The 124,273-nt window shown below is 37.6% G+C and overlaps 3 protein-coding genes across 7 annotated transcripts; all 3 read left to right on the forward strand.

The window, feature by feature from the left end:
• The first annotated feature begins 27,476 nt into the window (after nucleotides 1–27,476).
• tncb (tenascin Cb) lies at nucleotides 27,477–68,084 on the forward strand. Its single transcript, XM_051109946.1, has 23 exons — nucleotides 27,477–27,848; nucleotides 37,767–38,311; nucleotides 40,169–42,229; nucleotides 42,809–43,072; nucleotides 43,163–43,278; nucleotides 43,944–44,097; nucleotides 46,164–46,433; nucleotides 46,627–46,812; nucleotides 48,028–48,117; nucleotides 49,209–49,472; nucleotides 52,447–52,722; nucleotides 58,246–58,518; nucleotides 59,322–59,444; nucleotides 61,343–61,486; nucleotides 61,792–61,911; nucleotides 62,011–62,154; nucleotides 64,124–64,254; nucleotides 64,420–64,552; nucleotides 64,646–64,797; nucleotides 65,100–65,196; nucleotides 65,321–65,482; nucleotides 66,520–66,683; nucleotides 66,774–68,084. Exons 2-23 carry the CDS (start codon nucleotides 37,837–37,839, stop codon nucleotides 66,882–66,884), a joined length of 5,910 nt encoding a protein of 1,969 aa, XP_050965903.1. The 5' UTR covers nucleotides 27,477–27,848; nucleotides 37,767–37,836; the 3' UTR covers nucleotides 66,885–68,084.
• A 404-nt stretch (nucleotides 68,085–68,488) lies between these two features.
• b3galt8 (beta-1,3-galactosyltransferase 8) lies at nucleotides 68,489–69,963 on the forward strand. Its single transcript, XM_051109961.1, has one exon. It carries the CDS (start codon nucleotides 68,910–68,912, stop codon nucleotides 69,888–69,890), a length of 981 nt encoding a protein of 326 aa, XP_050965918.1. The 5' UTR covers nucleotides 68,489–68,909; the 3' UTR covers nucleotides 69,891–69,963.
• A 147-nt stretch (nucleotides 69,964–70,110) lies between these two features.
• Nucleotides 70,111–95,117, forward strand: zgc:162952 (PKc_LIMK_like_unk domain-containing protein). Of its 5 annotated transcripts, none has more exons than XM_051109956.1 (11): nucleotides 70,111–71,881; nucleotides 71,973–72,208; nucleotides 72,651–72,755; nucleotides 80,807–81,000; nucleotides 81,701–81,822; nucleotides 84,556–84,604; nucleotides 86,949–87,098; nucleotides 92,197–92,364; nucleotides 92,467–92,550; nucleotides 92,646–92,732; nucleotides 93,556–95,117. In XM_051109956.1, the coding sequence occupies exons 3-11, from the start codon at nucleotides 72,725–72,727 to the stop codon at nucleotides 93,655–93,657; spliced, it is 987 nt and encodes a 328-aa protein (XP_050965913.1). In that variant the 5' UTR covers nucleotides 70,111–71,881; nucleotides 71,973–72,208; nucleotides 72,651–72,724; the 3' UTR covers nucleotides 93,658–95,117. The 5 variants fall into 5 exon arrangements, with proteins under 5 accessions (XP_050965913.1, XP_050965914.1, XP_050965915.1 ...); XM_051109957.1 differs by having other exon boundaries at nucleotides 71,973–72,204; XM_051109958.1 differs by lacking the exon at nucleotides 72,651–72,755.
• The last annotated feature ends 29,156 nt before the right edge of the window (nucleotides 95,118–124,273 follow it).

The raw sequence follows: 124,273 nt of genomic DNA on the forward strand, positions 1-124,273 counted from the left end.
TGTCTCAAACAGGGCTGTGGAGAAAGGGGGATAGTGGGTAGACACACTCTTTCACTGTAGGTGATAGAGGGAAAGGGTAAGAGAAGGAGTGAAGGGGTCCTGGGTCATGGTGCTGGGTAATATTTCAGGATTTGGTGATTTATTGCAGATCTTTTACTAGTATAAATACTTTCACAATGCAGGCGATTGTTTTTGGAGGGAGACTGAACCCAGGCGTGAGCTTATTGGACACAAGAAGACATTGAGCGATCTCTATCTGATCCGTATTACATGTCATGCTGGGACTGGATGAGTCCATATAGACATCCCAGAGTCTCTCAATCAGACTCTGCTCTAATACTCTCAGGGCATGATTAGAGCATCGGGCCGGGGCTGTAACATGCTGTTTGAGGCACTACATGAGACTGACTGTGAAAGGCAGCACTATGAATATCCATGGCTTACCTTTTCTGGTTGGATACAGATGACTCATTAATGCTTTGTTGCAGTGCTAACCGATGGGAGGTCATGCAGACCTGTATAGATGTTCAGTTTAATCCTGCATGATGGGATTTATTTGCTGTTTTTGACAACAAACTCCAGGCTTTGAGTCAGATGATCTTTTAAAATGTACTGCAGTTGTTACAGTACTACAATGAGCATTTTATTTATTTGAGGATGCACCAGAGGATGCATTAATTCATTCATTCATTCATTCATTCATTCATTCATTCATGTGTATGTGTATTATATTAAATGGCCTATATTATAAATATATTTTATCATTTTTTGCCCCCCTATTTTGAATGGCTGAATGGCTGAATAAATAAGCTTTCCATTGATGTATGGATGTTAGGATAGGGCAATATTTGGCCGAGATACAACTATTTGAAAATCTGGAATTTGAGGGTGCAAAAATCAAAATACTGAGAAAATTGTCTTTAAAGTTATCCAAATGAAGTTCTTAGCAATGCATATTACTAATAAAAAATTAAGTTGTTATATATTTACAGTAGGAAATTCACAAAATATCTTCATGGAACATGATCTTTACTTAATATCCTAATGATTTTTAGCATAAAAGAAAAATTTATATATTAAATTAATTTTGACCCATATAATGTATTTTTGGCTAAAGGAAGAGTTCATTTGCAACAATTTTCAGAAGTCATGTTTTTTCAGTCAAACTGCAGTTGGGTTATTTTGATATAAAAAAAAAAAAAAAAAAAAAAAAAAAAACATATATAGGTGAATAAAAACATGAAAATGTAATAAAAACACATGATTTTTGAAAATGAAAAAAACTGAATTATCTGTTTTTGGAAACAAACTACTGTGCTACTTAAGACTGGTTTTGTGGTCCAGGATCACATATTATTATTATAGCCTATGGTATATTATTTTACATATTTTTTTTTATTAATTAATTATTGTAATTTTTGTTTTTTGCTCAGAAATTTCCCCTCAGTTGATCAGTAAGTGATCTGCCATTGCAACATTTAATCAACAAGTGATCAATAAGTCATGGCAACATTTCTTTGACTCATTAAAATAATTTAACCAATTTCAACCTCAATTTTTAAGTTATTCGAAAAAATTCAATTGGTCAAGATTTTTTAAAAATGAGTTGAAATGACGTGAGCCAATTTGATTGTACTTAAAAGTTTTTAAGCTGAAGTAGATGAAAAATGTTTTGCAGTGTATATATCAAAACATAAGTTTGAATAGCCATTATGCTTGTGCATATTGTATGTTACACTCTGCACTTACCTATATGGTTACAGACTGCCATGTGCACTGAAATGTAAAGAGCAAGTTTTCCGGAACTAAGCTGGAGGTAATAAGAGTCTTTCAGCAGTGGCAGAAGAATGTGTACGTGCTGCTGTGTGTCTTCTCCTTCCTCTCTTTTGCACCTTGAGACTGAAACAGTGTGTTCTTTGTCTTAAACACTGCCTAGTGGCACACACAGTTGAAGTTACGGAAACAAAAACAAGAGGGCCACCATGTCCATTCATCCTTCCGAGATACTCTCCCAGCATTTCAATGCACACCCCTTTCTCTAATGGACTTTGCAGGCGTCTGCATCCAGGGCCACAATGGAATCGGGGGTCTGCTGTGCACGTCAGTCACACATGAATGAACCCTGTAAGCCTAGCCCCTTCAGTCTTCCTTTATGCCACGGAGTGAATATTGAGATAAATGGATGCACCAGTCATTAGATGGGCTGGGTGGGGGTTAAAATCAGCGGTGAATACAGAGTTCTATTATACGACTCAGCTTGCTGGGTTTTTTAACGGGGGGAAAAAAGTCCAGACGTGCCACTGGGCTTTCAGGAAGACAGTTGAACTTTTAAGTTATTCACCTCTGTTAATCTCCACTGAGGATGTTCTGATTGAACTTTTCCTCAACGTCTTCCCAGAGCTATCCTTGCTTTAAAGCGGCAGTCGGAAACGCTTGCTGACTGACAGGCGGAAAGAGAAATGAGGGAACCGGAGGAGAGAGGGAGAGTAATTTAGGATCCGAATGGTGTTGAGGTCTTAGACCCGTCTGAGGGGACGGCTGATGACAGCCGAGGTGAGAGCCGAGCTGCCTCGGTGCGCTCTAATGTCAGTCAAGCTCTCTCGCTCATACATCTTTTCACTTTATCACGAAATCTTTTCCTCTCTGATCTCCTTTTTCCTCAATGTCTAGGGCTTCTTTAACATTCTTCACTCCCGTTTTAATGCCCTTCAGAGATGTTCACTTTTTTCCTCGAACTTGCTGTCTCATTGAGAACGAATAATCCACAGATGTTAGGTGGTTTCACTGGCTGCAGGAGAAGTGGATTTTGGCTCTCATTTTTGCACTGCTCGTAAGGCATGACTAAGCCAAGTGCAAATGCTGAGGTTTTATGAGTTTCCATGTTCATTTCACAACTTAAGAGAAATATATCTGAATTTGCATCTCATACATTTTTTTCCATGTTGCAAAACTGGTATTAAAGCGATGAGATGATCAGTTCACGTCAACTGAGGTGCTACAGTACAACGGCATTATAGTGTCACGTTTAAAAACGAAATGAAATGAAATGGGGGAAAAAAAAAAAAAGTAAAATGACCAGATTAAAGTTGAAATATTTTGTGAATAAATTTGAAATTACAAAAATAAAGATGACATATTACAATAATAAAGTTGAAATATTTTGAGAATAAATTTGAAATTATGAAAATAAAGTTGAAATGTTTTGAGAATAAATTCAAAATTCTGAGAATAAAGTAGAAGTGTTTTGAGAATAAAATCAAAATATTTTGAGAATAAAGTTGAAATATTTTGTCAATAAAGTCAAAATTATGAGAATAAAGTCGATAAATTTTGAGAATAAAATCAAAATTACAAGAATAATGTCAAAATGTTTTGAGAATAAAGTCAAAATGTTTCAAGAATAAAGCTGAAATGTTTAAAGAATAAAGTTGAAATGTTTCAAGAATGTTTCGGCTGGCACTCTACAAATAATAAATGGAAGACGTTAAATATTATTTTCAATCATTTACTGTATTATACCATATATAAATAAATAAAACAGCTTGTGAATAGTCACTTTTATACCTCATAAAAGGAAACAATATAACTTATATTAACGAGCTGGAGTCCACTTCAACCTTTAGAACATTTTATTGTTGTTTTTAATTTAATACATGTGAGGAATGACACCACAGACATTTTTGCGGAGTATGTGGTGGAATTTAAGAGCAGTATAACAATATAATTTAATGAAATTTAATGAAACTAATGTCTCATTGTGATCGAAAAGGCCTTCAAATCACATAAATGCAGCGATCTGTCCCACCACATTGCTATTATTGGGTGGCTGCAAATAGGCCTAATAAATGCAATCAAAGACGTGAAATAGTATTATATACTGTCTCTGTGAGTATAACACATGGTATGATTTCTGCTAATAATCCCACATATATTCAAATAAATTCCGGTGGCGTGGAAACTTCTCTCTGTGCTTCCAATCTTTGCCATTTCAATGTGCAGGCTATATAATATAAATATTATAGCTTTAACTGCTGCGATTTAATTCTTGAAATTTCGACTTTATTCTTGAAACATTTCATTGTTATTCTCAAAACATTTTTACTTTATTCTCAAAATTTTGACTTTATTCTTGAAACATTTTGAATTTATTCTCGTAATTTCGACTTTATTCTCATAATTTCGACTTTATTCTTAAAACATTTTGAATTTATTCTCGTAATTTTGAGTTTATTCTCATAATTTTGACTTTATTCTCAAAACATTTTGACTTTATTCTCAAAACATTTCAACTTTATTCTTGTAATTTCGACTTTATTCTCAAAACATTTCGACTTTATTCTCAAAACATTTTGACTTTATTCTCAAAACATTTCAGCTTTATTCTTGAAACATTTCAACTTTATTCTCGAAACATTTTGACTTTATTCTCAAAACATTTCAACTTTATTCTCAAAACATTTTGACTTTATTCTCAAAACATTTCAACTTTATTCTTGTAATTTTGACTTTATTCTCAAAACATTTTGACTTTATTCTCAAAACATTTTGACTTTATTCTCAAAACATTTTGACTTTATTCTCAAAACATTTCGACTTTATTCTCAAAACATTTTGACTTTATTCTCAAAACATTTCGACTTTATTCTCAAAACATTTCGACTTTATTCTCAAAACATTTTGACTTTATTCTTGAAACATTTCAACTTTATTCTTGAAACATTTCAACTTTATTCTCGAAACATTTTGACTTTATTCACAAAACATTTTAACTTTATTCTTGAAACATTTCGACTTTATTCTCGTAAGTTCAACTTCTCAAAATATTACGACTTTTGTGATTTTTGTAAACCCGTGATTTTAGTTTTTTTTTTTTGTGTCACTAAAACGCTGTCATATTACAGCGATCTGTCACTCCACATTAAACCATTAAAAAAAAAAATCATTATTATGGTCATTAATGTTTTAAAAAATGGTTTCATAAAAATGAGAATCAATTCAAACTGAGAAATCAATATTTTTTCTACCCAGTCCTAAACACTTTGTTTCCCAGAATGCATTACTTGTGTTGAATTTCTTTAAACTGCATTTCAGTAAATTCCTTTTTCTGTCGCTTCAGTTCCGATTCCACTTCCTAGGGTGTAGCCATTTAAATTCATATTCACACTCATGAATGAAAGTATGAAAGAGTTAATTCTACGATTCTTCAACCCTGGTATATTTATACAATTATTCCTGAAAGATACTCGTGCTGTTTTATCCATCAGTTGCATTCACGGATGTGGCCATGAATGTTTTGTTCCTCTGCATATGTTTGAGCTGGCAGTCAGTCAACGAGAACTGCTGATTTAACTACTGTTTGAATAGCTCAGACTCATTTGATGAGTTTTTGAGTGAAGGGTCCTCAGTCACTTATATCTCTCTAGTGTCTCCTCCTACCATCGTGTGTGGAGCTCCGTGAGAATATGGCAGTGCGGTAGGATGAAGAAAACTCCATCATTAAACTATGTGTTATGGTTTCTGGCCACCACTATGTCTCCATCTTCACTAACCAAACCTCAGCTTTGAAGTTAGGCACTAAATTACTGGGGAGTTTTAAGGGCTTGTTGTTTTAAGGACAGAGATTCTGTTCGGTGTCAGCTTGTTGCTATGAAACGCCGTCATGAAGATCTCTGTGGGCTTATGTGATTACTTAGAGATCCGTCAACTTAAGGATTCAGACTCACCTGGGTGCATTGTTATGACTGAGTCTATAGCATGATAGATCGAGGGAAAGGCTGTTTGGGCCAATTGTAGTCTTGCAAACCTCCGCATACACAACAAAGGTCATGGCCTCAAGCAAATGTGCATCTCCAATTACACTTAATAGCACTTTTCGAGCCCAGCAGTCCACATTTCTTCAATCCCTCTGCTACACATTTAACTCTTTGTTGTACAGCAGCATCTTTTTAGCACTGTAAGTTAAATATACATTTGTGAAAGGATGAGGATATTTGTGAATGTTTTTCATGGTGGAGTAGATCTGTCATGGTTTGTAGATTTAGTGTTGAACTGGTTGCCCTCAGTGATCAAAACACAAAAGTAATATGTTGTCATGGTAACTATGGTAGGTGATATATCTCTCTGTGATTGCTTTGGAAATACATAAGAATTTTCCAGGAAAACCAGGTGGTATTTTCTCAATATATTTTCATTAACAATTTGCCTGGAGGGGTAGAAAATGAAATTGCATTAATGGAAGTGGAATTTAAATTTGGTCACACATTACATTATATAAAGTAGGAAGAAACTGCCACATATTTCACACATTTGCTTTATATTATATATAAATGTAGAGTATATAAAATGGAACATTTAAGAACAGTGATTTCCTGGTCAAAAATGGCTCATTACTGATTTCCTTCTCTCTATATTACAGCAAAACACCATAGCAAGAATATAAATTCATGTACAAATAAATGTCCTTTTTCTAAACGTAACTCAGCTGGAAACTTTTAAAGTTTCAGACAATAAATTAAAACAAAACCATACAGAAGTAGAGTCTGTATGTTTTTAAAAGAAGTGCTGCTAACTACCAGAGCACAGCAGATACTGTAAGTTGGTCATTGTAAGACAGAAAAGATGTTTGAGCATATGACTCTACACGGCTCAAACTTCTTAAACCAATTTATTGAATGACATCATGCACCATAAACACATCAGTGAGAAATATGTTGCAGATTTTTTTTGCCCCCATTTGGCCAGCAGTTTTTCTTTGTCTCTCTCATGCAGGGCTTGACATTTGGCTGCGTGAACTTCTAGAGGCCACAGGAGGTGACTATATATTAACTTTCAGATGTCATAAATTGTCAGGTTTCTCAGACAATGGTGTAACCTTTCGCTAGTTACTGCATAAGGGAGGGGCTTAGCGGGCATGTGTTTGGTAGAGACCACATATCCAGTGATTCATAGAGAGATGCAGTCTTTGAAAAATGAGATTCAATGATACTGATCTGCTTTGTTCAGCAGGGGAGACCGAAAATCCTTTAGAGGTGAACAATGTTCTGTAACCCATGTCTATATTTTATGTGAAGACAGCATTATAGCAGAACTATTTATAGCAAAAACTTAAGTATAAAATTCTTAGAATATATGTTGTTTTTAATCCGTTAATACCTGCAGAGGGGAGTAGGACAGGAATTTGATTCTTGGCCCAGATTTGTCAAAGTTCCTGTCTGTGCATTTAAATACATCGTGGAGCCTTTGGGAGGAAATTGCCTCAGCTTTCCATTATTGAACAGAAGTCAGTGCTGTAATTACAGCCTGAATCTCTGAGCAATAGATTACATACGTTACCTGTTCCACAAATAGAAACATGAAAGAACGCCAGACCCATTACAATATAACAAACAGCTTGTTGAAGAAACATTCATAAAAGATAAACCCACAATTCATACATGATTAAATAACTTGGGTGTAAACGAGAACAATTTATACTTATTATCTAGTACATTTATGCGATGACCGGTGCAGATGTGTCTGTTAATAAAAAGAGATATGTTTGCCATCCGTCCTAACCTCCATATCCGAAATGTAATAAACTCATTGCACCTTATTTATAGATACATATGAATCATATGTTATGAATGCAGTAAACTAGTGTTTGTGTAAGTACACATATACATATACAGTACATACACATATACATATACATACCAGCCTGGTCTCATTGTTTATATGTAGGGATTAGTATGTAATGTTTCGAAGCACAAAACGTACATTTATTGATGCTAAAACATACCATTTGCATTTATTTTATCGTTTAAAACTTAAAAATGGCTACTTTTTTTAGCTAAAAAATGTAAAAAATTTACGAATCTTTTATACAATATCATTAAGATTTTTGTATCAGTGCATTTTTAGCATTTTATTGATAACCTACCCATTTTATAGCAAATGTAAGAGAATATAAAATGCAACTGACTGAAATATGCAGGGAAATTACCATTTTAGTAACATTCTAGCAGTAAAAAGATATTCTTTTTAGGGTCGCTAATCCCACTCCTACCTCTAAACCGAACCATAACTATTTTTGTACAGTATAAAGAAAAACATGACAGACAGATAAGTGCAGTCACAATAATTTATTTATTGCAAAAATGTCAAAAGCAGTACCAAAAGTAGTCCAAATGACAATGAATTGCAGCTTTAGTCCTCTCTGGTGGAATACAATAGTTTTGTATGAGGTGCATAAGAAGTTGTTAATCGCCGAAAATTTTATCTAGATTATTATCCTAATCTGCTCTCCAAAGGCGCATGTTTCTCATTCAAGCACACCTCACCAGAAACACTGTGTGTCACAGTCTGTGAAGAAGCAGATCAGAGCCAATGAGCATTTGATTATCCTGCCATAAAAACTGTTTCTTGAAGCGGCAACTTTTGAATTTGTAATGAGTGTGTCAGCGCAGGTTTTGATGCTTCTGGTCGCTGCTCAGGATGGAAATGAAGATCACTGAATAAAGTAATGACTAAACAATTGCAGAAATGTTATTCATTTTAAGGGTTTAAAGTGTAGTCTTGTTTAATATATGTATTCTTTGAAAGACGTTGACAGCAGAAATCACAGAACAGAATGAAATGTTATCATTACATATTAAGAAAATAAGTAAACAATTTTATAATGCAGTTGGAAATGGCATTGTTATGACAACTGAATACAATAAGGATTCATTTGTAAGTCAGTAAAGTCGTTTATACGCAGATTGTTTTAGGTGTCGTCAATGCGTTAGTATTGTACGTTTAGATGCTGTAAATATGTCAGTATTGTACGTTTTAGTGTTTGTAAAAACGTAAGTTAATGTACGTTTTGTAGAACCACATTTTATATAAAATGCATATGAATTATCATGAGATCACATTGTACATACATACAGACTTCCATATATATATGGAAGTCAGTGGGGTATAAAACAACACTGGTCTTTAAAAAACACAAAGGCATTTTGCAAGTCATAGGGGTTTGGTGAATTTTCTATCCCTTGATAGATGAAGTGCTGATATTTTGTATTCTTGTGGTGCCATTTGTTTTTGTTTTCTATGGATTGTCCCTGGATAAATGTTGAACATGATCTGTGCTTTAAAAGAACCGGCGAGTCTGCGTTGAATGTATTAAATTCAAAACATGCTTCATTATGGTTTTTAAGGGGCATGTGTAGGGTATGAAAATATGGAATAAACCTACAGTACCACTCCAGGAGGCTTGTGGGGCCTCTTAGAAATCTGAACTGGTAGTTTATTGTAAGAGAACACTAGCGGGATACCAGCTACCCGTTCACCCTGTAAAAATTGGAGAAATAGTCATTTAACGTGGTAAAGGGAAAGAAGTTATTCGCTGCAGATTTCTGACTTTTGTAAAAACTAGAGAGCCATGCAAACACAGCTATTAAGGTGTATGCCGTGCAGATTTCTCCGTGTTATTTTAGAACACCTGGGTCCCCTGAGAGCCCGTGGAGATTTGTGGAGCGTTGCTGTTGGAATTTTTTCAAGCTGTAATTGCACTTGCTTTATCCTTGGGGAGAACTTAAACACAAACAATAGGTGTGATTGGCACATGAAGGTGACCTGAGATGTTTTTCTGTTCAAAGAAACTAAAGAAACGATAAAAATATAGCCTCTTTGACAAAATGATGTGGACAGCAGAAGGAACAATATATGTGAGACATCTGGACTTAGCCAAGCGTATCTTTATATTTTCTTGTGGCAGCAAATGTGGTTTTGATGACAGTCCACAAAATGCGACAGTTTTATAGTATTTGCCGTTGCATTGTAACACCTGGGAGGAATTATTTTGTTGTGCTCACTAACTTTTTGCTTTTAATTGCACATAAGTGTTTTCTCAGTTCTGGGCACATTTTTTTTAAAGGGATAGATCACCTAGAAATTAAAACATTATTATCATTTACTCACCCTTTAGGTTGGTCTTAAAGGAGAAGTCCACTTCCAAAACAAAGATTCACATATAATGTACTCACCCCCTTGTCATCCAAGATGTTCATGTCTTCCTTTCTTCAGTCGTAAAGAAATTATGTTTTTTGAGGAAAACATTTCAGGATTTTTCTCTATATAATGGGCTGCTGTTTGGATTTTGCCCCGATTTTGAATTTCCAAAATGCAGTTTAAATGCGGCTTCAAACGATCCTTCAAACGATGGTTGCAAATGAGTCCAGCCGAGGAAGAAGGGTTGCAATTTAAATACTTTTTAATCTAAAACACTCGTCTTGTCTTGCTCTCCCTGAACTCTGTGTATTCTGGCTCAAGACAGTTAGGGTATGTCGAAAAACTCCAATCGTATTTTCTCCCTCAACTTCAAAAATCATTTCAAGATCATTCTACATTGTTGCAGAAGTACCGACCCAGTCTTTGCAATGTGAACATGCAAAGAAGATCAAACACCCTTAACAAAAAAGGTAAAACAGCTGAATTTTGAACATGAGATGGGAGTTTTTCGACATACCCTAACTGTCACGAACCAGAACAAAAACAGTTCAGACAGAGCAAGACGAGACGAGCGTTTGACATTAAGAAGTATATAAATTGTATTATTTTTATGAAAATAACTGATCGTTTCACTAGATAAGACCTTTCTTTCTCAGCTGGGATCATTTACAACTGCATTTGGGATCGTTTGAAGCCGCATTTAAACTGTATTTTGGAAGTTCAAAATCGAGGCACCATAGCAGTCCGTTATATGGAGATAAATGCTAAACTGTTTTCCTCAAAAAACATAATTCTTTTACGACTGAAGAAAGAAAGACATAAACATCTTGGATGACAAGGGGGTGAGTGCATTATATGTGAATCTTTGTTTTGGAAGTGGACTTCTCCTTTAACTGTATGACTTTCTTTTGAAACACAAAAAGTGAAAATTTTGATATTGAGCTAGACGTTCTTTTCCACGCATTTAAAATGAATGGTACCTGGAGGTTTACAAGCTTATACATATGGTCCAATAGACCAGTTTCGGTGTTTGCAAACAGTGATGAGGTTTTTGGTGGGTGGAGCCTATCAGGTGGCAGAAAATGACAGTTTTCAAGTAGCAGTCTATGAAACCCATGAAATAAAAGAATAAAAAAAGGTAAATTTGAGTTTGTATTTCAAAAGTGAGATAATATCTCAACAATTTTGATAAGAAAAATCAACTCATCATTCTCTCTTTTCCCCTTCAGCTCATATTTAGTTTATAACCCAAAATATCTTGCTTTTTTCCCTCAGAATTGACAAACTCACTGTTGAGTTAAACTGAGTTGTAAGTCTGAACTTCTTGCATTTGCAAGACAAAAGTCAGATTTGTGAGATAAAATAGGTATGTTATGTAAATACAGGTTTAAAGGGTATTTCATGCTGCAACTGTGGGGCAGATCCAATTCAATATTTTTTTCCTATTCCTGTTTCCATCCACTTATCAGTGTTTTTCCACCACAGTGCACGGGGAGTTGCAAGTGATGTATGTCTCCTCCAAATTGGTTTATAAGACGTGCTACATTTCAAGTCTTCTATAGCCGTATGATAGATGTACATCCAAAATTTAGGTAATTATAGGATGTTAACCACTGCAATCAAATCTGTGTAAGTAGAATTTGAGAACTGGATCACTGATTTGTGAGCAAATTGTTCATTGAATAATCCGTTAATGAATCAAACATCACTATTTCTCTCACGAACCTGCCAAAGAGAGCCAGAATGGTTGTAGATGTTGTATTTTAATGAATAACGACCACAATTTAGTGCATGGCTTCAGAAAACTTGGCACAGAGCACACAAGTTACAGTATATGGACCACTTTCATGGTAGGTCTATGGTCCTTTTTAAAGACATTTCTGAAACTTTTTCATTTTTGGGTGAGCTATTCTTTTCAAGCATTATATTTAAATCTTGGATCCCTGAAAGAATAAAGCAATTTCTTAGAAGCATCGGTCTTGGCATTTAGTTTAAAAATGTCATGTACATTTATATTTAAAGTCAAACTTCAAGTACATTTAAAATGTCATGTAGTTTGAAAATCACATTACCCTAGACCTCTTCTGGCATTGATCTAATGGCACAGGCGTTTCATGGAAGCTGTCTCAATCCACAGTCCTTTAAAAATCACAGCGTTATGATTTGCTCTCAGATCTCGACATGGAAAACTGAAGTTGTTTGTTCAAAGCCTCAAAGCAATGAGCTTCACACTTGATCCCTGATTTATTATGGCTTGAGGACACTGTTCAATAACAAACATAATGTGCTCACCAGTGCTTCCTCTGTCCTCAGTGTACGTCTGAGTGTCCTTATGTTTGCTGCTGTGAGTGTCAAAAAGAGTGCGGTTGGGTGAGGTGTCTGAGGTCCAACTCAGGGTGAGAGGCCACACGCTGGGTCTCCGATCATGCTCACCCCACCAACCCAATGACCTATGAACACAGAGCTGTCTGCTGAGACTGGTCATACAGAGTTATTTTTGTTATTAAACCACTGAAGCAGAACAAATGGAAAAAAATATCCACATATGACATGAAAACAGAGAAGTCTAGTTAGACACATTTAATACTTATGCATTTTATAACTACTGTATTGTGGTGTTCCACAGTTATGTGTTTGAAAAATAACTTAGATCTTTACTCGAATGAGAAAAATGCAGAAAGAATATGGCTGATTCAAGTAATCTAATCATAGTTTGAAAAAACACTTTGTATAGGAAGGTCATCTGTTTTCACATATTTCTCTCTGAATAGATGAAGACGTTGCAGTTAATTTTCTTTCTGCCTCAAAGCTAAAGATTCAAAGGTGAATAAAGCAATCTAACTCTCATGTAATGTTATAATTTGAACTTTCAGCAGAATGTGTCTATCTGAGTCAGACTTGGTTTGGTTTGGTTTTCTGATATTCACAGTATTCAAAGCATCTTCATAGCATAGGCTTTTTCCTTTAAAGGGTTATTTCACTCAGAAATTAAAATTCTAGCATTGCTTGCTTTGTAAGCATTAGAACGTCGTTCTAATCCTCTATAGCTTTCTTTCTTTTGTGAAGCACAAAAAGAGATATTTCGAAAAATAATTGTCATTGCCCATGCAATAAAATCAGTGGACTCGGACCCCACTGACTTCCATTGTATGGACCAAAGCCATTGAAACATTCTTTCAAAAATCTTCTTTTGTGTTTCACAGAAGAAAGTCATAAAGGTTTGAAACAACATAAGATTAAATTATTACATTATTTCCTGATCATACACTGTGTGCAGAATTATTAGGCATGTTGATATTCTGGTCATATTTTTTTTCCAAACACATTTTACCAATTCCAAACCACATCAGTCTTAATAACTACTGTCAATTTTATATTTAATCATTTGTAAGTGATATATAACTGTCCGTGAAGGCTGGAAGTGAAAAACTCCTTATATTCAGGTGTGCATAATTATTAGGCATGTTTTCTTTTACAGATAAAATGAGCCAAAAAAGATATTTAACCCAGACTGAAAAGTCCAAATTATTAAATGGCCATGAGAAGAATGCAATACTAATGCATTACAAGAATTTGCAAAGTTAAGGCTTGACCATTGGACAGAGAAATGCTTGTTGAGTCTGCATGGTCAGAAAAAACAGGTGGACAAGAAAAGCTGCATGTTAACTGCAAAAGAATTAGGAATTAAGGTGAAGAATTAGGTGTGACACCATCAGGAGCCGTTTCCAGTTCTCCAGCGCCACCATTTTCCAGAATTGCAACCTACCTTGAGTCTTCAGAAGTACGATGTGTCAGGTTCTCAGAGACTTTGCTTGGTAGAAAATCCTAAAAAATGCCCCTGACTTAATAAGAATAACAAGCTGACGTGTTGTGAAATACATGAAGACAGTTTTTTTTTTTTATAGGCTTTATAGACAGATAAGTTGAGAGTGACTCTTGAAGGACCAGCATCACATTCTCTTGTACTTCTGATTCAAGAATTTGAAATCTAGCAGTACATTTTGGGAGTTCATTTTAGTCCATCTCTGCAAGTCAGACTTTTCAGGATAGGAGACTAAACATGAACTCCCAAAACTTACTGCCAGATTTTGGAAGATAAATTCTTGAATCAGAGGTACAAGAGAATGTGGTGCTGGTCCCTCAAGAGTCACTCTCAACTTATCTGTCTATAAAGCATATAAAAAAACTGTCTTCATGTATTTCACCACACGTCAGCTTGTCATTCTTATTAAGTCAGGGGCATTTTTTAGGATTTTTTTACCAAGAAAAGTCTCTGAGAACCTGACACATTGTACTTCTGAAGACTCAAGGTAGGTTGCAATTCTGGAAAATGGTGGCGCTGGAGAACTGGAAACGGTTCCTGATGGTGTCACACCTAATTCTTCACCTTAATTCCTAATTCTTTTGCAGTTAACATGCAGCTTTTCTTGTCCACCTGTTTTTTCTGACCATGCAGACTCAACAAGCATTTCTCTGTCCAATGGTCAAGCCTTAACTTTGCAAATTCTTGTAATGCATTAGTATTGCATTCTTCTCATGGCCATTTAATAATTTGGACTTTTCAGTCTGGGTTAAATATCTTTTTTGGCTCATTTTATCTGTAAAAGAAAACATGCCTAATAATTATGCACACCTGAATATAAGGAGTTTTTCACTTCCAGCCTTCACGGACAGTTATATATCACTTACAAATGATTAAATATAAAATTGACAGTAGTTATTAAGACTGATGTGGTTTGGAATTGGTAAAATGTGTTTGGAAAAAAAATATGACCAGATTATCAACATGCCTAATAATTCTGCACACAGTGTATACTCACCCCCTTGTCATCCAAGATGTTTGTTTTTCTTTCTTCAGTCGAAAAGAAAGGTTTTTGAGGAAAACATTCCAGGATTTTTCTCAACATAGTGGACTTCAGTGGGAGCCAATGGGTTGAAGGTTCAAATGGTTTCAATGCAGCTTCAAAGGGCTCTACATGATCCCAGCCAAGGAATAAGGGTCTTATGTAGCGAAATGTCCTGTCATTAAAAAAAAAATTGGATATACTTTTTAACCACAAATGCTAGTCTTGCACTAGCTCAACCTAAGCCATTACATACTGTAGTCATATTGGAAAGGTCAAGCATGATGTAGGTGGAAGTACTGACCCAGTGTTTACAAATCGAACGTGCAAAGAAAGTCAAACGCCCTTAACAAAAAAGGTTAAACAACAATGTCAGACGATTTTGAAGTTGGGGGAAAAAATAAACCAAAGTACACAGACTAACAACTAACCGTGTGTAACCTTTTTCAAAGTGATTACATAATGTGTGAAGTCACGCATGCGCGTAACAGAGTTTGTGCAAGACGAGCATTTGAGAAGTGCATACATTTTTTCCTTTTCAGAAAATGACCAGTCGTTTTACTAGATAAGACCCTTATTCCTCAACTGGGATCCCAACTGTAAAGCCCTTTAAAACTGCACTGAAACCACAATTTGGACCTTCAGCCCATTGCCTCGAATGAAATCCACTATATGGAGAGAAAAAAACTGGGAAATATCTGGAACCTTAATTTCTTTATGACTGTAGAAAGACATGAACATCTTGGTTGTCAAGATGGTGAGAAAATAATCAGGAAATTTTTATTCTGGAAGTGAACTAATCCTTATAAATGACAATAAATGATAAATCCCAATTAATTACTTAATACTGACTAAATGAATAACTAAATGTTTGAACTGTCCTTCTGTCCATTATATCATTGTCTCACATTGTGTAGTGAGGAAAGCAGTTGGAGATTATTGTTGAACAACATTTCAAACATAAGCAGGTTTCAGTAGGAATATGCATAACATTTGTAGTATGCTGTGCTATGTGCTGCATATGCACTAATGTAAGTGCATGGATGTGTGAAAGCGTATGGATGTGTCTGTGTGTGTGTGTGTGTGTGTGTGTGTGTGTATAAGTGAGAGAGGGAGAGTTTGTTCCGAGGAGTTGACAGAACCGGCTGACGTGCTGAGGCGTGACTTGTCCTCTATTTAGCACCCTGCAGGATTACTCACACAAGGGATGTGGATATGCAGATGACAGAAAAAAGTGATAAGAAGCAGAGAGAAATAGAGAGCAGGAGAGGGAGAGAGAGAGAGAGTGAAGGACAGGATGTTGTTAAAGACGGACATTATTCGGAGGTGGGATGAAGTAGTGGCTTTGCCAGATAATGATAGAGGTCTTGTGAGAAAGAACACGTTGGAAAAGGATATATATATATATATATAAATGGCAGGCTATCACATTAAGAATATGACATTTTAATGTCAGTCTAGATAACACAGAGGTGCATATACCTTACTGAGAAGAGCATATTTGTAGATATCACGAGGTTTCTGCAATATTTTATACTCAAACATTTACCTCTGTTTCAAAACTTGAGCTACTTTACTGCCTGTTGCCTACCATAGACAACTGCCTCCTAAACTTCATGAAACCTTGATAAAATATGAACGATGATATAATTTTATCTATTTACATTCATAATTTATAGTATTTGCCCTGCACAGGACAAGCGTATTGGAAACTTGATGGATGTATTCAACATTTCTCATTTCATCTGGGATTTTTTTGTTTGTTTTTTCCCATTACCATATATTTATAGTAGTATAATTAGTATAAGCAGTAAAATAAAACGGCCTCATCAGCATTAAGAGCGTAGGCATTTGTGTGAGACAGGTGCAGAAAGACAAATACAAATGAGGTGTGTGTACAGGCTGCGCACACACTTTGCAGAAGCTGACCGTATGTAATTCAGAGTTGACTGTGCGGTGCTGACAGAAGATGCTTCCAGGCTGATCTGGGATCTGCTCCTCTGTCTTTCTCATAGTGGGTATTCTGTACTTTTTGGAATAATGGAGCTGGTCTTAGATCAGCATAAGAAAGACAACTTCCGTCAAGAGCATTCTCAGCAGCTCTCCATAGAGATGGCTGCCATAACCTCAACTCAGCTCATCTGCCCAGTAAAATACCCCTTATCCTGCTCTTTGTTCCTTCCCCGCCCTCTCATTCATCTAAGCAGAGATGCATGGTGGAAAAGAGACAAAGAGCCAGTGAGAGTGAAGACGATCCGCAGTTCAGACAGATCACAAAGCCAGAGACTATCCAGGAAATCTCTTGTCATGCTTGCAGTGCAAAAAGCCCCACACCCTCTTTTAATCAATTCAGTGGCTAGATATTCTCACCATGGCAAAATTTTCAGAAATATGTTTAATAATAATAATAATAATAATAAATAAAAACCTCTCATTAGAGTATTAAAAGACTGTTAGGTTAGGGTAGAGTTAAAAAAGTTTACATGTCCTTAAAAAGTTACTTATAGTCAGCAGTGTTGGGCATGTTAGTAATTAGTTTTAGTTACTAATTACTTTTCACAAATAGTGACTAAATTGGTAACTGAGTTACATCATTATAAAAGTAACTACCAGGGAAAGTAACTACTGTGTTACTTTAAAAAAAAATTAAAATATGTCAAATAATTTGGATGCCCCCAATATTAAATATGGTAAATGAATAAAACATTCCACACTATTTAGTCACTAATCCACACTATTTTTAATGTTGCTGTGGGACAATGTGAGAGACACCTTCCAGGGGCTAAATATCACGTTATTGGGGTCGCTTCAACCCGCTGACATGAAAAACATTATAATAACAAAAAAACAATGTGCTTTTGTAAACAAAGAAAATAAACAGGGTGTGCTCTCTGCCCTCTTGGTCTCCATCACCTCTCTTCACAGATACGTAAATAAAACAACCTGAATCTCCGCGAATACATGCCTCACAGATATACAGAAATCTTGAAATGTCTACTTTTTAATTAAGTCAGGTCGAAAACAAATATTCTCTGATGAAGTAATCGGTATGATACCAATGCGAGCTCCAGTTTTTCCCCATCTAAACTCGTCTCTAATATAATCACACCCATGAGTGTCCCAGCTCGTAGGATACACCTACATCACCTCTGTAAACAAACGTGAACATTCATCAAGTTCATCTTGGCTACTTTTTGTTTCTGGAAGAAGATGCGCTGAGAGGAATAAGCCAGAATTCACCTCAGAAGAAGAACGCAAAACAAAACTTATAGTAACGCCGCATTTTATTGTCACTAACGGTAATGGTGTAACGGGGAAACAGTAATTCGTTTGATTACTCATTACTGAAAAAAGTAATGCTGTTAGTGCAGTTTATTTATAACACTGTTACTAATACTCTGATGACTGATAGTTGACATGTGGTTGCAAAGTTAATTATAGTTAGTATAATGTCCAAAGTATTTTATCAAACTAAACTGTTACCTCAGATTTTAACATAATATTTACATAATTGTATTTTCCATAAGTTTTAGTTGATTAAATGTGTCATTTAGTTATCATTTACCTTCATTTACATTTTTTACCTTCCTTTACCTTTATTGTTTTTTTTAAAGAAGTCTCTTATGCTCATCAAAGCTGCACTTATTTGATCAAAAATACAGAAAAAAAGTAATATTTTGAAATATTATTGCAACCTAATAACCTAAGATAAAACGCTACACACAGAATGTCACACATTATCAACTACAGATGAAAGAGTTTCCTAAACTACAGGATTTGTAGTATTTTGCTTGTGAAAAGACAACTTTGTAAAGCTTCACCAGGTGTACCAAAGCTTAGTCTTGTCTGTGGCATGCAGTCAACATGTGTTATTGCGCTCCTAGCTTGGCGAACCAGAGACATAAACCTCTAGGACATCTTAATCTCTGCAGAAATACGCCCTGACACCCAGTTTTGCGCCTCTACCTGCTTCATATGAATAAATCATCCGTCCAAACTGGCGGTCTGTCTCTAAACTCAGCACTGCTTCATTCCCAGCACTGCCGGAGATATGGCTTTATACTCTGCGGGCCCGGATAGATGCTCATATTGAGCTCAATATTTCCTGAGTCGATAGGGTGAAGAGAAAGACTGCACATTTGTGATAAAAGTGCCACAACATGCCTTAACTGATATATTACCCCATTTATTTCGTGAAGGGAAGGAGAGGCAGGGGACATTGGATAAGAGTGTTGTCTTTTGTCACAACTGGTGAAAGTCACAGGGCGAAAACACTTTTTCCTCAGAGTTGTACGTGATGGTGGGTTGGGGATTTCATGGTATCTGTGAGACATTGTACAATGTCATCAGAGCTGTTTGCGGAAAGGCAGATGGAGGAGGACATAGGGAGGGATGGGGTGTCTTGAAAGAAAAGAAGGAGAGATGAAGAGAGGAGTGAAATATCAGACATTCAGGGAGAGTTGGACATCAATCACTAAAGCCTGTCAGAGAAGAGGTCTGAATCAGATTCATTAAAGTCTTAACGTGCGTCTCTCCCCTCTGCGTCTTGTAAAATTGTGTTGCATGAGGCGTTTAAAGAGGTACATATTAATGAAGTACTGAATACTAGAGCAAGAGTTTCTCAGTGGGGGAATAGTAAAGACACATTATAAACCTTATCAGCCTAGCTCATGAATATTAATTAGATGGCAATAATGCTCACCCAGTAGTTCTAACTGATTTCCTGAAAGGCAGGTAAGTGGGCACTAATTGTAGCCTTACTTTTAGAATGTGACAATTATTTCAAAAAAGGAGAACAGGGTGACAAACAATGTTATAAGGATTGCCATGGTCTTGATTATAACATACTCTTAAAATATGTATGATATGACAAAATTGATTAATCTGTTGCTCTGACATTCTAGTAATGTTCAGTTCGACCTCATGCACCCATCAAAACCTCATATTTGACCCCTAAACATAGCTATTTCAGCTCTGGAGAATTTTAGTGTGATTTAATATTTTCCTGTATTAAATACTAGGTTATTAAAATAATACTTTATCTCCCTCAACATGTTAATATGAACTTTGTTTTGAATACAGCGGACATACCAATATGTCTCTGTGGTCCTTTCATCTATTGATAGGTTTTCTTAAATGGGTTCTATGCCATTTCCAATATTGTCTTTCATGAAGTGTGTAATGTTGCTGTAGTGAATGTAAACAAATTGCAAAGCTGTAAAGCCGAAAGTGCACAATAAATAATGTTATTGCCTCCCAAAATAAAAAAAAATGACTCTGAACAGCCTAAATAAGTTGTTAGTAATTCAAATCCCACTTCCTTGATGTCTACACATCATAGGTAACACATTTGCATAATTCCACAAGCGTGGGGTAAAAACTAACGCGGGGTTAATTGTAACACACGTGGTTTAAATATTTCCACACATGCTAGCATAACCAAATTTACGGTATTTACTAGTTGCTATATCAACACTATATAGAGAAAAAAGTGTGCCAAAATTCAAAAGCCTTTTTAAGATATTGCTGAATATTTATTTTACCATAGTTAAACCTTAGTTAATTTCTGGCTGAAGTAAATTTTTCACCTCAGTTTTTAGCATTCATTTAAAAATGAGACAAATCTGCTATTATTTTAATATCCAATCGGATATTTATCAGTTTAGATGGTTCATTAATGGTTTGCTGAATCTAGCAGAAGACACTAACCGGTTTTAAAGTCCAGTCGGGCAGATGGGGAAAGTTGTAACACTGCGTTACAATGTGCCCCACTATATTAAACTATGCTATTCTATGACGTTAGCAATGTAATTTAAACTATCTACTTATTTGGATTTGAATGAAAAACAACAAGAAACAGGTGAATAAAGACTGATGTTTAATGTTCAGAAAGGATCATTTTAAGAAATGTAAAGCATTTTGGCTCGTTTATGTGTCTCGTGTTCTATGAGAGCTGTGTGTGGAGTGAGGGGAGTGTTTCTCTGTGTTTTTCAGAATGTCTAAATGTGTTTCTTCATTTGCGCACTTTGTTTTGAACTATACTGTATAGCTGCTTTGCGATCAGGTCAGTCCCAAGCATGGTTGCGATGTGTTCGTTGTCAAACTCCAAAATTAGATTATTTTTAATTCATAAAAAATTTTGTTTAAATAAAAAAAGTTTTTCACATAATTAAAATTCACAGAACTATCTTTCAAAGTTTTATGCATCTTGTTTTTTTTTTGTGTTTTTTTTTTTTTTTGTATTAAATAGTTTACTGTATGTGTACCATCTAGTATTCACTTCTTTCTAACACATTTTCTCATCAATTTTTCCTGTAGATTCTGTCTGGTTCTGCGTGTAAGTAATAAGGAAGTATGTTCTTGAATATATTGTGCCTTCTTTATTTGAAATCCTCTGAGACAGCCATAGTTGTTTGTGAGAATGTATGTACGCATATAAGCATTAAACCTTCATTATACAGAATATGCATATTCATTAACAAGCGTGCAAACTTAGCTGATATTTGCATAAATGTTAATGATGTATGAGTGTTTGTGCTGCCTGTGTGTCTCAGGAGCTATGGGAACTGAGCATTCGTCCATCTCTTATTCACTCTATAGAATCCTCTTTGAGCGCAGATATCTCCGTCAACCCCCAACCTACTGCTTTCACCGGACTCACAATGTCGTGAGCTGCTCTGAAGGATACGGCTTGTTTGTTTTTCTATAATTTGGTCAGTGCTTTTGGTGTTAAAGGAATGTGTAGGCATTTCCATTTCCCCGCTAAATAAAAAAAACACCATGTCTTTGTAAAAACATACAGAACCGGAGAATAATGAAAGATGCAGACTCTGCTCTCTAAATTACCCTGAACGATAGTAAATGTTCTTTGAGGCTGCGCCTCATTCTTTTCCATCTTATCATCAAAATGGATAAAAAGACCTTTAGTGAATGTGGTAAAAACGATAGATTATGCAGTATAGTGTGATCTTGGATTGTATTTGTAGTGTGGTTTCTCAAAGAGCATGTTAATCTTTCATTTTTACAGTTCTTCACATGCCTCAGTGCCAGAGAGATGCTCATCTACCATTGACTAACAAAAGCAGAAGCAAAGTCTGACACAATTTTCATGGCTCCTGAGGTCTGAACCCCTCAGAGGTTGTCAGGTCACCGGGGTCACCGAAAAGCCTAATCTGCTGTCTTTGTCCTCAGAAATTTACAGGCTTTTTATGTACGTGCACAGCGATGGTGACCTGTGTGTGGTCCAAAACATCAATCTCTCTCACTATATCACCAAATCATGTGTCTGCAACAATTCTTTCATCCCTTCTCTTGTTTTGGTCTCGGTATTATGTAAAAAGCTACCCTTAAGGGCCGTAATGGCTGTTTTTCATTTCTCAAAGCCTAATGACCATAATTCACCGCATCACCAATGCTGGATTAATGCATAAATGTGGAGGGTAGAAAATAGCCTTTCACCTCTTCCTGTGCCGTTCTTTATTCATGCCAATCCCTATCTTTGCTTTATAAATTATGAATCAAGCCCAATTATGACCGCAGGCCCATTTCACTGATGGCCATTTCAATGATTCTCCTTCCACTTAATCTATGCTTTTTATACTCACGTAGGCCATTAGTGTTTTAATTTCCCAGACCTGGTGGCTAAGCCGGGGTTGCAACACTCCAAGACTCCAACTTCTACGAGTTGTCCAAATGACCTTCCCTCAGTTAACCCGTCCCGCACGGGCTCCCTCCTGCATAATAGATAAAGCTAAGACTTGGGAGGAAAGGGAGGGCATGGGACACAAGCCAATATTACCTGTGAATTCATTTTTAATGAGGTAAACAGGTCTGTCCAGGTCATAAGGGTGACTGTGAGTTGTGAGTCCTGTCTCATCATTGCTCCCTTCTCCTCTGACACTTTACCCAGCCGCAGGCAGGGCTTCTCCGCTCATAATTAGATCTCACTTGTGCTGATAGAAAGTGCCCTGCTAGCCGTCAAGCTCTCGCTCTTTCTGCGAATGGACTGCCACCAATTACGTGGGTAAATGAACTGAAGGCGAGCTGTGCTCTCAGCAACCTTTTCTTTAATTTGTAGAGCCCGTACCTCTGGTTAGATTCGGTTATAGCCAGCAAATGTGGAGTAATGTGGAAAAATATGTCCCGAGACACCTGTAAGAAAAATATATGTCTAGAATTATATGAAACTATAGTGCAGATCTCTGTTGCTTTCTGTTTAAAAGCTGTAAGGAGCAGATCTGAATTGAGAGCTACGTTTTTCTGTACTTTGGCAGTAGTTTCGCTGTTTTTAAAATAATACTGTTTTATTCCAGTAATAAACTTCTCTTTCCAACAAGAAGGAAAGTAACGAGACCAAATGCTACGTTGTTTTTCATAGCATATTGTTTGCGTACACAGGTTTATTGCCAAGTAAGCTGAGATAATAACCAAACACAGACTTCTAAACGCTTCTTCCTATTTAATGTTGGAAAGTCAGAAATTAATTATGGTTTAACAAAATAAAATAGTCCCTATTTTTGAGTCCTGAAATATTTTGTTTAATTTTGATAAATGTAAATTAATTTGCTGAAGTTTGATGCTGTTCATTTATTCACAAACACTCTTTTTGTCTCAGAAAAATACAGCTTTGATCAAATTGTAAATTAGATGTGGATCAGATATGAATATATGTACACTTCAATAACTAACTTCTTAAAGCTAGTTTAGGCAGGGTTTTTCCATATATATAGTTTGTATATTCTGTGAAAGGCTCAGAACTATAAAAAGTTTGTCCAGTCATTGCATTTGGTTCAAATACAGTGATGAATGTCATACCTGCCTGTCAAGCTGTGTATTTGCATACATCTGCACAGCCAATGGCAAGAGTTTGGGTGTGGCTACTGTAGCAAGTTGAGCCAGAGAGTGTTTAGCTGGTGTGGAAAAGAGTCTTCAGTTTGAAGACTTCTCAAAATACACAGAGAAAGACAACGGCGTAAACAAGGGTAAACATCGTTTTTACAAGATGGAGGAATGTGATGAAATGTTTGGGTTTCAGTCGATATGACGAACTTGCAGAGTTTCTTCTTGACAAGCAAGGTAAACTTCAAGTATGTTGGACCTTTTATTGAAAGTAGTCTGCTTTTACCTGTCGAGACATGTCTTGACATTTATAGACCTGTAAGAGCTGTATTTGTGATGTTTGTGCTGGGGGAGGTGTGATGTGCAAAATGGGAGTTTGCAAAGGTTGTTAGAAAACATGCTTTATTTTTGTAGTTCCACTAGATGACACTAGTAGTGCAGAAATTAATCTTTTTGACTTGTTTTCCTAGTAAATTATCTAAAAATCCTTAAAACAAAATAAATTTACTAAGCAAGCAAGTTTTTTCCCCAGCTTAAAGAAATATGTCCCTTTATAGCTATGTTTTTGTTAGTTGCTTGTAGTATAACTAGCAAGTGTTGTATCTGGGCATGTTCGTTATTGTATACAGATAAAAAATTTATATGTGCACGATAGAGTGCACTATAGTGTGTCTATAGAGTAGGTTCACTGAAAATACTTGCCTCTATATACAACCTTACTGCACGTTTCATGCCAATTTCAAAATGAAATGTCCAGAGAGTGTTGCTAAAACACACATTCAATACATGACCGTGGCCGGTTTTTAATACGTTAGTACAGGCATGTATTGCTGTGTTTTTATTACGCTGCTTGAGGTGCGTATTGCGGCTGTTTAGAATTCAGATATCTCGGTCGCTTAAGGTTAATACTGTAGGAAATATCCCCTTCACCAACCCCAACTCTAAACCTAGCTGATAGTGTTAACAAGTGCAAAAGTGATATAAAGATGCATTTGTTGATACAGCCATGCTATTTTAAGTTTCTTATGCAGATTTGAGCTGTTTTGTCGAAATGTAGTTTCACGGGGTTGGTACCGGAACTCTTCATCACTGTGCAATGCTGTATCACATGAGTTACCGAGTATACCTACTGAATTGTGATGACAATGTTCAAAAGTATCAGATGTTAAAATTGTTTTGAAGCCAAAATATAATAGTGATCATTTCAACTGGAAACTGTGGTGATTCGTATACATATAGGTATATTATTTATTTATTTTTTTTTTGCAGTTTTGCAGAAATGTATATAGAGGCATGTATTTCCAATGAGCCTATGTTGTGAAATGTACACTAGAGGCAGTAAAACTAAAAAAAAAAGTATGATTTTCACAGAGTTTTGATTAATAAAGCCTAATTTTCACACAATTACTTACAGAATATTATATTATGGCTTTTAAAACAATTTTAACATCCTGCACTGTTTTGAAAACTGATACTTTTGAACATTGTCATCACATATTGTTCATATGCATGAGTTTTCTAATTCAGTTTGCTCGGGAGCTCATGTGATACAGCGTTTTACTTGAGTGATAAAGAGCTTCAGCTCAAATCCGCATAGAAAAGTCAAAATAGCACATCTGCATCAACATATGCATTTTTATATAACTTTTGCAATTGTTAACACTGTCGGTTAGGTTTAGAGGTGGGGGTGGTGTGGGGGTGGTGTAGGGGTAGGCCTATTTCCAACACGATAGAGCATTAACCTTTAGCGACACTCCCTGGTTATTTGAATTATGAACAGCCGCAATACGTACTTTGAACAGTGTCATAAAAACTCAGCAATATGTGCCTGTACTAACGTAATAAACCACGGTCACTTATTGAACTTGTCTTTTAGTGCCACTCTCTGGACATTTCACTTTGAAACTGCTGCAAAATGTGCAGCAGGGTACGTACTTACAGTGTTGCAGAAATGTCTGTAGAGGCACATATTTCCAATGAGCCTGGGTTGGTATGTATGATCATGCTGTTGCTGCACGTAGCTGCATGGAGGTAACTTGTCTGTAGTTTGAATTATGCGTAGTTACTTCAGTTTCAAAGAAGATTCTCCACAACCAGATGCCAGTATTTGACTATTTTCCCCTCTGACTCAGAGGATCTAAATCCTCTTCTTTCTAAACACTATAATGAGTCTAAACATCTTCTCACAAACAAAGCTGGGTTCCTGTATCTTGTGTCTGGTTATGGCTAGTAGAAATTGGCTGTTGGGGAACGATGCGCACACCGTTGTCATTTGGGAAATCAGTTGGTGGATGCATTTTCCCGTGGATGTCAACAGCACGGGGACGCCTGACGAACCCAGAGTGCTCCCGCTCCCACTGCTATTCCCTGCGAAGCGCTGTGATTCGGTGAAGGAAAGAGTGTGAGAGAAAGGTGAGAGTACGAACAGATGGAGAGGGGTGATATGTGTTCTCAGGAAGATAGAGACCCTGAGAAAAATGATGTGTACACACACTCACACTCAGAATCACTCAATGATGTTCACTGCACTTCATGTTCTGCGCATATAGGCAGACATAAATAGATAGATAGACATACTGACTGGATGTATGACATTATGGGTGGGCGTTATATTAATGCACTTCCATAAAGTCTCGTACAAAGGTTTAGGAGTTCACATCTCATTCTGGCTGCATTTCCCTTCACCACCCACTACATATATTCATTTGCAGAAAAACACAAACATGCACGCCATTACCAAGAGCATCTCTCTGTGGAGTTCACCTTGGGAAATATCCTATGCCTGTTCATCTCCTGTTCCTCACATTGTACTTTTCCATTCAAGGCGAACCTGAAATTGATATCATTTTTGCCTTGTGACAGGAAAAAAAAACTCGCATTTGAATTTGATCAGCGACCGGGCCTGATTTGAAATGTAGTGATGATTCGCTCTCTGAAATGAGACCTAGATTAAAATCCCATGTCGACCGGGCATATCATCACAGATTCATGACTTATTGAGCACAGGCTGATGGGGGTTGATTTTCTCTCACCAGAAAAAACGTTCTTGATTCCTCTCTAGGGGTTCAAGCGCCCCGTCTCCACGGGTGCCTCCGTGTTGCCCCCCAAGAGGACTAAAGGTCAGTTTTTGACATGATGAGAGACATCATCTCATCTCTAATGAAATATGTTTCTCGTTTCTCATTTGAAGCAAACAAGCCTGGAGTGAAAATCTGATCCACTGGTTCTTTGTTCAGTGTTTATTTCAAGAAAAGCTGCTATTTGCGCAAAACACTAGATAGTCTGGTAATTGCAGCTGGCTTGGTTGGATGTTCTTCTACCTGCAGTGCACGTGGGGGGAGGTGTTTGTGGGTAGTGCAGATGGAAAGGTGAATAACCTGACACACTGAAAGGGAAGAGTATTTACAGAAGCGCAGGGGAGCACGAAAAGCCGGAGGTTGCGGCACAGAGATGGTTCCACTTAGGAGAGGCATTTAAGGTTTAAAAAAGGGCGAACCAACCTTGACTAAAACGACTCTTCTTGGGTTTTTTTCCATAGCGAGGTTGGATTTGGGGGATTAGAGGTTGATTATGCTGATCACCGTACATAATCCCATCATCCGCCGTGTCATGCTCGTCATCAAACACACAAGGTCCTTCCTCCTTTATCCTCCCTGTTAATTCTAATCTGAAATGTATGTTAATGCAGCTTGGGATATATTCCTTTCATCCAATCATTGGCTGCTCCAGTTTATAGTAAATGGTCTCTCTCTCCGTCTCTTTCTCCTCCTCTCTTCTCAGTGTGTGTGCGTGTATGAGTTTGCGACTCAGCCTTGAGGCATCCCGTTTCAGCTCCTCAGCTTCCAGTCAGAGGGAGAAAGGGGAGGGGGGTGTATATAAGAGTGGTAGGTGGGAGTGGGGTCTGACCGCAAAGTGTCTACTGTTTAAAAGAAAGGGACTTCTCCCTCCCTCCCTCTCTCTCTCTCTTTCACTCATTCCCTCTCTCAGCATCAGCAGACATACACAGGCTGGATGGAGCACTCTCACTGAGAGCAGAGAGACAAGAGGGAATGACAGGACTGTCATCTGTCTAAAGAAAATTAAAAAGCACTTCAAGAGTTCCTGATGTTTTTAACCATTCCTTTTGCAACACGTCGCAGTTCCCTAGACGGAAGGACATCTCTGAGCCTGTGAAGGAGGGTTGGTCTCACTAAGGTAAGCTGTGATGCTCCAAGTCACTTCAGTCTACCTGTTAGTGTGACAGATTTGCATGTTAAATGAGTTACGAGTGTTCATGTATTAGTAAATTGGGCTTGTTCTTGTTTTAAATGCTGAATCCAAAGGATGATTTAAAGGATGTTAAGTCATTTTACCTTTAGATGTAGCTTGTCACTGAGGCAGTGTACTTAAAATGACAACTTTGTACTTTATTTACCCCTAAAAGGTGCATATTAGTAGCTTAGAGTTGTAACCCTTAAGGTACTACTGTGTATTATTAAGATCTACCATTAAAGGTACTGCCCCATTGACAAGCTATTGTACCCTAAAGGTACAGCATTGCACATGTTTTCTGAGTGTAATTGTTAGCAGGGAGTTTTAAGGGTGCTATTGATGCACTGACTTGCTTTAGGCTGCTCATTATGGTTTATAGGGGAAGTGGTCCACATTTGTTTTAAGCTCAGCAATTATTCCAGCTCCACTGGAGGGGGGAATTACAGTAGCGTACGCTCTGAGCGCTAATAGTTTGGCGTAACTCTACACGTGGTGGGCTTGTCTGCAGCTGTGGGTCAGCCAGTGTCCGTTACCTGGCAGACGCTGTTATCCCTTTCCAGGATCTCTGTCCTCTTTCCAGCCAGCTGGTTTGTGTTAACGCTGCTGTCTTTAGTCTGCTGCTCCTCGTGTAGATCCGCTGTCAGCTGCCAGCTCTTTTCTCTTGCCTCATCCGCGGTGAGGGAGGGGTGAGCGGTTCTCGGATCAGTGCGCTGTCCTTACTGATGGGTTGTATCCGTTTAGTAGAATGGAGAAACTGAGGTGATGAGAAGATGTGCGTGTGTGTGGCGGTAGGGGGGAGGGGTCTAGGCTGGGAAACGCAGGGGCTGAGGGACGCCTTATGAGTGCGTATACAGAACGGGGTGGGGGTCAGTGACAGAGACCCCCTGGATCCAAGGGTCCTAAATGGGAGGGAGGTTCTTCTGGGAATGAAGGAAACTTTGTCGTTAGCATTGAGGGGCAAAACGTGACTGAGTTTTCCTCTCTTTAAGTTCTTTTTTGAAAAAAAAGAAATGTGATGTGACTATTCTCAGAATATGAGTAAACACATTAATACATTTCTGTTTTGTAATAGCGCTAATATTTGAACTGTTTTGTTGTGTGATGATGTCAATGCCTCCTGGGTTGTTAAAATCTCCTCAGCTCTCTGCCATCATTATCTTAAGGACATGTGTCAACCACACATGGTTGTTGCCTAGACGGAGTGTTTAAATGTTTTATGATGCTATGTGCAGTGTATTCATTGACAGTGCCACTCAGAACAAAGCTGAGTGGGAAACTAGCCTTTGTTTGAACAGCTGTCAGCTCTGCTCCTGGCCTGGCAATGCACTTGGAGCGGCTATTGGACCCTCTGTGTTTTCCTGTGGTTGTCTGTCAGTCCGTCTGTCTGTCTGTTTCTCTATCTATCTATCTATCTATCTATCTATCTATCTATCTGTCTGTCTATCTGTCTGTCAATTTGTTTGTTTATTAGGTCTACCAATCAATTACATGTTTTAATTTAATTAATTACATGATATACTAATTAATTAGTCACATTAAACTAATAACAATCAGAGCTGGGTAGATTACTTACAAACTAATCCATTATTGATTCCATATTATATGACACAAATTATGGTTAGTAACATAATCCATTACATTACACAATTTAGGTAATATAATCAGACTACTTTTAGATTACTTTTGATGTAACTCGCTTATCACATTGACTCAAATAAGATAAGTGCATTAAACATTATATTATGATGTTTGTGTAACATTATATTACTGATGTTTGTGAAGGAACTGCAGGGGGTTTATGAGCTTAATGAAAAGCTAATAATTAATTAAATCATAAAAATGTTAAATTAAAATAAATTATTTTAAGATCAATCAAAATTAAAAAATTAAAATATAAACTGAACAAATTAAATATTTTATATGTTGACCTTACCATAACCAATGTCAGAGAACCAGTGAACATGCAGATGTGATATTTAATTATTACAATATGTATTTTAAAATCTCAGGGGTATGTCAAATAAATATATTTGGTGAAAGAGGATCAGGTAACAAAAAAGTTTGTCAATTTGTGCATTTTAATGTGTTTGAAAGACAGAAGCCTTTCAAATACATATAAATACATGGTTAAATAACCTACAGAGTGCTCATTCAAATAAAAATCAATGCGTTCATCAGTAGTTGATGCAATGTTGAAACACTTCTTAAACTTGAAATGATTTTTGTAAATCAGTGGTCAAATGCTGTGTCACCATCTCAATAATGACTGATCTTTGTGTGAAGGTCCACAAACTTGAGGACTTTCTGAATGTATATAAATCATAGAAAGGAAAATTTAAAAGATGTAAAAGAGGAATTAGGGAGAATCAATAAATTATGAATAAGTTATTGCTATAAATAATATGTAATCATGTAATCCATAAAAAGTAACTGTAGTGTGATTATGAATGTTGTAAAATGTAACTTAATCTAATTCCAAGTACTTAATTTTTGAAATCTGAGTACATAATCTAGATTACATGTAACCAGTTACTACCCAGCTCTGATAACAACTGATCAAATATATCAATATTTTGCTGAGGAAATTCACCAAATGAAGATAATTAAAATTCTTTAATTTATTTTTGCAGACAAATAGTGCATTAAGTATGTTAAGTTTAACTTTTTTTTCTTGTTTGAATTGCTCCATTTATCTCTCATCCATCTGTCTGTCTTTCTGCCTATTTGTCTATCTCTGTTTGTCTGTAGTCTCTTTGAAATATGTTCTGTAAAGAAGGGTTCTTTACTTCCACACTCAAAATTGGCCACAGAGTCATTCAGGATGATTTGTTGGCATCAGTGAACAAAGATTTCCTCAGTAGACTTCAACGTGTTAAAGTGTCGCAGCCCCAGATGGTTTTAATGGCTGTCTGATGCTAATGTAACATGGCTAGGAAACCATGGGCTCAAAGCTCAGACAATATCCCTATCTGTGGCGGCCAAGAGATGAGTGCACGTGTCCTCCTCAGAAGTGAAGAACTCTGCTTTGTAGTCGGTGACCCTGCATGCTAAAATGCATTCGTCACTACAAGCCTCAAATATGGAAAGAGTTTTAAGTGAGCAGAAGATTTTGGGAAGGTGGAAAAGAGAAATCTACAAAACCCAGAATGGCTGAATTCATGACATTTCTACTTCCAATTTGAAAAGTGAAAATAGATGTCTTAATCTCCTAGTCAATATTCCCACATTTCAATGTGGGAAAACAGATTTTTATTTCCAGGAGGAAAAACATTCAATAGGGTCAATAAGTTGAAAGAGCCTGTTGCTCAATCCCAGATCATATTGTGATTAAGCTAATTAGTATAGGTATGCAGGGTAATTAGAACTGTATGCAATTTATAGAACTTTCAAAAGTTCAAACTTGATCATGGCTTATCTTAAATCAGCAAGAGGAAATACAAAATTCATTGGTGTTGGAGAAAAAGCAATTTCCTGTGCATGCAAACAAAAAACATGGTAGCTTTTATTCTTTCTAGAACCGGAAAGAATAATCAATAGCTTTCCATTTTGGGAAAGCTTTGTACCTATGAAAAAATGACCTCTGTGTTCAAATAAGTCATTTTTTCTCTGTAGCAAATTGACTTCTGGATTAAAATATGGTCTTCTCTTCTTTGCAGTTCCTGCCAGACTACAATATGGAAAAAAAAAATTGTAAAACAAATTTCTTTTGAAAACAAATCTTTTGAGTGCTAATATGTGAGGCACTGTCCATATGGTGCGGAAATAATGTTTGAACTTTGTTGTGACAAACGGGAGTCAGAAATAGCAGGACTTTGTGCTTTTAAGGTCTGAACACGTGAGGCTGCTTTTCTGGCTGTAACAGAGGTTAAGCTAATAAACACGGGGTCACCAGTGCTGGAAATGTAAAATGAGACTGCAAGTAACAAATGTTCCTCCTTCATTCCTTCCATCTGGACTTTAAGAAAACGCACACATGGAAGCCGAAGAAGTCAGGAATTATTCAACTTCATTCCCAGTAGACTTCTCCAGTGTCTCTGGTTTCAGATGTTGACTGACATGTCCTAAACTTTCCATTTCTCCTTAATCAGCATGATGGAGTTCACCTTTGGCAATGTCACCCTAGCTCTATCATGTCCGCCTTTGGTGAAAGTGCAGCAATGTCAGCGAACCGCAGGTTCATTCAGAGCAGTGCAAACACCTCTATCTCTACCTGTACACCAGCTCGGCTTATCGCTCACTTACACACACACACACAAACCTCCTATCACTGCAATCAGATCTCCCAGCATCATTAGAGCTCTGTAAATGGGGCTCGACTGTCATGAAACCCAGCTTTTTCATTGTGAAAACAACCTGCATTGCCTTTCACTTATCAGTCTGCGTGTAATCTTATGCCTCTACTATATATAGATAAAAATAGCCCACAGGAATGGAATGAGCAGTAATAAAAAAAAACAAAAAACAAATTGCCGTTTTGGATTTAAAATTGAATTAAAAAAGAACTACCATAAAGCTCTGGCAGTGAAATCTGATGCAAGATTAACAATGACTTAATCTCATTATAATGAGAATGGCATAGTTGGAAATATAATATACAGTGGCGTATGTTCTTAGGTTCTGGTTTCACACCTTGCTGTCAATCCACCGATGGGAGAAATGCCAAGAGAATGCGTTGGGTGAGAGATCACTTTATGTGGCATTTGAGAGACCTTTAAGCTCACATTGCACATAAAGAAGTGAGACAGCACGTCTGCGTGTTTATGGTTGCCAGACATATTCATTTGTTTGAATCTACTCAGTGAACCCACTCCAATCCATGACTGACTTTCTTTTGATGCACAGACAAGCCAAGCAAAATAGAGTAGCATAGACAATCATCTGCTCGTTTGAGGCCAGCGGACAGTCACGATGCGCATTCTGCATTCACATAACAGCTTAAAAGTAACCGAGATGAAAAATGTCAGTAAGAGAGAAGAAATGCAGAACTATATGGCAGGTCTAATGGTCAGCTGAGCCACTCCTCCTAAATGAGCGTTGCTCAGGAAGGCGATGACTTACAAATCCATTTATGAAACAATAACAGTAGCTGTATGCTTTGGCATCGATCCGAGAGCACACACACCATTGAGCGGCGTTATGAGCTGCTCTGGAAATCCATCTCCGTGTTGGATGATTATGAGCTGCTTCATGGTGCTGGTTTCAGCAGACCTCTGGTTGATTATGACCTTGCAGTCAATAAGCATCCAGCTCTTAATGACAGCATACTCATATTTGTAATGTTTCTAATCGTGATTTATCAGCATTTTTGAGTCCAGACACCTTTCAGCAGGTTTACCACAGCTTTGCTGACTGGATTAAGTGGTATTTACTCAATTTCATCGTATTGATTTTTAATGAAGTTTCACCTGCATCGGTGGAGGAATGATACAGTGCTTTATCATTGACTCCTTCCCAGTTTTAAACAAACTGTCAGGGCATTTTATGACATCTATTAAGGTGAATAGAGTCTAGACAATACCTATTCATTCACAACTGCGGGTGACCCATATTAAGGCTGCGTCCCAGTGAAGGCAAGTGCTTTCTGTCATGGGTGACCTACAAAACTGAGTCTGCTTGATGATTTCATAGGAAAAAACTGAGGACGAGTTGTGCTTCCCCTCTGTTCAACAGACTGTGGATGAATGTCATCTCCAATTATTAAATATGAAAGTGAACCACAGCATTTTTTACAGTTCAATAAATTTATTTAAAGGGATAGTTCACCCAAAAATGAAAATTAGCCCATTATTTACTCACCCTCAAGGCATCCTAGTTGTATATGACTTCCTTCTTTCAGTCAAATGCAATCAGAGTTATATTAAAAATTGTTCTAGCTCCTCCAAGCTTTAGAATGGCAATGGGATGATGTTTCTTTTCAACAGTCTAAAACAAGTCCAATAAAATGCATCCATCCATAATAAAAAGCTTCATGTGGCTCTGGGGGGTAAATAAAGGCCTCCTGTAGCGAATCGATGTGTTTTTGTATGCAAAATATCCATGCACATACACTGACGAGTCTTGCACAAACCAACATTTGTTTACAGAAGCAAAGGAAGCAAAGTTTCCTTACTTTAGCAAAGGAAAACCAGTCTCCTCTTGGCTTATATCGAAATCCTCCAACATTTTTCTTTGCAAATTTTCACTTTGTACTTCTAATTCGTGACCATGGATTTGTTTTGCTCTATCCACTGCGCCCACATTTGTCACTTCTGAGCGGCACATGCGCTAGTGCAAGCTAGAGAAAACTGATTATTACATTTTAAATAGAGATATTTTTTGTACAAAAATGCATCGATTCACTACAGGAGGCTTTTATTCACCCCCCGGAGCCGTGTGGGGCACTTTTTATTATGGATGGATGTGCTTTATTGGACTTGTTTTGGACTTTTGAAGAGAAACATCCACCCATTGCCATTATAAAGCTTGGAGGAGCCAGAACAACTTTTAATATAACTCCAATTGGATTTGTCTGGAAAAAGGAAGTCAATTACCCCTAGGATGTCTTAAGGGAGAGTAAATAATGGGCTAATTTTCATTTTTTGGTCTTTAATACATAACTGACCATTAACCATTCACTCTCCAAAGGCAGGAAGAAAACCCTAGATTTTATTTTATTTTATTTTATTTTATTTTATTTTATTTTGAGATTCTGCCACATCAACAGTTGTCATATAAATAAAATGTGTTACAAATTCCCATCCACTTTACAATAATAATATGTACTCTGTAATCTACTTTTTGGCATATTCCTTTTATGTTTTATGTCTTTGTAGTATACATCTGATAGCTAATTATTATGCCACGGCCCCAAACCGCTAACTTGCTAATTGCTCAATTATGTGAACAGCTACAAACTTCTAATTTAACAAATACCAAATAAGCTCATTTGTTTGTGACACGTTGGTGTGGTGGAAGAATCGTTTTAACTGTCACTATAATTTATGACTTACATAAGTATTCATCTGGTCTCTGTGTGAGGTTTTCTGCCTTTCAAACGCTCTAGTCAGCATTCAGCACTTAGCACAACGCAGGACCAATTTAGATCACTGGCACTAAATATGTGTGCCAGCAGGTTCACCCCCCTATTGAAATTCCTCTCACATTAGACACACGGAAGCCAACTGGCCCAGCCAGAGTCTGAGAAAGTAACAATGTATAAAAACTAGACCTGGCATGAGAAAGCAGCAGTCACATTGTGTCTGGTTTATCTGAAAGTGCCAGTAAGCAGCAGCATTAGCATACTGCTCTGAGCTCAGCACTGTATTGATGGAGCTCTAATAAAAGAAAGCAGCTTTGTATATTTCTCGCTTTTCAAAATGCAAAAAAATGAAATCTTTTCCAATCTAATGATTACAACTGCTAATTCTTTCATCTTTCATGCCATCTATGATTTCTGCCGTGAAGTCAAGCTGTCCTCGTTATGTTTCATATTTAATTTTTAATTCATTTACAGTCCGCCCTTCGCCAGGGGTTAAGGGGGTAAGGGCAAATGCTTGCACAAAGACCAGCTTGGTCCTTCGAAGTCATTTTCTTTCTTCGATTCTTGTGGCAACAAGCCAGGTTTCAAAGTGAAAAAGCCAGCTACCCATCCAGAACTAAAACCGCAAAGCGACTCAAAGCAATTTTCTGCCTATTTTGCTGATTTAATCCCAGGGTTTAGATGTGAGGAACAAGAAGCGGAGTAGGTCCCCTTCGCCCCCGAGGGTCCAGATCGGGAGTCTCCCATCATCGAGCCCCCCTTAAGCGCTCCATCACAGAAGCGCTCATCCCTGTCTGTCAAATCACGGATGGGCGGCAGCAGCCGTGGGATCCCTCTCACAGGAGCTCATCTGTCAGTACCCCTAATCACATGTCAAAGCGGGCTCTCCACTCACTAAACAGATCCTGGCAAGATATTACCTGCTGTTGACCTTGCAAGCTGCGGCTTTGGGTCAGCCCCCCTGCAGCCGTGACAAAATTATGATCTGTGTAACCACTTTGTATTGCTCTTTTGTTACTGAAGGACTGCATGTTGGAGGGTTTGCCTTAAAGGGATAGTTCACCCAAAAATTTAAATTCTGTAATCATTTAGACGCCCTCACATCGTTCCAAACCTGTATGATTTTCTTTCTACTATGGAACACAAAGATTTTATTTTATTTTATTTTATTTTATTTTATTTAAATATGGGAATGGGGAATGTTTTTGACCACACTGACTTAACTTTAATGCACAAAAGCGTTCGTGAAAATATTTTCGAAATGATTAAAGAATATGCCCCAATCTTTCATTGGTTCAAAAAATATACATTTACTTATCGTTAATTTATGGGTCTTTACTTAGTTTTTTATTTTATTTTATTTTATTCTGTGAAATGAATGAGGAATGTTTCTGACCACACTGATTTTCAGTTAATGCACAAAAGCATTCATTAAAATATTTTGAAATAATAAAAGAATTGTAATTTTTAATCAAATTTTAAGTAATTTTTGAGACATCGGTCTCTTGTATGTCAAATGCAGTACTTTAAAATATAAAGCAACTTTTAAAAATCAACTGAAAATTACTCACTTTAAAAGTTTAAATGTGTTTGAATGGCTAGACAAGGTGCAAACTGAAAAATGCACACATAAATGTTCATAATTTGACATAAATATTGGGTGTTTTATGGTATTGAAAAGTCAGTGTGTCAGCACTTTGGAAAGGTGGTTATTTCCATCTAAAATGGGTCCCATTTGGTTTTCATAACATTCAGGGAAACAGCTATTCGGAAAACTAAATCTGCATTCCCGAAGTTGCCAAGTATGTGGCCAGATGACATGCGCATCAGGACTCTTTAAACACAGACATCCTCAATCTCCCTGTCACACCCTATAATTCAGCACAGTAACATGTCTGAAAAGGTTTTACAGCCATTTCATTTTAATTAAATTGTAACAGACCAATGCACTCAGTAAGTGACAAGCCTCCTGAGCCCTGCAAAAACTATACTTCTAACTTGTTTTAATGAGAAAAGTGCTGTCTTTTAATGCAAAAACTCTGCTACTGTCTGGAGAATGGTCAAAGAATGCTAACTTTTATGAGAAGCGTGAACTCTAAACGCCCACGCTAGCGGAAGCGCTGCAGATGGTCTCCTCCGCGCGAGTATTAATCTGTCAGCATGGGCTGTGGGCAGAGCGTCAGAGAGGAGAGTACGCTCCTCAGATTCAGGTGTTGCCTGCTGTGTGTCATGGCAGCCTGTCATAGGAAGCGCTGCTGGAGCCCTCGCTCCTGAGCTGAAGTTTGCCTTGCTGTTATTGTCCAGAGTTGATCTTTGTGGAAGCCAAGGCAACCATAACCCGAGTCACACTTAGTGTCTGTCTATCCCTTGTTGCTGACTGGCATGCATGTTTAATTGTTTTTTGCTGGAAATTTTATTCTGAATATGAACACTCCCTAGTGAAATGTGGTTCACTTTAGTTGAATATAATTCGTTCTGGTTGGAAAGGCATACGTGTTGAGGATTAAAACACTGAATTTTCCTTTTTCTTATATCTGTCAGCATGATTTGCTGGGCGAAGTCTAGATGCCAGTAGACTACAAACCTTAGTTTTTATTTTTAATTCATATAAATGACTTATTTTAATGTTATTTTATTTTTAATAATTGTTTAACATTTATATTTTAGCATTTGTTAATTTATTTAAATTCATATTTATTTTGTCTGTTGTTTTTAATTGTGCTGTAGAAATTGTGCTTTTTATTATTGATGGAATAGGCAGTTTCACTTTACATTTTGCAAGGGTAAGTGTAATTTTACACCATAAAAGCAATCTGAGTGACTGTTCTAATTCCATTTTGCAGGATTAAACCCACATTTCCAGTATCTTCAGACAGTTTGAGCAATCACGCCAGTAAGAAGAGTCAAATCATCATGGGGATGCGAGGCCTGCTACTGGCCTGTGTGGCAGTAGCCATGCTAGTTCATCTCTCTAGTGCTGGCCTGGTGAAAAGAGTAATTAGACACAGAAGAGAATCGCTGTCACCAACCACTGAGAACTTGACCCTCCCGAGTCCAGATCAGCCTGTGGTTTTTAACCATGTATACAACATCAATGTTCCTTCTGGATCCCTGTGCTCTGTGGACTTGGATTCACCTGGAACAACACCAGTGAAGCCAAAACCGGCCAATCTGCAATCCGACCAACACATAGAGCACACCACGGATGGAGAGAATCAGATTGTTTTTACGCATAGGATTAACATTCCCAAGCAAGCTTGCGGTTGTGATAACCACATGCCTGACCTGAAGGATCTTCTGAATAGGCTGGAAATGCTGGAGGCAGAGGTATCCAGTCTAAGAGAGCAGTGCACCAGTGGAACAGGCTGCTGTGGTGCTCAGGTTACAGGTGAGGTCAAATATTAAATAGATACTTAGGTAGTCCATTAGGAGGCTGAGCCTCATTACAAATGTATTCAAAAGAAACAAAAAATGCTGACTAAGTTAAAATGATAGTTCATCTTAAAGGGATAGTTCATCCAAATGAAAGTTCTGTCATTAATTACTCACCCTCATGTCGTTCAAAACCAGTAAGACCTTAGTTCATCTTCAGAACACAAATTGAGATTTTGAAATCTGAGAGCTTTCTGAGCCTACACAGACAGCAACGCCACTACAGAAATCACTTGGATTTGATCACAAATATCTTAATTTGTGTTCCAAAGATGAAAAAAGGTCTTATAGGTTTGAAACAACATAAGGATAAGTAATTATTGACAGAATTTTCATTTTTGGGTGAACTATCCCTTTAAATGGAAACTCCCCCCAAAATGGAAATTTTTACATGTAGTAGCCCAGAGTTCAGTCACTATATGAATGTTAGAGGAGGCTGATAGCATGAAGGCTCTACTCATTACTAAAGTGACCAATCATAATGAATATTCAAATGACACAAGACCATTTGCTTTGATCTAAAATGTGGCAGAAAAAAAGGAGAAAGTCACAAGCCTTTCCCCCTTCTCCTCAAAAATTGCCTCTCTGACTGTCGTTACATTGATAAAGATATTTTGATTCATTTTATCCTCACAAACAACTCGGGCCATTACTTTCATTGCTTTTACTTTTCATCATGATCTTTAATCAAACCTGACTGTAATGACTGGTTCTTTAATGGTTCTTTTTAGAGAATCCAGCAGATACAGCTTCGAGTGACACTTACTGTGACACAATAAACCAATGCAGTTTTTACAGACTGGTTATATGACAACATGTAGTTAAAGGGGACATCGGATTCCCTTTTCTTTGGTTGGTATGATTCTTTAGGGTCTTCATGAAATGTCTGCGACATATTTTACTTAAAATTCCTCAATGGTCGTGTAAAACAACACCCGTTTTACCTAGTCAGAAACAGCTCTGTTCACAGCGACCCATTTCAGTGCATGTCTCTTCAAATGATAATGAGCTACTGCTCCACCCCTCCCTTTCGTTTTTTTTCTTTTTTGTGTGTATTTGGTGGTTGTTACCATCAAAAGAAAAACTAATTCACTTCATCCTCAGTGGCTCTCATGTCGAGAGAAAATGAAGACTCTTATGTTCACAGTATAATGTCATACTGCTCAGAAAATCAAAATGGCTTGATAATTACATGAATTTGGCATTCGATGTCTCCTTTAAAAACTCCTTTAAAAAGTCTCCTTATGCATTTTGTCGATAGTGTTGTACAAATCTAAATGATTTGTTACCACATTTTCGTTGTGTTGTATTGCTAGTAGTGATAAAGTCAAATGGCAGTTATTGGATTGCATTTCTTTACACATCCTTTACATTTTTGTTTTTTAATAATTGAAATTGGCATGAAAATGTCTGCTTTTTAGCATTTATTATTTATTTATAAGACCTTATTTATAAGGCTTTATTTATACGACCTGGTTTCACAGAAAGGGCTTTGACTAAGCCAGAATTAGGCCATAGTTCAATTAGGACATTAAGGTAATTTTTATAAACATGCCTTTACTGATGTGCATCTTAAGACAAAGCCACTGATATTTTAAGATCAGTCAGTGCAAGTTTCCTTTAGCTGAAACAGCTCAGACTTATATTTTAGTCTGGGACTAAGCTTAAGCCCTGTCTGTGAAACCACAGTAATAAAAGAAATGTTAATGGAACCATTAAGGAATCATTCAATTCTGTGCAATTCCCATTACTCTCTAAACCAGCATGAAAGTGTTCCTCAGCATAAGCCAAAAATGACTAAAAACCTCTTTAGCAGGTGAAGTCACAACCAAGCCCTACTGCAGTGGCCGTGGCAACTACAGCACCGAGACCTGCAGCTGTGTGTGTGAGCCTGGTTGGAAGGGAGTCAACTGCTCCGAGCCAGAATGCCCAAACTTTTGCCAGGATCAAGGCCGTTGTGAAGATGGCAAGTGTGTCTGCTTCGAGGGCTTCGGCGGTGACGACTGCAGCATCGAGCTGTGCCCTGTGGACTGTGGTGAGAATGGAGAGTGCATCGATGGGGCTTGCCTATGCACAGAAGGCTTCATCGGCGAGGACTGCAGCTTGACCAACTGCCTAAACAACTGCCTCGGCAGGGGGCGCTGTGTGGATGACGAATGTGTATGTGACGAGCCTTGGACGGGCTTTGACTGCTCCGAGCTCATCTGTCCCAACGACTGCTACGACCGTGGCCGCTGTGACAATGGAACCTGCTATTGCGAAGAGGGCTTTACTGGGGAGGACTGTGGGGAGCTTACCTGCCCCAAAAACTGCAACCACCATGGCAGGTGTGTCAATGGACAATGCGTCTGCAACATTGGCTACAGCGGAGATGACTGCTCCAAGCTTACCTGCCTGAATGATTGCAATGAGAGAGGTCACTGCTTCAACGGAAAGTGCATATGTGATCCCGGGTTCGAGGGTGAGGACTGTAGCATTCTTTCCTGTCCTGACAACTGCAATGACAGGGGACAGTGCGTCAACGGTGAGTGTATTTGTGATGTTGGATATGAAGGTGATGACTGCTCTGAGCTTTCCTGCCTCAATAACTGCCACAATCGTGGCCGATGTGTCAACGGGAAATGCATTTGCAAAACTGGCTTTGCTGGAGAAGACTGCAGCATCAAGACCTGTCCCCATGACTGCCATGGACACGGAGAGTGTGTAGATGGCAAATGCGTTTGCCATGATGGCTTCGGTGGAGAACACTGTGGTATCAAGACCTGTCCCCATCACTGCCATGGACGTGGACAGTGTGTGGACGGCAAGTGCGTTTGCCACCATGGCTTTGCCGGAGAAGACTGCAGCATCAAGACCTGTCCTCATCACTGCCATGGACGTGGACAATGTGTAGATGGCAAGTGCATTTGCCATGAGGGTTTTACTGGAGAAGATTGCAGCATCAAAACTTGTCCCAATGACTGCCTTGAACGTGGAAAGTGTGTAGATGGGAAGTGCATATGCCATGAAGGTTTTGCTGGAGAAGACTGCAGCATCAAAACTTGTCCCAATGACTGCCATGAGCGTGGAAAGTGTGTAGATGGGAAGTGCGTTTGCCATGAAGGTTTTGCTGGAGAAGACTGCAGCATCAAAACCTGTCCCAATGACTGCCATGAGCGTGGACAGTGCGTAGATGGGAAGTGCGTTTGCCATGAAGGTTTTGCTGGAGAAGACTGCAGCATCAAAACCTGTCCCAATGACTGTCATGAGCGTGGACACTGCATAGATGGGAAGTGCATTTGTCATGAAGGTTTTGCTGGAGAAGACTGCAGCATCAAAACCTGTCCCAATGACTGTCATGAGCGTGGACAGTGCGTAGATGGGAAGTGCGTTTGCAATGAAGGTTTTGCTGGAGAAGACTGCAGCGTCAAAACCTGTCCCAATCACTGCCATGAGCGTGGACAGTGTGTAGACGGCAAGTGCATTTGCCATGAAGGTTTTGCTGGAGAAGACTGCAGCATCAAGACCTGTCCCAATGACTGCCATGAGCATGGACAGTGTGTAGACGGCAAGTGCGTTTGCCATGCTGGTTTTACAGGCCATGACTGCAGTGAGCTGACTTGCCCCAGTGACTGCCATAACCGAGGACGTTGTGTAAATGGTCAGTGTGAATGCGAAAGTGGGTTCACTGGGGAGGACTGTGGTACAAAGACATGTCCCAACAACTGTCTGGACCGTGGCTACTGTGAAGATGGAAAGTGTGTCTGCTTTGAGGGGTACACCGGTGAGGACTGCTCTGTTCTGACCTGCCCAGAAAACTGCAATGACCAAGGCCAGTGTCTGAATGGAATATGCATATGTGATTTAGGCTTCACTGGCGACGACTGCTCTGAAAGTAAGTCACTTTAATTTACAATAGAATATGTAACACTGCATGTGTATAGGTTATACTCACATATCAGCCAAACCAGGTGCTCTTATAAGAACCAGACTAAAAAACTATTGTGCACCCCTGCATGTAGGCCTATTTTATTTTCCAGATTAATTATGAATAAATGACTCAAACACTGAACAAAAAACTCACGAAAAAAAAACAGATAATTAGACCATTATTTGCAAGTATCTGTATGACAATTTTCTGTCAGGCAAAATTAATAATTGTGACATCCCTAAGCTAACGTCAGTAGCATCATCAAACAAAATTGCTCAAATAAACCATTTCAAACTATTTCATCTGCCAGTGGTCAGAATAACCAATAGTTCCACCCTAAACTCATGGTATTGGCTGAGTGTTTCTATGTCAAGAAATGTCTTGTTAGCACAACTGTTTTAGGAAATAATTCTATCAATGGTTTATTTTGCACATTTTCCTTTCCACAAAGTGTTCAATGTCAAGGAGATGTCCTGCATGTTCCTTTTTTATTCAGAGGTTCATCTAAGATTTGTCAATAATTTAACATGTTTCAATCCACAGTCTCCCCACCCAGAGACCTGACTGTGACTGAGGTCGATCCAGAAACAGTGGACCTTGCCTGGGTCAATGAGATGCTTGTGACGGAGTATCTTATCACATATGCACCTACGGCTCCTGGCGGTTTGGAGATGGAAATGAGAGTCTCTGGAGAAAAGAAGACAGCCACTATTAGAGAGCTTGAGCCTGGCATAGAGTACCTAATCAGTGTTTTTGCTGTCCTGAACAGCAAGATGAGTGTCCCTGTCAGTGCTAGAATAGCCACACGTAAGTCACCCATCATCTGATGCTAAAGAAAAATACTTGTTATTTTATCCTCAGTATGTTTTGCTAAACTGCTTTATATCCTACAATCAGATCTTCCTGAACCCGAGGGTCTGAAATTCAAATCGGTTAAAGAGACCTCAGTGGAGGTTGAGTGGGACCCCTTGAACGTCCCATTTGATGGCTGGAACCTCATCTTCAGAAACACAGTGAGTGTCCTGGCATCTTCCGTAAGTCTCTAGGGTGGCTATGATCCTAAAGTGTATCTTTGCCCTCATATTTTCTCCTAAAAGATGTAATATAAAAGGACTGTTCTGTTTGCAAGTAATAGTATAAAATGAGAAGCTCAAAAGGCGCCCAGTAGAAAAATAGCTGAGTGGTGCCACTAAGCAAAAAGCTACTGTCGAGAAGTCTGCGGTTTTGCAAGACAAAACCCTCTAAGAAGCTCCTGGCAACAGCATGCGTGACCATGTGCCACAGAACTGCTATTGTCTCTGTAATGCTTTATTTTCTTTCTCAAGGGCTTATGCAAACTCCAAAAAACAGCACCATTAGAACATGCAAACCTCCCCTACATCCCTCTTTCAAAACACAGCTTGGCAGTCTCATTCATGCATCAAGTTAAGGGATGTCAATGCCAAAATAACTCTCACTGTGAATTAAAACACTCATCCAAGTAGAATCAGCTATTAGACCAAAGTGTTTACTCTTAGGACACCCTCTCATTACCCCATGGTTCATGGGAGCTTGACTTTGTTTCTTCTTTGATGATTTGTGGTGCTCTTTTATTAACCAGCAGAAGCTTTGACCAACGATCTGTTATTAGATTTAATATATTCACCAATTCAGTTCTGAATCTGGTTTTGAATGGCAGAAAGAAGAGGATGGAGCAATTTTGAACTCTCTCACCCCTCCTGAGACCACCTTTGAGCAGTCTGGCCTTGGACCTGGACAAGAGTATGAAGTCAAGCTTGAGGTCATAAAGAACAACACCCGTGGACCCCCAGCCAGCAAGAACGTTGTCACAAGTAAGCAGCTGCTGACAGTAATTAACTGGCGACTATGGCCAGTCTGCTTATTTTCAGGACTTTTTTTCAAATTTTAAATAGACAGGATGTCTTACATGAAATTAAAAAGAGCAGTCAGTGGATTATGTTAATTGGCAGTTATTTGCAGTGCAGTAAGTTTCTGAATATTTCAAATTATTATTTTGAGTTAAAATAACTGGATATTTAAATGTTTAATGTTTTAAATTAAATGTTTTTTTTCAAGACCTTATTTTGCGTAACACTAGACCAGCTAAAATACAGTTGAGGCCAAAAGTTTACATACACCTTGCAGAAACTGCAAAATGTTCATTATTTTACCAAAATAAGAGGGATCATACAAAATGCATGTTATTTTTTATTTAGTACTGACTTGAGTGTCACATAAAAAACATTTACATACACTTGATTCTTAATACTGTGTTGTTACCTGAATAGTCCAGTTTTTTTATTTGTTTGTTTGTTTGTGTTGTTTTTTTTTTTTTTTTTTTTTTTTCAACTCGTAGTTGTTCATGGGTCCCTTGTTTGTCCTGAACAGTTAAACTGCCTGCTGTTATTCAGAAAAGTCCTTCAGGTCCCACAGATTCTTTGGTTTTTCAGCATTTTTGTGTATTTGAACCATTTCCAACAATGACTGTATGATTTTTAGATCCATCTTTTCACACTAAGGAGAACATATGCAACTATTACAGAAGATTCAAATGCTAACTGATGCTGCAGAAGGAAACACAATGCATTCAGAGGAATTTGAAGATCTGGGTGAATGTAACTTATTTTGTCTTCTGGGAAATATGTAAAGTATCTTCTTCTGAAGGGCAGTACTAAATGAAAAAATATTTAGGCAAAATAAGAAAAAGGTATAAATCTTCATTCTGTTCAAAAGTTTACATCCCTCGCTCTTAATGCATTGTTTTTACTTCTGGAGCATCAGTGAGCATTTGAACCTTTTGTAAAAGTTGCATATGAGTCTCTCAGTTGTCCTCAGTGTAAAAGGATGGATCTCAAAATCATACAGTCATTGTTGGAAAGGGTTCAAATACATATATGTATATTTTTATTTGATCATTTGATTATTTTTAGGATATATCAGTATGAAACTAAAGTAAAATTCTAAATATTAACACTTTTGATTTACACCACATTTTCTGAGTAACAGCTACAGAACAGAGCATTACAAGCTTTTTCATCCTCTTCAACTATTTGATGTGACGTGATTGTTGGATAAGGGTTTACCCTCAAATTTTATACTTCAAAAATGGCTTATGGTTTGCTAAAAAAAACCTTTTACCATTGTGGCATTTCCCAAATATTCTTCCACTTTTATCACTGCCTTCATTTAGAACGCTTCAAAGATTCTATTGGAAAGAGATGTGCCATTTCCTCTTATGCTGTCAGTGCAAATAACCAGAGTTTCCCTTCATGACAGGCTGTTTTTGCTGTCTTACAAATGTCTAAAAAAAATCTCCCAGCATGTCTCTAACGCTCCATCTACTCCATTTCTTCGACTTGTGCCACATAGGATTTGCATTAAAGAGGGACTAATTGCTCAAAGTGAGTTCTCTCCCTCACTCTATGTGTGTGGGAGGCACCACTCAGCAACATGAGAGGCTGTCCTCCCGTGAGATAACTGGTGCATTGGAGCATCTCACATGAATAAATCTGCTCTAAGCTGCATGCAGTTCCTCTATATTATCTTACGCTCACATAAGTATGAGCTCTCAGTACATTTCCTAATCTAACAAACTGAATTTACCATGAAAATAAGGCCCTGTTTACTTTTACTCATAGGGATACAGATATGAATGCATCTATATAATTGGAAATAGTGTTTTTGGATTCAATTAGAACTGTTTTCCTTAATTTAGGAAAACTAAATGAATAATATCATGCTTAATAGTTTTCTTAAATAGTATAAATGGGTCTTTTAAAATAAAACTGTATAGCTACCATTATATTTTAGAAGCGCAATCATCACATTTGAAGGATCGTGATATAAAAGTTCCGTTGCTTTATTCCTAGCTGTCACAAACTTCTCCTCTCATCCGCAGTGATTGATGCTCCCAGCCAGGTGGATGTGCGTGATGTGACAGACTCAACAGCCCTTATCACCTGGTTTCAGCCTGTAGCTCAGGTGGACGGGATCTCAATGTCCTATGGCCCAAACACAGATTCCACAGACAGGAAAACAATTGAGCTTTCCTCTATGGATACACAGTACCATCTGGCTGAGCTGTATCCTGACACAGAGTATGAAGTCTCTCTCATGGCCCGCAGGGGAGAGATGACCAGCTTTCCAGTCTATGAGACCTTCACAACAGGTACAATCTCCTTTTAACACCTAGAACTCACGTCAGAACTTAAAGTGAAAATTCAGTCTGCTTTAGCAGGTCTACTGATAATTGTGTTGTACTTAGACCTGCATTTTGAAGCAATTTTCTTTGTCCTGCCCTGGAGGATAAGTGTACGTCTACAGGAAGTATTTTCTTTCATCCACATGTTGCCGTGTTTCAGACCTCGATGCCCCCAAGCACCTCAAGGCAGTTGAACAGACAGATGAGAGCATAACTTTGGAGTGGAAAAACAGCAAATCCAATGTCCTCAGCTACCGCGTCAAATACGGCCCACTTTCTGGAGGGGAACACGGAGAACTGGTCTTCCCAAGCGGCCTGCAAGACACTACTCATGCTAAAATCACTGGTGAGAGGCCAATTACACAGTAATTCCTCTCCAGAGATCACAAACCACATCAGTTACAAACTGATCACAGAGTTCTAAAACTATGTTTGAAAACTGGAATAAAACTGCTGTGCACACTAAACACTAGAGTAGTTCTCAGAAAACCAGTTTATTTTAATACTTGAGAATGATTCATCTGCACATCCAAGCCATTTGTATCCTCTTAGAAATTAGAAATTTCTGTTGAAGTGTGAAGTCATATTTTTGGAAAGTATTCTCAAGAAGGATTTAAAACAATTGGAATCCCCAGTAGGTCTGAATAGAAATAAGCTAACTCCAAATTTCCTTTTTGTGCTGCGTTCTTGTACACATTAACAGTTTATTTCTAAACGAGCGTCTTTGTTTTAGTAACGTGAGATGTTTACATGACTAAAAGGGAATGAGATGCTATCCGTTTTGTTGGCGATGCCTTATTCATGCTTTAAATGAAGTAACACTGGTGCTTCAATGTGAAAATCCCAGTCAAAAAGGGAAAGCGGAGGCTTTCTTCGTCGCAGCAGCACTTCTATTATACACTTGTGCTTTGAGGCAATCTCCTGTGCTAATTCTTATTCTCTACAACCATGTGTTACCGCAAGCAGGGATTATCATGGCTGGGAGAAAAAATATATTCAAAATGGATAATAGATTCTTTGTCTGGTTTGCTCCTTTGTCCTTGGGAGGCCTGTTCCCTGTAAATAAGGCGGACGATCTGTTCAGCTAATAACGCGGAGTCTCTCTCTCTCACATACATCTCACTAGTTGTCTCTTTCACACAGTTATTATCTGTAATTGCCGTCACGCCTGTGATTTTATTGATAATGAGCTTCCTCTGCATTAGGCGTAATTTCATGCTGGAGGACTCCTGCACAGTGACCTCTGCAGGAGCCAATACAGGCATTAAGAGGGGTAAAGTGTGGGATTTGGGCTAAGGGCTCTTATGAATGGGGGCTGTGGGGATCTGAGAATCTCTTGTATGATGGTAAATATTGTTTCTGGCCTGTGGAGAAGTTCTTTGATGCGGCCAATGAAAGGCATTAGATTGATATGGCGTGCAGATGAAATCGAAACCGCACTGTGGCAAGTACAAAAACAACTGCCTACCACGGAGGTTCCAGAAACAACTAATGTGAGAGATTAATGGTTTCGTTTTGTTTCATGATTTGAGAGAATTGAATTTGTTGGGCTCTTTCTTAGGCCTTCGGCCTGGGACGGAGTATGGAATGGGAGTGACGTCAATCAAGGAAGAGCGTGAGAGTTTGCCTGCGACGACCAATGCTGTGACTGGTAAGACTTAACAAAATGTTCAACTCATATGTAATTTGTTCCTCTTATTAGCCGAGTTAAAAGTGCATGTGAGTTCTATTGTCATAATAAAGCCCAGTTGTAGGTTATGTAATGGTAATTCTGAATTCATTTATCCATATCTTTAAAGTGAATGAAGACTGGGGCTGCCAAGTACCAAAATGACAAAAAAGCATCATGTATCAATAAAATCGTCCATATGACACCAGTGACATAATCCAAGTCATCCAAAGCCTTTGTGTGACAGACCAATAATGTGACAAAAGAGTAACATATAGCCACAATAGCTCTTTTTGTTTTGTTTGCGTTGTATCTGTAAATTATTTATTCTTTTCAACTGGATCATTTTTAATCATTTGATTCATTTCAAAATGGTTTGTTCAGTTTTTAAATTCAACTTACTGACTCATTGATCTGGTTGCATTGCTTAACAGCCCCTAGATTATCAAAAGTAGCTTCAGAAGATTTTGAATATAACAGATAAGTCATGATTTCATGATATGTGACTCTGCACCACAAAACCAGTCTTAAGTAGAACAGGTATATTTGTAGCAAAAGCCAACAATACATCGTATGGGTCAAAATGATCAATTTTTATTTTATGCCAAAAAATCATTAGGATATTAGGTCAAGATCATGTTCCATGAAAATATTTTGTAAATTTCCTACCATAAATAAGTAAAATGCATTGCTAAGAACTTCATTTGGACAACTTAAAGGTGATTTTATCAATATTTAGATTTTTTTGATCCCTCCAGATTTTCAAATAGTTGTATTTCTGCCAAATATTGTCCTGTCATAATAAACCCTATTTATTCAGCTTTCATATGATGTATAAATCTCAATTTATGACTTGTTTTGTGGTCCATTTATTACTGGTTTTGTGGTCATATATTTATGGTGCTTTTGCATACTTGTTGAAGCTTAAAAGCACTAATTCCTATTTATTATAATTGCATGAAAAAAAGAAAATACAGGTTGGGATGACACAAGGATGAGTAAATGATGACAGAACTATCTTTTTTATATAAAAAATGAACTAATCCTTTCATTTAATGTCCCTGTTCTTTTAGATCTTGATGCCCCCAAAGACCTTAGAGTAAGTGAGACCATGGAGACCACACTGGCACTGGCTTGGAAGAGGCCGGTTGCCAAAATCGACACCTATGAGCTTGTTTTTACATCTCCGGATGGCACAGAAACTAAACTGGAGGTACCTGGCACTGCCAACATCTACATTCTGACTGACCTGATTCCCGGCACGCTGTACACCATCAGCCTGACTGCCAAGAGAGGAAGAAAGATGAGTGCGCCAGCCACCCTGTCAGCATCCACAGGTTAGTATGCATCATTGCATTTTCATTTATATATTAAGAATGCGTCTTCACATCCCCCTTTCTCTTGCCTCTAGAGTGACAAAAGCAATATTGGTTTGGATCATAAAATAAGCCTTTAAATCAATTTTTTTTTTCACTCATAAACATTTATTCAGCAGGTCACTGAGGATCTGAAAGCATCTCTGGAATTTATTATCTTCACTCTTTTCCCTCCATAAGTGTCAATATTTCTTTTGGAGTTTGACGATACTGCAGTCCTTGCTCTGTGAATTTGAATTTAAACATTGTGTAGCTCCTTACCATGAGAGACTTCTATAAAAATCTCAAAACATTCATATTGTCAGTATGCCACCATGTACTGGAAACTGAAGCGTAATATCCCCATTCTCTTCCCTCATTTATGGCATGTGGGTTCATTTTTCTTTTTAAAGAAAAGCCAGTAAAAGCCAAAATCTATGTGGAAAGGATGCTACTTCCAGAATTTTGTTACCAAAATGTTCTTGGTTATATAACAGAATAATCATAATACCAACAAGCTGCAGAATTTAACATTAGTTGTTTGCTTTGGTTGCCAAGGCAAGACAACAGATATAGTGTTTCTCAAGATCCCAAACACACACACTCACATACACACACAGACACACACACAGAGAAAGCTCATTCATGTGATAATCGTCAGAGTGAGCCCACTCCCCTTTTGGATTTGCGTGATTTGACCACAATGAACTGTGGGGCGGACTGATAAATAGGACACATGCTGAGCCGCCTGTTAAAATGTTGTCTCTGAAATCACCAGCACTATAATCCCAATGCATTTATTTCAGCAGCCATTATCGGCCTTAGACACGGCACACAAACATGGGCATACACTTCCCTCAGACCCGATGGAAATGGGAAGGTGGGGGGCAGGGAGACCTTTAGGGTCTAGGCTTTCTTCTGTTCACTGAATGCTTCTCTGGCATGATTATAAGAGTTTAAGCTTGTAACATGGAGACCTGATGACCAAGACCATCTCAAAGGAAGCACATGAGGACTCGACCAAGCCAAAAAGGAGAGAGCAAATAGTCACATATGCATGCACAAAGTTATATTATGTTGCGTTACAATATGGTCACATAAGTGAAATTTCAGCAAACTTTCGTAGGCCAAAAAGATCAATAGTGTAGCTATTTAAGTGTGTTCACACTTGTCAAGTTTGGTTTGATTAAAACAAACTCTGGTGCGATTGCTCTGTTAGTGAGGTTCATTTGAGCAAGTGTGAACGCTATCATATGAACCCTGGTGTGCAAGATGGGTCTCGGTCTGCTTCCAAACGAACTCTGGTGCAGTTTGAAAGAAATATGTACGTGACATGGACCAAAGACTTCTAAACTAACCAAAAACAGAAAGTAATGACAAGACACGACGCTATGCGACATGACTTCAAGTCAAAACAAAATGAGCAGAGGGCAGACATGGAGAAATGAGGAGGTAAAGAAGTGTTCCGTTATGAATTATACGTCATTCATCCCAACCGATCAGGTTGTGTATGTATCACTATGCCTTTAGGTTTGCTATCTTTAGGTTCGCTGTCAAAAATGCCAGTGTGAACGGTAAGCAGACCAGGAGCAAATATATAATTTTCCTTTTTCGTCTGGACCAAATGAACCAAATGAACCAAACGAACAGAAATACAAGTGTGAACACACCCTTACTGTACAGTATGAACTAAGGCTTACACAGAATCACTTTCAAACCAAGACACTTTCTGTTGGTCAACACAGCAAAACCTTGAGACCAATTTAAACCTGTTGGAAGAAATTCGCACATGTATACCCATTAAAATGACTAAAATTTGCCAGCGAAAATTTGCCTGCGAAATTTCATAGAACAATGGTAAATGTGACCACATGTTTATGGCTTGCGCACATGTACAAAAAGGCTTTATCCGAACACCCTTGAAGTGTTTGTGGATCTTACAGTGATAAAGCCATTCTTTTATTCTTTCTCCTCCTATTCATGCATGCATGCATGCAGTGAAGGCCATTCCTCAGACATATGTGGGCTGCTTTCAGTGAAGGGAACTCCACTGGATAAGTGTGCAAAATGAATCAATTTCACCAAATTTCAGTTCCCATGAATGGCGAGAGATGATCAATGAGTTGTTTTGCTGTTTGACAGCTTTGTATTGTTTCATCTCCAGGTTTCAAAAGCAACAACAGGCCCTTATGCCTGGGAAGGTCATTCACTTCATCTCTATTGTCTCTCACCCTATTTGCACGCCACATTTCTGCCCTCTTGAATGTGCATGGACAGGATAATGGTTAGCCCACAGTGCATCTCTCTTAGCTATCTGCCCCCTCTTCATCTGTGAATGCTGACAATGCACAATGATGTTCAATTATAGGTTGCAATGCACCGCGCTGCATGGCTGCCTTCCATATTTGAAGTGTTCAGCGTACCTCTGCTCAGGCAGGCTAGGCAGGACCTTCAAAAATTAATGGCTTTTCTCAGGGCCATTAATACCAAAGCTGTCTCAGCAAGCTGGTGCTTGGATGTTAATAGGTTGCAAGAGAAAAGACTGCAAATTAGTTTGTTTGTCACTACAACTTTCTGAAAGTTATTACTCACAGTTATTACTGTTTTTTTTTTCACTGCATGGGCAGATGTTCCTGTTCTCTTTGGAACAGATGGAGATTAATTTGTTAGCAAATTAAAAGGTTTATTGTTGCTCATAACATAGATTTTTCCTTCTAAAATTTAAAATGCTTTGCTTTGTTTTGAATAATGGTGCAGTGTGGATTTTTAAGTGTCTTTTTTGTTGTTTGTTTGCAATTTCAGTTCATTCGGCAATAAAAGCAATAAAAACGACCGTTATCTTAAACAGAGAATGCCTTAAGAAATCAGCCAAATTTGTTCAGTCACCGTTACTTATGATGTTCTTCTTCTATTTCTTGCCAAATTAATTGTCTGATCTGATTTGTTTGTCATCCAGATGAAGAGAAGCCTCAGGTGGGCAACATCACCATCTCTGATGTGTCCTGGGACAGCTTCAGTGTGTCCTGGGAGCTGGACAGAGGAGAGGTTGAGGGCTTTCTGGTTGAAGTGTCTGACCCAGATGGCTTATCTGATGGCCAGAACCATACACTATCCAGCCAGGAGTTCAGCCTGGCTGTCACTGACCTCTCCCCTAGTACTTTCTACAGGGTCACACTGTATGGGCTGTACAAGGGAGAGCTCTTAGATCCTGTCTTTGCTGAAGCCATCACAGGTATCAATTCTTGTCCAATCTTGGACCAGCTTGGTCATCTTTTCCAGTTTTCTTTGGATCAGATGCTGTGTCTCAAGCAGCGAAACCGACTAACCTCTTTTCTCTTTCACATCACATGGTGAATTACAACTAACACATTTTTTATTATCATTTCAACCAGTTTTTGCAGTCTTCGTAGTGTATTCATCTCTTCATCTACTATTCATCTACTATTATCTAGTACTGATTAGTTTCCAACTAGTATTTCTTGTATTTTCCACTGTTAATATAGAAGGTAAATATTTGTTAATTTTCAACAAAATAATGAATATAATGCAGCCACATCCAATATGACTGATTTCAGAAGAAATCCCAGTCATCAGCATGGATGCATTAATCAAAATTGCATTGATATATAGTTATAAAAGATTTCAAGAAAACGTGATTTGAATTATAATTTCACAATTTTATTGTTTTTACTTTTATTAATACAGCCATGTTATTAAAGGATAATTTAATAACCCCTATGTCATCCAAGATGTTCGTGTCCATTTTCTTCAGCTGAAAATTAAGGTTTTTACGGAAAACATTCCAGGATCTTTCTCCATACAGTGGACTTTAATGGGATCAATGGGTTGAAGTTGCAGTTTCAATGCAGCTTCAAAGGACTCTACATGATCCCAGCTGAGGAATAAGGGTCTGATTTAGCAAAATTATCTGTCATTTTCCAAAAAAAAAAAAAAAAAAAAATTAAATTTATATACTTTTTAACCACAAAAACTTAGCTTGCGATAGCTCAGTGATACGTGTCTATGACTTCACACATATAATCACGTTGGAAAGGTCATGGTTAGTTCTTCATTTCTATATTTTCTCCTCCAACTTTAGAATCATCCGAAAATGTTGTTTTACCTTTTTTTGTAAAGGCTGTTCAACTTTCTTTGCATGTTCTCTTTGTAAAAACAGGCTCATGACCTTTCCAATGTGACTACATAATGCATAAAGTTGAGCTAGTGCAGGATGAGCATTTTGTGGTTAAAATATATATATATATATATATATATATATATATATCCCATTGAAGTGCACTACATAGACAAAAATCCTGGAATGTTTTCCTCAAAAACCTTCATTTCTTTTTGACTGAAGAAGAAAAGATATGAACATCTTGGATGACATGAGGGTGAGTAAATTATCATTTTTATTCTGGAAGTTAACTAATTCTTTAATAGAGTTTCAAATATATATATATATATATATTTTTAAATCTTACCCTCCCCAAATTTTTACATAGTAGTGTAATGCATCCTCATGCAACATGACTGAATCCAGAATTAATCCCAGTGTCCAAATAAGCCTATTTCTCAATATATTATGTATTAAAAAGCAGTACATCAAATGTAATATGTCAGAATAAACAGTCTTCATAAGACACATGATTCGCTGGACATTATACAGTATTCGCAAATAGCAAGGAGCAGCGATGTGGCTAATGTCAGAAGTCGTATTAAATATGTATGATGATACCAACACTGAATTGTATTTATACTACAACACATTCTTACGAACAAACAGTACTTCGTTAACACAGGACAAGTTAGTTTCTAATCAAATGCAGTACATTCTCTGACAGTAGATGATTTCAGACAGGTATAATCTCTCAAATGTGCATAGCACTAACAAATCAAGCCTCTTTTAAGTCGGTGACAGATTGTGTGAAATGTCGACACTCTTCCCGTATGCTGAATTACATGTTGAAGTACACTGACATTCAGAGCACACCTGCACTGCATCATAATGCCTCCCCACACATTCACGTCTGCATAATCACCAGCACAGCCTGCAGGTGCAGTAAATGACCTCTGCCTGTCATCGCTGGTACATTTGTGTTTAACAGGCAAAACAAAGTTAGACTAATGATGGCTTTTTCATTCTAATTGACTGCGGCATTCAACTCACATTGTCGGCGAGTCAATTTAAATCATTTAGTTTGTGGCATTTATAGTCTACCAGCAAACCAGACAAGTTGCATTGTAGCAAACATACATTTATTAGGCGCATACCAACGTTTTGCCCCTCCTCAGAGAGTCAGCGAATAGAGCGGGAGACTGGGCTGGGGTGTACTGCCATGGAAGTGATCCTGAGGAGTTTTTGTCGCTTCTTGTGAAGGATCTTTTCAGTATGCACGCCCAGTTTTCTGACCCTGCGCTAGTTCTCATTCTTATGCCTCACTTTCACACATTTTCTTGGCGTTTATCAGCCAGTGGCTGCAGGGGCCACAGTTGTAGCAGTCTCTCAAGTCTGCATGCAAATAGGCAGAGGAGAAGGGGAACTGATTGGATTTCTGTTAACCTCCTCTCTATTCAAGTCACGTGACCCATGAACTCTTGCCTCGCTTTGGCCTGAGTAACCCAAGCTTTTAAAATCAAGAAAGTGTACAATATTTACAGAAACTTCAGTAGTTTTCTCGCTCCGGTTGGTTTGCGTATTCCCGCTGTAACATTTAGCTGTGTCAACACAGATATCCCCCTCAGAGGTTTTAGCTGCCTGCTGTAGAATTACTGCTTCCAGACCTTGTTTCTGTAGGTTAGCTGGCGCCTTTTCCACCTCCACAAACAGATGCCTCTTTGTCAAACCGGAGAGACTTAGAAGCCAGTCAGATGAAAGTGATCCTTGGAGAGCACATGTTAGTACTCTTGAAATGCCTCAAACACTGCTGACACTCTTAAACAAGTGAACAGTGCTAATGAAGAGGGACAGCTCCGCGGGATTTGTCCTCGCTGGTTTTCATTTCCAACACTTTTCCACATTCAACAAATGTCTTTTCTGTTTCACATCATCCAGAGCTTTAGAGGAAGAAGAGGTTCAATCTGGTCAAGGGGCTTTTTTCCCCCTTTTTTTTTTTTTTAAGATTAGTTTAGGACAACAAGGCTCTATTAAGGCATTGTCAGTTTGGAACAATACTACATTGTTTCTTGAACATTTATGATCTCAGTATTCAGTAGACTATAACTACTGAATTTCCTTTCCATAACTCTCTAATTGCGCTGTATGAATATCCAGAACAGGCAATGAACAGATTAATATAAGCAATCATCGTTATTCTCTCTTTTAAATTGCAATTGCCAATAATTCACACATTTAAAGTCTGACTACTGGATTGTTAACCCTTAAATGTATGGATGTTTTAACAAGCATTAATACATATTCAGGTCTTCAGCAACCTGGACCTAAATATCCAGCACAGATGCATCTCTAACTGCTGCATTGGAATAAATCTCTCCTGTTATTGTAATAACAATTACAAAAGGATAGAATAAAACATATTTCGTTACCTTTTAATACTTCCCCATCGCACTTCCCCAGTACATTCAGAATCTGGCTCAATATTATTATTCAATTATATTGATCGCTGGCAGCTGACAGATCCCCACATCCAACATCAAATAACAGTAATACTTATATTTCACTGCGTACAGTAATTGCTCTGCAGTAAAGCTATTCAACCCCAGTTTTTTCCTGATATTTCATATGTTTTATTTCTGAGGTAATAAAGAGTTTGCACTTACGTCACCATTTGGTCAGTTACACGGATGCGCGGAAATATTCGGGATACTCGGATGCGCGGTTAATGTACTAGTTGTTCTGCTCATTTATGCTGTCTAAACCACAGAAAAAAAACATGTGGAAGGTGCTAAATCCTACAGAGAATGACTTATTAAGCAGGAAAGGGTGTAATATTTTAACAAACTAAAGTTAATAGGTGGTAAAGGTATGTACAAGCAATATTCATTAAGATATTAGCCTAATACTTCACCTACCTGACTGGAAATGATAAGAACAAAGACGAATGTTGTCAAGATTCTTGCCCTGGAAGTCTTGGTTTTGTTCGACCAACAACAAATGCCTTTTGTTCCTCAGACAGTTTTTTGCACTCTTCTCCCTGATTTGTTATAACTTTTGCCAATCTATACTACTCCAAATAATTTTCCCGGTCCGACCGATTAGTGCAGCCCAAAACATTACAATAACTGACCATTTTTAGCAGCAATAATCAACCAAATTGAGAGTTCCATTCAGTTAAGTGGAATTGCTTACGTTCAGTGCCGCAAATACGGCCGATTGATGACGCTCTATTATGTGAAACATTATTGTCTATCAAACAGTGCCACCTTGAGGAATAAAGGTGAATTACATTTATGAAGTAATCAGATATTTAATTGTTGCGCAGGAAAAATATACTTACACTTACACACCTCGGGTCACTAGTGATAAAAAATAATAATAATAAAAAAAGACGTTCTTATATATATACATACATACACACACACACACATATATATATATATATATATATATATATATATATATATATATATATATATTATTATTATTATTATTATTATTGTTGTTGTTGTTATATTGTTAAGAATAAATAGATTGAGGAATACTAAGTTGATATCTAATTTTAAATAATGAAGGAGGGAGAGGGCAGTGAATGACGTCCTGGGTCGCTAAAGACCAGGGGTTAAACATCTCTGTTTAAGATTTTTCTGACCAGCTTTTAGAAATCAGTAAAAAATAAAAATTTACCATGTCAAATTAAGTACAGTCTTATTAGCATATTTAATTAAGTCAAGTTATTATAATGTCAACATGGTCCACCTTCTCCTTAATACTTAATAAAAACCTTTTCAACTGAATTTATGGTGCTATCATCTACTAAAGTAAAGGGAAGTAAAACTAACATGTAAAATGTGTGTAAGGCAGTAACTGGATCTTGGTAAAAGAAGATGAAAGAACAAACCACAGCATATTAAAACTGGACCACATTCTGGCGCATACTAGGCTATTGTTGAAAATACAATGCGTTGCTCATATGGTCAAGACATTCCTGAGACCTTAGGCTTTCAGTTTTACATATCCTTGCCACAACAATTTCTTCTCAAGAGACGTCCCTCTCAGAATTCAGAATTCAGTCTTTCATTGTCATTGGCCTTCTTGCAGAATCAGCTAAAAATGAGACAAAAATGCATTTCCAGGATTAGCCCGTCTGTCAATATGATTATTATGGATATGTCATTTTCCTAGAACAGCTTTGTCTTGAACCCTGCATGACTGCTATTATATGATGATACAATTATGATGGTGGAACCTAATATAATGGTGGAAAATTCATCAATGTCAATTTTTTTTTTTCTACTAACCAACAGACCTCATTCCATATTCTAATCCAAGTATGTAAATTAAATTTACTGGCTCACTGATTTCAGCATCACCTGCCATAGATATAGGAACAACTGATAGATGACTGAACAATTGGTTTTAAAAAAGCCTATTTTCATGCATGAGTAACATAATCGCTGAATTGTCTCTGACAGCGATGTCTTCCCCTTCTCAAATTTATATGACTTTTTAACAAACACAACAACTGGGAAAATTGGTTTTGGAAACCACATTTGCAGTTCTTGGCCATTTAACCTCTTCTAAGTACATTTCACAGAGTTTGCAGAGGAAGAACAACTTTATTATTTTGTCAACCAGAAGCTGAACCTGAAGTGGAGCATCTTTCAGTCTCGGACATCACCCCGCACAGCTTTAAACTGACATGGACAGCACCAGAGGGCATCTTCGATACATTCACTATTAAAGTCAGCGAATCTAAAGGACCGACCCAACCTGTCCATATCATTGTACCTGGAAACAAGCGAACGGAAGAAGTGAGACTTCTCCGTGAAGATACCGAGTATGAAATCGAAGTCTTTGGAATCATTTTGGGACGGAAATTCCAGCCCATTTTGGCTGTAGCTCGAACAGGTATTTGGATTTTTAAGAGAACCTGGTGAAGGAGCCACTAACTCTTTTTTTTTCTTCATTTTCAATCTTTTAATGCTTCTGTCAGCTAGTAGGTCAAAACTCATAACATGAAACTTGCAAACACAGTCTTGAAGTCTGTCTCATTCATCCATTACCTTTCCCATTTTTAACAAAATTACAACATCACTCATTATATTCTTTTTTCTTATTATGTCCACAGAGTAGCTCAAGAGTCTCTCATTAACAGCAACGGGTTGCATCCAAGTCTTCTCTCACCAGTTTTATCTTTTCTGTCTGTAATTGCTGTGTGATCAAGAGTTTTATTTACAAAGCAGGACCAACTATTTTGTGTATTTCTCCTGATTGCGTGCTTGTCTTTGGCAGTCTTCTTTTATGTTAGGGAGCTTCATTTTCCACTTGTGTCTGATGTTGGCATGTCACACTATTGCATCTCTGTACTGGGGGGCAAGTTGCATCTGTCACGTGAGATTCTGAGCTCCAGTGCTGAGAAATAGCTGTAAGGCCAGGGCCTTTGTCTGTGTGTCTTTTCTCTGTAATCACACAGTTGGTCATCCTCATGTCCTGAATGTTTATTTTGATGCATCTATTTGTTGCTCCAAGAAAAATGGTGTAGTTCAAGAAGTTTCTTTACACCAACTGTATTTTTGTTCCTCTTACAATCCAGAATTACTTTTTTCTGGGGAAAGGTTTTGTTTTTAACACCTATTTGTCAAATGCTTGAACACACATTTTTAACGGTGTATTTTGTTTTTGTTTCTTCTGTGTGTGTCATTCCCACCAAGGTCTGGGATCACCCAAGGGGATACGCTTTTCTGATGTGACGGATACGTCAGCTACTGTTCACTGGATTTTGCCCCCTAACCGTGTAGACAGCTACCGGGTCATCTATGTGCCCGTTCAAGGTGGTGAGTGACGTGGTCATGGTTTCAGTAGTTACTTTTTATATACAGTACAATTCAAAAGTTTGTATATTATTATAAATTAAAATGACAGATTTCAATTTTGAAATGTGATTTATTCCTGTGCAAAGATGATTCTTCAGAAATCAGTCTAATATGATGAGTTGGTGCTCAAGATTTATTATTATAATTATTATTATTATTATTAGTAGTAGTAGTAGTAGTAGTAGTATTGTCATCGATGTTGAAAACATTTGTCCCCTGTAGTATTTATTTGAAAACTGTAATACATGTTTTAATACAACAGCATTTATATGTAACAGAAACATTATAAATCTTCATAAATCATTATAATAAATCATTATAAGTCTTTACTATTTAAACAATTGAATTTCTTTTCATTTCTTTCTTACCCCAAACATTTGAATGAAAGTGTATATACATTGGCATTCAAAATTTGGGATCAGTAGGATTTTTAAATATTTCTAAAAGTCTTTTAGGCTCATCAAGGCTGCATTTATTTGGTCAAAAATTAAAAAAAAAAAGAAAAAAAATATATATATAAAAAGCAATATTGTGAAATATTACTACAATTTAAAATAATAATTTTCTTTTTAATATACTTTAAAATATAATTTATTCCTGTGACACAAAGCTGAATTGTCAGCATCATTTCTCCAGTTTTCAGTGTCACTTGATCCTTCAGAAATCATTCTAATATGCTGATTTATTATTATTTTTATCAATGTTTGATAATGTTTGAAACCTGTGTTTTTTTTTTTTTTATAGGATTCTTTGTTTAAAAGAACAGCATTTATTCAAAATAGAAATCTTTTCTAACAATAAGTCTTTACTATCACTTTTTATCAACTGAACACATCTTTGGTGAATTAAAGTATTCATTTCTTAAAAAAAAGAAAGAATAAGAATTTACTGACCTCACATTTTTAAACTGTAGTTTATATTGTTACAGAATATTTCTATTTTAAATAAATGCTGTTCTTTTTAACATTTATTCATCAAAGAATCCTGAAAAATGTACCACAGGTTCCAAAAAGAATATTAAGCAGCACAGCTGTTTTCAACATTGATGATAAATCAGCATATTAGAATGATTTCTTACAGATCATGTGACACTGAAGACTGGAGTATTGATGCTGAATATTCAGCATTGCATCACAGAAATAAATTATATTTTAATGTATACTAAAAAATAGAAAACATTTATTTTACACTGTACTATTTTACTATATTAATTTTTTTTGTGTATATTGATCAAATAAAAGGAGCCGTGTTAAGCATAAGAAACATAATTAAAAAAAAACAAACAAAAAAAAACATAAAAAATCTTACTGATCCCAAACTTTTGAACAGTAGTGTATATATCAGTACTATTTATAGCACATTTGGTTCTTTTGTTCTGGAAATGAAAGCAAAGACTTCTTCCTTCCAAGTTGGCACACAGTCCATCTTAAGAAAGTGAGACTTTACTATGTGGTTTTCTATGCATTTGGATAATTTCCTGTTGGAAAATCACAGTATTATTTGTACTTTCTCAGTTTATGATTTGTCATAAATTATATCTTATGTAATATATTGCATAAGTTGTGGAGGAAATTCTCTTAGACTGCTGTCTTGGCATAATAAATTGATTGAATTCAAGAGATGGCCCCCTAAAGTCTCAAAGTGTCCTTCTGGCCTCTTTGTGATTAGTGCAGGTTTTTAGATCAGGCCTATCTTCAGTTATGTGAATCTATCACTGCATGTCATAAATCAAACCACACTGTTTTATCCATCAGCACAGCATTCTTGCATATCACCATGCCTGTTAATCACAGATGGTGCTGCCCTCTAGTGACAAAAGCTAGTTGTAGTTTATTCCAGTGTTCTGTCTCCCCCTGCAGGCAGCCCTATTACGCTGAGAGTAGATGGAGGAGAGTCTCAAGCCATGCTGCCTAATCTAACCCCTGGAGTGACCTACCAGGTCACTGTCATCGCTGTGAGGGGCCTGGAGGAGAGTGACCCAGGATCTGATAGATTCACCACAGGTACGACTAGAATATTATTCTAGATAAGTGTTTGGTATAAAACAGGTAATCAGTTACTTTTCAGTCAAAAAGTAGTGTAACATGATTACATTTTAGATAGAATCTCATTGCTAGTTACTGACCTTAACTTACTTTAGCTACATTTTAGTTACTTTTTAGCATTTTAACATGGTTTTCATATCTAGATTCTACTATTCAGTACAGCAAGTGTGAGTTTGCTTTTCTGTCTTGCAGAGTCTTAGTAATCGACTCTAAGCTGTCTCTCTGTTTCTCTTGTCTCTCTATTTGTATCTGTTGGCCCTCAGCCCTGGATAAGCCACGAGGTCTGACAGCAGTCAACATCACAGACACTGAAGCTCTGCTGCTGTGGCAGCCATCCATCGCTACTGTGGACGGATATGTCATCACTTATAGCGCAGACAGTGGTAACAACTCAGACTGTCGTTAATTATTATTGAGGGAAGGCTGTTTCAGGCGCTACAGACAATAAAGCAGTCTTACTTGTGTGTTTTGTTCTTTGTCAGTGGCTCCAGTGATGGAACGGGTGTCTGGGAACACTGTGGAGTTTGAGATGAGCTCCCTCACACCTGCCACCTTATACACCGTTAAAGTCTACGCTGTCAGAGAGGCAGCCAAGAGCGCTGCAACCACCACAGAGTTCACCACAGGTAAAGTGAACACAGACACACTCTTACGCACACAGACACCACAAGACATCTGAATGCTGAATACAAAAGAAATATTGGTGTTGAGAAAAACAGCATGCCTTCTGACATCTATTTCTACTGGGCTAAATTACAGTGAGCACTTTTTTAAAAAAAACAGATGTTTTCACAGTTTCACACTAGGCTAATTGGTCCCACTTTATATTAGGTGGCCTTAAAGGGTTAGTTCACCCAAAATTCAGTCATTAATTACTCACTCTCATGTTGCTCCAAACCCATAAGACCGTTGTTCATCTTCGGAACACAAATTAATATATTTTTTATGAAATCTGAGAGCTTTCTGACCCACCATAGACAGCAAGGGTACTACCACGCTCAAGGTTGCCAGGTTTTCATGACAAAACCTGCCCAATTGCTCCCCCGGTTTTTGTCGGCGTTCACCTGGTAAATTCACATTTCATTGACTAAAGATGACGTTATTAGGGTCGCTTCAACCTGCAGACATCAAAAACCAAAAAAGTAGCCCAATTCTGCAGGAAAACCACAGACTTGGCAACACTGGTCAAGGTCCAGAAAGGTTGTAAGAACATTGTTAAAATAGTCCATGCGACATCAGTGGTTCAATCGTAATTTAAGAAGCTACAAGAATAATTTATGTGCAAGAAGAAAACAAAAATAATGACTTTATTCAACAATTCTTCTCCTCTGCACCCCCTTAGCGCTACTGTATATTGGAGAGTACCACAATGCATGCACAGGCTTGAATTAAGTCGTTATTTCTGTTTTCTTTGCACACGAAAAGTATTCTCATAGATTCATAAAATTAAGGTTGAACCACTGATGTCACACGGACTATTTTAACAATGTCCTTGCTACCTTTCTGGACCTTGACTGTGATAGTACCCTTGCTGTCTATGCAGGGTCAGAAAGCTTTCAGATTTCATCAAAAATATCTTAATTTGTGTTCCGAAGATGAACAAAGGTCTTATAGGTTTGGAACAACATGAGGGCGAGTAATTAATAACTGATTTTTGAACTAACCCTTTAATTACTATGTACTTGCATTTAAATAATAATTTGATTAAAAATACGCATAATATGTTCATACAGACATTTCCCATTTCTCATATTTCAAGCTTGGACATTTTTCACAAATAATTTCTACAGTTTTTTTACACTTATGAATCATAGTTTTGAAAGTAATCATTCATATTTTTATGAAGGTTTTTCATAGTTTAGTAATGAAAGTATGGGTCTGGGAAAAAGATAAACAATAAAATACACCAATACATATTGTGACCTTCATAAAACAAAATGTATTGGTTTTAATAACAAAAATAAATAAATCAAATCCGGGGACATAAAAATGCGCACAAAAGTTGAAGCACATTTGACAGCAACAAGAGATCATACTGTATTATCGTAAAGGGATAGTTCAACCAAAAATGAACATTCTGTCATTAATTATTCACCCTTATGTCGTTCCAAACCTGCAAGACCTTTGTTCATCTTTGGAACACAAATTAAGATACTTTTGATGAAATTCAAGAGATTTTTGAACCTGCATAGACAGCAATGCAACTGGAACGTTCAAGGCCCAGAAAGGAAGTAAGGACATTGTTAAAATAGTCCACGTGACATCAGTGGTACAGCTGTGATTTTATTAAGCTATGAGAATACTTTTTGTGCGCAAAGAAAACAAAAATAACAACTTTATTTAACAATCTTTGATGTGTGTTCAGTAGAGTACAAAAAATGTAAATTATGGTTGAACCACTGATTTCATAAAATATATCTTAATTTGTGCTCCGAATGAACAAAGGTCTTACGGGTTTCAAATGACATGAGGGTGAGTAATTAGGATTCATTCTTGCAATTTGTGCATTGTTTATTATAAGTGCATGCTTATACTGTTTATATTTTATTAAGAATTCTGAATGCATGGTTAATAGCAGAATACCCTTTACTGCAGATGTTGATGCCCCTCAGAATCTGGCTGCCAGTAATATTCAAACAGAAAGTGCCATGTTGACATGGACGCCACCAAGAGCAGACATCACTGGGTATATCCTCAGCTTTGAATCCGCTGATGGCGTTGTCAAGGTGAGTGGACCACCTAAACGATCAACCGACAACGAACAACGTGAATTTCAGCCTTAAAACTGATGCTTGATCATTTTTTCTGGTCTGCAGTGATTATTACATGCATGGTCTATTGCCAATTGTGAGCTGTACTAAAATGTTCCTGATTTTCTTCTCTTGGTTCAGGAGGTCGTCCTCAGCCCCACGGCAACATTTTACAGCATGTCTCAACTGACTTCCTCCACAGAATACACGGTTAAACTGCAGGCCATCGCTGGGCCAAAGAGAAGCAGAATCATCTCTACAGTCTTCACCACCAGTGAGCCAAAGCACAGCGTCATTACTCTTAGTTGTGAAGACTGAACAAAATCAACTAGCCTCTGGTCAAACACTTTTTCTTTCTTTATCACAGTTGGAGTTCTGTACAAGCATCCTAAAGACTGCTCGCAGACTCTGTTAAATGGAGAAACAACCTCAGGCTTGTACACTATTTACCTGCGTGGAGATGAGAATCAGCCTCTGCAGGTCTATTGTGATATGACCACTGATGGAGGCGGCTGGATTGTGAGTAATTCTTTCTCAAATAACATGCAGGATACATGTTCTGATCTTACAGAAGGTTAAAGTGATGGTTCACACAAAAATGACAACATTTACTCACCCACATTTCAAAACCTGTATCTTTAAATGCAAGAGTAGATTTTATATTTTAATTTAGTAATATTTCAAGATGAACATTTACTGGACTGAAGCAGCTTAGGTGTTTTTCATTCAATATGTCAGGCTTTACAGGGTTAAAATAAAGTCTCATAATATGCAAAGAGCAAAAACATAGGTCATTGTAATAATGTGGTACCTCCGTGCAGGTTTTTGTGAGACGGCAGAGCGGTAAAGTGGAGTTTTTCAGAAATTGGAAGAACTACACTGCAGGCTTCGGTGACCTGAACGATGAATTCTGGTTGGGTATGTTTGTGCACACATATCAAATTGCTAATATTGCCCTAGGAAGTACAGAGGCCGTAAGGTATTACGATATGGTGTAATTTTGAGCATGTTGGTCTAGAAATCTCATTCCGTGTGTCTGCAGGTCTCTCTAACCTCCATAAGATCACCTCCTCTGGGCAGTATGAGCTGCGTGTGGACCTGAGAGATAAGGGCGAGTCTGCATATGCGCAGTATGACAAGTTTTCAGTCTCTGAACCACGCAGTCGTTACAAAGTGCATGTTGGAGGATACAGTGGCACTGCAGGTAAAGTCTTAGATTTTTCTGATATTAAAATGCAACGAAAATATTGTCCATTCGTTGTTATTAACAATATGAAGTGGGGTTTGTAAAGGAACTACAGGATGTTCGTCAGTTTAGTGAAAAGCTAATAATTAATAAAGTCAGTTAAATGAAAAGCTAATAATTAATAAAGTCTTAAAAATGTAAAATGAAAATAAATTGTTTAAAAAAACATTAATCAAAATAAAACATTTGCTAAAAAATATTGTAATTGTAATTGTAATAAAATATTTTAATAGTTCATGTAGGCATTTCAGAAATTAAAAGACGAAAAAGAATTAAGGAGAATCAAAAAATTATGAATGATTTATTGCTATTGAGTGATATGTAATTATGTAATCAATAAAAAAATGTACAATTATGAAATGCAATTTAATCTAATTACAAGTACACTACCAGTCAAAAATGTTTGAACAGTAAAAAGTTTAACGCTTTTTTTAAATTCTCTTCTGCTCACCAAGCCTGCATTTATTTGACCCAAAATACAGCAAAAGCAGTAATATTGTAAAATATTTTTACTATTTAAAATAACAGCTTTTTATGTAAATATATTTTAAAATGTAATTTATTCCTGTAATCAAAGCTAAATTTTCAGCAACATTACTCCAGTTTTCAGTGTCACATGATCCTTCAGAAATCATTCTAATATTCTGATTTGCTGTTCAAAAAACATTTTTTTTTCAAGATTCTTTGATGAACAGAAATATCCAAAGAACAGCATTGATCAGATTTTTTTTTTTTTTTTTTAATATAACAGCTGTGTTGCTTAATATTTTTGTTAAAACTGTGTTCTTTTTTCATGATCCCTTGATAAATAAGAGTTTCAAATAAACAATTTTTAAAAATCAATTTAATGTGTCCTTGTATTAAAGTATTAATTTCTCAAAAAAAGCCTTTGAACAGTCTATATCTAGTATATGTATATATTATATATTATGCTTAAAAGTAAATATACAAATCGATAATTGGCTGATTTTGTAATAATTTCTGCTCTTTTAAAGGTGACTCAATGACCTATCACCACGGCCGTCCCTTCTCAACCTACGATAACGACCACGATATAGCTGTCACCAACTGTGCTTTGTCTTATAAGGGAGCTTTCTGGTATAAAAACTGCCATCGAGTGAATATAATGGGCCGATATGGAGACAACAGTCATAGCAAGGTACAAATTTCACATGTGCTTTCTCACTTTTTTAATAATGCACAGTAGAGACAGATTTAGATTGTTTTATTTATTCTTTTAAATCTCCAGGGTGTAAACTGGTTCCACTGGAAGGGTCATGAGCACTCCATCGAGTTTGCAGAGATGAAGATGAGGCCCACCAACTTCAGGAATTTTGAGGGAAGGAGAAAGCGATCGTAAACCAGTGTGCTCCAGCTCGAACCAACCAACCCTCCTCTGCTGACCCTTCGCCCCCTGTTTCTCCTGCATCATCTCATCCCCTTCATCTACCAAAGCCACTGCCAGGGGCCCAGCCTGCTCTTTACCCTCTCCTATTCATGGAGAAGAAGTACAAAAAAGTTTTCACCCCCCATTCAAAGCTATAGTCCATACACAGTTGTGTGTGTACCACTTCTGTGCACGTCAATCTGACAGTATACCAATAGACTCATAGTGAAGTGTTTAACATTACACACTGTGCCTGTACATCATAAGCACACCAAAGACAGACGCTCCAGTAACATCTATAAAATACAATGCCGACGGAGAGGAGGTTTTGAGTTTGGCTTGGTGCTTTCCAGTTTAAAAAATAATGACATTATTCTTTCTGTATATCCCATACAGTTACAGTGGAGAGAGCTGAATGTTTGTGTGTGGTGTTTTTACATTAATTAGCCTCAAGAATACTTTATCCTTCTCAATTAGGATGAGAAGTCTAATGGCACATGATTGAAACTCAGCATTTCATATGCAGGACTGCATAAAAATACCTAGTGGTGAGGCTCACAGATTTTTTTCATCTCTTTCTAGTCTGTCTGTGACAAATCTAAGTACCCACGCTCTCTGTTTTCGCTCTCCCACAACTCATCAGCGCATTCATCAGTTCTAAAGTTCTGGAACCGGTTCATACGCGGTACTGCTAAGTGTTCATTTATATGCACCTTTCGTCGTGTTTCCTGTACCCTATAACTATATTGGCATTGAGTCACAGAGCATAAGAATCTTGATTTGTTGCTTGTTATCCTCTAAAAAAGATTTAAATGAAGCAAAAGTTAAGGCAGGACCTATGTTAAATCATTGGTTTAAGTGATACTGTTTACCAGTTATGAGCTTGTATAATGTTCAAGATTCATAAAGGAAAAGTAATGGTGAGGTTATTGGAATTATTGTAAACATAGCCTCATAAGAAAGTTCTGTTGGCAAAAAGAATTAATATACAGAATAAGTCTAAGTGTTCGCCCCTACCCTGCTATCGACTAAACCACTGACTCTATACAGTACCTGTGTAAATTATGTCTCGTTTTGGTATTTGAATATTTTTGTTTGTTCGTTTGTTTGTTTGTTTATTAAATGGGTGTACAACAGGTGTCTCTTTGTAACCCCTCTTACAATAAAACAGATTTTGTTTAATAAATAACGCTTGCAGAGTGTGCTCATTTAGACACTCAAAACGAGCCTAATGTAACATCTTTCACATGTACACAATTTTATTCTTTTATTTTATTGTGTTATTTTATTTTATGATATGCTATTTTATTACTTTATTTTGTTTTGCGTGTTTTATTACTTTCGAAACTGTTTGGGAATAATGGTCTACAATCAAAACGCAGCAGTCATGCGCCTCTCCGAGGCCTGACGTCAAAAAAAAAAAAAAAAAAAAAACAACGAAAAACGGAGCAGTCATGTTTCCTAGTAAAGTGTTGCCAGATTGCGCGATAAAAATGCGCTTGAAGGGTGGAGAAGATTTGAAGATTTGCGATGATGTGTGCGGGTTTCTTTTACATTTTTTAAATTCAGAAACTAAATCTTAATCTTAAAACTAAAATCAACCAGTTGTCGCCCCTCTCTCAATCATGAAATCACTCTTTCGCTTTTGAAAGTGCCGGAGTAATCTGGCAACACAAACTAAAACACTCCCCCGTGACACTGTACACTGTAAATATTTCAAATATTTAACCTTTATAGCTTAGCGAAATTATGTTATGCGCGAAGTCCACTTCTATTCGATAGAAAAGCAATGTTACTTTACTTTAACACTAGGTCAGCAGGTGATTTATAGTCATTGAGGTTTAAAAAAACATTATGAGAGCGACTGAAGACCTCTCAGGAAGGGTTGGGCACCTTTGCTAAACCAACGGATGTGTCTTTAGGCAAATTGTTTGAGTCTGACATTCAAGTTTTGTAACTTTACCTTACGTTTGTGGTGCAGATTTATTTTGTTTAAATATGCGAAAACGATCGCGATATAAACTTTTGACGTACTTTGCTGGAGCTGGATTAATAACATTTGTAGTTACCCTCGTTCTTAACAACACAATACGGCTGTCTATGCCGAAGAAGACTCCAACACCCAAAGAGCTCTATGACGTGATCTCACCGTCAACATACAGATTCATTCTGAATCAACCAGAATTGTGTTTGAAGAAGAGTCCTTTCCTGGTCCTTATGATCCCAGTGACTCTCAAAGACACAGAGGCAAGGACTGCTGTTAGGAGGACATGGGGTCAATATGGCTTGATTCCTCACGTGACCATTTTGCATTTGTTTGTCGTTGGTCAGCCCGCACAAAGTGACCCATTACTGCAGGAGCACCTTGAGAAGGAGAGCAAAGAATATGGTGACATCATACAAATGGACTTTGTGGACAGCTACCATAATCTCACAATCAAGACGATGATGATTATGAACTGGATAGCCACTTTCTGCCAGGATGCCCAGTATGCCATGAAAATCGATGCAGATATCTTTCTCAATGTGCATTACCTGGTGGACTACCTGCATGGCCAGGGCGAGTCCTCAAGGAAAGACTACATCACTGGATCAGTCATCTCAGATGCTTCTCCTCACAGGGACAGTTTCAACAAGTGGTATATCTCAGAGGATCTTTACTCAGACACCTGGTATCCTCCATACCTGTCTGGAGCTGCATACGTCTTTTCTACTGACCTGGCCAGGAAAATATCATGGGCCTCTAGATTTGTGCGACCAATTCCACTTGAAGATGTCTACGTGGGGTTGTGCCTGCATGTTCTGGGTGTAAAACCAGCATACGCAACAAGATTTCTGGGACTTAGGAATCTTTTTGAGGTGCGCAGACTTAAATATGAAAGGTGCACCTTTGCCAAGTGCATTATTGTGAATGGCTTTAACCCACAGAATCTTCTCCGCATCTGGCATGACTTTCAGAAGTCATATAATACATGTTGATACCCTTATACAAATAACTAAAATTGTGATTTCAGTAACTTGAAGCTGCTAAACATATGTGTTGTATTTGCTAGTACTCTTGATTCTTTTAAATTTATATCGAGATTCAACACTTTAACATACGCAAGGGAGAACAAAATACCGTTTCACTGAAAGGGCCAAGAATACTTACAAAAAAGGGGAAAAGACAGCTGTTGAGGAGGTGTGTGTTGAAATGTTTTTAAAAATTTTAAATGTAAGGGAAAAATCAATATAGATAAGAGGGGAGGGAAGGTAAATAAATAAATAGGACATGTGGAAGTGGAAGAGATTATGTAAAATACTTCCTTAGATGACAAAAACTATTTCAAAGACTATAATGCTGGCTGTGTGCCACAGACCTCAGGTATTATAAGTGATCCCTCACCTATTTCATAGTGTTTTTACTCTTGCCTTCTGAAGGATGGCAGAAAAAAAAATTGGACCCCTTTAAAAAAAGAAGATACTGCTGTGCTGTTTTCAGGATTTTTTGTTTAAACTGTGAGTCCTCATAATATATATAAGAGTTTTTTTACTATGTTTAAAAGGCAGCTGGCTCTTTTATGTGTCCTTTTGTAGCTACTTTTAATTTAGAAATCATAGCTGCCCTTACAGATGTGACCCTGGACCACAAAACTAGCCACAAGGGTCAATTTAATAAATTTAGATTTATTATTTAATAAATAGGCTTTCCATTGATATATGGTTTGTTACGATAGGACAATATTTGGCCGAGATAATCTGGAATCTGAGGGTGGAAAAAAATCAAAATATTGACAAAATCACCTTTAAAGATGTCCAAGTTCTTAGCACTGCATATTACTCATCAAAAATTACGTTTTGATATATTTATGATAGGAAATTTACAAAGTATCTTCATGGAACATGATCTTTACTTAATATCCTAATGATTTTTGGCATAAAAGAAAAATCAATCATTTTGACCCACACAACTTATTGTTGGCTACTGCTACAAATATACCTGTGCTACTTAAACAATAAAAATATTTATTTTTGATAAGGGATTTTTTCCCCCCTCTGTGTACATTGAGAGGCTGGTGCGTAATTTAAACAGAAGGGGGCGCAGTTTCCCTAAAAATAGCTAGTGGAGAAACCGTAGCGCTCTGAGTAATTATTTAGGTTGTTTTGGTAAGAAAATATTTATTGAAAGATGAAATGGTTAATATTTCTCTATTTACAATGAAAAAAAAAATTGCTATATGGTTATGTCCAGTAAATGTACCGCTCAGAGCTCATAACTTATAATGAAGCAGAAATGATTAGCACTGTCATCACTTTGTTCTGCATTCACAGCCTGTGGTGCAGTTTGTGCCTGAAAATAAGCTGCTCAAACATAATAAACAAAGCATGTAACACACCATGGAAAAGTAAATTCAGCCTGTTTAATTATATTGCATGATAAGCGTTGGATTATGTGTTGCTTTAATTATATTGTGTAACAGTAGGCCTATATTAACAGAGTTGCAAAGTTGCATCTGCAACTTCCTAGCCATACAGCGTGATTAAGCATCAAAAGCGAGTTTCTGAGCTGTTTCGTTCGTGAACAAGTCTGTATTTTTGATCGAATCTTTTGAGTGAACGAATTCAACTGATTCATATTTGTATCACTCGTCGATATCACTGAGCAAATCAGTGTCTAAATGACTCTACTTGGAACATCTCGCTTTTAAAAGAAATGAACAAGGGAAGAGAATGTTTAAATAATAAATCCTTTGAAAATCTTAAATGTGTGGTATATTATCTTTAAGGAAATGGCATTTAAAGCGAAACGCTTTTAATGCTTAAACTTTCTCTGGTCTCTAAAATTTGTACGTGACGCAAATGGCCACTAAACGAATCTATTTGGTCAAAGATTCAAAGGAATCGATTCACCGAATCAAAATCACCACTATTTCTGAGTAAGCAAGCTAACTGGTTTTGAAGCACAGCCACTTGCAACCGTGGACCTACAGGTGGGTGGGGCTGAACGTAGGCTAACTATTATGACGTCATGGCAACTGGCTCCCACTACACACAGCCCATTAACATGTATTTCTCATCTAGGTTAGACCGCTTTAAACCCTACCGGGAAGCTGTCAGTCTGAAGGAGGGCGGTTTCGGACTGTCGGGTTGAGTAAGTGACGGTAAATGGAGTCCTTCCAAGAAGCGCAGTAGAAGCGATGCCACCGGTTTGTCTCCGATCAGAACTTGTTCGGGGGGTTGTAGTCAATTTTATTTGATCGCTGAGCAATCAATCAGCAGCAGCGGAGGTGAAGACGCCGGGGTGCTTTGTGCTGTGAGTAAGTGATTGATTATTTTTATTATTTTTTTTTTTTTTTATCGCGTGCTAGGTTGTTAAGCATCTTTATTATTATTTTCTAATACTTTTTGTGTTTGTTTGTCCTAAGTAATTGTAAATTACACGTGCAATTTAATGTTTAAAACATTTCTGCTTACTAACCGCATCTCGCTCATCCATCCGCCCACTCATCCGTCTGTCATTTTCATGTTCTCGTTGCAATTTTAACTGATAATATGTTGTGACCATTCTGTGCTACAGATATATATATATATATATTTTCAGAGCTCTCTCTCACTGTGCAGTGTATTTTGTACACTTTATCAGAGTTTATGTTGCATGTCGGTTCAATGTGCCTTTTTTAAGTGTTTGCTGATTGTGTTACAGTTCTTTGTTTGTGTCTGTTCATGGTCGTTTCTATGTGTGTCCTTTTTTCCTCATAGCTTCTGTCAAATAGGCTCTTTCCAGCTTGTCTGTGTTGTGAGCTCAGGCGGACCGCCTCTCCACCCACCTCAAGATGCACATGAATAGCTTATTAAACCAGTGCAGTAAGTAACCATGCTTAGGAATTAATCCATGTTTTATGCACAGCTAGTTTTCCATAAAGACATGTTGCAATACTCCTGCATGTGTCACTAGGAACGGATTTTCTGCATTAGTTTGTTTAATGTATTAGGTGATCATTGAGAACTGAAAGAGACTTCTGGCTCATTAGAGAGGTTTTATAATCTGCACTTGACATTTTTCATCTCACTATGGCTGGGAATAAGTTAGTGGATTCACACTGAGCATGTGTCATGAAGAAAAGCATGGAGAATGGATGTTCATAGACCTTCTAGTGATTTGCTCTACCACTGAAAGTCTTGATCTTGTGGCCATGGCCGAGGTCTCATTGTGCCGTTGTGTAGTAAAAATATGGAAACTTAAGGAAGTTTTTAGTCTGCATAGTTAAAATTTGATTATTGTTTTTAGTATTGTGTTGTCTTTCCTCTTGATGGATATTAGTCCACTATTTTTTGTTCATCGGGGTGTATGTCGTTCAGTCTGTGCCCTTGTGTTGACGTAGTTGAAATCCTCCCTGCCCTTTGGTGTGAGACAGGAAAACATAGCTTTCCTCCCTCCAGCTCCTTCCAAAAGTACACTTCCCTGTCTTTCTCATATAAAATAGCACAGGACTTGGAGAAGTTCTGAAAATAATAGCACAAATACTATCTTATTTGTCTTTATACTATTTCACAAGTATAGATGTTGATGCATGTTAAGCACAGACTTGTGAAACACAAAAATGGTATGGTGCAACAAGTCAAAAGTCAGAGGGTAGATTAAAAAAGGGCAAAACTTAGAAGAGAAGATGATTTGAGGAAGTGCCTGATGTTTATGTTGAGCAAACCGTGAGATGTGCTTGGAGTCCAGTTGCATGCATGGCATAAGAAATATCTGAATAGTGACTGAATCCTTCTGATAAAATAAAGCGGTGCTTGCATACGACCAGATAAGTAATATTTGATTTTAAAATGCAACAGCTGTAATTAATATATAATATAATATATATAATTTACATTTTGGGATAAGTATTTTATTTTTTTTAAAGAAAATTATATTTTATTCAGCAAGGGTACATTAAATTGTGAGAGATAGTCTTTTGATTTTTTACAAAAAAAATTAAATCAATATTATTCTTTTGAACTTTCTATTCATCAAAGAATCCTGCAAAAAGTATAGTAGTTTCCTCAAAATGGAAAAGTTCATGTGATACTAGAGTAATGGTTGCTGAAAATTCAGCTTTCATTATAGGAATGAGATTTTAAATTATATTCAAATATAAAACAACTGTGTTTAATTGTAATAATATTGCTGTTTTTGATTAAATAAATGCAGACTTAATAAGCATAAGATATTTAATTAAAAAGCATTTTAAAAAATCGTATCCAAACTGTTGAACAATAGTGTAGGGGAGAGTATATGGGGGTATATGATAAGTACGCAACTGGTTTAGTTTATCATACATTTATAGTTTATTTGATAGGGGACAGTGTACAAGTGTATCAGATCATTTCTGATGAAAACCAGAAGATGTTTTTCATCACATTATAATTAGAAATATCTTTCCACCTGCAGTACCTAATGGACTGTTCGACATTGCAAAAAAGCTACCATGCCAAGCTGGGTTGCCAGGTTTTCACAATAAAACCCACTCAATTTCTACTCAAAACTAGCCCAAAAGTAGCCCAATCATGTTTCGGGGGAGCTCCCCTAGCAAAAATCACCTCCCAACATTTTTTGGGGGGGTTCTCCTCGTAAAATTAGCTTTCCAGGGGCTAAATATTACATTATTGGGGTTGCTTCAACCCACCAACATGAAAAACAACCTGCAGCAACAGTGTTAAAGTAACCCAATTTTGTGGGATAAACAGCAGACTTGGCAACACTGATGCCAAGAATCTTTTGACTCAGATGTTTATTAGTTTCAGTCACATTTATTTGTTCATTCTAATTCAGTTTTTATTTAATTTTACTCAAACTCTGTTTTGTAGGCTTCTTTGGTCGGTTACAACTTTGGTGTTAAACATATTGTTTCAGAAATGCAAACAATTAAAGATTTAAATGTAAAGCTCATTTGGTTGGTTTTATGTTTTTTTAAGTTAGCTTTAAGAAAAGAAATATGACTGTTTGCAAAATGAAATTGAAAAAAAAAAAAGATTATTAAATTAGCTTTTAAAAGAGGTAAATTATCTTTAAATATTCACATGGATTTGAAGTTAGTTTTCACCCAGTTGGTGCATCATACCCACTGACTCGGGTCAACTTACCCCTAACCTGGGGCAAATTGAGTCACAGGAACACTTTTTATAGGAAGCCGTATTTTTAGAACTCATAGATGCATTCTGATGATTCAAAATGATAGGAAACAACACAAATTATTGTAAACACTTAAGTTGTACTTCTGCCTCATTTTCCTTTATCCTAAAAACCACATAGGTAAAAATGGCTCATCTTACCCCACTCTCCCCTATATATAATATTAAAGTGCTGGTTGATATCCTCTTATGTAATTAAGAGGATTCAGAAAATCTGATGTCATTTAGTTTCAGTATATTTTTAGTGCCTGTTTCTCGAAGAAGCAAAATTCTTCTTCCCTCATTATGTTTATTTTTACTTGCACAGAAGCCAAGGCTTTCCATGCTTTAGCTTTGACATTATATGTCGCTGACATATGAGTTCAGCAGATATAAATTTCACTGGATCACTGTTATATTGTCACTGTTTGCAACTGCAGCCTATTAGGCAGCAAATCATTGTGACAAAGTAGTTTCAGTTCAGAGTCATTGTTAGGAGACTAGATTTCTCCTGCTGTTCCTTTGATCGATTTTTCCCAGACAGGTGGGCTCCAGTCTTAACAAACTCATTACAACTAGCCATCACACCTAAATTGCTTAAAAAATTGAGTTTGTGCATGCATGCATGTGAGTTTGATCAATTCAACATGCTGTGTTTGGACGTGCGGGAACCATTTCTCCCAAAACTCTAAGAAAAGACAGACAAGAGATGGAAAGAGAAAGACATCAGCAAGACTTTTGACATTTTTGATGTTTGGCATGCCACTGTGCTGAATGTTGTTTTGTGTAGAGAAAGAGAGTGGGAGAGAATGTGAGGGGGAGATCTTTGGAGCAATGCCAAAACTCTCTCTTCTCCAACAGATCCAGTCTGGAATAGACTACAGCTCCTGCCCCTGCAGTTCACACCAATCCCAGCAGCCACATGAGAAACCATGTGCTGAGAGAGAGAACACTTGTCATAATGTGGATAAAAAGAATGCAAAAAACAAAAACAAATCCATGGCCTTTTGTGCATAGATGCTTATTATAGTGCGAGTGCTGTGAATTTCATGACTTGAAAACGTGATGTCCCCACATGTTCTAATCACCAGTCTCATCTCTGTTCTGGCCTGGACTTTGTATCATGCCACTTCTCTTGCTACTGCCTTCTCAAGAAGAATAGCTTTTACAATTATTTGCTCCTCATTTGTTTACTGTAAATTTAATATGGTACATGTAATATTATAGATCTGTGGTAGAGCTGCACCTATAAACAAAAATGTTTTTCTCTTATCAGTTTGTAAAAAAAGCCCAATAGCCAAGAGATCTGACCTTAACTTACAACATAATCTATTCTATATTTATATATATATATCAGTTTAAGTATTAAATTAAATATGAAAATAAAAAATATATAAAAGCCAAGTAAAAATGATCTATCTATAGGTTACACTTTACAATAAGGTTCATTAGTTAACATTAGTTAATTACATTAGTTAACATGAACTCAGAATGAACAATACTTCTACAGCATTTGTTAATGTCATACATATATATATATGTATATATGTATATAAGACCCATCAATGACAAAAATGACAAAGCCCATAATAAATGACTAAAACTTAACCCTGAAATTAAAATTAATTTTAAAAAATGCTAACACTTTAGTATAGGAGCCAGTTCTCACTCTTAACTAGCTGCTTTTTAGCATGCCTATTATAAACATATTGGCGTTTTATTAGTATTTTTAAAGCACATATTGCAGTGTTTCCCCTACCATTATATTAGGGGGGGCGCCCCGCCCCCCCAACGGCACCCCCCGCCCCCCTTGAAGGTCAAGTTAATTTTATTTTATTTTCGTCGAATAACGACAGAAGTAATTTATATATAACAGGTCTGTGCTTTTTTCTTTTATTAAACTAAATAGCATTATGTTATTTATACGATGGCATGTAATTTCTGTCTGAACGTTTGCGCGTTTACAATTGTCCTCCGTATCGCGCACGGCGGAGTTCCGCCCCCGATGCGCGCGCACACACACACCCACCAGCGGACAGAGACCGCGCGTCGGAGAGTATGTCGCAGCAGGCAAAAATATCCGCGTTTTTTAAACGCTCCCAAGGTGGTGACGATGACAGCACGTGTTCTGCTGCGAGCAGCAGCCGGTGTAGCTTTCCTACTCCGAATCAAAGTACAGAAAAGAGCCCAAGTGCTGCATGTCCTGCCCCTGACAAGCAGCAAAAGTCTAGCCACCACAGAACGACAGGTTTTGACCCAGCTTGGCTGTCAGAGGGGAAATACTCCCCCTGGCTGTACAAGACTGATCTTGGTAAGTAAGTAAATACACACATGCATGAGTGAACGAATTGATAAATAAATTGCTTAATTAATAGCTAGCTAGTTAGTAAGAAAGATAGAAAGATACACTGCAGTGACAAAAGCTGCACAGTTTGTGGATAATTAACATATTAAAATAAATCTGATGTTTAGTGTTTAGTTCAGTGTACAGTTGTTTAGTTATTGTACAGTAATTGTTCAGACATTATAATATATTGGTATACTGCAATTAAAAGAAACATATAAACACTATGAAGTGTTTGTGTGAGTGTTTTGCCGCACCACCCATAACACCACAACCCCACCCCCCACCCCCCCTCCCAAGGCCATGATCCTAGGGGAAACACTGTATTGCATGACAATATTCTACATCCCTAATTCTACTCAATACCTAAACTTAACAACTACCTTACTAACAATTAATTAGCAGCAAATTAGGAGTTTATTGAGGCAAACGTCATAGTTAATGGTTTGTTATAGCAAGGACTGGACTTTAAAATAAAGTGTGACCGAAAAAAGTAGTAAAATAACACTGGATAAATCACAAATCACATTTTTTTAAATCTGACATTACTAGCAAAATGATGTACTATATTAACATCTAAATTCAGACACGTTTTTTACATTTCTGCCCTTCTGAAGGTTGTAAACATGCCACATGCTTCCTGTTCTGGTGTTAATCAGTGAGTCACATCAACTATGGAGTGTTTACCTGATGCAAAGAGCAGATCTGTGACCCTTGCAGACGTGAGTCATTACGCTAATAAATAATGCTGATGAACTCCAGGTTGCTGCTTGCTGCATTATCATTCATTTTAGATCAAAATAATTCCCAGATTTGTGCTTATGTAAGACCTGAAGCAGTGGTTTTGTAGTTAATTAACAAGATGGAAAATAAAAGTGTATTTTTTGTTTGTTTAATGTTTTATAAGAGTTATTAAAAATATTAATTTGTAGTATTTCAGAGTTTTAATGTAATTTCAGTCACACTTTATTTCAAGGTCCACTTCTCGCTATTAACAAACTTTGAACTATGACTTTTGCCTCAATAAACTCCTAATTTGCTGCTTATTAATAGTTAGTAAGTTAAGTTTAGGTACTTAGGTTTCGGGACGTAGAATATCATCATGCATGTTATAAACACTAATAAACAGCCAATGGTATAATAAGCATCTAATTAATAGTGAGAATTGTTTTCTATACTAAAGTGTTACCATAATTTCTAGCTTCTACTTAACTTATTGGTTCTGCGTGCTAAATCGCAAGTCTTCCTGTAAAAGTTGAGGGTTGATTTCCTCTCGTGTACATGTGAAGTCGGGTTGCAGCCTTGTGACGGCATCCTCTGACGCGCTGCACACTGTGTAAACTTTGAGTCAGTGTCTCCCTTTGACCCGCATATTTTACAAACCCTGAGTCTCCTCTGCAGTGCCAGACTTCAGCTGCTACATAGATAGATGTTTCCTCTGAGAGTAAGTGGGAGTTTCATTGGTCAATTTAATCACTGCAGTGTTAGCTTGTGGTTTTGTCTAAAACTAAATCAGCTTGTATGCTTGATTTATAGTTGTGATGTCAACCCTTTTGGCCAGCGTTGGATGTTGTTGGATTGTGCCTCGTTTTGCACCTTGGTGCAGTAACCGAACATGCTGTTTTTGTTATTTATTATTATTATTTTCAGAATGTATCGTGTACTCAAGCTTCAACAGAGGTGAAATGTTGTTTTGACAGTTGTTGCTCTGCTCAAAGAGAAACATCCAAAAGTCAAAATTCACTCATGAAATCTTTTATTTATCGTTCTGGAAAAACACGTACAGAAAACACTAGATGAAATAGACTGAGTGAAACAGATAGAGACCTGTCAGGATTGCACTCTAAGCGTTTTGCTTTTTAGTGAGGTTGTAAAACTGAAAGGGCTGTGATTGTGCGTCTGCTGGAAGCACAAAGGCCGCATGTGTGTGCTCTACCCATGATGAAAACCACTAGATGATTCCCGCTTAAGTGACAGTGGGTTGTGTAAGCGTACCACTCAGTGCTGTTCCCCAGCAGCATCATTGGCCTGTGATGACAGTCCCTATTGATTTAAATGCCCTACTTTATTCTCAGTGTCTCCCTAACACGGAAATACTGATGCATGAAGTTGCAAACACAAGTCTAGACTCCAGATCCTGCATGCACAAAGTGTAAACCGACAGTAGATTGTGTGTTATTAGATATTATACAGTGATGATACTGTACACAATATATAAAGTTAAAGATTAGTGTTTTACTAGAGTTACGCTGAAGGGTTTTTCCTGTTTTACATATCTTTTCTGAATTTGTGCAGTTTTTCAACTTGCTGCTTAACCTTGCATGAAAACCACAGCAATGTGTGACACTGTTTATTCCATGTTGCAAATATCCTGTGTGGGTTTAGACTTGAGATGCCCACCAAAAGTGCAAGACTATTTAAAGGTTTGAGGTTGGTAAGATTTTTTAAAATGTTTTGCTCATCAGGGTTACATTTATTTGCTCAAAAATACACTGTTGAAGATGCAATTAGTAACTAGTATTACTTACTTTTTTAGAGTAACTTACCCAACACTGTTCCTGACCCCAGACTTTTGAATGGTAGTGTACACTGCATTGTTCAAAAGCCTTGTTGACATTTGTAATAGGCTGTTAAAAATAAAATAAATTTTCTCATCAAGGGTTGCATGGGTTGCATGGGTTTAAAACAAACACAAGTTGTTTTAAACCCATGCAACCCAAGAGTTTAACTATAACATTGCTCTTTTGTATTCAGCGAAAACGTAAAATGTCCATGGGCTATCAAACTCATAAAATAACATAAAAGCACAACATTGCTTTTGTCTGTGGTCAGCTGAGCATTCTTTAAAATATCTCCTTTCCTGTCCCATGGGAAAAAGATAGCCATACGTGTTTGAGATGACAAGGCGGCGAGTAGATGTTGACAGAATTTAAAGTTTTATGTGAACAACCCTTTTAAATGCTTCTTTACAGTATATCTTAATGAGTCCCAACAGTAAATTGCAGTCCTAATGTTTAATTGTTTGTAAGTTGTTGATGTCTCATTTGTGTTCCGTTCAAGAACAGTCAATCTTTTACCTGCAGCCTCTGCATGCTGTCCACGACTATTTTAAGACATCGTTATTGTGCCACTTTTATACCCTGCCGTGGCAGACGAGAGCCTTCCTACTCATTGAGCTAATCGAGTACTTGTGAGCTTCAAACCAGGGCTTCACTTTCATCTAGAAACCAGCTACTGTTTTTTAAAGCTGTGTGCTTGATAAATATTTTATGAGGGGTTTTAATGAATTCTTTGATTTAAAAGATTATTAAAGTGTTTTTTTTTGTAATTGTAACACTTTTTAACATCATATTCTAACTCTGTATTGTTAAAAGCTTTGGTGTTTTTCTCAACTCTCAACCGTGTGTTCGGTTCTCAGCGGAGATCTCCAGGATGTGTGAGGTGGACGTTTCGTCTGAGCCCACTAGCCCGACACTGTATAGAGAGTCTTCTGATACATACTGCCATGTGGACCGCTGGCAGAAGCTACGCACAGCCGTCCGCAAGCTGGAATTCTGGGAGAACTTCACACATGAGCTGATTGGCAGTGGCTTCTTCTCAAAGGTTTATAAGGTAATACTCAAAATATCTTGAATCCTATGACATGAATCTGTAAGTGATAACATCTAAATATGCAGCTATTAATATATGTACAGTAAGTGCTAAGAAATTTTGACAGATTTTTTCTCCTTGGTGTTTTAACACATTGGCTGTTGAAAAATGTTCTCACAACAAATAAAGCGGTGTAAAATGTTGACTTCATATGTGCATACCGATTTATTTTACTTTAACAGTACATATTTTATTAAATAATATTTTGCATAATTATATCATAAAAGTTTTATAGTGAAGTCTATCATGGGACAAGAGTGATAAATTCTATCTAAATGGAAATGGCTTTTCATCATTCTGTTATACTACAGAAGGTCTCCCAATGTGTGTGTATATCTTAAAGGCATTCATACAGTGCAGTATTGTAGTCCTACTAATTAGGACATTTTACAGCTAAGCCCAGTTTGAGGTGGCCCTCGTGCCACATACCCATTAATGATTTCCTGATGAGTCCCTGCTGTGTAAATTACATAACCGATGATTGCACAGCTCAACCATCTCAGCCGTTCTGTCCCTTCCTGTATATTATCATGGAAGTGTTTTTTTTCTGTGATTGTACTTTAGAGACAGAAAGGAATGTTTTAATACCACTTTAGGATTCATTCCTCTCTTTTCTGTTCTGTTTTTCATTTTATTGTCATTTTGTTTCATTTATTGTCAGGTAATCCACAATACCACACGGAAGGTGATGGTTGTAAAGATCTACAAGAATGATGTTGATCAGGACAGCATTGTACGAGAAATCAGCCTCCTGCAGAAACTCTCACACCCTAACATAGTGAGGTAAGCCAGTTATTAATGCTAATTAATAACTTGTCATATACTGTAACTCTTATTTATTTTATTTTACTTTATTATTTTTAACTCCTAAAAGCCTGATAGATGTTCAGGCCTATTGTTAACAATTTTACACACATTTTGGCTTAAAGGGGACATCGGATGCCCATTTTCCACAAGTTAGTATGATTCTTTAGGGTCTTCTTTAGGGTGAAATGTCTGCAAATTACTTTGGTAAAAATTTCACAGTGGTCATGTAAAACAACACCCTTTTCACCATGTCAAAAACGGCTCTGTTCACAGCGACCTGTTCTGGTGCATGTCTCTTTAAATGCTAATGAGCTATGGTTGACTCCACCCCCTCTTCCATTTTTTGTGTATTCGGTGACGCATAACCATCAAAAACCAAACTACATGTAGGTGTTTTCTACATCCAAGTACAAAACACCTACATTGGTTACGAGACTAGGACTGCCCTCGACTAAATATTTTACTGGTACTTACTGGTATTTTACTGGTCGCACATTTATTAATAAAAATATAAAAATATAAATCATAATAATGTGCCTTTCTTTGTTTTCGGCTTAAGAGATGAAGTTGGTGACATTTTCGCAGTAGTGGATGTGCCTGTATGCATGTTTCATATGGATTACATAATTGAGGATATTTGTTTTCTATTTAAATTGGTTCATTTAAAATAGACATTTCACTCTACAGATATATTTTTCATGTCTGTAAGGCAAGTATGCACTGAGTTTCAGACATTCGTGCTCAAGTTCACAGAGACTGAGACAACAGAAAGCTTTGCTTTAATTATTTTACAAAAGCGCAGTGTGAGTGCACACAAATAAACGTAGAGTTTACAGATTCGGAGGATGTATTACTCTTATCTGTAACACCAAAATGACAGAGTATTTTAAAGAAGTTCACTTCCAGAACAAAGATTTACAGATAATGTACTCCATCCCCTTGTCATCCAAGATGTTCATGTCTTTCTTTCTTCAGTCGTAAGAAATTAAGTTTTTTGAGGAAAACATTTCAGTATTTTTCTCCATATAATGGACTGATATGGTGCAAGCGTTTGAGATTAAAAAGTATTTAAATTGTATTTTTTTTATGAAAATAACCAATCATTTTGCTAGATAAGACCCTTCTTCCTCGGCTGGGATTGTTTACAACTGCATTTGGGATCATTTGAAGCTGCATTTAAACTGCATTTTGGAAGTTCAAACTCGGGGGACCATATCAGTCCATTATATGGAGAAAAATTCAGATTTTTTCCTCAAAAAACAATTTCTTTACGACTGAAGAAAGAAAGACATGAACATCTTGGATGACAAGGGGGTGAGTACATTATCTTTACATTTTTGTTCTGGAAGTGGAAGTGTACCGGCGGCTCCATCCAGCATTTAGCGCACTACTGTTCAGCTTCCACACTCTGCACAGACACTTGAATAGCGCACATTTTTCTAGGTTAACATTAGATTGAGCGGAAATGTAAAGTTGCTACTACATACATCTTTCAGATGAAAAGCCATATTTGAGGTTGATGAATGATAGGTGAGCATTTGGATATCCTGCCTGATGTACTACATTACCACATAGACCAGCCGTTAACGATCTGTCCATCATGGACTGCGTGACTTCGCCACATCCTGTGGACTTTTTTTTTCTGCGACTAAGCAAATAATACAATTTTGGTCGACCAAGCCTCTTCTCGTCATCTAACAGTTAGTCGACTATTAGTGGGCAGCCCTATACTAGACATTGTTGTTGCTACAGCTGCTCAGGCACGGAGAAAATGGTGGACGGCACACAACTGGCTGAGGGCGGAAATATGCTAATACAGGACAGTCTGTCAGCAGTCATGGGAGCGGGGCCTGACCAGAATGTCGTCATACTGCTCGGAAAATCTAAACGGCTTGATAATTGAGACTATTTAAGTTTTAGGGAGATTAATTAAGATAAATGAATTTTAATGGATTTTTATCATTGTAGGTTGATTGTGTCCACATACTTCTAAAACACATTTCTATCCAATGTCCCCTTTAGGTTTTGCAATTAGTTTTGGTTTCTCCTCAAACCTCTTTTTTATTTGTTTTGATCAAATTAATGAATTTTATTTCCAAAGTTACTAGTATTCTAAAACAGTTAAACAATAATAATGAAGGATGGGTGTTTCCAAAAACCTGTAGAGATGTACATATTACATTTGGATGAATCCTGACAAGATTGTTACAAGTTATAAGTCACACTAAGCCTTGTGCAGCACAGCGCTCTTATACTGCTGTTAATCTTGCACTATGACGTGTGTTTGTCTAAGCAATCTCAGAATGGCTTTTTCCAGTGCGTTATGGAAGGACAAAGCCATATTCAAAACTGCCTCTGTAGTAGTGCTAATTTATCACAACTTTGCCGTTTCTGCCAGCTGTCATCACCGCATTACAGATGGCACCCATGTTAACCCATGAACAGAACTGCTGTATGTGACAGAAACCACATGAGTTCACTATGGCACAGTGACATATTATATTATTAACCATATTCACAGCTTCACTAATTCATCTGTAATATATTACTAAAGTGAAAGCCTGAACATCAGATCTACGTACTGTAACTCAATTTGTGCTCAGTTGTTGTGCATTTGACAAATGGGGCTTTGGACTGTATTTAGACTCAACCTACTTGACAGTGCAGATTTAGGGAATGGCTCATGACATCCCACATCTCTTTTTCCAGGTATCTGGGTATTTGTGTCAAAGAGGACAAATTGTACCCAATTCTGGAGGTGAGATCTTCATAATTTGAGTTTATTTTATGCATTAAATTGTACTATTTTACATTTTTTTTAATAGATTTCTGAAATATATAGATGTAACACTTTGAAAGCGTACATTTTTTGGGCTCAACAATAAGAATTTTTCTGCTTTTCTTTTAAAGTGAACCCGTGTATTAAGACTTGTATGGCTTAATTATGACATAAATGATTTCATTAACTGCATAAGTAGTAGAAAACCCATGATGTTATTTAGAAAATCCACATTGTTTTATACATATTTTGGACTATGTGGGCACCATTATTGTACTCATTGTACTCAGTGAGCTACTGGCACTACCTGTTGCTATTTTTGCCACAACACAACTCGGAAAATAGAATACTGATACAGTGACCACTGCTATTAAAAGAGCTTACAGGTGGCAAAAGATATAAGCGTAGGCTTAAACCAAAGGTTGCGTTAGATTTTAACATTGTCCGTCATTTTGTACAAATTCCATCATAATCTATTATTAACCGCCATTTTAATTTCCATATTTTAATTATAACAACACATTTAATTGTTCTTATTTTTGTTCACATTTTAATTTTTAATTATGAACTTACAGGGCAAGCATATAGGTTTATGGATTTATTTATTTATGAAGAGAACAGATGAATGGAGACATTGTGCATTACTTTTCATGTTGAACACCACTCCCTGCAGTGGCAGCTGAAAAGAACAAAATACGCTAGGATTGAGATTTTAATAGATTCTTATTTTTATGGACCAATATCGATTCTTAAATCCCAAAGATCTTTTGGTCTATGCGGTTTTCACTTGATAAACAGCAAGTAGTGCGCCTCACATCCAGTAAATTGCAGTAGGCTAAGCTTTGTGCTTTGTTACTTTTGATCTGAAAATCTCTCCAATTTTAAATTCTGTCCATTTCATTGGGAAATTCAAACAATAAATACCATTTTGGCACTTTTTAATGTGGCGTGATAGAATTCTGTAGCTTAAATTAGGTACTCGCCAGTGCGTAATCAAATGCATAGGAAAAGTTTTGTGACCGTTTCATTTTTGTTTTGAATCCTGTGCTTTGCTGTCACACTGGAGCGCACTCGCCACCAATTGGACAGGAATGGGTATTACAGTTACAATTTACAATAGATCACCCTCAGTGTAATCTGTCAAAGTGCCGAACGGCCTTCAGATTTTTCCGTCACTGATAAAAGAAATTCTGTCAATGACAGACAATTTTTGGTTAATGCGACCTCTGGTTTAAACCAAATGTTGTATCAGCGATTTTTTTTTTTTTTTTTTTTTTTTTTTTCCTCCCAGGGAGTCTTAACACCCCTGGATATGTGTGCTCTACTAAAAGCCTCAAAGACATCACAGTTTAAGTGGAGAACAAAAAACAAAGGCGCAGGTCTTTAGGAAGTTTTATTCATCCACAGGCCTCTTCCCATTTTTTCTCCTCTTCTTATTACTAAGAAAAGCAGGGAAGACTTACATCATTTCTCTGGTTGCCCTTTGACTGAAAATTACAACCAAATGCCGCACAATGTGGCATTGTATCAGTACTTTAAGTTGTGTGTTCTGAGTTGTGTTGTGGTAAAAATCGCCAAAGGTAGCGCCACTAGCTCACTTGAGTACAACCATTTCACGTCATCAGAATAATGTCACCCCCCATAGTCCAAAATATGCACAAAATGATGTGGATTTTTTATATAACATATAAGTCTTTAATGGGTTTTCTGCTACATATTTCAGTAAGAAACATTATTATTACGTTATATCACATTATATATGAAATCAACTGCCTAAAAACAGTTTAATACATTTACAAATGTGTCGACAACAGCAGCTCTATTTCATCTGCCAAGAAGTGAACATTTATAAAACTATAGCAGCATTGTGCTGGGTTTTTTGTTTTGTAACACTTTACGTTTTCACTTAATAATTAACTATGTTAGATATCCTGAACTAACCATAAATAATACTTATACAGCATTTATTAGTATTAGCCAATATTCATTTCAACATTTACTAATACATTATTAAAATCAAGTTGTACTTAACATTAGCTACTGCACTGTGAACTAACATGAGCAAGCAATGAACTGAATGAATGAATTATATTTTAGTAACATTAACAAAGATTAATAATTGTCTTAAAATCTTTACATTACTCATTGTTAGTTCATCTTAGCTAATGCATTTACTAATGTTAACAAATGGGATCTTATTGTAAAGGGTTTTGATTTTATTTACCCCAGAGAGATCCTTATTGCTGAGCCCTGTACTTATCAATAACAATAAAAGTGAAAGTCTATGTTTGTTTCTTTCTCTCACGAATTGTGTTGTGGACAGTACGTCAGTGGAGGATGTTTAGAGGAGCTGTTGGCCAGGAAAGATGTGCCTCTGTGCTGGAGAGAGAAAGTGGACCTGGCCTCTGACATCACCAGAGGGATGATTTACCTCCACTACAAGAACATCTACCACAGAGATCTGAACTCTAAGGTACAGCTCAATACTCAAGCACACTTGTCTTTAATGACAAACTGAGTAGTGCACAATCATCAGATATTAGAGACGGGTTGTCTAGTCGTTACATGGAATTCTCCCCTGAGAAATACAGACATAGATGGTTGCGTGAGACTGTCATTGGTTGCCAGGATTCACACAAGTGCTCACCAAACCTGGGGTGAGGAGCGAGGCAACAAGGCCAGTCCATTGTGATGGTAATAAACTCTCCCACTCTGTCTTTTTCTCTCTGTCACATACACACACTCTCTCCCCAGCCCTTCCCATCTCATTTGAAAATGCAAAATGCACAAACCGTGTATAGGCTCGCAGATCCCATACACCCCCATTTTTCGTTTTTAGCCAGGCCTCGTCTCTGTGCCGCTGCCTATTTGTCAGCCATTCAGATATGAACAATGAGCAAACAAAAATGCCAGCCACATGATTTACACAACCGTGACGTCTAGCACATTGGTTAGTGGGGCCATCGATTGGTTTCCACTGTGCTGCAACTTGGCATTTGACAGAAGTTGGTATGACTGTGGGAAGTTGTAGCGGAAAATAGATGCTATTACAGTTGACCGCTTCCCTAAAACTGATGTTTTTAAGTACTTGAATTTGGAACATTAATTTAGAGGAGGTGAAAGGGTTTATACGCTAAATGAAAAAAGTTACAGAACTACAAGACAAAACATTATCTATTAAAAAAATGTAGGTGCATTTTGAACTTTATGAAATTAAACTTCCATTTTAATGAATTGTATGCAGTGATAAGTGTAATAACAGCAATAAGTTTTTAATAAATTGGAGACCATGATTCTCTCACGATTCTGGAGAAAAAAATATTAGAAAACTAAACAAAATAACGTAATTTACTAGTGGTAAGTCTTTTAAAAACATATATTCATTTAAAAACAACAACAACAAAAAAAACATTCAATGAAGGAGTCAGTGTCTACTTCATTAAGACTTGTTTGACTATTGAAATCTCCTTAATGAATGATTCAATGACATTCTTTTTTTTAACGGGCAGTTGTCGCCACCTCCTTGCGGAAGAGGATAAGCGTTACTATGCGTACAAGTCTTAAGATACTTTCGTTTTGATCGCAACTGTAGACAATAAGTGTTTATACCCAAACTATAAACTTTTATCCCAGTAGTTATTATTTAAACGTCTGTAACACAACGATTATAATGTGGTTGAAAAGACTGTTTGTGTTGCTTTTTTTGCGTTCATATTTACCCCGAACCTCTGATTCATTAACATGTCAGCAACAAAACGTGCTTCTCACGCTCCACTGACACTCGCGATGTGAAACAGTCCTAATAGACATAGCTAAATTGTGTCATTCAGGATCGCGTAGGTGTTTAAGTCAAGATCTCCATATTTTAAGGATTAATGGTACAGCTCTAATGTAAACACTGCAAAATGTTTTGCGAGGATATCGTCACGAGATCTCGTGAGACACATCGGATCTCGTCACATCTATATGAAAGCAACTGTCTAAAAAAACAAAAAAAACATTCATATAGATGTTTTAAAATGGTTTGTCAACAACAGTGTTATTTTAGTATCAATAAAAACCTATTATAGTTTTATTCATATTTTGAATCGGTTTTTATTTTTTAAATGTTCTGTTTTCATTTTAACTTTAGTTCAAGTTATAGGTATTTTTGTTGTGTAATAGGGGTTATGCGTACTTCCATACTCTGCTAAACAGGTCTGGTAGCTTTCGGTTCATGCGTTTTGCATATGCCTTGTTAAAAATGAAGCTGTTTTACTCAAGATGCCTTCAAAGTAGACACTAAAGTTGATCATAACCAATGTCCATTACATATGTAGATTGATTATATAGAAAATGTTTATTTTTATTGTTTTCACATTTATATATAAAAATCGATTAAAACGTCAACAATAAAAACATGTATGTATATGTGTGCGAGTATATGTATATGTGTATACTTATTTCAGTTACCTGAAAATACAAGTAATGACAGTTGTTTATGATTTTAATTGTATTTTTTATTTAACTATAATAGCCCTGGACAACAACAGCTCTATTTTTTTTTTTTTTTTTCATTTTTTAGATATTGTTGAACATTTCTAAGTGTAAAATTATGAGCATATACCAATATTGTTTTTTTTTTTTTAATCTAAGCCTGTATTATTTTAATTTTATTATAATATTTCCTATTTATTTTAGTAGTACTTAACTATAATAACTCCGGAAAACAACAGCTCTTTTTGTTTTTTGTTTTTCTTTTGTTGAACCTTTCTAAGTGCGAAATTATGAGCATACACCAATATTGTGTTTTTATCTAAGCATTTTGTGTTATTTTATTTTTATTATAATATTTCCTTATCTTGTCCATTTTTATTTCAGTATTTTAGAAGTTAAAAAAACAGTTTCTAAGTGGACAATTATGAGCATATACCTTAGTTAACTGTAATCTTATTTCAAGTAATGAATATGTTGTTTATGGTTTTATTGTGTGTGTGTGTGTGTGTGTGTGTGTATGTTTAATCGAATCATTTTATTTTTTATTATTTCACTATCATTATAATAATTATATGCAATTACTAGAAATAAATTATAATTATTATAATTGTGTATATATAGATATTTTTCCCATTGCTTCCTCCTCATATTGAATCAAACAACCTCAGTGCTTTTCTTTCAAACCCACCCATTAGCTGCACAGCCAGAGGGTGTTGCAATACTTGGCATATGCATGAGTTACTGTTCTAAATTTGGAGACTTCTAGGCTCAGGGCTGTGCTCTGAGTTTTCTTAGTCCTATAATCATAGGTCAGTTTTTGGGATGGAGGCTTAGCTGAGGTTTCTAATTCAGTCCAGATGCAGAACTTACTATTGTATCCATCAGCACTTTCTGCTCCAAGAGTCCCAATGGTCTTATGTAACGTCTCTGTTGTACCTGGATTCCCCCTACTCTGGTCAGCCTCAATGTCTCCTCATTTGCCTTTCGTTCTAAAATAACAGGCCATTTTTATTACACCCTCAATCATTTTTTAACATGAGTTTTCAGACTAAATGGTATGTTTCTAGCCATGACACATCAACACTAGATAGGTATAACATTGCATATTGTTACCCCTGGAGTGATAGAGATGGAGGAGAGGAATTGTAGGCGGTCCAGACCCTTTGGCGAGGTACAGGGTCAGCTGAATAATTCATTAAATGGAGACGGTGATGGCTAGAAACGTCTTTCATTTGAGCCTGGGAGTTCTGCTTCAGCCGCCAGGCACACTGTCTCAGAAGGCACATTACATACACGCTACAGATACTAAACCACAAAACGGCAGTCATGCATCTTATTTATGCTTGTATGTATAATTTGTCTTTGTATTGCATTTAAACATTGCTTTTTTTCACAGTTTACATTCACATAAAAAGTCCACAAACAAGTCAGTCAGCACAGCTTCAAATTTCAGATTTGGTTTGCATTCATGTAGTAACTGTAATATAAATGTCTGCCATATGGAGGTGTTATTTGGTACTAGACAAGTCCAGCTTTCGGAAGTGCTATGGAAGAATTTTTGTGGGAGATTGTAGTGAGTTTAAAAACTTTCTGCGAGTATTTGGCGCCCCCTTTTGGCAGTAAAGTACAGCACATTCACTTAAAATAATTTTGTTACCCTCGGTGCCCAAGATGTAAAAAAAATGGTTGTTTTGACGTGTCTACTGTATATCTGGTATATTTTAATTAATTGTATGACCTCTTTATTTAAAAAGAAATGAAGATTAGTTAATAATGTGCAATTATTCATTAGAGAAAATAAAGCTAAATATGAAGTTCATTTGCAAAAATGTTTTTATTAATTTTCATAAATCATGTTTTTTATTGTTATCATGTTTTTGTTTTATTGTGTCAGCTGTACTGTTTGAGTTATTATAATTTAATAAAAACAACCCAACTGCAGTCTGATTGATATTACTTGGTATGCAGAAAAAAAAAAAAAAATAAATAAAAAAAATAATTAAAAAAAAAAAAATTATATATATATATACACTACCGTTCAGAAGTTTGGGGTCAGTAAGACTTGTAATAGTCTTTAAAGTAGTCTCTTATGCTCATCAAGGCTGCATTTATTTGATTAAAAAAAAAAAAAAAAAAAAAAAAAAAACAGTAATATTGCAAAATGTTTTTACAATATAAAATAATGTTTTTTATTTTAACATACTTTAAAATAGAATTTATTCCTGTGATGAAAAGCTGAATTTTTATCAGCTGTTACTCTAGTCTTAAGTGTCACATGATCCTTCAGAAATCATTCTAATATGCAGATTTATTATTAGAATGATCAATGTTGGATAATATCAACAGTTGTGCTGCCAAATATTTTTTGGAACCTGTAATTTTTTTTTTTCATGATTCTTTCATGAATAACAAGTTTAAAAAGTACAGTGTTTATTCAAAATATAAATATTTTATAACAATGTAAATTATTTATTATTAACTTTTAATAAACTTTTAATTATTAACTTAATACATCCTTGGTGAATAAAAGTATTAATTTCTTAAAAAAAAAACAAAAAAAAAAAAACAATAAAAATGTACTGACCCCAAACTTTTGAACGGTAGTGTGTGTGTGTATATATATATATATATATTTATATATATATATATATATATATATACACACACACACACACACACACATACATAAAAAATGTATGTATATATATATACACATTAAAAAAACGTTTTTTTTAAGAAATTAATACTTTTTATTCATCAAGGATGCATTAAAATGATAAAAAGGGACAGTAAAAACATTTATTAAAAAAATAAATAAATAAATAAAAAATAATGTCAATAATATTAATAAGAAATGTTTCTTGAGCTGCAATTCAGCATATTCTAATGATTTCTGAAAGATCATGTGATACTGAAGACTGGAGTAATGGCTATAATAATATTTCACAATATTACTGTTTTTACTCTATTATATTTTACTGTATTATATTTTACAATCCTAAGAGTTAAGAATAAACTAACAGTAATAGTACAAAGAGATTAAAAATACTTATCTTGACTCAAAACCTCTTTGTGTGTGTTTGTGTCTCCCAAAGAACTGTCTAATAAGGGTGACAGCAAGAGGCAGAGAAGCTCTAGTTACTGATTTTGGTTTGGCTCGAGAGGTTGTTGAACTTCCTGCAAAGGACCGAAAGCTTTCACTTGTGGGCTCTGCTTTCTGGATGGCCCCTGAGATGCTGCGTGGGGAGCCCTACGACCGCAAGGTAATGACTCAAAAATGCTAGAGCAAGATGTGAAATTGTGGTTGTGATGTCCTAAAGCATTTTTTTGTTCTCACCTACTGATTTTGCTTTATGTAACGTTAGGTGGATGTGTTCTCTTTTGGAATTGTTTTGTGTGAAATTCTGGCTAGGATCCCAGCAGACCCAGAAATCCTTCCAAGAACACAGGTGAATATAAATAGAATTGTTGACGCTTTCGAAAAGCCAGAAAATATAACATCCAGTATCAGAATCAAATGAGCATATAAATTTGTGTGTTGCAGGACTACGGCCTGGACGTATCAGCATTTGGGAAAATGGTCAGTGACTGTCCTCAGCGTCTTTTGGAGCTGGCAGCCAGCTGCTGTCTGGTAAGTGATGTTGGTACCTTTTGTGTATACAGTTGAGGTCAAAAGTTTACACCCCCCTTCCAGAATCATTAAAAATGTTATTTTACCAAAATAAGAGAGATCATACAAAATACATGTTATTGTTTATTTAGTACTGACCTGAATAAGATATTTCACATAAAAGTTTACATGTTGTTTACATATTGTCCACAAGAGAAATAGTTGAATTTATAAAAATGACCCGCTTCAAAAGTTTACATCCCCTTAATTCTTAATACTGTGTTGTTACCTGAATGATCCACAACTGTGTTTTTTTCGTTTAGTGATAGTTGTTCTCGAGTCCCTTGTTTGTCCCGAACAGTTAAACTAACCGCTGTTCTTCAGAACAATCCTTCAGGTCCCACAAATTCTTTGGTTTTCAACATTTTTGTGTATTTGAACCCTTTCCAACAATGACTGTATGATTTTGAGATCCATCTTTTCACACTGAGGACAACTGAGGGACTCATATACAACTACTACTGAAGGTTCAAATGCTCACTGATGCTCCAGAAGGAAAAAACATGCGTTAAGAGCCTGGGGGTGAAAACTTTTGAAAATGTGTACATTTTTCTTATTTTGCCTAAATATCATATTTGTTCATTTAGTACTGCCCTTCAGAGGCTACAGAAGATACAGTTGTTACATGTTTAAATTAAATTTACTATGATCTTAGAATTCAAACCCTTGAGCACAGTATTAAGTAGTAGTATTATGGTAATTAATACTACTTCTAGTACTACTTTAATACTACTGTATTAAGGAAGTAGTGTGTTGCCATTTACTTTTGTTGTGTCCCACGCAGATAGAGGCTTTCCGAAGACCCTCTTTCGCAGAGCTTCAAGACGAGTTGGGTGAAATTGCTGAGACTTTGGAGTCTCCTCACAGTGATCTCACCACAGGCTGATCTGCGGCACATCCTCTGGTATCCCATCAGCCCTGCAAATGGACACAAGCAGCTGGAGTTCTGTACATAGACTTAAGCACAACGACAAATGCAGCAGAACTGCAGATTTTTCTAGGCTGTTTGCATTGAAAGAGCAAATCAAGGAAGAGGTCTCTATTTATTATGGACGTTCTGAAGTAACTAAATGGCCTACAGTTCAACTCCGCACAGCTGTACATAGTATATACTGTGCAATATATAGTAATAGTACACCAAGAGAAATATTGTATCAGGTTCCAGCTAAAGTATTTAGCTGTTTGCATTGTCATTATTTACAAAGCTACAGATTTTCAATATTGCTATTTCGGTTTTGTATATGAATCATTTTATACTGAAAAACAACCCTAAGATAGGTTTTAAAGCTTAGATAACCATTGATTAACTTGAGGGTCACAAGTTTTAAATAATCAAATAATATTTTCGTAGTATTCAGTATATTGATACTTAAGGTAAATTGTACAAGAGAAAGTCATTTATTTTGGTACCAACTGCCCAAATAGGAAAAAAAGTGCACTTTTTTTGCTGACTTTTTGAAAAGTGACCTATTTGAAAAATGAAGTGTGTACTTTTCGGTATTTGTAAAGCAATTTATACAGAAGCAAGCACTCATCACTTGAGCTGAGCGGCTGATCTTTGGAAATTCTCAGTAAGACTCAGCATCTACCGCAGGATGAGACCCATTTCCTGCCTTCAAATGCCTCTGTGTTGCTGCTGCAGTGTTATAGTGTTCTCATTGTGCTGAGTGTTTGTGAAACCTTACTTTTTTTTTTTTTTTCAGCATCCAAACTAAGCTTAATTGTTTCATGTTTTAACACTTGTATTTCATGTTAGGTTACTTGTTTGCCATGTGTACTTGTTTGACTCCAACAAACAGACACCAAACAGTTTTTTCATTCATATTATAGACATATTGGCTGTAACTGAATAAGAAATGTGTGAAAATGTTTTTATGACCAGCTGTAGTATTATGCACAAATCAGAAAACTTGTGCAAAATCGAACACTCAGTAATATTTAAATCAATATTCCTATCCAATTTCAAATGCATAACGTGGCACTGTTGATTTGTATGTGTTCAGATTTTGTTCTTGGTATTTGTGTTAATATTTATACAAGTTCTGCTTAGCTGTTATTTCAGTTTTTAATCATTATGCTTTTGATGCCTGTGAATTGCCTCTTGAATGTCGTTCAAGCTAACTTTTAACAAAATCCTCATTTCGTGCCTCAGAGAGGAAGCTTAAGTTCTTGAGAATCTTGTGGCGAGAACTATGTCATGCTAACCTCGTATCTCTGAAACAGTCTGTACAGTCTGAATCTTTCTGTGCTTTGTAGTGTTTTTGTAATACAGTACAGGATATAAAAAGAGGAATGGAAGCGTATGTGAATGGTGTGTATTTTTCAAATAAAGCCATTGAAAATCTACTGGTTTTGTCTTATGATGAATACTACACTATACACTAAACTTGTGTCACGATTTGATCAGTTACCCGGATGTGTGGCCATATCGGCGATATTTGGATGTGAACAACAGCGTGGACTGCATGGTTAATGTACTTCTGAATATGTTGTTCTGCTAAATTATGCTGTCTAAACCACAGAAAAAAATGGAAGCTGCCAAATCATGTAGAGAAGGACTTAGTAAGCAGGAAAGGGCACAATATTTTGACAAACTAAAGTTAAGAGGTGATAAAGATACGTACGAGCAGTATTAATTAAGATATTAGCCTAATATTTCACCTACCAGACTGGAAATGATAAGAACAAACACAAATATAACACAAATAACTTTTGGCAGTCTATAGTACTCCATATGTTTCTCCCAGTCTGACCAATTACTACAGCCCAAGACTTGACAATAATTGACCATTTTCAGCAGCAATAATCAGCAAAATATGCACGTTTTGTTGAGTTCAGTGGTATTGTTTACATTCAGTGCCACAGATTGACACATTGTGAAAACTCTCTATTAACATCGGGATTTTACAAAAACTACCAAGTAATTTTCTTTAAAGAAGTTGATGTACGATAAGAAATACTTGTGAAACTATTATTATCAAACAAAATGCGTATTACTTTCATGTCTGGTTACCTGGCAACTTTGTCTACCGTGTGGACTTTTAAGATATCCAATGCTAATCAGGCTTCTTTGTGGCCCCTGCTATCAAACCACTCAATGCAAATGATTCGAATAATCATGAATGACAATCAGTGAATCATGGGATTAATGTCTTTATGTGATCCCGGGCTACTGAATTAATAACTCAGGCGGCAGGTGACGGGGCTTAAAACTGCCGTGGACTTTATCTACATCAGATTAAACAAACCTGAGAGTTTGAACAGACCTGGAATGGAAATGTCTTGCGTAAATGTGGCTATTTTCAGAGCTCAGTCTTTAGAAATCACTTTTTGAATGTCGTATCATTGTCTGTTTTCTCTCAGGCAACAATTTAATACAGCCTCCATGTTGCTTGACCTAAAAACAAACTGGAACAATTTAACTGGTGATTTTGGTGCTTAAACAACAGCCTGATTGTTTCCAGCTGTACCAAAACACTGAATAGATGTGAATGAATAATTAAACACTGGCTTTGCTTCCAGTTTCTGGCTGTGGGCTTTGTTAAAGCCGAGCAAGTCTGCTGCTGTACAGATCAAAGGCACCTGTTGAGCAGCTGATGTATTATTAGCTTCAAGGTTTATCAAGCATTTTATGTTTTTAGACCAATAATGTATGGTCATTGAGTGATTGGAATATTACTATTAACAGGCTCAGATCAGATTTGAATTAAGTTAATTTCTGGATGTTCATTCTGTGTTTATGTAACTGTGCCTGTTTTTCTGCCAAGCTCTTGTTCATTTGTGTCAGTTTTTGTTGGCTGAATCTACTAGTATGTGACCATTACACACAGAACCATCCTGAACAAAGACAACATCATCCAGAAAACAGCGAGTCCAGACAAAGAGATACATACTGTCCCTTCTTTACAGAACACAATCCCATAATGCACTGCAACAAGCTCTCTTGAGGAAATAATAATAATACTAATAATCCCAACAGTATCCAAGGTATTTAAAACACTATTTGTGTGGCACGCGGTGCTGCTACCTTTGTAGAGTGTTCCAATTCAAACACGTATGGGGTTCAAAAGGAGGACAGAGTGATTAATAGATCTTATAAATTTGTTCAAAACCGCAGAGATATTTGTAAATGAGGCAGTACTAACGCAATCTGCCCATTAGATGGCAGTGTCTTGTATGATTCACACTTACCTGCACCTAATTCACCATTTTATTAGTCAAAGAGCCAAAATGTATGCTTTCATTATAAAACAAACCCCAAAAAAGTCTGTTTTCACATTCACAAAATTCACATTTAGTTGCTTTTGTGAGAAAAAATAGTTTGGGGTCAGTAAGGTTTTTAAAAAATTATTACTATTTTCAACAATGACACATTAAATTGATCAAAAATGACAGATTTTTTTGCAGTGTGAAAGTGTTTAATATTTTAATATAATTTAATTCAATTTTATATAATAAATGCTGTTCTTTTGAGCTTTCTATTAGCCAAACAATCCTGAACAAAATATGCTTTCTGCAAAAATATTAGGCAGAACAACTGTTTTCAGCACTGATAATAGTAAAAATGTTTTTTAAGCACCACATCACCATATTAGAATAATTTGATAAAGGATCATGTGACACTGAATAATGGAATAATGGCAGCTGAAAATTCCGCGTTGCCATCACAAAAATAAATTAAATTTCAAATATATTAAAATAGAAAACAGTTATTTAAAATTGTAATAATATTTCACGATTTCACTGTTTCTACTGTATTTTTAATCAAATAAATGCAGTCTTGATGAACATAAGACTCCTTTCAAAAACACAAAAAAAAATAGGTAGTACACATGAATCAGAGTATCTCCCTTGCTCCATTTGCTCTCATTTTGGACGATACTATTTTATTACTGTAAAATGGAATTGTCTTGTCCTTGGAGCCCAGTTTGAAAACACCTGGTCTAGCAGACCCTTTTCATTCAAAGCTAAAGTACACTGATTTTTCAAAGAGAATCTCTATGGGACTGAATATCTGAAGCAGAAGCATAATCAGTGTAATGCTCTGGTTACTGGGTCACTTTACCTGAGCCTAACAGCCCAGATCTTACACCATTCCAATGACTATTCATTACAATAACAATGCATTTTAATTCATCTTTGAATTCTCTTCATCCTCTTGACACTTTATAATTATTGATCTGTTCTGTTACTGATAACTAATAATCTTTGTTATTATTCCGTTACTATTAACAGAATTACCGTTATACATTAAAAGGGTCCTATTATGCTTCTTCACTTTTTGAATTTTTGTCAGTGTGTGGCATGTATGTCTGGGCATTAAAAAGATCTACAAAGTTACAAATCCCAAAATTTGATATTTTGTTTTTTTTAAAAAAATCCCTTTTCAAGAACAAACAGCTCCTTTGGACTACGGCGTTGTTTTCCGGGTGTTGTGATATCATGACACGGCCCATTAGAATATCATTAGAATAAATCCCGCCTATGGAAATTCAAATGGTTGGGGGGCAGAGAGACACGAGGTGGAGGATTAGCCAAACTTTTGTGATAGAGCGCAGATGGGATGCTTCAACGAGCCACAGTGCGGCCGGTATAAACATTGAACCACTGACTAGAGTGGCCGCGATCTGCTCCGGTGGCCGTGTCTGAGCCATAATGCATGGCAGACGTGTTCAGTGTGTGGTAAGAGATTTATTCATTATACAGTGTAGATAGCTTTACTTATAATGCAAGTGTTTTTTAAAAATGCATAAACTTGCACCAGACTACGTTAGGCTAATCAGCGATGATGTTCTTTAATAATGTTAATGTTCTTTGCTCGTTTTTTGTAGCTGCTTTTTGAATAAGGAAATGTAAGCAAATTATGATTAGTAACTTACAATGTTTTTATTCAATTGTTGTCATGTTAAATACAAATTAAGTTGTGTTAAAAACATTAGGTTGCTTTTAGCCTTACGCTGGAGCTGGTTTCAGGCAATGAATGAAGTATGTAAATAATTAAATAATTAAATAAGTTAGCATGACAATATCATGTATTGGTGATCTCGCAGGCTGACGACAGGATCCAACACTACTGTAGCGTCAACTATACCTTAATATATCCCTAACTACAATGGAGCAGTTAGAACTTGCTGTTTTGGCAAGGGGCGTGGCAGTACTGAAACACCGTTTAAGCTCTTCGCCAATCAAAACGCACTGGGACAGTTAACCTATCACAACACATTTAGTTTTTTGGAAGGCGGGCCTTCATCAAACCTGGATCTAATTGAGCCATTTGTACCTTTGGTAATTTAAAGGTACCTTTGTACCTTTAAATTACATGCAAGTAGAAGGCTTAATAGAAAAGTTCTCTTTCAGAACAAAACTTTCCTGATAATTTACTTAACCCCATGCCATCCCCATGTCTTTCTTTCTTCAGTTGTAAAGAAACGTCTAGGTTACGTACGTAACCCTCGTTCCCTGAAGGAGGGAACGGAGACGTTACATATGGGAACCGCTTGAGAGTCCAATCATCTCCAAGCCTTATTCAAAAGGCCAATGAACATTCATGAACATTGGCGAGTGGTATTTGCATGCCAAGCCACTCCCCCCCGTATATACGGATATATAAGGAGGCGGCGTGCAACCACTCATTCAGGCTTTTGCTGAGGAGCCGAGCTGCAGCCCGGCGTCAGCGCGACGTCAGGTCGTGGCAGGGGATGTAACGTCTCCGTTCCCTCCTTCAGGGAACGAGGGTTACGTACGTAACCTAGACGTTCCCCTTCAGTCGTTTCACTACGACGTTACATATGGGAACAGACCCATGGAACAGGCCACGATCCAGACGTCGCGTTACGCAACACACCGCGTGCCGACAGGCGGACGTGTCAGCAGACGGATATGAGCGTAACCTTCCCAACGCCCTGGGGGCCAATAGGGGGCCCCTCAGGGATGCCAGCTGTACTGAAGCAGGAGTTGGGGGGGGCGGAGCACATGAAATCTCTACATGTGGAACACAAGAAATTCAATATATCCATAGATTTTAGGGATATACGAGGGAAACATCGGCCCTCTGGCTGACCGTGGAAAAATACTGAAACATGTTGCCACAACCTGCTGGGCGAAGGAGACCCAACCGGAGCACAGACAAGCACTACTCCGCACTAGGCCTGACTGCGGGGCATGGAGGACCCAGGTTCGCCGGAGGGAACAACCGAGGGAAATAGTGCACGGATCCATTAGGAATGGCGCAGCAAGCCGACACCAGCCGGACTCCCGCTCGCCTGTGATGTCTATGTTAAGACACGGGAGGATACGGCCTCTACGCGAAGGTTGTAGAACCTGGCGAAGGTATTAGGTGTCGCCCAACCCGCAGCTCTACAGATATCTGCTAGAGAGGCGCCATGAGCCAACGCATAGGATGAGGCAACACTCCGTGTGGAGTGGGCACGAACACCTAAGGGGCATGGCTCTCCCTGGTTTTGGTACGACAGGGAGATGGCATCTACCACCCAATGGGCCAACCTCTGTTTGGAGACAGCATTCCCTTTCTGCTGACCTCCAAAGCAGACGAAGAGCTGCTCGGTGCGTCTGAAGTGCCGAGTACGGTCCACGTATATACGCAGAGCGCGAACTGGACACAGCAGCGCAGAGGCTGGGTCTGCCTCCTCCAGGGGCAGAGCTTGCAGGTTCACCACCTGATCGCGGAAAGGCGTGGTGGGAACCTTGGGCACATAACCAGGCCGGGGTCTCAGGATGACGTGAGAATCGCCGGGCCCGAATTCTAGGCACGCTTCGTCGACAGAGAAAGCTTGTAGGTCCCCTACCCTCTTGATGGAGGCCAGTGCGGTCAGGAGCGCTGTCTTAAGTGACAGATATTTTAGCTCAACTGACGCAAGTGGCTCAAATGGGGCCTCCCGCAGGCCCTGGAGGGCGACGGAGAGGTCCCAAGAGGGTATGGGGTGCGGCCTGGGGGATTAACCCTTCTCGCACCCCTCAGGAACCTCACGATGAGTTGGTGCTTACCTAGGGATGTTCCATCCACTGCATCGTGGTACGCTGCAATGGCAGCAACGTACACTTTGAGAGTTGAAGGGGACAGCCTGCGCTCCAACTTTTCTTGCAGGAAGGAAAGCACTACTGCAATCGTACATCTCTGTGGGTCCTCCCCGCGAGAGGAACACCAGTCGACGAACAGACCCCATCTCAGCGCATAAGCCTGCCTTGTAGAGGGGGCTCTGGACTGAGTGATAGTTTCTATCACGGCCTGTGGAAGGCCGGAGAGGTCTGACGCGTCCCGTCCAGGAACCAGACGTGCAGGTTCCACAGATCGGGCGCAGGTGCCAAATTGTGCCCATCCCCTGAGAAAGAAGGTCTCTCCTCAAGGGGATTTTCCAGGGAGGGGCTGCCGCGAGGGAAATGAGTTCTGGAAACCAGGTCCGGGTGGGCCAGTATGGCGCAACCAGCAGAACCTGCTCCTCGTCCTCCCTGATCTTGCACAGTGTCTGTGCAAGGAGGCTCACTGGGGGAAAGGCGTACTTGGGCCCCGGAGGCCAGCTGTGTGCCAGTGCGTCCCTGCCGAGGCTGTTGGGAGCCTCGTTGAGGGAGTAGAACCGCTGGCAGTGGGAGGATTCGGGGGAAGCAAACAGATCTATCTGGGCCTCCCCGAAATGGCTCCAAATTAGCTGGACTGTCTCGGGGTGGAGTCGCCATTCTCCAGGATGGGTGGACTGCCGTGAGAGCTGGTCGGCTGCACGGTTGAGTTCTCCTGGAATGTGAACGGCACGTAGCGATTTCAGCCACGTTTGACTCCATAGGAGCAGATGGCGGGCGAGTTGTGACATGCGACGGGAGCGTAGACCACCCTGACGGTTGATGTAGGCTACAGTCGCTGTGCTGTCGGTACGAACAAGCACGTGCTTGTGACGCAACGTCGGTCGGAAGCGACGAAGGGCCAGAAGCACAGCCAACAACTCTAGGCAATTGATATGCCATTGCAGTCGAGGTCCTGTCCAGGAGCCCGATGCTGCTTGCCCGTTGCATACAGCACCCCAACCCGTGGAAGAGGCATCCGTGTATACCACAAGATGCCTGGAGACTTGTCCCAGGGGGACTCCGGCCTGAAGGAAGGCCGGGTCTGACCACGGGCTGAACAGGCGGCGACACTGCGGGGAAACGCCAATCCGGAGTGTGCCACGGTGCCATGCCCATCTCGGGACTCGATCGTGTAACCAGCGCTGAAGCGGTCTCATATGAAGCAGGCCGAGCGGCGTCACTGCGGCTGCGGCTGCCATATGCCCCAGGAGCCTCTGAAATGTTTTGAGAGGGACCGCTGTTTTGTGTCTGAATGACTCCAGACACTTCAGCACTGACTGCGCGCGCTCGTTGGTGAGGCGGGCTGTCATACTGACCGAGTCCAGCTCCACACCGAGAAAAGAGATCCTCTGCACTGGGGAGAGTTTGCTCTTCTCTCGGTTGACCTGAAGGCCCAGATGGCTGAGGTGCCGGAGCACCAAGTCCCTCTGTTCGCACAACAGATCTCGCGAGTGAGCTATGAGAAGCCAGTCGTCGAGATAGTTGAGGATGCGAATGCCCGTCTGCCAAAGAGGGGACAGGGCAGCCTCCGCGACTTTCGTAAAGACGCGGGGAGAGAGGGAGAGGCCAAATGGAAGCACTTTGTACTGATACGCTCGACCCTCGAAAGCAAACCGTAGGAAGGGTCTGTGTCGAGGCAGGATCGAGACGTGAAAGTACGCGTCCTTCAGGTCGATGGCTGCGAACCAATCCTGGGGACGAATGCATGTTAGCATGCGCTTCGTCGTGAGCATCTTGAACGGCAGCCTGAGAAGGGACCGATTCAGGGCTCGAAGATCCAGGATGGGTCTTAACCCACCGCTCTTTTTGGGCATGATGAAGTAAGGACTGTAAAACCCTGACTTCATCTCGGCTGGAGGGACAGGCTCGATTGCGTCCTTCGCCAGTAGGACTGCAACCTCCGCACGAAGCACAGCGGCATGTGTGTCCGAATGGACAGAAGTGGAAAGGACGCCTCTGTACCTGGGCGGACGCCTGGCGAACTGAATCGCATAGCCGAGACGTACCGTCCGAATCAACCACCGCGAGGGGCTGGAAAACTGAAGCCAGGCTCCCAGCCTGGTCGCCAGGGGTATCAAAGGGACGTTGACCGACGTGACCACAGTGGGGCAGCCTGGGGGGGAAGGGGAAGGGGACTGATCCCAGAAGGAAGAACGTCCTGGAGAAAAGTCAGACTGCACTGGGCAGCGCTTACCTTCTTCCCTGGTTCCCGCTGGCGACATCAGGCTCTGAGTCCAAATCCGAGGAGACACTTCTGGGGCGCTGCTCAAAGAGGGAACTCGGGGCCTGAACCCCGGAGGTGAGAGAATTGACTCTTTCTGTGACAGCTCCCGGCCCTCCACCGGGAGTGGGGACGTTGATGTTGTCATCCCCCAAAGAGCGATTCTCTCCACCTCCGGGTTGCCCGCGTCAGGGACGCTTCGCAGATTTTTTTGCGGGTGACGGGTCCCTGAGACGCGGGCGGCGCCGCTCTCCCACGGCCAGCTCGACGTCGGGCTGCCAATCTGGGGTCATGTACCTTAGCAGGGGACGGAGCTGGTTGTTTGGAAGCCGCGGGGGGGGCGCCCTCGGCGACGAGCAGGCGGAGGTTGGGGCCCTGCGGACATGGTTGGAATGTCGCGGCGGGGCAGGATGTGTTTAATCGCCTCCGTCTGCTTTTGAACCGCCGAGAACTGCTGGGCGAAGTCCTCGACGGTGTCGCCGAATAGGCCGCCCTGGGAGATAGGAGCGTCGAGAAACCGTGATTTGTCGACATCTGCCATCTGGGCCAGGGTCAGCCATAGATGTCGCTCCTGGACCACTATGGTGGACATCACCTGACCAAGGGAACGCGCCGTCACCTTCGTAGCCCGGAGGGCGAAGTCGGTGGCGGCACGGAGTTCCTCCATTGCACCCTGGTCAGAACCCCTCTCGTGCAGGTGTTTCAACACCTTGGCCTGGTACACCTGTAAGGTGGCCATAGCGTGCAAGGCGGTGGCAGCCTGTCCAGCGGCGTGGTAAGTCCGGCCCGCGAGAGCGGACGAGAACTCACACCCTGGAGGGGAGATGGGGCCGATCCCGCCAGGTGGCAGCGCCGGGCGGGCATAGATGCACCGCGACAGCGCGCTCGACCTGAGGGACCGCCTCATAACCCCGGGCTGCACCGCCGTCGAGAGAGGCGAGGGGAGAGGAGCTGGGACGTGGACGAGAAGAGTGCGGGGCTCGCCAAGTCCTCACCAGCTCCTCATGCACCTCCGGGAAGAAAGGCACTGGGGGAGAGCGCGGCGGTGCCGCGGGAGCCCTCCCCAGAAACCAATCATCCAGCCTAGAGGGATCGGCCGGAGGTGTTTTGGGCACCTCCAGACCGATCTCCTTGGCGGCTCGGAGGAGCATAGCCGACAGTTCAGCATCTGTCTCAGACGGGGCGGCAACCGCAGAGGGGTACCGACCCGCCGAGTCGTCAGCCTCATCGTCAGACTCTCCCTCTGATGCTGCAGCAGACATCTCGACCTCCTGGGGAGCGCAAAAGGAGATACCCAGCCCGCTGTACGGGGAGGTATACTGCTTTGGCAGCTCAACGGGACTGCGCGGTGACGCAGAAGTCCGCGGGGCTTCTTTTTTTATTGGGGGCCGACGGAACATTCTGCATAGTCACCTGAATGTCCCCCAAGTGCCTCGCCGCGGCAGCCGAAAAACCTTGACGGCTCAACGATTTACCGCGGGAAGACATCAAGGGGTGCCTACTCATGAATGAGCGGCGGGACTTTAACGCAGCCATGGACATACGTTCGCAATGAACGCATGTACCATCCGTGAACGCTGCCTCAGCGTGCTCTCGGCCCAGGCACGTGAGACAGCGATCATGTCCGTCCAAAGAGGCGAGGAAACTACCGCACCCGGAAGCGCACGGCCGGAGAGACATACCGGGAAGATGTCCTCGACAGCCGTGAGAAATTCACTCTTTTGAAATCCCGGTCCGCCCAGGGAGGAACCGCGGCACAACCGTGCACTCAAACGGGGCGCTCGCTGGAGTGCGGGAGGCGTTGATGCCGTGAAAACGGCAGCCCGCAGGATTATGCTAACGGCTGCCAAACGCTCTTTTAGAAGCAAGCTCTTTTAGTTGTTTGGCAGCACGTCAGCAGAGAGAGTGGAAACTCTGGAACTCTTTTTTTTTTTTTTTTTTTTTGTATGGCTCAGGAAACGAGGCTCCAAAAGCAAAAGTCTGAATGAGTGGTTGCACGCCGCCTCCTTATATATCCGTATATACGGGGGAGTGGCTTGGCATGCAAATACCACTCGCCAATGTTCATGAATGTTCATTGGCCTTTTGAATAAGGCTTGGAGATGATTGGACTCTCAAGCGAGTTCCCATATGTAACGTCGTAGTGAAACGACTGAAGGCAATGGTTTGAAGGTCCAAATTGCAGTTTCAATGCAGCTTCAAATGGCTGTACAAGATCCCAGCCAAGAAATAAGGGTCTTATCTAGCGAAACAAACTGTCGTTTTCTTAAAAAAAAAAAAAAAAAAAAAAAAAAAAAAAAATATATATATATATATATATATATATATATATATATATACACACATACACACACACATATACACACATACACTTTTTAACCACAAATGCTCATCTTGCACAAGCTCTGCAATGCACATGCATGTCTTCACACATTACGTAACCATGTTGGAAAGGTCATGCGTGGTTAGTTCTTCGTCTGTGTATTTCGGTTCAAAGATGTAGGGCAGAGCGAAAAACTCCATCTCATTTTCTCCTCCAACTTCGAAATCATCCAACATTGTTTTACCTTTTTTTGTAAAGGGCGTTTGACTTTCTTTGCACATTCGCTTTGTAAACACTGGGTCGGTACTTCTGCCAACATCACGGGTGACCTTTCCAACATCATTATGTAACGTGCATAGTCACGCTGGTGCAAGATGAGCATTTGTGGTTAAAAAGTATATACATTTTTTATTGTTTTAAGAAAACGACCAATCTTTATGCTAGACCAATCTTTATGCCCTTATTCCTCGGCTGGGATCGTTTAGAGCCTTTTAAAGCTGCATTGAAACTGCATTTTGGAACTTCAACCAGATGGGAACCACTGACATCTAATATCTGGAGAAAAATCCTGGAATGTTTTCCTCAAAAACCTTCATTTCTTTGTGGCTGAAGAAAGACATAAACATCTTGGATGACAAGGGGGTAAGTAAATTATCTTGAAATTTTTATTCTGTAAGTGAATCTCCCCACTTTTTTCAGTAGACGTGCAAACACCATCTTTCATATAGGACACACTTATACTTTCCCAGAAATGTCGTAAGACCTTGAGGAGCAGAAGGCAATAATCAAGCATTTTATGAGACATCTTTCCCTCAGCACCAAGTCTAGCTGCTCATCATCTATGAGTTTAATGTTATGTGTCCACCTGGAGTGATCGCAGTCTGATGTTCGTTCAGCCCTGCTGCCTCTGACCTTCATACAACCCCCCACCCGAACAAACACGTTTACAGGACACTAGATACTCTGCAGGGTTCATTCGCTTCCCACAGCCTGTTATGAGAGTCATGATCGATGGAAACCATTCAAATGTCAGAGCTCCTGCCATAAGGTGTATAACGCAGCATAACACATGCGAACACACAAACACATGGAATAAATATCCTTTTAAAACACCGCAGAGAATAGTTTGTGAGCTGTGAGTAATACACACTTTAATATCCTGCCATTAAAGGGTTTATTGTTCTCGGAAGTGGTTTCATGTGCTGTAGCATTACTGGTGCAGCTACATATTCTCAATAGAATAAAATGAATTTATATGGCTAATGGAGTGTGAAATTTAGGACAGGGAAGTGACTAAAGGACGGGTCACACAGAAGCAACAACTTTGAGGGAGTTTACTGCACATCACTGATATACTAGCTACATTACGTGAGGCCACAGTGTGTTTTTGCAAAATATGACTTTGGATATAAACATTGACATAAAAATGAGCAAGTATAATCCATTAGGCTAATAGAAAAAGAGAAATAAAAAGGACTTATGGAACTATTTTATCATGAGACATGTTTACAATAGCTATAAAGAGTAGTAAAAATCATATTATTAATCAGCAGTTTTCACTACAGCATACGATAATGAATATTTCACATAAAAGCTACATCTGACGAACCTGCTCTATTGTGACTGGTTCGCTTTATTCAACATTCAGAAGCTTTTTTTTTTTTTTTTTTTTTTTACTATTTTACCTGAAAACCAAGTCGTGTTTAAAAGGTAAATGACTGGATTTGCCAAAATATGACAGTCTTTTTTCCTGAACTTTTGACCCTGCAACATTTTATATTTATTAATTAATACAATTATTAATTATACATTTTTTGTAATATTTCCCCATGTATTCCATGTGTATCATGATGCACATATTCACTATAAACCTGTCCTTAAAGGGATGATTCACCCAAAAATGAAAATTCTGCCATGAATTACTCACCCTCATGTCCTTCCAAACCCGTAAGAACTTTGTTCATCTTCAGAACACAAATTAAGATATTTTGGATGAAATCCAAGAGTTTTCTGACCTATACAGTATGCAAATGCCACATTTAAGGCCCAGAAACCTGATTTCATGACGAAAACGTACATGTGGTAACTTTTTTGCAAGACGCAAGTTATGATTACAGCTCCATGTTTTGCTTTCCAGATGTCACAAGCTTGCTCGGTAGCTCAGCCGGCACGGAATTGGACTTAAGATGCGGAATGCTTGGGTATGAATCCCGTTAAAAACATGCTTCATGATCAAAGTGCTGAAAGATGAAAGATTGAAAAACAAGCAAATACGACACGTCTGCAGTTGCGTTTTTTACGTCATATTCACTTTTGTTTATTATCGGGTAGGTTTAGGTGTAGTGCAGACGGTACATTATATTATATTATAACGTCACAGAACATTAGAGTTACAGCGCTACTCAACGGACATTTCAATTCAGAACTGTGGTGACATGTACAAAACCAAAGTCACATACGTAAAACACATCACATGTACGTTCATCTGTTCTGGGAAAAAACAAACATGCTTTTAGCACCACTCAGTGGACATTTCACATCAGATATATCATGTAATGTACATGGAGGTGCGCATTTCGCATCTTGCGAAAAAGTTTCCACATGTACATTTTCGTCATGAGATCAGGTTGGTTAAAGTAGGCCATGTGACATCAGTGGTTCAACTATAATGCTATGAAGCTACGATAATACTTTTTGTCCGCAAATTAAAAAAAAAAAAAAAATTACGACTTTATTCAGCAATTTCTTCTCTTTCATGTCAGTGTGTTACTGCTGATGCAAGGACCAGCATTCTGGGTCAGAAAGCTCTCAGATTTCATCAAAAATATCTTAATTTGTGTTCTGAAGAACAAAGATTTTACGAATTTAGAACGACATGAGGGTGAGTAAATAAAGGAGTACTCCACTTTCAGAACAACAATTTACAAATAATTTACTCACCCCCTTGTCATCCAAGATGTTCGTGCCTTTCTGTCTTCAGTCGTACAGAAATTAGAGTATGGCAAAAAGCTCCATCTTATTTTCTCCTACAACTTCAGAATCATCCAACATCGTGTACCTTTTTGTTTGTAAACAGTGTTTGACTTACTTGCACTTATTCTTTGCATGTTCACTTTGTAAACACTGGGTCTATAGTTCCGCGTGACCTTTCGACGCGATTCAATAGTACGTATCGTTGTGGACGCGCATCCCAGAGCTAGTGCTACACAAGCTTTTGTGCTTAAAAAGCACACAAAATTTTGTTTTCCGAAAAAAATGACAGATCGTTTCACTAGATAAGACCCTTCTTCCTTGGCTGGGATTGTGTATAGCCCATTGAAGCTGCATTTAAACTGCATTTTGGAAGTTCAAAATCGAGGCACCAATGAAGTCCATTATATGGAGAAAAATCCTTAAGTGTTTTCCTCAAATACCATAATTTCTTCACGACTGAAGACAGAAAGACATGAACATCTTGGATGACAAGGGCGTGAGTAAATTATTTGTAAATTGTTGTTCTGGAAGTGGAGTTCTCCTTTAATGACAGAATTTTCATTTTTGGGTGAGCTATCCCTTTAAACAACATGTAAAAACAAACCTTTATCATTTTACATGTTGGTCAAAACAGATTTCTCTTCCTGTCTAAAACGGCGAACACTGACCAGAATAAGCTGCACATGGATAAGATCTCATGCTGTAGTCAGAAGCCAGGTGAGCGAGACTAGCATCAGTATAACCCACTTTACATTTCCATTAGGAATACATTTCGCTTTCCAGTGGTCTTCTGTTCAGAAAACATCACCCCTACTTAACAAATTATGCAATCTGTATTCTCAAGCCCCTGGGAAAAGATTAATTTGTTCACTTAAAATTGACCTCTAATTTGCTGACCACATAAAGTGGAGGTCTCATTGCATCACTGGACCACAGCGAACAGTAATTTGTTTTCCGTGAAGGGTTGGCGCTCTGTGTGGGTGTAAATGGGGCTGTGCATTATTGTTGTTTTCTGTAATTGAAGTGCTGAAATGACAGATGATTTACAGATTTGCCAATAGCAGGATGAAAGCCAGCCAGTCACAGCATAAAATGCTTGTCTCAATGACAGAGCCATTTGTTATTCAACATAACTGGATTAAAAAAGGGTTTGAAATAAAACAAAAACAAAATGGGTTAGTACTTTGGACTGATTTAGGGAGAAACTGTTATCAGACCTAGAAAAAAAATTAGCTTTTATTATTATCATACTCTCTCTACTCGCACCAATTTCATATAAACATGTTTTTAAGGGCATCCCAACATGCTTAAACACTAATTATGCAATGCACACTTGACCCAGAAAAGCTTTGAACAAGTTGTGGGCAGTTATTTGTAGCCCTGTGATCAATACTAATCTAACCATTAGAAAGAGAGAGCAAAAATCTGGGTCAATGACAAGGAAATGGACAGAGATGCAGGACCACACAGGAACGGAGTGAAACGCTAGCGTTTATGCAAAGAAAACCTGCCAGGTCAAGATGAAGAAGGGCTGGAGGAAGGACGCCGAAATAGATCGACACAGAATCAAGACTCTTAGACTGAATGCTCTTGCTTATAGAGTTGGATGCAGTAGGCCAAGGCTGGTGCTAAAATAAGCACTGCCCTCCAGAGAGAGTGGGACAGTAATCTGTCTTAACATTGATAGTCTAAGCCTCACAGGAGGGCGCTTGAGAGAGTGTGATAAGGCTAACATTGTTGCAGTCACGCTTCTGACGGCAAAATCTATTTAGATAATTACATTTATTTTTTAGATTAGTTACAAAGTTCACAAATGTTTTAGCGAGCTTGCTTTCCTTGTCAATTTTTTAAACGTTTTTGAAAGTTGTCTTTTATGCTCCCCAAGGCTGCATTTATTTGATAAAATATACACTAAGAAAGTAATATTGTGAAATACTATTACAATAATAAAAATAGTTATTTTCTATTGAATGTATTTTAAATTATACACTACCAGTTAAAAGTTTTTGAACAGTAAGATTTTTAATGTTTTTTAAAGAAGTCTCTTCTGCCCACAAAGCCTGCATTTATTTGATCCAAAGTACAACAAAAACAGTACAATTTTTAAATATTTTTACTATTTAAAATAACTGCTTTCTAATTGAAGATATCTTAAAATGTTTATTCCTGTGATTTCAAAGGTGAATTTTTAGCATAATTTCTTCCATCACATGATCCTTAAAAAAATCAGTCTAATAATCGTCTAAGCTACATTTTATTATTATTATTATTATTATTATTATTATTATTATTTCAAAATTTACATTACTTTTTTTTCAGGATTCTTTGATGACTAGAAAGATCCCAAGATCAGCATTTATCTGCTTTGGGGGATACACTTTTATTCAGCAAGGATGCTTTAAATTGATCAAAAGTTATGATAAAGATATTTATAATGTAACAAAAGATTTCTATTTCAAATAAATTATGTACTTCTGAACTTTCTAGAAACCTGAGAACAATTTTACTCCTCTGTTTTCAACATAATAATAATAATAATAATAATAATAATAGTTTTATGAGCAGCATATCATAATATTAGAATGATTTCTGAAGGATCATGTAACCGGAGTAATGGTGCAATTTAATGCATCCTTGCAGAATGAATGAATGAATTAAAAAAAAAAATAAAATAAAATAAAATAATAAAGTAATTAATGCATTAGGTATGCTAATGCAGTAATATTTAGTATACATTTAATATTTATAATGCATTATATTCTAAAAATATTTAGAATGTATTTATTTAGTTATTTATTTATTACCCTAGTTATATTAATTAATGTTATATTTAGTCATGTTCATTTACACAAATTTAAAATGTTAAAGATGTATTAGTAAATGTAGAAATTAAAATTATTCAACTAACAATAAACAATATTTTGTTGATTAATACAATAATGTTAATGGATTAAACCTCTTTGTAAAGTGTTACAGAGTACATTATATACAAATAATAATAATAATAATAATAAGATGAGAGGAAAAAAAATTAAGACTGATAAGAAGTAGAAAAATGAATACCCATCCTAAAGAATTCTCTTTTTATATTGTGATTCATCTACGTTGGGTAAGACAGTATAAGTTCATCACTAAGTAGGTCAACACTGATGGCTATAAAAGGAAGTGATGGTGCTGTTTCTGATTAACATCATTAATGTTCAATGTTCTGTTTTATGTTTAATTATGCATAATATTAATAATGTGTATTGCCTACTGATCTGTTTTATATATCAAATTCTTAATGTTCACCAAAGGGTGAATGAAACATAAAAAGTGTTTTTGATAATTTAGTTGCAGCGATTTGCACTTATGCATCTTCCCATAGTATATACTGTTATTTTTATGTTGCGTTTTATTGTGATGATGAGGAATAATGTATTTAATTAAACCAGCAGCATTAAGGAGAATACTTCTAATATGGCAGTGTCTGCTCTATATTGAGGACTGTATCTGTATTCTGTGTGCTGGTGAGTGATTTTGTTGCTTCTAGGTGAGTAGAAAGTGAGCAAGGTGGGAGGATGGATAATGAAAACAGAAGGAGTGGTGTAAATGACAAAAGCGATGATGAAGAAATTCAACCTCAGGGCGGAAGATTGTGATCAGGAGAAGGGTGAGATGAAGTGAAGGATGGCCAAGGGAGTGAATGTGAGAACAATGCAAACATGATAAATTAAAGACAAGACTGAGGTAACATGAGCTGTACGTTCAGCTCACATGCACACAGACTGATGGGTAATGAGGTGGATACAGAAAGGGAGGTGGAATTAATAGTGGCCGTATTTGCTGGAGTGAATGAGTGTGTTTATAGATAAATGAGCTGTAGAGAAGAACAGATATGAGAGCGCTTCATCAGCCAGAACACTGAAATATAAAACATAAGCAACAGCACAGACTTACAGGCCAGGAAAAAACAAAGACAGGGGAATATAATGGATGGCAGTCAGTAAATAAATAAATACAAACATTTGTGATTATTTTTCTCAACTTGTGACTGTCTCGCAATATAATGTTGCAGTTGTGATATGTCACATTTAACGATTGTGAATTTATTTCTTAATTATAATTGCAACTTTAGCCTGTGTCACAAACATTTTTTCCAGCTTTATTTTCAAATTTATTTTTAATTTAATTTACTGCTCACAATTTGTGCTTTATTTTTATGCTCATCTTTATCTTACAATTACTACATATTTATTTTTACTCTGTGGCACAGGTTCATACATTTAAAGCATAGGCCTATGTAAGTTTTTTTTTTTTTTTTTTTTTTTTTTTACCTTGAAATATTCGTTTTAAAATCATTCTGATGTCTTCTAAGGCGAATGGCTTCTGTTTCTTTCTTTGTTTCCCACGCTCCTTGCAAAGTCTGTTCTTATGTACATTTGGGGATGAAATTCTGCGAAAACGGCAGACTGATTTATGGTACCATCAAATGCACAGCTGTGTCAGAAATCGCATACTATCGGGATGTAGGAATGGGCGTATCGTAATCCATTGATACTCAAACAAAAAATAACAATACTGAAGTGTGTTTTATTTACCAGTGATTTTGTTTATTTAACAACAACAACAACAACAAAAGCATACAATATGCATTGAAATAGACTTATAACCTATGTTAGCGAATAACTGTGCAAGATAGAACTATTTTCCTGCTCATCTTAACGCATGCAAATGTTGCAAGACAGACCCAATCAATCACAGAGAACATTCTCTCACTTTAGACAGTGCATTCCTAACAGGGCTGCGTTTCCCAAAAGTATAATAAGAAAGCACTGATCCTTTGGGGAACGGCAGCCCAGAACCATGCTTATAAGAGGACAGATAAAAAAAAAAAAAAAAAAAAAAAAAACAACATGTTTGAGTTATTTCACAATAAACTAATTGAAATTGTAGCCTACATAATTGTGCAATTACATTTATTTAAATTAACGTTTAAAGTTCATTGAGTATGTTCTATTTTGCATTAAAAATGCATAAAGTATTTTCAACTATAGTTTTTGTAGTTACCACTACAGTACACATTTTAACCACGTGTTAAAAAAAAAAAAAAGTTACAATTAAGGAATATTAAATGTTAAAATGCATTTCAAATATAAAGTTAAGGGGGTATAATTACATATTTTACTCTTAGTAATTTAATAAATGTAATAATTTAAAAGTTAAGTTTAGAAGTATCGTATCGGTATCAATATCGATGATACTGGTCTAAAAGGTATTGGTATCGTATTAAAAACAAAATAAGTGGTATCGCCCATCCCTAGTCTTGAGAAGGCACATTTTAAGTAATAAAGTAATAGACCTTTATCATAGTCCGCGTGTCGTAACAACCGCCTGTATTACGGTGCGTTTCCACTACAGCTTCAAATCCGCATTCAGTGCCACTGGCAGAGCACACTTCTGAAAACAATGTTTACACGTTTCATCTTTTCATCTTTTAAAGGCGGTTCGCAAACTGAACACTTTATTGGCACCATAGCATATAATGATAGCATGCAAAGTGCATTTATTTTTAAAAAGTAAGTGCATGAAAAATGTGAGCATTATGCATTTCCCACTGAAACTAATTTAATCATTCAAAACAGTCTTTAGTCATAATTTAATATTTTTTTAACTTTGGCTAATTGACATGCTCTTGCAGTTTTGTAATAACATAATGTGTTCAGACTCTTAAGTGTTGTACACATACAGTATGGCTTGCGCTCTCCACTTTAAGTCATGAAATATACGTCAGGATATCATAAAGCGTCTTCCTTGGTTTCACAATATTCACTTAATGATTGTACACTAAGTTTGGTATTTTTAGAAGACATATCTGTGCTGAATTTTACATAAATAAATCACAGCTATCTCGTGCTATGAGCACAGCCATTGATAAAGGCTGCAGCGGAAGTTTTTTTTTTTTACTACTATTTGAAACTGCTTTTCGAACACGGAAGTGTCATAAAGGCCCATTACTTCGCGTCCGCAAAAACAGTACGCCTGGGTCCCAATGTGCATACTATCCATCCTAAATTCTACTGTGATGGTAGTAATTTTCAATACCATTTAGGACAGATAGAGTGGATACTGTGCACATTCGCCTTACTGCCATTCATAAATCCTCTTCTGTGGCCTCAATGGGATAGTAAAGTGTCCATGCACACATCAAAATCACACCAGAAGTAGTAAGTCATCTAGTTACTTTTTGCCTACTCTTCTATGACTACTGTGAATTCGGACATAGTTCTTTTGTCTGGACACACCGTTTTTCACCTACTATATAGCAGCATAGTATGCAGTTTCGGATACAGCCCACCTGTACAGCAAATCACTTTAATTCCAACAGTGATATTTTTATGACAGTGAATTCCACTAACTTAACTCTAGGGGGTCCCAAAGTCGCAGAAATACACAAAACTACATACAGTTACTTTAAAGACAGAAAAAAATACTGAGCAATATCAAAAGACAGGAAGGAGAGAACGAAAAGGCTCAAGATGGAGTATATTAGCAGTCACATAACCGTGAAGAATACATGTGCTCTAATAAAGAGTAAACTACGTCATCAGAAAGTAACTCTGAAATCAGTGAGGGATTACCCACAGTTCCATTACACTTCAAATGAAATCTCTGAAATGAAATACCAGCTGCCACCAAAAGCTCACAGTCCTCCAAGGAATGAAACAGTGTGTCACAAACCGAATGACTCATGAAGCTCAGCCCGCGAATAAAGCGCACACATCCTTTTCATAATGTCTTTACGATGCAGTGCCGTGACCTTTCAGCAGAAGAGCATGAGAGTTTTTTGTCCTGGAGTCCTATTACCTTTAACGTTAAAACCACTGTCGCGGTCATGCATTATATATATATAAATAATCTACAGGTATAAAAAACCCTATAGATTTTATGACACCACCAAATACTTCATTTTTGTTCCTATCTGCTAATTAAAGCACACTGTTGTTCCAGTCACCTGTGGCAAGAAAAGAAATCTGCTAGTAAATATGTGTCTTTTGATGCCTTGGTCCCTTGGGGACTCAAATTAGGTTCTTTGAGAACCAGAGTGTACGAATGCAGACTGTCAAAAACAAAAATCAGGTCATCTATTACACCACAACCCATTTAATGTAAATGCAAGCCTGAAGCACTTTGAGCCTGATATCAGCTTACCCTTCATCTATTATATTATGAAATATAAAAAAATGGATGCAGTAATGAACAAGCATTCATTAGTGCCGGACAACTTAAATGGACTAAGATGGATCATCTTCTAATTGTCTAAAAGTTTAATGAACACCACAGAGGTCCAATGCACAGATTACAGAAAAGCCTATTGATAAGACAAGAGAAATTGGAAAGAGAAGGAGTAAGAGAGAGAAAGAATAGACCTACTCTTTGAGAAAGGGCACATCGTCTTGGTGAATATTGGATTGTATTCATACAGACAGCACAGGCTTTCACCCTTTTTGACAGGGCATGTCTGGGTCGAGATCTCCAGGACTTTCTCATCCTGACATTCAGAGGAACGCCTGCCACTAGCAATCACAACTGCATCCAAGATGGCTACACTTTCAGATACAAAGGCAATGTATAATTTGTAAAGTGGTTTGGCTGCTACTTCAAACTCTAAGGAGATATTTAGAATTAACTGAATATATACTGTATTAAATTCTTACCTTTTTAGACTATTAGGGACAAGGGGTGTGAGTACTTTTTTTTTTTTTTTTTAAGAAACAGCATTCGTTTAACACTGTATCTTACTTTTTAAAAGTTTGGGGTTGTAAGATTTTTTAAATGTTTTTTAATCAAGTCTCTTATGTTCTCTTATGCTCAAATTAAATTTATTCATGTAATGACAAACGTAAATTGCCGTCAGCTATTCTTCCAGTCACATGATCCTTTAGAAATCACTCTAATATGCCAAGAAACATTTCTTCTTAATATAATTGTAGAAAACAGTCAAAAACAGGTGTTAAAATGTTAAAAATGTTAAAGTAACTTTAAATTATATATTATATATATATATATGTATGTATATATGTATATATATATATATATATATGTATATATGTATGTATATATATATATATATATATATATAAACAACATCTACAGTTCAATACGCACTTGTGAATTGTGTTTTTTTTTTCAGTTTTGCATTTAAATAATTTCCTTCCGTTTTATTTCTCTTGAAATTTGCTGTGTGTGTGCCTGTGATGAGATGGGGAAACGCCTCCCTGTTTATATTACAAAAAGCAACACTTGCAGAGCATCTTCCCTTCTAATGAAATGCAATGAAAAGCTTTTCTAAACTTCCAGGATATGATTTACTGCACAATTCCACATATTAACATGAAATGACAACTGCAAATCCGTGTTTCGCTGCCTGGTGACCATTTGTTTCTTTAATTTGCAGCGATTAATTTGCTTCTCTTTTCATTAGCTTTCAGCAGTCTGTAAAAATGTACCTCGGGTTTCTTGTCAAATCTCTTTGCAGAGTCAATCACAAAGATTGTTCTGGTTTTAGACGTGTTTTGTGTGTTCTGTCGCAACATTCACGTTGAAACCAATGCTGCCACTCAATCTTTTTGCCACTCTTTGGGTGGGCTCCACCCAAAGAGTGGCAAAAAGACTCAGCCACACCAGCTGACGGTGATGTCACATGCATACTCTCTACCTCTCTCAAAAGAAATATTAAGCAGACATATAATAATCCACACTTTTTCCCAGTGTACAGAGGTTTACAGGAGTATTTTGTTGTTAATTAGATGCAAAAAAAAAAAAATAAATAAAAAAAAAACACACTGATGTGGCAAGCTATCAGAATCGAACCAAACTGAAAACCATGATTAAAAACCGAGGCATGTATTGAACCGTGGACTAACTGTATTGTTGCATCCCTAATATATACACGCCTTTAGTTTGGATCTTTAAGTGTTAAATCAGTGCAAGAAAGCCAATAAGGCCAAAAAATACAATTGTGTACACTACCAGTCAAAAGATTTAAAGAAGTCACTTCTGCTCACCAAGCCTGCATTTATTTGATCCAAAGTACAGCAAAAACAGTACATTTTTGAAGTATTTTTACTATTTAAAATAACTGAATATATTTTAAAATGTAATTAATTTCTGTGATATCAAAGCTGAATTTTAGCATCATTACTCCAGTCATAAATGCTGACCTTTGGATACGGCTGTCAACGATTAATCGCGATTAATCGCATACATAATAAAAGTTTGAGTTTGCCTAATATATGTGTGTGTACTGTGTATAATTATTATGTATATATAAATACAAACACATTCATGTATATATTTAAGAAATATTTTCAAGCATATATATTTATTATAATTTTTATAATTTTATATTACATATAAATAAAATCATTTTGTATATTAATAACATATTTCTCATATATATACACATTAATTTGTGTATATTTATATATACATAATAATTACACATAGTACACACACATATATTAGGCAAACTTAAACTTTTATTTTGTATGCGATTAATCACAATTAATCGTTGACAGCCCTACCTTTGGATCATTCCATTCAAAGAATCCTGGGAAAAAACTGTTTTTGTTGTTCTTGAACAGCAAATCAGCATATTATAATGGTTTCTGAAGGATCATGTGACACTGAAGACTGGAGTAATGAGTAAAGATGCTGAAAATGTAGCTTTGATGACAGGAATAAGTTGCATTATAAAATATGTTTTAAATAGTAAAACCATTTCAAAATTCTACTGTTTTTGCTGCATTTTGAATCAAATAAATGCAGGCTTGGTGAGCAGAAGAAAATTCTTTTAAAAAACAATCTTACTGTTTAAAAACTTTTGACTGGTAGTGTAAGTGGCTAAATGTATGTACAATTTGATATGAACGACAAGACCATTTTGTATTCCTGAATAACCAAAACAAGCTAAGCTTTAACCAAGAGGTTTTCTTGGAAAATGTCCATATCTAAATAGATATTCAGCCTACAATAAAACCCTCTCAGCATTTGCTAGCGCTCCGTCAGGGTCGCTCAGACTCGCTCACGGCTTGATGTGGAGAGACATGTCTCTCCCACTGAGACAAGTGCAGGAGTGTGAAGCGATGACAATAAACCTGAACGCTGTGCTACACGACATCAGGACATGACGTCCCTGCTGGTCAAGCCTAGCATTTCAGTGTTCTCTGTCAGGCAGGTACACGTGTTTTAGCATGAGGCCACGTCAAAAAACGTGTTGAAAACAAGTGCATGCACTGCAGGAACACAAAATAGTACAACCAGTGTTATTTAGTTCAAATACCACTTATGTAACATACCGTGCCGATGCCCTAGGTTTGCTTCTGTTCATCCATTAATGATTCACTCCTATAGTCACCAACAACACGCATTTTCACGTAAGCAGCAGGCCTTGAAAACACATTTTAGGTTAGTGAGAATGTTAAATAATAATGTTGATTTTGTATTAATGTAATGCACATGAGTTTGACAAAATTCCCTTTACTTACAAAAAGACCTACAATTTAATGTTCAACACTCAGAGGAACACATGACGTGCTGAGGACACTTTGATCTTTAAAGGCGGCATCCATAGATAAATGAGAAGACAGCATCTTGAAATTGAGAGTCATTACTGCAGTCTGATTAACTAAATTAGGCCAATCAGTGGCATGATAGCATCAGCTGATGACGAAAAAAAAAAAAAAACGAGTGCATCATAGATAAACGGGGAAACCTTAGGAGGGCGAGTCAAATAGAAGTCTGATTTGATAATTTTTTCTGATGAACTGGGTTAATAGCTGAAACACTTGCTGTGTAATCCATATTAGTAAAACAAAGACAAAACAATTGTCTGACATCTCGAATGATGTTTGTCTTTGGGATAAAACACTGAAGTTAAAGCTTATTATTTTAGAATATCATGCATAAAATGTCACTACAACCTGACAAATATCATTGACACAGATGTCCTGAGAAATAACACTCTGTCTCAGTGACAGCCTTAAGCTCTTGAGTCTGTAAACAGCATAAAAGAATCTGACAGCAGCCTGCGTGTGATTGTCAGTCAAAAAAGATGGTATAAGTTTGGGGCAGCCTGTGGGGAAACAATCTGGAAACTTCATTATTTTAGTCACCATTTCATTTGGTGCCACTAGAAACCAAATCATTTACACACTTTTCATGAACATTCTATTTTTTTTAAGAAAATGCTAAATCGTTTTGCTAGATAAGACCCTTATTCATCGGCTGGGACTGTGTAGAGCCCTTTGACCTTCAAACCGCTGATCCCCACTGAAGTCCACAATATGATGAAAAATCCTGGAAAGTTTTCCTCAAAAACCTTAAAGGGGTCATCGGATGCCCATTTTCCACAAGCTGATATGATTCTTTAGGGTCTTAATGAAAAGTCTATAATATACTTTGGTTAAAATTTTCAATGGTTGTGTATTTTTTACCTTGTCAAAATCAGATTCTGCAACAGAACACCTCAATCGCTCATATCGGAAAAATATCGAAGATATTCTTGTCTAATTTACATCCCTGCTCCGGCATCGAAACAATGGAGGTCGGACTGTTACAGCTGATCTGAGGTAAGACACTCATGTCAATCAACTATTGTGGGAGCGGACTCTGTCAGCGTAACGCCACAACGACAAGCATCTGAGAATGGCTCGAGAATGTTTAAATTTGAAAAAGGGGATATTATTTTTACAGATTAATTAAAAACTACTGGATTTTTATCATTATAAGGTAGATTTGTACATACACTGCCAACACACATTAATGTTCAAACAACATGTAAAAGTGAAGTTTGCATCCGATGACCACTTTAATTTTTTTTCGACTGAAGAAAGAAATACATGATCATCTTGGATGGCATGGGGGTGAGTAAATTATCAGGACATTATTATTCTGGATGTGAACTAATCCTTTAAACTGAGGTACGAGTTGAAATTATTTTTAGTAATCAATGTGTATATCATGTATATGTAATCAATAGACTGGCCTATTTAATCTGACTAGACTGAAAACAAAGTACGCTCAATTTGGCTGTTTTACTGTTGGCCGGTGTCACCCGAGTAATAAACATTCGATTGAATTTGATTAAACCTTTCATAAAGAAAGTCTGCTATGAATCAGTAGCTATGTTTCCATCCAAAGTTGTGAATTTAAATTGGAAAAAATTGGAATATCACAAAATATTTGTCAATAACCAGTTTCCATGCAACGAGTCCGATAAACTGGTACTAAATATCACTAAGAAAAGTAGGAGAAGCCACTGAATATTATAATTTTCATGTAGAAAAAAAAATTAGCATATTAAATAAACGTTTTTGTTTACATAATATATACGTGTTTACTGTGTATATATATATATATATATATATAAACATATACAGTATATATTTTAAAAATATTGACATGTATTTACATGCATATATTTATATTCATATAATATATAAATATATTTAATATATAAACATACTTTTTCTTAACTATATACATGCATGTGTGTATATTTATATACACACATAATAAATATACACAGTACACACACATATTTTATGTACACAAAAACTTTATTTTGGATGCGATTAATCGTTACCCAGCACTAAAAAAAAAAATTAAAAAAAAAATTAAAAACACTTGCGCCTCAGAGCCAGTGAGGCAATTATACAGAAATATTTTAAAGACAAAATTTGCTAAGGCATTTCAGAATGAGCATAACATTGCAGATGCTGTGCAATGAGATTATTTGCGTTAACCCTTTTTCATACAAGTCAAAAAACACTTCACGTAAGTGTAAAAACATTTTCACAAAATTAAATTATTTTTTCCACAAAACTTGCAGTTTTATCACTCGTTTTTGATGCAATACTTTAAAATGCGCATTAAAAGAGGGTGATGGAAACAGCTATTGTTGCTTTTTTTGAAACAAGGTGCCTTGATGAAATAAGACACAGCTAATGACTCATTCATATAGGCAATCTCATCTTGTTCTTGAATGAATCAGCATTTTTGGATATAGATTGAATGAATTCTTGATTCAGTTATTCAATGATGCCACCTACTGGCGTGATGATATAACCTCCTGAAAGAGACTGACATCCTGTCAAGATTACACAAACGGAGTGAAATAATATAAATATCAGTACTTTTGAAATGCCGCTAATCCAAAATTCCGTAGGTCTTGTTCTTTATAGCAATTGTTCGTCTTATCTCTCTAAAGGTAAGGCTACAATAAGAAAGCTGACACAGCCTGTTCTCGAAAACTGCAAATATTCATCAGTTTAGTTCATTATCAGTGTGCACAGACATCACAATGGTTCACATGGCCATACAATGTGAAACAAAATGTGAAAATGTTATATAACAGCAATACATTGGAGCTTTTCTATCTACACACTAGCCTCCACCATCACCTGTGGCATCACTGCATTATTATTATCACTCAGTGAAGCAGAGCGGGGTGGAGCGGTCCCTAGCTCCACATAATCATGATGGATGCACTGGGGCAATGCACCCGATAGCTCGCTTCTCCCATCAGCACACATTCCCCTAATCACTTCAGACACCAAGATGCTCAAGCCAGTCACGCCTAATAACCCAACTAGAAATAGATGATGCAATGTTGCCTCTCTCTCTCTCCTCTAGGTGTCAACTGGTGATTGCTGCAGCAGGAAAAGTCATGAAGCTTTGCTTTTCTCAGCTTGGATTTGGTCACTTTCTTATTGCAGCGGTTGGCACAATAGGTTACAGACCACTGCACTGCAGCATGTCAGTGCCATAACCCAACAAAACTCATAGCTGCCCTCCTTGTCTACACTCCACTCCTTTGCTTGCATCTGCTGCTAAGCCTGGATGATCTTTACGGTTTATATCTAAGTTCAGTCCAATTAACCTTTAAGCTGCAAACATCTGAGACTTTCAGTTAACCATTATAGCAGCGTGCAGCGTGAGGTGTGGGAAAAATCAGACAAGGAAAGGTTAATCTAAAATTCTGAGCAAAGGATTTGCATCTGTCTGAGCTTGAAATGAATAGTTGATAGAATGCAGGAGTTTATAATAAGAGAAATTTAACAGTCATAAGAGCAGAGTGCTTCATTAATCTAATGTTCACTCTTCTCGCTGACTCATTTTCTTTAAGCATTATCTTTGCCCTAGACCTTGCAGTGTGCACAGGACAGTATTTTTAAACATTTATTCTGATCATTACAGAGATATTATCCTTCAAAATACTGTTCAGGGTTTTAGAGAACCCAAGGCAGTTTAACTAGGGAATTAGCTTGGGAAAACACAGCATTGCTTTAAAGAATAACTATTATGCAAAATTCACTTTTACAAGGCGTTTGAACACTGATGTGCATCCACAGTAAGTGTAAACAACCAGCACAAAATGGTAAAAATCCACCCACTCCTTTTTTTTTATAATCCCCATAAATCAGAGGCAGTGTGTGAAAAGATTTACTCCTACTGTGATGTCACAATAGGAGTAAGCCCCACCCATGTCTTGTGACAATCTGCCCAATTCGCACTGACCCCACCCTGTTTGAAACGCATATAATCCATGTTTATATCATCACTATAGCTCCTATTTGCATATTGCCTGTGCCACATAAATGTTTCAAAAAATGGTTTTGGATACAAATGTGTGTCTCCAAAGACTCTCAGCATCTAAGCCATGGAGAACACTGGATAAATTTCATTTATGGAAGAAAATGTGCCGAAGAGTCTTATATATTTGTGCAAATCTTTTTATGCTGGACTGCTTCGTAACAAAGGTCAGTTCAACACAGAATTTGCACAGAAGCTGATTCTGAAAGATGTTTAAACATCATATCCAGAGCAAGTAAAAATTGCCTTAGTTTTCTGAATGTTTCCAAATTGCATTTCCAGATGTGCTTGTTAGCATGCTGTACAGCTAATGTGGCTAAAATTACCACTGTCTCTGACTGTATTCACAGAGAGCAAAGCTATGACGTCAGTTTTATCCCAAAAGCAATCACTGTCTACATATTTCATAAATAATTTCTGACATTTTGGCTTCATGAGATTCTCCAGTTTTGTTATCGATGGACTACCTGAAGAGCTTTATAAAGGTACACACACGAGAAAGGCGTGTTTTTGCTCATGCCCAAAGAAGGGCAAATTTGAGAAGCTATCCCTGGTGAAAAAAACAGCATATGCTGGTAGGCATGTTTTGATGTTGGGATGCTGGTTAGGTATGTTTTGATGCTGGTTTAAGATGGTCCTTAGCTGGTTTAAGCTGGTCCTTTGCTGGTTTATGCTGGTCATGTTGCTGGTCAAGGACCAGCATAAACCAGCAAAAGACCAGCTTAAACCAGCACCAAAACATACCTAACCAGCATCCCAGCATCAAAACATGCCTACCAGCATATGCTGGTTTTTTCACCAGGGATAATAAAAGATCTGTGGGGCTCTGGGGACACCAGAGACTTTGGCTACGTTCACACTGTCAGTTTTTGGGACTGACGACCGCACTTACTGGGGTGTGAGTCTTGAAATGTCCCGTTCACACAACAGCTTACAGTAGGATCTCACATACTGTCTGTATGAACTTGCAACAGGAGTCAAGCCCGTATTCCTTACCAGTAACCACAGCAACAGTGACCAAAGTAATTTCAAACGTGGCGATGTCCATAAAACTGGAAGCCTTACCACTTTGTGACATGACAAAAGTCCAATTGAGCAGCGAGTTCATCCATTAGACCTTCATTAACCAACAGCAGCTTTTATATTTGGGTGGAGAGCGGAGCATTTGAGTCACGTACAGAACACAAAACTGACAGGAACGGTTTACGGTGGAGACTGGATATAAAACTTTCAGATGACACACAACTCATTTCACCGTTACTGAAACCACACATG

Source organism: Labeo rohita, chromosome 5 (assembly GCF_022985175.1).
Source record: "Labeo rohita strain BAU-BD-2019 chromosome 5, IGBB_LRoh.1.0, whole genome shotgun sequence".
Taxonomy (NCBI): domain Eukaryota; kingdom Metazoa; phylum Chordata; class Actinopteri; order Cypriniformes; family Cyprinidae; genus Labeo; species Labeo rohita.

Excerpts from the sequence above, each read along its gene's own strand:
- tncb (XM_051109946.1), top strand. The coding sequence starts at position 37,837 with ATGGGGATGCGAGGCCTGCTACTGGCCTGTGTGGCAGTAGCCATGCTA. Across the intron at positions 49,473-52,446 it reads CACCCTGTCAGCATCCACAG|ATGAAGAGAAGCCTCAGGTG; the intron begins GTTAGTATGCAT and ends TTTGTCATCCAG. Across the intron at positions 65,197-65,320 it reads GAACGATGAATTCTGGTTGG|GTCTCTCTAACCTCCATAAG; the intron begins GTATGTTTGTGC and ends GTGTGTCTGCAG.
- b3galt8 (XM_051109961.1), top strand. The coding sequence starts at position 68,910 with ATGCGAAAACGATCGCGATATAAACTTTTGACGTACTTTGCTGGAGCT.
- zgc:162952 (XM_051109956.1), top strand. The coding sequence starts at position 72,725 with ATGCACATGAATAGCTTATTAAACCAGTGCA. Across the intron at positions 72,756-80,806 it reads TAGCTTATTAAACCAGTGCA|CGGAGATCTCCAGGATGTGT; the intron begins GTAAGTAACCAT and ends TTCGGTTCTCAG. Across the intron at positions 81,001-81,700 it reads TCTTCTCAAAGGTTTATAAG|GTAATCCACAATACCACACG; the intron begins GTAATACTCAAA and ends ATTTATTGTCAG.